The sequence below is a fragment of the Triticum urartu genome, chromosome 6A (assembly GCF_056163025.1).
Source record: "Triticum urartu cultivar PI428250 chromosome 6A, HENAU_Tu73, whole genome shotgun sequence".
In the NCBI taxonomy this organism is placed as follows: Eukaryota; Viridiplantae; Streptophyta; class Magnoliopsida; order Poales; family Poaceae; genus Triticum; species Triticum urartu.
In genome coordinates, this window is record NC_141878.1 from 95398073 (window position 1) to 95538261 (window position 140189).

Here is a 140189-nt window from a genome sequence, read left to right on the forward strand (position 1 = left end):
CTCATGCTACCTAGAACACCATAGCGTAATGGTGTGTCCGAACGTCGTAACCGCACTTTATTAGATATGGTGTGATCTATGATGTCTCTTACTGATTTACCGCTATCATTTTGGGGTTATTCTTTAGAGACGGATGCATTCACGTTAAATAGGGCACCATCGAAATCCGTTGAGACGACATCATATGAACTGTGGTTTGGCAAGAAACCCAAGTTGCCGTTTCTTAAAGTTTGGGGTTGTGATGCTTATGTGAAAAAGCTTCAACCTGATAAGCTCGAACCCAAGTCGGAGAAATGTGTCTTCATAGGATACCCAAAGGAGACTGTTGGGTACACCTTCTATCACAGATCCGAAGGCAAGATATTTGTTCCTAAGAATGGATCCTTTTTGGAGGAGGAGTTTCTCTCGAAAGAAGTGAGTGGGAGGAAAGTAGAACTTGATGAGGTAACTGTACCTTCTCCCTTATTGGAAAGTAGTTCATCACAGAAATCAGTTCCAATGATTCATACACCAATTAGTGAGGAAGCTATTGATAATGATCATGAAACTTTTGATCAAGTTACTATCGAACCTCGTAGGTCAACCAGAGTAAGATCCGCACCAGAGTGGCACGGTAATCCTGTTCTGGAAGTCATGTTAGTTGACCATGATGAACCTACAAACTATGAGGAAGCGATGATGAGCCCAGATTTTGCGAAATGGCTTGAGGCCATGAAATTTGAGATGGGATCCATGTATGAGAACAAAGTGTGGACTTTGATTGACTTGCCCGATGGCCGGTAAGCCGTAGAGAATAGATGGATCTTTAAGAAGAAGACTGACGCTGACGGTAATATTACTGTCTATAAAGCTCGACTTGTTGTGAAAGGTTTTTGACAAGTTCAAGGAGTTGACTACGATGAGACCTTCTCACCCGTAGCGATGCTTAAGTCCGTCCGAATCATGTTAGCAATTTCCGCATTTTATGATTATGAAATTTGGCAAATGGATGTCAAAACTGCATTCCTTAATGGATATCTTAAAGAAGAGTTGTATATGATGCAACCATAAGGTTTTCTCGATCCAAAAGGTGTCAACAATAGTGTGCAAGCTCCAGCGATCCATTTATGGACTGGTGCAAGCATCTCGGAGTTGGAATATACGCTTTGATAGTGTGATCAAAGCATATGGTTTTATACAAACTTTTGGAGAAGCCTGTATTTACCAGAAAGTGAGTGGGAGCTCTGTAGCATTTCTAATATTATAAGTGGATCACATATTGTTGTTTGGAAATGATATAGAATTTCTGGATAGCATAAAAGGATACTTGAATAAAAGTTTTTCAATGAAAGACCTCGGTGAAGCTGCTTATATATTGGGCATCAAGATCTATAGAGATAGATCAAGACGCTTAACTTTCACAGAGCACATACCTTGATAACATTCAAAATGGATCAAGCAAAGAAAGGGTTCTTGCGTGTGTTACAAGGTGTGAAGTTGAGTCAGACTCAATGCCTGACCACTGCAGAAGATAGAGAGAAAATGAAAGTCATTCCCTATGCCTCAGCCATAGGTTCTATCATATATGCAATGATGTGTACTAGACCTGATGTGTGCCTTGCTATTAATTTAGCAGGGAGGTACCAAAGTAATCCAGGAGTGGATCACTGGACAGCGGTCAAAAACATCCTGAAATAGTTGAAAAGGACTAAGGATATGTTTCTCGTTTATGGAGGTGACAAAGAGCTCGTCGTAAACGGTTATGTCGATGCAAGCTTTGACACTGATCCGGATGACTCTAAGTCACAAACTGGATACATGTTTTTATTGAATGGTGGAGCTGTCAGTTGGTGCAGTTCTAAGTAGAGCGTTGTGGCGGGATCTACGTGTGAAGTGGAATACATAGCTGCTTTGGAAGCAGCAAATGAAGGAGCACTACAAGAAATATGTCAACTTGCGACCATCACTATTGGTCGCTGAATGGTCATTGTTTTCCATTTGCGACCTTTTTGCGACCAAAAACAGATGGTCAAAAGCTAGCGGTCGTAAGCTGAAATTGGTGACCTTCTTTGTGATATGTAAAAGGTCGTTGATTCCACGACCAAATTTTTGGTCACTAGCAACCTCCCCATGCCACATAGGGATCCAGCGTGGCAAGCTGATGTGGATAAGAATCAGCCCGGTCCAATTTGGTGTTTTACATGGGTCGAGCCCAACAATTCAGCCTATTTGTGTTTTTTCTGTCAATTTTTGGTTGGTTCATCGGCCAAGCCCAATATTGCAGCCTTTTTTTGTTGGGCCATGGCCCTCTTTCCATCAATTGATTTTCTATTTTTCAATCATTTCATTTTAGAGCTAGTCCCACTAGTCAAATGGGTCCCACATGTCAAAAATGTCAAATTTTCTCAGATTATATTCATAAGTGGGACATAAATTGGTCCCGCTGGTCAAGTTTCCATTTCACATCTTTTTAACATACATAATCACTATTTCAAATAGGACGGGACAAATATAATTCATCAAATAACACTACATTAGTCTTTTACAATCTGTTACAATATTACAATTTACAGTCTACTACAGAACCAAAAAACTCTTTGCTAAGTAGGGCTTCACTGATTCGCACTTGGCTTCACGGCTTCACACTCCAAAAAAATTAGGCTTGGAGCTCCTGTAAAAGAGTGAACAACTTCAATATTAGTGTACTACTGCTAAGGCCAGAACCGAACAATTCGATATTACAATAGAAAGAAGTCCCAGGTTCATCAAGCACAACAAAACAACAGTGTGACTGAAAACAAAAGAGGTCTCAGGTTTAGACTGAAAAGGAAGAGCTAGTTATGCATGATGTCCCAGGTTTAAAGAAAAGATCAAGACCACAATTTTAACAAGAGATATATAGTCAATCCAATTGAACAAAGGCTGGACAGTAGCATTATGAGTATTTAAGTGGAGATGTAGCAGACAATCAAATGAATATATTGTGGAGACTAAGATGACATTCAATCATCCGGTAGCAAAACAAGCTTACTAGCTATCTAGTACACTAGAATGTGACCATCCAACATGCACACACGCATCATGCAGGAACATATATGAACATTTTCTGTAAGGGGGACATCAAGACCTTGTTTTGGAAGGACTAAAGAGCACTTGAAGGAATTCTAGTCATCAAGTGCTTCTTCACCATCAGGCTCATTTGTTGCCGCTGCTCATCCTCCTACTCCATCTACATGGACAAGAGCAAGTTAGTTGTTTGCATGGCATTCACTTAATAAAACTGCATGTATATTCATCTACATTACTTCTTCGGTATAGTATAGTACAAAGGATGGATGGTTTGAGTTCAAATGTTTGCTTGCACGTGTACTACTCATATACTTAGGCACATGGAAAATCAACTACAAGCAGGAACACGATGAGCCAGAACAAGCTAGTAAGACACTAGAAGTAGAGCAGCCATAATATGAAGCAAACAGAGGAATCACAAGGTAATTCTACTAATTTCATTGAAAGAATAGTGGCAATTTAGGCAGTGTGCTAGATGAGGTACAAACTGAATACTAGTACAGATTAAAGCAGGTTGAATGTTGAGCGGCCCATATAATATGATGGTAAGAAAATGGTAGCATCAAACAGATTGACAGCGAGAATTTCTCATCTTGGTCACAAGCTAGCACCCATGCCAAGAGAAGGGACCTAAGCTAGCACACAAGCCAAGAGACATACTACTAGTAAATTGTTGTTATGGGTGAGGCAAGAGCACAGGTGGTGCTGCTAGAGAGGGAATTATGGGCAATCGGAATAAATTAACAGAGTTTGTCCATGGACTGTCACAGGCAGTAACATAGCACTAGTGCTCTCGTGCTTGAGCAAGAAGAATATATATAATACACAGGCAGCAGAGTTGGTGCTAATAGAATACAGCAGCAGTGAGTAGTAGTAATTAAGAGGCAGCAGACTTGGTGCTAATAGAATACAGGAGAAGTGAGTAGCATAGTAATTAACAAAGAGAGCAGAGACGGATTGAGAGAAGGGATCTTCCCTGTCAAGAAACAAATCATGCAATCATGCCAACATAATTAAGCGAAGAGACAAACAACAGCCTAGTAAGTGGGGAACAGTATACGACGGAGCCGTGTGCGCCTGGACTCCATGTCTGAAGGAGCATGGAACGCGGTGTCAGCATTCCCCTTCTGCCTCTCACTGCCAATTGGTGCCTGCCAAATAAATTCAAATCCTTGAGTTGACAGTTACCCATGTTGCTCAGTTTCTTGGTTCAAACAAGCTAAGGTAAAACCATCTGAACTATGTAAGCCTGAATTATGTAAGTTCAACCTTTAACAGATACATCTCCCAGACTAACCAAGGATTTAAGTTCTTATTTCAGCCAGATTATCTATACAAGGTAGCTGCAGTGGTTCATTTTAATCTTGAACCAGTTAACAGTTTCAATATAGTCTTTCAGTAAGGAGAAGCTAGTGAAGTACAGCAATGAGCAATCACCTCCATGGCTACCACATTCCATAATACTAGTTGCTTTACTGAGATGCTGGTGTAGCTAATCTCTGGTGGAAGCATTACACCTCAAAGGATACTTCAGCAAACAAAGAACAGGATGGACTAGAATTCCTAATTGAATATTCACGAATTCAACACCATCATGAAGCTAATTGAGCACTTGTACATGAACAATGCACTTGCACATGGCGAAAGCTGATGATGCGAGAGCTTACGGTAAGATGTAGCTCCTGACGAGCAGGAAGTAGATTGTCCAGAACTACCTTTCATTCATGGCTGGCAGCTGTTCAGTCTACTGGTGCCCATTGGCCTACCACGTTCAGCACTTCTTTTCCTCTGTGGAGTAAGGACGACCAATGCATCACAGAATAGTTCTACATCACGTACACATCATGCTTGGAAGTAGCCCATAGGATGTTCCTCAGCTGCACATGTACAAGTATACGGGCAGTGTGTTCGTACCAGAATTCTTCTTAAAACTCTGCAGAAATACAATGATGCAAGTGAGCGCCATTTTATTCAACCACACCAAATTCTACGGCGATAACAAACAAGATCGCCTGATGGAGGACATAACAGTGAGCTTCTGTTAAAATTTCTCGGGTAATTACAACTATGTGATTCTACTGTTAATCTAGATCTCCTTCAGGTTTTCATTCATTTAATCAAACAATAGAATTCCCTGCCTGCATCCTTCAGTACTAAATGACAATTATACATGACAAGAATAGACACCAGTAAAATGGAAGACAACAAATTTTTTTGCACAATTCGTTTACACTTCAATGGTGTAGCATTCCAAAGTGCAAACTATGCCCATCAAGCCAAAAACAAATCCTATCACCACCACCGAGTTTTTGACAGCAAGGGACACTACAACATGTTCTAGGAATAGCTGCAAAATTCCACCGAGTTTTGGACAGCAAGGGCACTCACTGACGATGGTCTGGCGGTAGGCCTGCACCACGGCCCTGCCGACGACGGCGCTGCCCATGACGAGGAGCTGCCCGAGGAGCCGTCCGGCCTGCCGAACCATCGAATCAGACCATCAGCCACGCGATTAATAACAAAGGTCGAGCATGGATCAGGTCAAGAGAATGATCAAGAGGACAGCGCACGTACCATCTTGATCTGGTCCTTCTACACTCCACCCCTCTCCGGTGGCGGCGAAAACCCTAGGACGGAGTCCATGGCCAGCGGAGGGCAGCCGCAGATCCGGGGCGGAGTGAGGAAGCCCGTCCCCTGCTCGTGGTCCTCGTGTCAGATCCGGCGCGCGGTAGACGTCGCTGGCCTTGGTTCGTGGCGGAGGGCCGCCGAGGCGGCGATTGTAGGAGGCAGCGACATGGGGAGGCACGCCCACACCACCGCCGTCAACGCCGGGGCGACTAGGCGTGCACGCAGGGCCGTGCTGGCGCTGAGCAGCACCATGGATCTGAGGGGAGAGGGCGTGGCTTGGCTGTCTTGGAGGAAGAAGGGTGTCGGGTGGGCTGGTTGGTTTGGTTGGGTGGGGGAAGGGGAGGGGCGAGGGGGAGGCCATGGACGTCGGCGAGCTCCGCCAGAGGGAGGTGGCAGCGGCGATCTGGAAGGGACAAGGCTCTCTCTCTCTCTCTCTCTCTCCATCGGGCGAGACAGCGAGGAGAAGGAAGGGGATCGATGGATGGATGTGGGAAAGCAAGGAGGCGAGGGGGGGTGGATGGAAAATGACCTAGGGTTTCGGAGTTGGTGTGGAAGGGTTGAGGACGACCATTGGATCCGCGAGCATCCGACGACATATGATGCACGATCCGCGTGAGATGTCCACGGACCAATCAGAATGCAGTATGATGTTGTGACCATCTAAATAGGTCATAGTTGCCTAAAAATAATGCATTAAAATCAAGTCAGCTATTTTATGGCTTGAGAAATTCAAAAAGAAAATGGAAAACCTTCTCATTGTGTCACCAAAGTGTGAACAAGTTTTCAGAAAAAAATAACAAACATGAAAAAAGATAAATATCTTTAAAAAGGTGTCGTGAGACATGAGTTTTTTGGCAAAAAAAATCAATTTTCCATTTTTCGAGTGCCCAAAATGAGTTTTTTTGTGAAGGACCTACCATATAATTGTTGCAATATTGTACCAAATCAATTTTCTAAAATACTAGGACATATTTAATGCACAATTGACCAAATGGTTGGGGGTCAAAAGTTTTGATCCACCTCTGATGAAAAAGACAAATTTCCACCGATTCAGTAGGAAGCGGGTCAAATTTGAACTGAAGCTACCTTATGGTTTGTTCTTTATTTTTTCCAAAAATCATTTTTAGGTACATAAGTATCTATTTAATCAGAGAAACATCAAAAGTTTTCCAAGATTCAACCACTAGCTAGGAACGGTCAAACCCGCCGTTTTGACCATATTTTGAAACGGGCATAAAAAATAAAAAAAATAAAAAATTGGAAAACCTTCACATTGTGTCATTATATGTGACCAAGTTTTTAGGAAAAATAATAAACTTGTAATACGGCAATTATTTTTAAAAAGTGTTCTCACAAATGAGCTATCATGCGTGAAGATTCATGACTTTCAAGCCAATGATCAATCTTATGGCCACATTCATGGCATAGTTTGTTCAAATGATCTCATATTTTGCACAAGGGTGCATATTGGAATGGCAAACAATGTTGCCTAAGTGAGTTTCATTTTCTTTGGACGAAAATTCAATTTTCCATTTTTCGAGTGCCCAAAATGAGTTTTTTTTGTGAAGGACCTACCATATATTTGTTGCCAAATTGTACCAAATCAATTTTCTAAAATACTAGGCCATATTTAATGCACAATTGACCAAATGGTTGGGTGTCAAAAGTTTTGATCAATCTCTGAAAAAGACAAATTCCCGCCGATTCAGTAGGAAGCGGGTCAAATTTGAACTGCACCCGCCTTATGGTTTGTTCTTTATTTTTTCCAAAAATCATTTATAGGTACATAAGTATCTATTTAATCAGAGAAACATCAAAAGTTTTCCAAGATTCAACCACTAAATAGGAACGGTCAAGCCCACCCTTTTGACCGCATTTTGAAATGGGCATAAAAAATTCAAATAAAAAATAAAAAATTGGAAAACCTTTGCATTGTGTCATTATATGTGACCAAATTTCCAGGAAAAATAATAAACTTGTAATATAGCAATTATTTTAAAAAAGTGTTCTCAGAAATGAGCTATCATGCGTGAAGATTCATGGCTTTCAAGCCGAATGATCAATCTTATGGCCACATTCATGGCATAGTTTGTTCAAATGATCTAATATTGTGCACAAGGGTGCATATTGGAATGGCAAACAATGTTGCCTAAGGGAGTTTTCATTTTCTTTGGACGAAAAATCAATTTTCCATTTTTCGAGTGCCCCAAATGAGTTTTTTTGTGAAGGACCTACCATATATTTGTTGCAAAATGGGACCAGGTCATTTTTATAATATGTAAGGCCATATTTAATGTACAATTGACAAAATGGTTGGTCATCAAAAGTACCTATACACCTCTGCTGAAAAAGATAAATTTCCGCCCATTCAGTAGGAAGCGGGTCAAATTTGAACTGTAGCTGCCTCATAGTTTGCTCTTTATTTTTTCCAAAAATCATTTATAGGTACATAAGTATCTATTTAATCAGAAATACATGGTTTGGTGGCAATACGTTGAGGTTTCGATGGTGGCCCAGTGCCCCAACTCCAAATCGTGTAGACTCGCATGCCCGCCGCATGGTCACCGCGTGACCGTGGTGTTGCCACGCGTTCCGGGCGGCCTAGGCATGTCTAGTGGGTTGGGCACTCCCCTGATAGGTGTCAGGAAGAAGAAGGCAATAGAAGAATCTCACGAGGAGACTGAACTGAGCTCAAACATGAATTAGCACCGAAGTGTTTGATTAGTGGTACGGGAAATGCGCATGGCCAATGGGCCTGAGTTTTGGCTGAGGATGATCATCTACTAAGGACACTATCTTGGAAAATTTGCAGCTCAAATGGAGGAGCCTACGTGTCACTTGCTTTGCAACGTACCACACTGGACAGAAATATGAATGTTGAAGCCACACTCACATGTATTGTTAGATGGGGCTCAAATTTTGTGGAGAGCTATGATTTGGGAATATAGAAGCTTTTGCAAAAATTCAGCTCATTAGGATATGCCTAGCTAGTACTTCCTTCACAACAGTTCGAGTTGAACAAAAACTTTGGAAATTTGTCGTGGAAGATTTACCAAGAAAATGGAGTTGAATATTGTCATGAGGCAAAAGAATGCCCAATTTTTTGGGGCGAATTTTGGGAATGACAGAAATATAGGTTGTTTCACAACCTAGGGCAAAAATTGAAACATGGACATGACACATAGGCAAAACTGATGAGGTGGCGCCTAGTCATAGCAATCCACCACAATTTACAAGGTTATGACCATCTATATTGGTCGTGATCAGCTAGAAATAAGGCAGCAGATCAGTGTTATCTGCTTTATGACCATTTCGTGCAAGGGAATTACGACCATTATGGCCAAAATGGTCGATATAGTTGAGGGTTTGGAGCCCCCCGAGCAGCTTTTGACCAATTGGTCTCAAATGGTCGTAGATCTATAACCAATTCTTCCAGGGTCACTGAAATAAGGTCACTAGTTGCCATATTTCTTGTAGTGGAGTCTGGATGAAGGAGTTCATATCCGATCTAGGTGTAATACCTAGTGCACCGGGTCCAATGAAAATCTTTTGTGACAATACTGGTGCAATTGCCTTGGCAAAGGAATCCAGATTTCACAAGGGAACCAACCACATCAAGAGACGCTTCAATTCCATCTGCGATCAAGTCAAGGAGGGAGACATAGAGATTTGCAAGATACATATGGATCTGAATGTTGCAGACCCGTTGACTAAGCCTCTCTCATGAGTAAAACATGATCAGCATCAAGACTCCATGTGTCGTGGAATTGTCACGACAAATGTCCTTGTCAAAGGACTTAGTCGTGGAGCCATCGCTACGGGTTAGTGTAAAGGGGTTTAGAGCGGACAAAGGACACGAGAGTTTATACTGGTTCGGCCCCTTACGATGAAGGTAAAAGCCTACTCCAGTTGTGATGGTATTGCTAGGGTTTCGATGACAGGGAGTGAATCTGCTTTGCTTGGCTCTCGAGTTGTTGTGTGTTGTCCCTAAACCGCCGCCGGGTCATCCCTTTATATACATAGGTCGACGCCCGCCGGTTTACAGAGTCCCGAGGCCGGATCATAAATGTCTCCGGCTCGGTCTCTACTCCTAACTTATCATACAAGTATACATCAGTATCGGTTCATGTCTACAAGCCTTAATCCGCCTTTGGGCCTTGGGACTTCATGAAGCGCCATCATACATGTCTTCATGGGCTTCAAATAAGATGATCATCATAAGGATAACCCGGCCTCTCCTGGCCGGTTTATGTCCAGTAGTAATATCCCCAACATTAGGCCCCAGATTGATTTGAACTTGTTCATGTCAATCTTCAACATTTAGAAGAATTCCTCCCTTTGCATCTTCGCATAGATCTTGTAAACCGCCGTGATGTCATCCTCCAGATTTGTAATAAACCACTGTGATGTCACCTATTCATTTAAAGCCGAAGATACCCTTTCATTAATGAGCACCCAGCAATCGAAACGACAATCTCGTTATATATCCATTATTTGGGCTCCTCGATTCCCGCGCCTGTCGCTTATCTTTTTACCCTTATAAATAGGGCTAAGGACCCCTTTCCCTTTCTTTCCTTTGCCTTTCCATCTCTTCTTCCTCCTCGTGACGCCCCTGCACCCGAGCGCCGCCATCGTCATCGAGCTTCACCTCTGCCTCACCGTTGGCCGCTGCATCAACCTGATCGCACTAGAGAGACGCGGCACACCTCCGCTGCTTCAACAGCTGCTGTAAGTTCTTCCCTCTTTCCTTTGTATATCCATTTAGGGTTCATACGGGTTCATGGCGCTCTCTTCGTGTTCTTCGTCAGTCCATAGATAGCAGACCTCAAGCTTGACTCGTTTCATGTAGTAGCTATGGTAGTCCTTATCTCGGTCATTAAACCAAGCTTTAAACACATAAGAACTTGATCTGGACCTTTTGTGAACTGCTTCAGGACTAAACTTTTTAGGTCTAAACCTTCTTTCTTTTCCTGACTTGTGGTAGATCCAAAATTCCAACGCAATCTTGTGAAACCTGTTTTTCCTCACTTAGTCATTTTTACCTTAGATCTGCACCTTCCTTATCTGCGTAGGCGGTTTATCCTTGTAGAAAGTAATCTGTCATATGCCAGTAGTCCCCTTGTAAACCGCTCATCGCTTTAGCATTTATAAACGCTTTGTCGTAGGTGGTTTATAACTTCCTCCGGTTTAACAATTCTACAAGCTTGAATTCCTTTTTTTCTCAACCTGTTACACTTTATGCGTTGTCATTTATGAATCATAAACCGGCAGTAACCTTTTCCAGCTCTTCACTTGCAATGGCCAAACAATTCTATTACTGTAACTAGGTCCCTTCCTGGGTTACTGAGGAGCAACTGAATGGATGTGTCAAAATTGGCACTTTACCAAAGAAGAATGAAATCCAGTGGCAGTTCTCGGTCCAAAAAATCCTCCTACCCCCAGAGATGGCGAAGTAGTAGTGTTTGCTGATCATATAGGCCGTGGTTTTAAACTGCCTGGATCCAAGTTTTTCCGGGATGTACTAGCCAGCTTTCAGATCCACCCTCAAGACATTGGACCCAACTCTGTATCTAATATCTGCAAATTTTAGGTGTTTTGTGAAGCCTATCTACAAGAAGAGCCAACTGTCGAGCGGTTCCAGGATTTCTTCCACTTAAACCGTCGCACTGAATTCATAGACGGGCCTAATACTGAACTCGGTGGCATCTCCATTCAGAAAAGGAAGGATGTTAGCTTTCCTCATGCCAGACTTCATAGTCAGCCAAAGGATTGGAATCAGACTTGGTTCTATTGCAAGGACACTTCTCCTGAAGATGAGAACCCTCTGCCGGGTTACCGTGCTCACCGGCTTAGCAACACTCATCCGCTTCCGCAACGACTAAGTGCCAAGGAACGGGCCTCGTATGCACCACAACTCGCCAAGCTTAGAGCTTTCATGGCCAACGGTTTGACATGTGTGGACTTTGTTCGTTGCTGGCTATCCTAGAGTATCCTGCCGTTAAGTCATCACTCCGGTTTAATGTGCGAGTACACCGGTGACGTAAAAGACTCCCAACGTCATATTGACATTCTGCTAACAGATGATGAAGTTACTGAGTCTGTCAAGAAAGTGCTGAATGAACCGGAAGCTGTCTGTAGCAAGACCGGGCTAAGTCCCTTTTATACACAGAACAAACCGCCCGCTGTAAGAGTTGTTTTGCTTCCGCTTTATACTTGATATTTTTGAACTATGCAACTTTTAATATCCTCTGCTCATTTTTTAAATAGGGTGATGATCCGTTCTGGAAAAAGAAACCTCGGGAGAAAACGGTTAAGGCTCCTCGTCGAAAAACGAAGGCGGTCAAGAAATCTACTAAGAGGAAAGCAACTGAGCCAATCGGTTTAGAGCTTGATGACGACCCTGATGAACCAAATGCAGAGGTAGAATTTGATTCTCTTGGTTCACTTTTCATACACCTCATTGACAATGATATTTATCAGGATGACGCCGAGGGCAGCCAAGCTGACGACGCAGAGGTGATTATCCTTCCCTCCGGTTCAGATCCTCTGCCAACACAAAAAATCCGTCAAGCAATCCGGAAAGTAAGATTTTCTCACCCCCTAGGTTACTTGGACCCAAACTTTCTTTTGAAGAAGCAGCAACATGAAACTCTCCGCACAACCCATCATAGCGGCCAAGTAATCACTTCCACCGGTCTACCAAATACTCTGGTTCGGAAGCGCCAATCCGAGGTTTCAAATACTTCCAATACTTCTTACCCCAAGGCGGGTTATTTCCGACAGCCTCTTAATCCATCCGATTCGAATTATCAGGGAACACCACCTTCATCATCCGGCGAATCAACTGCGACACAGCTTCCGCCCCTCAAGACCGTCCCCGGGTAAATGTCTTAAGCTGTCTCTTTTTGATGATTTATGATTATGTGCTGTCGGATTTCGGGTTCCGGCAGACCCTTGAGGTTCGAACACAGGGGTGCGCACGGAGAACTCTCCCCTACCGATCTACGTCCAATCTCCTCGCGTGATCTAAGCTGGAAACAACGAACAACACAAGGGACACGAGGTTTATACTGGTTTGGGCCACCGTTGTGGTGTAATACCCTACTCCAGTGTGTGGCGTGGTGGATTGCCTCAGGGGCTGATGATGAACAGTACAAGGGAAGAACAGCCACGCGACAGGTGTTCTTGAGCTGGTGCGATGAACTGCTTGGGTGAGTTCGGTCGCCTCTCCCTCTCTCTGCTAGGGCTCTATCAGATCTCTAGATGTCCCTCTACTCTGTGGTGGCTAGCTCTATTTATAGTGGCCCTGGGCCTCTCCCCCAAATAATGAGTGGGAAGGGCGCAAACAATTGGCCATTTTGAAGGGGAACATCTAGTACAAGTTATCCTGACCAAAGGTGGTCTTCGGCTGCCAAAAGCACTGGTGATGACGCCGTCTTGGGCTCCGCGGTGACCTCCGTCCTGCCGCTCTGTTGGTCTTGGTCTCGTTGCACCGGAATGGTAACCTTTGCCCGATGCCTTGGCCTGTGCTTGCGCCCTTTGCACCAAAGGGGAAACAAGGACACTGCGCAGGCCGGCACCCGCCTGGCACCTGCCTGGTCTCGGTCGTCATGGCTTGCGTCACGGGCTCCTCGCGAGGTACCCCTGCCTTGATCTCTCCGCATCCTCGCGAGCCTGCCTGATGAGGCTGCCTCTGAGGAAGCTTCCGGTCGTCCGCCCCCCGAGGCTTGGCCCCTCGCGAGGGTCTTGAGCTTGAGCTGAAGAAGATGGGCTGCGCTGGGCCCCCACTTGAGCCACGCTGCAGGCCGCAGGCAGGCAAGTCTGGGGACCCCCGTTCCCAGAACGCCGACAGTAGCCCCCGGGCCCAAGGTGCGCCCGATTGGACGTGGGCTTCTGCGCTTCCCCACGACGCCTCGGCGGCTGCACGACTTGACAGGTCCCTGCATGCAGAGAGACCAGTCATGATTACCTGCGATCGTGGTTCTCAGCGGTTGACCTCCTCCGGCTATAAGTACGGGGTTGTGTGAGCCCCTTCAGCCCATCCCTTCTTGCTGCTACTTTTCTTCTTCTTGGCTACTCGTCATTCCCATGGCTCCAAAGAGATTCTCGGCCGCGGAGAAAGGAAAGGCCCGCCAGGCAGGGCCCGACTCCCTCCCCCCCGACCAAGCGCGGCCGAGGACGCCCTCGCATGTATTCCACGGTCCTCGTAGTGGCTTCTCACGGCCACGGAGGCGGTTCCCTGCGCGGTGGTGAGCGCCCGGTTACTGATGGGGGCCACACCGTGGCTGTGCACCCCCCTAGGCCACGCTTCCGCTCTACGGAGGTGCTGCCGGAGTTCGTCATGTGGTCGGCGGACCCAACCAGCACCCGGTACCAGCTTCCTCGTTTCTTCGTAGGTGAACTACCGGCCAGCGCTCGGTGCGGCCTCTGGCTCCAGGCATACGGCTGCTGCAGCAGGGCCTCCTGGGCTTCGCTGGAGGTCTCCGTTTCTGGGAATGGGGCCCTGACCCGCGGCTGGCAAATGTTTGCCCGCGTGCGCAGCCTGGGCCGGCGGTGCACCCTGTACTTCAAGTTTGATGGTGACGCCACCCTCTACGTGAGGGTGTTCGGGGAAGACGGTCGCCGTGCTGGGTGCTGCCCCGAAGACGATGACCGTGGCCGCTTTCCCAGCCCCGGCACTGACCAGGATGAAGACGGCGACAGACGTACAGGCGGCAGTGCTCGGGGTTCCCTAAGCTTCGGCGACTCCCTCTCAGGCAGCAGCTCCTCCAGCGGTGGCCGCGACCAGCCTCCGCGCCGTCGCGCCTGCCTGGGTGAAGGTAGCGGGTCAGCCCGCCATCGCGCCCCAGTGAAGCGAGAGGAGGGATCCGCCTGAGCCCCAGGAGCAGCTCGAACCCTCGCTGTGGGTTGGTGCAGGACGAATCGCGCCCATTTTGTTTTCCTTCTTTTCCTATGCAGAAATAGAAGGTAATATAGGCCCCGCGGGGGCGTGTTAGAACTGGTGCTGTTAACCATCGCGCTGCTTCCTCTATTTCTGCGTTGTGTTTCCACGCCGTGCACCCGTGTGCGAGAATTATTTTAGCTCGGTGGGGCTTGACGCGGTACTTGCCTCCCGAGGCCGTGGCCCCACCTTGCGCTTCGTGCCCTGCAAGGATTAGTAGGAGGGGTAACTTTCGGTCTCGGTTGTGGGGGCGATCGGCCCAGGTCCTGCGCTCGTGTCGCGATGCCCATGGGGCACGGACTGGGAGGGGTGATCCCGCAGAGGACTCGAATAGGAAAGCTCCAAACGATCGGGGCAGAAAACACTCGCGAGGGCGCCCACGAACCTCCCTCGCGAGACTTGTGTGAGAGAAAACGAGGCAAGCAAGTGAAAAAGATAAAGAGTCACAAGCCAGGAATGTCAACAGCTTCAATAAAACTTCAAACGGGAATAAACGAGTCAACTGCAGAAAGCAAATGAAAAAGCCGCGTTCGGCACCTATTCTAGTCTTCGACGTCTTCTCGCCAGCGCGGAGCTAAGTGCTGCCACTGGGCGTGGGCGGGAGCCCCCGAGGCCCGAGGGAGGCACTTCAGAGACTCCGGGGTGTGTACATCCCCACTCATTATTACGTGAGAGTGTCACAGGCGGCGAGCTTCACAGGCACCGGGCCTTTCCCAAAACGCGGCAGCTTCATAGGCACCGGGCCTTTCCCAAAACGCGGCAGCTTCACAGGCATTTGCCTTCTTCACAGGCATCGGGCCTTTCCCAAAACACGGCAGCTTCATAAGCATTTGCCTTCTTCACAGGCACCAGGCCTTTCCCAAAACACGGCAGCTTCACAGGCATTTGCCTTCTTCATAGGCACCGGGCCTTTCCTAGGTGCTAGGCCTCGCTCAGGGATAGAACCTCCGGAGATGTTGAATGTTCCACACGTTCTGGCTGGGTACCCCCTCTGTGGTCTCCAAGCGCGCGGAGCCAGGCCTGGAGACATGAACAACCTTGAATGGGCCCTCCCACATGGGAGAGAGCTTGTGCAGCCCCTCCCTGGAGAGAACCCGTCTGAGTACAAGATCCCCTACCTCAAGAGTTCTGGGGCGGATGTTGCGGCAGTGGTATCGTCGCAGCACCTGTTGATACCTTGCCGCTCGCAGCGCGGCTTATCGGCGGCGTTCCTCCCCCAGCACGAGATCCATCCCCCGCATGGCGTCCTGCTGCGTCTCGTCGAACGCCAGGACCCGTGTGGAGCGACGCCTGACCTCGTGAGGGAGAACAACCTCTGCTCCGTAGACGAGGAAGAACGGGGTCTCACCAGTCAGCTTGGTCGCAGTTGTGCGGATTGACCACAGCACGGACTGGAGCTCGTCGTACCAGCCCCTGCCACAGGCCTCCAGCTTCTTCTTAAAGGTCCTGGCTTTGAGGCCCCTCAGGACCTCCGCATTGGCTCGCTTGGCCTGGCCGTTGCTCCGGGGGTGTGCTACCGAAGCGTAGCATATCTGCGTTCCAAGGTTAGCACAGTACGTTTTGAAGAGATTACTGGTGAATTGCGAACCGTTGTCGGTGATGATGCGGTTGGGCACCCCAAATTGGCTCACGAGGCCCTTGATGAACTTGACAGCGGAGCCTGCCGGGATTGTGCGGACGGCTTCCACCTCAGCTCACTTAGTGAACTTGTCCACAGCGACGTAGAGGTAGCGATAGCCCCCTGGCGCCCGAGGAAACGGGCCCAGAATGTCCAGCCCCCAAACTGCGAACGGCCATGAGAGGGGTATAGTCTGTAGACCCCCCGCAGGCTGATGGATCTGCTTAGCGTGAAACTAGCAGGCCTCGCAAGCCCTCACCAGCTCAACGGCGTCGGTGAGCGATGTGGGCCAGTAGAATCCACTACGGAATGCCTTTCCGACGAGGGTTCGTGACGACGAGTGGTGCCCGCAGTCTCTGCCGTGTATGTCCGCTAGTAGCTCCTTCCCTTGCTCTTGGGAGATGCAACATAGGGACACGTCATTTGGTCGCTTGCAATAGAGCTCTCCGTCCTTGATGCAATAAGCTGTGGCCTGCCTCACCACATGCTCCGCTTCCCCCTCGTCCTCCGGCAGGGTCCCTTGCATCAGGTAGTTCTTGAGCTCCGGGATCCAACACCCTTCCTGAGGCTTTAACGCCTGGAGCAGGCATGCCCCTGAGGCCGGGCCGTAGACCGGGCTCCTGAGGCAGGCGGCTGAGGGAGCTCCTCCCTCAGTTGCGCCGTGCTCGACAGTGACGGCACCGCCGAGGGTTTGAAGAGCCGCTCCTTGAAGACGCCAGGCTCCTGAGGCAGCCGCCGAGATGCCCTCTTGGCAATGTCATCAGCTTCCTAATTGGTGCCCTGGGGTACGTGTTGCAACTCCAGCCCCCAGAACTGTTTCTCCATCTTGCAAACCTCAACGAGGTAGGCTTCCATGTGCTCGTCCTTTGGCTCGTATATCTTGTTGGAGAAGTTGACGAGGAGCTGCGAATCGCCCTTGATGATGAGGCACTTTACCCCTAAGGCAATTGATGCCTTCAAGCCTGCTATTAGGCCTTCGTACTCCGCTATGTTGTTGGAGACCTTTTCTCTGTGCTGGAAGCATAGTTGTACGGCGTAGTAGAGTTTGTCCTGGGTAGGGGATACGAGCACTGCGCCAGCTCCCGCACCGTGTCGGGAGAACGCCCCATCGAAGTACATGACCCAGCCATCCGGTTCTTCACTTCCCCGGGAAAGTGATCGCTCTTCGCCTGCCACGAGACCCGGCGCTTCTGCCCATTCTGCCGCGAAATCCGCAAGTGCGGCTCCCTTGATGACTCTGGTCGTACTGAATTCTAGCTGAAATGCCTGTAGTTCAATGTTCCATTCAGCGACCCTCCCAGCTGAGTTGGGGCTCCTGAGTACTCTTTCCAAGGGGTATGCTGAGACGACTTTGATGGGATGGCCTTGGAAGTAGTGGTGCAACTTGCGTGAGGCCACTAGTAGCGCGAGGAGGAGTTTTTGAGGCATGGGGTATCGTGCCCTTGCGTCCCGTAGCACCGTGCTGACGAAGTACACGGGATGCTCGATGAGGTTGAGGGTGCTGATGCAGCTTGCGTCCTCCAGAGGTCGAGGCGTCTCTTGAGACGATGGAGCCCCCAGTGCTTGGTCGCCTGAAGAGGCTTCTCCTGCTCTAGGTGCGTTCTCATGCTGTGGATGTTCCTTTCCGGCTGCGGTTGCAGCCTTTGCAAGGCCCTCCCGGCTCTGCTTTACTTCATCTCGGACGCACGATGCGGCCTTGGCACAACGCTCCTCCCTGACCGCCACCAGGGCTGCGCTAGCGGAGTAGGGGGTGGCCGCAAGGTAGAGCACTAGGGGATCCCGAGGACGCGGAGCTACCATCACTGGTGGGCTGTTAAGGTACCTCTTGAGGTCTTTGAATGCCTTGTCGGCCTCTTCAGTCCATTCGAAGGGGCCCCTTTTCTTCATTAGCTTGAAGAAGGGCAGCGCCCGTTCCCCCAGCTTGTAGATGAAGCACCCTAGCGCAGTTACACGCCCGGTGAGCTTCTGCATTTCTCTGAGGGTCCTTGCCGGGCTCATGTCTTCGACTGCCTTGACCTTCTCCGGGTTGGCCTCAATGCCCCTGTGGGACACGAGGAAACGCAGGAGCTTGCCCGAGGGGACTCCAAACACGCACTTCTCCGGGTTGAGCCATAGGTCCACTTCATTGAGGCTCGCAAAGGTTTCTTCCAGGTTCTGTATCAGGGTTCTTGCCTCACGAGACTTTACCACAATGTCATCGACGTAAGCTTCAGCATTCCTCCTGAGCTGCCGGCCTAAGGCGATGTGCATCAGCCGCTGAAAGGTCGCGCCTGCGTTGCGCAACCCAAATGGCATGCACGTATAGCAGTACACTCCACACGGGGTCAGGAAAGCCGTCTTCTCCACGTCTTCTACCGCCATCTTGATCTGGTGATAGCCCGAGAAGGCATCTAGGAAGCACAATAGGTGACACTCTGCGGTGGATTCGACTATCTGGTCAATGCGGGGGAGCGGAAATGGATCCTGCGGGCAGGCCTTGTTGAGGTTGGTGAAGTCGACACACATGCGCTCCTTTCCTCCCTTTTTTGGCACAACGACCGGATTCGCCAGCCAATCAGGGTAGCGGACCTCGCGGATAACTCCTGCCGCCTCTAGCTTCCGGGTCTCTTGAACTATGAAAGCCTGTTTCTTAGTGGAATGCCGCCTTGCCTTCTGCTTCACGGGGCGCACATTGGGGCACACGTTGAGGTGATGCTCAATCACTTTCCTTGGGACCCCTGCTAACTGACCAGGTTCCCACGTGAACACCTTCTTGTTCGCATGCAGGAACCTCACCAGGGCCTCCTCCTGCTCGGGCTCGAGGTTGGCCCCTATGGTGAAGGTGGCGCCAGTGGACCCGTCCTCGTCGACTGGTACCTGCTTGGTTTCCGCCTTGTCTTGGGTGAATATATGCTTCTTTTTATCCGGTGCAGCCCCCTTGGGCTCAAGGGCGTCAGTGCTAGTGGGCTGTGCCACCGCGGCCGCCCTGAAAACATGCTGGAGCACCTGCAGCGCATCCCTTGTGTCTCCTGACACGGTGAGGACGCCGCTGCTCCCAGGCATCTTCATGAGGTTGTACGCCGGGTGAGTTGCTGCCATGAACCGAGCCAAGGCCGGATAGCTGAGGATGGCGTTGTAGGGGAGGCCAATGGGGGCGATGTCGAAGTCGATCAGCTCTGTGCGGAAGTTGTCGTAGGTGCCGGAGGTCATTGGGAAGTGGATCTGTCCCAAGGAGGCGGTGGAAACGGCTCCGACGCCCGAGAATGGACTGCTGGGTTGGAGCCGCTCCAGCAGCACGTGGAGGAGGCTGAAGGCCTCCACCGAGACCACGTTGAGGCCGGCACCACCGTCGATGAGGGTCCTGGTGACGGCCACTTGGCAGATGGTGGGGTTGCACAGCATCGGGAGCACGCCCGAACCGATGGGGTTGAAGGGGTGATCCTCTGAGTCAAAGGTTAGATCAGCCTCGGGCGCCACACAGCCCGGGGGGGCTTCTCGGCGCATGGAGGTAGTGCTGATCCGGCGGGTGAATGGCTTGACGTGATGGCTCGAGGGTGGTGCCTGGGAGAGCAACTGCTGACACCACGCTTGATGACTTGCCACCCCCAGATCATGTTTCTACTGAACAAGTAGAAGTTGATACCGCAGTGCAAGCTGATAAACCGGCAAGTCCAGTCCGTACTGATGATGGACCGTCTAGTCCGGTTAAGGCTACTGATATTCTACCAACTCCAGTAAAGGCTGCTGGTGACAAGGAAGATGAGGTTATCATTACTGGCGTTGGCCACCCCCCCCTATCCATCCTGTTGCCTTAGCAAAACATAGCGCCAAAGAAGAATGTGCTGCCATGGAGAAAGGCAAATGGAGCACCGATTTATCAAGCTATGCACACCTCAGCGCCCAGGAGCTCCATTCTGGTTTTTTAAACCGCCTGTACACAAACCGTGACTATGAAGCTGGTTTAGTGAACTTAATGAAGGAACTCTATGAGGTAATTACCAATCCTTTTCTCTCTTAAGTCCAATTGTAAGTACCAATTCCTGTAGCTCCCAAGGGCTGATTTATGATAGTAATCAAAAACCGGGACTTCATAATACCGTACTTCTGCATACTTATCCTCCAAGGGTCGGTTGATCCTTTAAAAATGAACCGTACTTTAGCATTGTGTCCTCATAACTTTCGCATGTGTAGTCCCCAAGGGCTGGTTTACCTTTCCAAGGTGAACCAGGACTTTAACCACGGTTACTTTTGGGCGGATGTACATTAGCCCCCAAGTGCCAAGAATAATGCTTGCATTATACTTGGGACTTAAAATCATTTTCTAGAATGAAGCGAGTAGGCATTAGCCCCCAAGTGCAAAGTGCATAACTTATTATATGCTTGGTACTTCAAATATATATAGCCCGTTGAAGACATGTCTGTTCTTTATAGGCTGAGCTGAGCAAAAAGGATGCCCAAACCGCTGATCTTCAAGAGAACATCAAATCTCAGCAAGCGGAGGCTTCTAAAGCCAAAGAGGAACTGACCAATCCCTTAACAGCTATGGAGAAGCTGAAGCAAAACTTCAAGAAGGAACATGCAGATTGGGACATGGAGAAGGCCGCTTTAGTACAAAAGGCCGAAGACGCAGAGGCAACCCTTAAACCGATGGTCGAAGAACTGACCAGTTTAAAGTGGCAAATAAATGCTATGACCTCTATTGTATTTGGTAAGTATCCTCATCTGATGTTTTTCAAGTCATTCTACCGTATCAATTACCGGTTTACTGATGCTTGCAATGTCACAAGGACCCGCATTACCCATCTGGGCTCTGACATGCGAATGAAACTGAAGTTAGCCTATACTTTGATAGAGCAGTTGTATTCCGGATCCCAACGGGCTATCTGCACTGCTGCTTATATAACAGGCCTCCTCCAACACTGATAAAAGAAACCATCGAGAAGCTGTCAATGATGCATGCCCGGTTGGATGAACTCAAAATATCAGCTGCAAGGTCAGGCGCGCTGACTGCGTTATTCCGTGCCAAGGCATGGATTCCAGATCTTAAACCGGCAGATACTGGTTAAGGCTATCCCGGCGTAAAGGAAGATGGCTCAGAATTCAATAATGATGATCTCTGAAGGCTGACAAGGGAACTTCGACCCATAGCGAGCAAGTTGGCGGATGAAACAGATCTATCGCATTACCAACCGGTTTATGATGCTGATCAGAAAAGATATCCTATGCCAACACATGATGTAGAAGATCTTGTTCCGCCAATTCGTAAGCACACTTATGCCCTTGACATTGATCCTTCCACCCTTATAAGTGAAGAAGCCATGTTCCAAGCTTTAACTGGAATCGATTGGACAACGATTGATTTCCAGCCACTGGGTAGAGAAGAGGAGGATGCACCGACTCAAGATGACCCTCAATCTTCAAGTCGTCCTGATGATGAATCCTGAACCGGAGGTCGGTTTAATCTGATGCAGCCTACCATTCTGACTGAAACAATTATCCTTTGTGGGCATTTAAAACGCCTAGTAATAGGCTAGTTCAAACACTTGTCTGATTATGCCATCGAGCATACTTATTTTGCTTGACACTGATAACTCGCCATGCTTTTGGGGTCTTTATTATATGCATAATCCGTAGTGGATGTATTTTAACTTGTCCCTGTATACAAGAGATTGAAGGGGTCCTGGCGGTTTACCGCTGGACGGGTCATGCTGCCCAAATATATAGCCTAGTCATACAGTCAAGGTTGTTTAAAAACAATCAGATATATAATAGAGAATACATGTTACCTTCGTTGTTTGACCCCATGACTGTTATAAAAGGCTGATAACGCCAAGCTGGAGTATAGATGACTCCTTCCAGGTTTGCCGGTTTACAATAAAACCGTACCGGGTTATGATAAACACTGGTTTTATCCATATAATACTGGTGACTTGTAGTCAAACCAGACTAGAACAATAAAGGCCTGATTATAGATGATCATGTACTAACAATTTAGCATTGTAAGCCACGCTGGGTTATCAGAAAATTCTTATGAATTTTATCAAAAGAGAAGAAACACTTTGCAAAAAATACAAGAATATGCGAGGCTTTTCATGGGATGCCAGGCCCTAAATCGAGGCTTTTCATGGGCTGTGAGGCCACTGAGTTAAACCATTTTTCAAAGCCTTTTAAGGTGGACCTCAATCTTTAACCAATCATCCTTTTAACTTTGACAAGTTCAGGGTCTATGAGATTGACTTGTCAAACGTTCGATGGGTCATACCAGGTTTACCTGGACGGAGTGGCTTACTTAAAGGGGCAGGATAACCCGGGGTTTTAGGTGAATACACCTGGCTTCCAAGCCTGGCTTGATAGCCTATTGCAAGGGTGCAGACTCTTTGTTCTTTGAGAAGCAAAGAGCCCCCAAGCAATATTTGAGCTGTGCTCGGTGGGTGCCTATGTTTGAGTTGTGCTGGTGCAACACTCTCTTTGGCCCCACAAAATTTCCTTTTGGCTTTAAGCCTATCAAGAGGTGTAGCTATGGTGTGAATACAACCAAGCCCCCTAGTGATTTCCCTTTGGCCCTAAGCCGATCAAGAGGTGTAGCTAAGGTTCAGATATGACCAAGCACCCTAGTGATTTCCTTTTATATGTGTGGCTTTACAAGCCGGATCAATAGAATTCCGCTTTGTAAACAGAAGCCTCCATGTAAACACATATGATGTAAAACAATAGAGACCCCGCTTTAGCTGAGGCTCTGGTTTATTATATTAATTATAATATATACATTGTCATAATTATGTACATAAAAAGAGCCTATGGCTCAAGTATAATAAGGCCGAAGATGAGCTATATTCCATGGCCGCTGGGTCTCCTCCTCCGATTTACGTGAGTCTTTGTGCTCTCGAACATCGATAAGTTAGTATGATCCATTGTGCAAATTTTTGCTGACCACAAAAGGCCCTTCCCAAGGTGGGGATAACTTGCGCATATCAGTCTGATCCTGGATGAGCCAGAGCACTAGATCGCCTTCTTGAAAAGTTCTAGTTTTAACCCGGCGGCTATGATAATGTCGTAGATCTTGTTGATAAATCGCCGAACGTGCCGCTGCAAGATCACGCTCCTCATCTAGTAGGTCCAATGAGTCCTGGCATGCTTTTTCATTATCAGCTTCTACATAAACCACCACACGGGGCGAGTCATGACGTATGTCACTAGGGAGAACTGCCTCTTCTCCGTAAACCATGAAGAAAGGCGTGTAACCTATAGATCTGTTTGGTGTAGTTTTGATACTCCACAACATGGAAGGTAACTCCTCCACCCAACAACCCGGTGTCCGGTTTAAAGGAACCATAAGCCGAGGTTTGACACCTCTCAAAATTTCTTGATTGGCCCTCTCTGCTTGACCATTAGATTGGGGGGAGCCATTGATGACACATCAAGCCGGATGTGCTCACGTTGACAAAATTCTTCCATAGCACCCTTGGACAGATTAGTACCATTATCCGTTATAATGCCGTGTGGAAAGCCAAACCGGAATATCACCTTTTTGATGAATTGAACTGCCATGGCCGTATCACACTTACTGACTGGCTCTGCCTCGACCCACTTGGTAAACTTATCAACCGCCACCAGCAGGTGGCTCTTCTTGTCCTTGGACCTCTTAAAGGGTCCCACCATATCGAGCCCCCAAGTTGCAAACGGCCAAGTTATTGGAATCATTCTTAATTCTTGAGCCGGAACATGAGCGCAGTGTGCAAACTTTTGACAACCATCTGTAAGTGCATCTAGTGCCCCTTAGTGATTTTGGTGTATTTAAGACTTATAGGTTAATGGACTAATGCGATTGTGAGTGTACACAGGTCTATAAGTCTATGAGGAGTTTGATATTTACAGAGAAAGTCGACCCCTAAAAATGAAGTTCTTCGACTGAAGACTTTGAATCTCTGAAGACTTTCTGAAGACTTTGAAAGTGAAGAAATTGGTGTGACCGTGAAGACTTGGTATTCATTCGAGGAACATGAAGCGCGAAGACTTTTGTTTTCGTAGTTTCATTTTCTCTTTCTTGAGTCATAGGAAACACCGTACTGTTAAAGGGGGTCGAGGAAATACTAAGGAAAAATTTCCATGTGATGCTCAACTCAAAATCCTACACCTACCAATCCCTTCGAGTGAATCCATTGGAAATCTCATACAGTTCTGTATATTTCTTCAGTGACAGAGACGAAGTTCTTATGGTCTCTGAGGAAGTTGTTCTGACTGAGGAGTTAGGAATTCGCCAGTGCGGATTGCCTACACAGTGAGGAACATGATAGCCCTGAGGAATTTGATACTCAAATTTCTGACCGTTGCTATGCTATGCGCCAGCTGTCCCAAAATATCTACTCACCTAACGCTCATATCATTGAAGGGCATTTATGTCTTATCATGTCGGGCTGCTCCCTAGGCTATAAATAGCCGCCCCCTACAACCACTAGCTGGTTGGCTGCTCCGAGAGAAACTGACACTTGTCATTTGAGAACAACCCATCCTCTGAGGACTTTGAGCGAAAATCATCAAGTGAGGAAAAACCCAAACCCAAACACCTACAAACCCCAAGTGATTGAGCATCACTGAAGAGATTGATCCTGCATGGATCCGATGCTTGTTACCTTTGAAGACTGTACTTCTTCCAAACGGTTAGGCGTCATGGTCTAGAGCATCCAAGAGGAATTGTGGATCCCCAAGTGACCAAGTTTGTGAAGGTTTGGAAGTCGCCTGAAGACTTACCACGAGTGATTGGGCGAGGTCTGTGTGACCTTAGCTCAAGGAGAATACGGTGAGGACTTGGTGTCCTGAGCTGCGTGTTCAGGACTGGGTGTCCGGGACTGTGTGTCCTCGAGTTTAAATACTCAGCCGCTCCAACCAGACGTACAACTGAGACAGCAGTTGGAACTGGTCTACCAAATCATTGTCTTCACCAAGCTTACTGGTTCTATTTCCTCAACTCTTTCATTTCCTCATAACTGTGTTGTGTGCTTGTTCATATCTGTGTTTGAAGACTTTGACTGAAGACTTTCTCAATTTCCTCAGTTCAATTTCATCAGTCTGTTTGTCTTCATCCTGTGTTATCCTGTGCTTACGCTTCCTGTACTCTATGCCTGTCTTCATTTCATCATGATGACTATGCTTGTATTCTGTTATGTTTACTTTTAAGTACTTATTCCGCTGCTAGTAGTTCTTCGCTAAGGAATTTCCTCACTGGAAAATTCCTCAATGAAGAATTTCATAAAAATCGCCTATTCACACCCCCTCTAGTCGATATAACGCACTTTCAATTGGTATCAGAGCAAGGTACTCCCTTGTTCTGTGTGATTTTGGTTTAACCGCCTGGAGTTTTAGTTATGTCGACCGCAGGTATGATCAAGGTCTCCGTTGGGTGTCCTACCTTCGATGGGACGGACTACCCCTACTGGAAGAATAAGATGCGAATGCATCTTGAGGCAATTGATAACGATCTCTAGTATGTTGTGGAAAATGGTGTTCCCTCAGTCACACCTTCTCTGAATGCTGCTGATGTGAAGAGATTCAAGCAACTCGACTCTCAAGTGAAGAATATCATATGTGGCCATCTGAGCAAAGGACAGTATGGCAGAGTGAGTGCTTTGGAGACAGCGAAGCTTATCTGGGACAGGTTGTCCAAAGTGAATGAAGGAGTCTCAACACAGCGTGACTCTCGAGTTGATGTTCTTCGCAATCTCTTCAATCGCTTCAAAAGACTCGAAAATGAAAATGTTCAACAAACCTTCGATCGCCTCACTGACATCTCAAATGAGCTTCAAGCACATGGTGCCACTGACATCACCGACCATGAGGTGGTGAAGAAATTGCTGAGATCGCTTGATTCCTCATTTGACACTCTGGCATTGATGATATAAGAACGTGCTGATTACAAGTCACTTGATCCAACTGATATTCTCGAAAGGCTAAATACTCATGAGTTCCAACTTGCTGAAAAAAGAGATCTCTATGGTTCGAGCTATGGCAGATCACGCGCATTGAAGGCCAAGGCGGCATCTGAGTCCGAAGATGAAGACTCTGGTAGCAGCCTTGGTGATCCTGAAGAACTAAGCCATGATCTGGCTCTACTCGTGAAGAAGTTCCAAAAGCTCTCAAGACATGGCTGCCTTGGAAGACCCTTAAGGAGCAATGATTCCTCATCCAGTGACTATAAGAGGAGGCTCTATCACAAATGCAAGAAACCTGGACATTACATTCAAGATTGTCCTCAGTGGGAAAAGGAATCAAAGAAGAAGAAATACAAGGATTACAGTTCTGATGATGCAAAGAAAAAGAAGAAATCCACAAAATCTTCATCATCAAAATCCTCAAAGCCTTCATATCACAAGAAGAGCAGCTCCAAGAAGGCCAGGGCATTCATTGGCAAGGAAATGGACTCTGAGGCTGAATCTGAAGAAAATGAGGAAGAGGAGACATTTGAGGAGTCCGAATCCGGAGTGGCAAGCCTAGCTCTCGCTACTGCATTCGTCAGCAAGTCTATCTTCAACACTGAAGAAAATGACCTCACCAACAAGGCTGATGAAGGCGATGATGACTACGCTCCCACCTATTGCTTCATGGCAAAGGGTGCCAAGGTACTCAAATATACCTCCTCTGAATGAAGTGAGAATGAATCTAATGAAAACCTTAAGCCCAACTATTCTAAACTTGCTAAGATTGCTGCAAAACAAGAAAGGGCTCTTGAAAAGGTTCAAAACATGCTAGACAAAAGTGATGATATGTTGGGTGAAGAAATGGATCGCACTGAAACTTTGACTGAAAATCTTCAGAGACTTCAGTCCAAGCTTGACAATCTTCAAAGTCATCGTAACACTCTCTTATCGGATCATGAGAAGCTTTCTTATGAATTTCTTCAAAGAAAGCAAGATCTTGAGAAGCTAAGAGTGAGTTATGAAGATCTCTAGAAGGAGCGCGATTCATTACTTGCTCAACAAATCAGCGCTTCTCAGGAAGAATTTGTTCCTCCGTTTTTGAAATTCATTGAACGTGAATCTGCTAATTCTTCACCTGAATGTTCAAATGTTGCTAATGTTTCAAATTCTTCACATGCCTCTGCTATTACTAATTCCTCATCTGAGGACATTGCTAGTATCACTGACGATGCAGGACTGAAGGAATTGTACATGGCAGGCATGTACAAAAGCCTCAAAGCGCATCAGACTCTTTGTGATGTGCTTAAAAGGCAGATCCTCAATAGGAACCCTAGGAAAGAGGGTATTTCGTTTGAGAGGAAACTCAATGCTGATGGTACATATTGGAAGGCTGAGCAGTACCCAAAAACTACATGGGTTGCTGCAAAGGGACCTCCAGTTGATCCATCTAACTTATGTGGATTTACTTGTGAATCTCCTCATTCTGATGATGAGTCATTTGACTCCAACTATAAACTGTTCAAAAATCAGAATGGTGAAGTATTTGCTAGATATGTTGGCACTAACTGCAGGAACGGCTCCCCTATGAAGAAAATCTGGGTTCCCAAAAGATGCCTTGAAAATCTTCAGGTGAATGTCATCATGACGCCACCTGTGAAGAATAGGAACCCCATATCAAATTCTTCATATGGATCCAAGTCCTCATACGGACCAAACCCCTCACATGGATCATATTCCTCAAAAGGATCAAAGTCCTCAGATGAACATCATCGTGCTAACCCGTCTGCTTCGCAGGGAAGATCTAAGGATTACGGATATGTGCATTATTCTTCAAATCATTATGTCCATAAGTCCTCGAAAAATTTCTCTGCATACTCTTATGCTTATTCTAACCCCTCTTATGTGAAACGAAATGGACTGGCTTCTATGCCATCCTTCTAGTATGGAGCTCGCAGAGTGATGAACTCTTTGCCACCCCTTCAGATGTGGGTGGTGAAGAAAAGGAACTAATCTCTTCTGCAGGGTCAGGTCTCTAGACGTACGTAATCGTCTGAAGAATTTGCTGGAGACCTGAGTATGCCTGATAGGATGCAGGCTAATCATGAAGAAATGAACTTTCATTTCTCACGTCCTCACACTACTTTATCCGTTCTATTGCTTGATGAAATTGATCTGATGAATTGATGTCATATTGTTCACTGATGAAGTATATGAGTTTGTAAGCTGCACTAATTCATCTGCAGGATGATCAACCCAAAGCCACTGAATGGGTCCTCGATAGTGGATGTACAAATCACATGAGTGGTGACAAGAATGTAACATCCCAAAATTCTAAATTTTGGAATGTTATAATAAATAGATAGATTTGATTGATTGTTTGATTGATTGACTGAAAGTGAGTGAATTCGAAACTTTTGAAAGTTAAATGAGAGGGAATAAAAGGACTTTCCCAAACTTTCATATGTGCTTTCTGATCTCCGCGAATTCAAATTCTTTTCAACCCAAAATCCTAGAGAGAAGATGACATGACTTCTTCCATTTAAATTAAATGAAAAGGGTTGCTGAAAATATTTGAATTTCATTTGAAAAATATTTCCAATTCTGAAACTTTATGCAACTCAATGATTTTCATGAGAGAAGATAAAATGACTTCTTCAAATTATATGAAATATGAGTTGGGAGTTTCAAAGAATTAAATTCAAAGTTCTTTTGAATTTAATTTTCAATTTGGATTTATTTGAGTTTTATTCAAATTATTTTTCTCCAAAAATAAAATATATGGAAATTAGGGTAACATGATTCCCTATAACAGAAAATTGGAGAAAAATTAATTTGAAATCATTTTGGTATTTTTAAAATGATTGTTGTTGGATTTTAATTAGCACTGTTTGAATTATTAGAATTTATGTGTATTTTATTTAATGCAAGAAAAATGTTCATGTCGTAGAAAATCTCTTTCTGAAAATTTTGATATATTATATGCCTATATAATATTTTTAGTTATTTTGTTTTTATTATTTTAGTTCTCTGAAAAAAATGTTTATGAAAAAAAAAACCTTCCCGCCAACTGGGCCGGCTCAGCTCCCAGGCCAGGCCACGGCCCAGTGCCCAGCCAAAGCCCAGCCGCGCCCGAAGCCGCTCCGCTTCGCTCGCCCGCTCGCGCCTGCTATCGGCCACCGCCTCGCTCAGCCACCGACAGGTGGGACCCACCTGTCGGGTTCGTCCCCGTCCTCCAGCCGGAGTCCATCTCCAGCACGAGTTCGCCGCCGCTGCCGTGCCCGACGCGGGCACCTCCCCTCGCGTTGCCCCTCCTCCACGCCTCCCTCCTTTAAATACCCCCGACCCCAGCCCTCTTTTTCATCAAATCGCACGCTCGGAGCCCCTCACAGCCAGCCAAACGCGCTCGCCGGAGTTTCCAACTCCGACGAGATCCGCTCCACCACCAGCTCACGACACCGCCGCCTACGCCCGACGCCACCACCCCCTTCGGACTCGCCTCGCCGAGCCGCTCCTCCCCATCTACTTCGCTGGCGCCGTTGAGCCCCAGAGCCGCCGCCCGCTCGAAGCCGACGCCGCCGCTGCCATCTTCTCCAGCGACGCCGGCGCCCACCGCCGCGGTAAGACCGGCTCCTCCCTCGTCCGTCAGATCTAGGGTCAACGGCTAGGATTAGATCTAGTCGTTTTTTTTTCGAACCGGTATTTGTTAAATAGCGAACGCTCGCTGTTTACCTCTTCGTAGCGAGCAAATTCGTTAGTTAGCGTTCGGTAACGAATGTTCAGTTTTTAGATTTCTCTTTTTCTTTTTTTTCTTTAGTTCTCATTCCAGGGACCCATACGTGAATATTTTGTTTACAGATCAGCCCCTGGTTTTCAAACGACTATAACTTTTTGCTCGTTAGTCGGAATTAGACGAAACCAACGCCCACGTCTTCTTTACGATCTCCTCTATCCTTTAATGCAACTCAAACATGTTTTTGAAAAGTTTAAAATTTGAATTAGAAAAGATTCGAATTCAAACTTCGTTTGATCATGACTTGAGTTTCGTAGCTCCGTTTGAGTTGATTCTTTTTGCAAATCGAAGCTCTTGACCTAAACATTCTAATAAGGCCAAATTCACATAATTTTGGTACTGTTAGAAATTGTTTTATGTTGCAAGAGTTATTTGCTTGGTTTCGATGTTTTCTGAATTGTTTTGTTCATTCTTTCTGATCTTTTGAGTGATTGCTTATGTGTGGTTACTACTGCTTGCTTACGATAGATTGACCAGAGTGTGACGAGTAGAACTATCAAGATTTTTGAGTGCGAATCATCTTCATCAACATTGCAGGCAAGTTCACACTTTGATCATATCCCTTTCATACCTAGTCTTTATTGCATTAGATCAATCCTCAAACATTGCATGATTAGGATCTAATTAAATTGTGGGATGGGAAGTAGTTGAGGTAGTACCTATTACCTTATTATTATCAAACCCTTGGGAGTTACTTTTACGTTATGCTTATATTGCCATGCTATGCTCGTAGACGTGGTTTGGGTATGAGTGAAATCCATGACAGATGTGAGATTGTTATTTAATGGTTCAACTTAAGGTGGCAACTTGAATACACATCTGGGTGGATTGCTAGGGGCACCCTGGGGATATACCAGTGGACTTGCCCGGACACTTGGGGATATACCAGTGTTGTCCTAGGAGATCCCGGGGATATACCGTGTGATCATCCTACGGTCCGCCACCCAGGCTCAAAGGGATCATGAGATTAATCATACTAGAAACTTTCGTGTGCAGCCACAAGCCATTATGGGCTCTGGCATAGTTGATTAAGTCGTGCGAACTCTTACAGGGTAGACTAGCAGATGTAGGGGAAAGTAGGTGTACCGGTCTATCCAACGTAAGGTGCTAGCGCTTCTGAAAGGCTATGTCTCGGTCATCCGTTTCTCAAACACCATGTAGTGCGAGGAAACCAACGGAGGAGATCGAGTCTTGTGGGGAAAGTGCCAAACCTCTGCAGAGTGTACAAACTAATCATGATTAGCCATGTCCCCGGTTATGGACGTCTTGAGTATCTAGTTCTTGGATTATCCTGTTGATCTCATCATGTTACTTTAAATTAATTTTGTTGGGTTTTAATGATGATGCTTAATTGGGATTGAGAATGCTGTCAACCATTCTCAATGTTTAACAACCACCATGATAGTAATTAAATTTATTCCTTTGAAGTAGGGAAAAATTGGCTTTACGCAAAAACCTTATAACCATAGAGCTTTTTCCACCAGCCAAATATGCATGTAGTGATACTCTTTATTCATCATTCTCTATGGTGTGAATTTGCCAGTACATTCAATGTACTGACCCTCTGTGGCTGCAACGTCTCATGTTGCAGGATTATCTGACGACGAGTAAGTGATACGTTAGGGTTACGATTTCTACACTCAACTTTGCCGTTGGTGTTGATGGGAATCCACAACCTTGTTACTTCCGCTATTTTGGATTTGAGGTAATAGTATTTACGTTACTTTTACATGTGATTTACCTCTGTTATAAATCCTCGAGTACTGTGTGTGTCAGCATACCGATCCAGGGATGACACTTAAGCACAAAGACTTGACCCATTCGGGTCGGGTCGCTACAAGATGGTATCAGAGCACATGTTGACTGTAGGACGTGACCCTAGAAACTGGCAAGCCCATAGCAAAGACTTTTCTCTACAACTTTCCCTTTCAAAAAGATCTTTTACCTCTCTTCTCTTCCGAGCTTATTCAAAAATTCCCTTTAGTAAGACCATACCCCTTTTCCCTTTTGACCACACAAAGATTCGACTGATGGGACCACTCCAAGAAGTACAGAATATCAGACAAGTAAGACCATTTGGAATGAAGAGGATTTTACCATACATTATGATAAAGGAAACTACAGTTGTTGAAGACTCTGAAGACTAGGAGAATTGGATGGCTCTGAAGAATCCCCAGATTTGTATGACCTAGGAATGCTACCCTTATGGAACTTGGCAGACTATGGAAGTTGTCAATGCCCGAGATCAAGGTGTGTTGGAGAAAGACCGGAGCATGTAGAGTTAAGAACTCAAGGATTTGTCAAGGAAAACCCTAAGGCAGGAGATATCAACTATGGAGAGATAGCTCATGGAAATGACAAGAGAACAACCACAGCTATCCATGAGGTTATCGCCCGCTTATGCTATTGTCACCATGCTGAGTTAAGCATGCATATGCATGGAAGGATTAAATGGTAGAAGGTTGATGGAGCACCTATCAGCAAGATGAAGTTTTAACCTTAGCCGGTGTATCACCAGGATCTGGAGTGTTACATCAAGAAGTTAAGATGGACCTAAAAGAAGCATTAATTGATAAGGAAGCATTTCATGAAGAACTTAAGACCAGAAGTTGAAAGCAGCCAAACTAGAGAAGTAAAACCTTGACATACAGGAGATTGTCAGGAACTGAAGGACAGTATGACCATGGTTCATGTGAAGGATGTTGAAACCAGAAGTTTGAAATGCAACTCTGGAATATTAAAGGATGTCATGAGAGACTTCACGTCAATAGAGATGATCTGGCAAAAGAGCTGGAGAAGGACAAGCACGATGGCAAGAAGCCATCAGAGACATGACAAAGACTTGAAGAGTTTGGCGACGTTGACCTTTATAAGACCAAACCCCTGTTATATACCTACGTTAGATGCAACGTTTGTGAGCTGTCATTTGTTTGATGTTTTTCCCGACAGCCACAAATAAAATCTGTCTTTTCAAAACTTTTGTATTGTGTGCACCCCTCTTGATCTCTCTTATCTCACCCCAAAACCCATGGACCCAATAGAGGATGAATGGAGATGAGCTTGTATTTTCGGGACCAATGAGTCAATTGGAGACAGACCGATGGATTCAGAACATGGAGGATCATATGGAGAACAACCCTATAGTCGGAAAGGATATGGCCCAGCATGCTCTTCAATGCTTTGAAAGAGGTGCTGCTACTTGGTGGAGGATGTACCAAACCATCAATGGATGGCAAGGAGTAACCACTTGGAAAGAATTTAAGTTGACTTTGCTAAAGTCTCAGTTTGTGTCCCAGAAATTGAAGCCTTATGGAAAGGATATGAAAAAAAACTTGTGCATGCAAGCTTTGTGGAGAAATAGGACACAACCATAAAGAACACAAGGATGAATGCCCTAATTGTGAAGGAAGTCACCCAGCTGAAGAATGCCCAACTAGGCAGATCACTTGTTTCTTGTTTGAAGGGACTACCCACTACCCTGCTCAGTGTCACATTTACCCCATGGTACAAAGAACCATCCAGCAGAAGAAAGAAGCAACGAGAGGAGCCCCTATGGAAAGTTTAGAAGAACCTGTGATGAAGGAAGATGTGGAGGACACACCCAAAGAAGAGCCAATTAAACCCTGCACCAAGTCATGCTATTCATGTGGAGAAGAAGGACACATCTCCCAGAACTGTTTGAATGGGGATTTAGTAGAATTCCCGACAGAGGAAGTAGAGTATGACCCACTGGAAATAGAAGCTCTGATGGGAATGGAAAAGTCCAGAAAGAGAAGTAGATTGGATTCCAGGAAGGATCTGAGTCATGTCACATGTTATAAGTGCAAGGAGTCAGGGCACTACCTCAGCAGTTGCCCAAAAAGGAAGCCAAGGACCCAAGTAGGCTACGTAATCACAAGGAAACCTCGAAACCTGTCAGTAGTAATATGTTTTAGTTGTAATGGAGCAGGGCACTTTGCCAGAGAATGCCCCAAGGAGAAGGAGACTTGTGCTAGATAGTTGAGTTTGTAAAAAAAGAAATGGAGTAGTAGAAGTGAGAACATTTTCTTTTATATTGAGGTGTTGAGTTGAGACATGTAATGGAAAAGTGAGAGATTGTAATCACTTGAGAATGAATAAAAGTTAGCATCGTTGGTACTGATATGGATTTTATGAGTTGTTACTCTATGAAGAAGAATTTTGGCCATTCCGAGGATATGAGAAATATGGTCTATGGAAGATTTGTGCATTTTAAGGGTGGTAGTACCCTGTAAGAACCGTTGACCCCTGGAAAAGATAAGGATACTCCACTAAGTGGATTTCGGACAAAATGAATACGAGTTTTGTCTCGATATGTGTGATGCCCCAAGATTATGTAGGATAAAGTTGGAGATCGTCAGTTGTTGGACCAAATGTGATCAAGGAGTCAGAAGAGAATGTTAAGTTGATTCGAGATAGACTGAAGGTAGCTCAGTCCAGACAGAAGAGTTATGTAGACTCAAAAACTCAAGGAGGTAGTCTATGAAATTGGAGACAGAGCATGTCTTCATGTGTTCCCTCTGCGAGGAGTTAAACTAATTGGAGTTAAGGTAAAGTTAGCCCCGAGATTTGTAGGACCATACCGAGTTTTGGAGCGTATGGGAGAAGTGGCCAACAAGTTGGAGTCACCCGAAGGACTGTCAGGAGTTCATGATGTGTTTCACGTTTCCCATTTGAAGAAGTGCCATGCAGAGATGGACAATATTCCCCTGTAAGGACGCTTGACCCTGGAAAGGATAATGATGTTCCACGAAATGGAATATGGAATTCATAAGTATAAGTTTTATCTCGGTATGAGGGATATCCCACGAGGATGGAGAGATAAATTACTATTGGATATAAAGGAGGTATGATGTCAGAAATATGGATCAATGGAAATTCCATGATGAGTCTGAGTAATCATGTCCTATATTAGATGCCAATAGAAGGAAGGAAGACAGTACAATTGGATGGATTTAAGAATACTAGGAAGTTGGAAGATGGAATAATGATAAGTTGCCCAATGATAAGTTCAAGGATTACAAGTGACGAGATGGGCCATAACCCACAGGCCCCAGGACCTGCCAAGAAGCAAGCACATTCTTGCTGAAGGAAAAACCCTGGAGGAAGTTACGATCTTATCGACAGACGATCTTATAGGAGTAAGGCAAAACCTGAGAGTTGTGAAGGAACGATAGATGTTTGTCTGGCTTGCAGAATCTATGGATATATCCGAACTTCGTTCGTCAACAAGAAAAAGTCGGCAATGCTTGTGAGGATGACCAAGTGTTACAATGCGAGATTCGCTAAACCGTATACAAGGTAATGATTTGGGTGCGGGATGGATTGATCACCATACTAACTTACTCTTATTATTCGCCTTGCTATATGGGATGGTAAATCTGTGTGACTTACCTATAGTGGAGAGACGACGATCAAAACCTTTTTTAAGCCTTAGAATGGTATAGGTATTTTTCCCTTGTACAAGGCAGCTTTGCCAACCGTAGGTTATACGGTGAGGATCACCCAGACCCATTTCCTGCAGGAGAAACCATAATTGGATTACCACCATGAGATACCGATAGTTAGTTAGTATTGGCGCCAGACCCGTCAGCTAAGAAGACCCAATCCCGGAATAATCTTACCACGATGAAAGGAAAAAAGAATTGTGGTAAGGTTATGCCACTACCGGAAGAGCCCGGATAAGGAATTATCTTGAAGATCTAAGAACACCGACACTGTCAAGAATAAGGATGGAGTATACGAGTATTGATGGGACCGTAATGATGTTTCTAAGGGTGGTAGCACCCCAGACCCCGGAGATGATTGATGGATTTTGAGGAGACCCCAAACCTTAGCCTTTTTCTTTCTAGCCTCTCTAAATCTCAAGGACGAGATTCATTTAAGGGTGGTAGGTTTGTAACATCCCAAAATTCTAAATTTTGGAATGTTATAATAAATAGATAGATTTGATTGATTGTTTGATTGATTGACTGAAAGTGAGTGAATTCGAAACTTTTGAAAGTTAAATGAGAGGGAATAAAAGGACTTTCCCAAACTTTCATATTTGCTTTCTGATCTCCGCGAATTCAAATTCTTTTCAACCCAAAATCCTAGAGAGAAGATGACATGACTTCTTCCATTTAAATTAAATGAAAAGGGTTGCTGAAAATATTTGAATTTCATTTGAAAAATATTTCCAATTCTGAAACTTTATGCAACTCAATGATTTTCATGAGAGAAGATAAAATGACTTCTTCAAATTATATGAAATATGAGTTGGGAGTTTCAAAGAATTAAATTCAAAGTTCTTTTGAATTTAATTTTCAATTTGGATTTATTTGAGTTTTATTCAAATTATTTTTCTCCAAAAATAAAATATATGGAAATTAGGGTAACATGATTCCCTACAATAGAAAATTGGAGAAAAATTAATTTGAAATCATTTTGGTATTTTTAAAATGATTGTTGTTGGATTTTAATAGACCAGTAGCACTGTTTGAATTATTAGAATTTATGTGTATTTTATTTAATGCAATAAAAATGTTCATGTCGTAGAAAATCTTTTTCTGAAAATTTTGATATATTATATGCCTATATAATATTTGTAGTTATTTTGTTTTTATTATTTTAGTTCTCTGAAAAAAATGTTTATGAAAAAAAACCTTCCCGCCAACTGGGCCGACTCAGCTCCCAGGCCAGGCCACGGCCCAGTGCCCAGCCGAAGCCCAGCCGCGCCCGAAGCCGCTCCTCTTCGCTCGCCCGCTCGCGCCTGCTATCGGCCGCCGCCTCGCTCAGCCACCGACAGGTGGGACCCACCTGTCGGGTTCGTCCCCGTCCTCCAGCCAGAGTCCATCTCCAGCACGAGTTCGCCGCCGCTGCCGTGCCCGACGCGGGCGCCTCCCCTCGCGTTGCCCCTCCTCCACGCCTCCCTCCTTTAAATACCCCCGACCCCAGCCCTCTTTTTCATCAAATCGCACGCTCGGAGCCCCTCGCAGCCAGCCAAACGCGCTCGCCGGAGTTTCCAACTCCGACGAGATCCGCTCCACCACCAGCTCACGACACCGCCGCCTATGCCCGACGCCACCACCCCCTTCGGACTCGCCTCGCCGAGTCGCTCCTCCCCATCTACTTCGCTGGCGCCGTTGAGCCCCAGAGCCGCCGCCCGCTCGAAGCCGACGCCGCCGCTGCCATCTTCTCCAGCGACGCCGACGCCCACCGCCGCGGTAAGACCGGCTCCTCCCTCGTCCGTCAGATCTAGGGTCAACGGCTAGGATTAGATCTAGTCGTTTGTTTTTCGAACCGGTATTTGTTAAATAGCGAACGCTCGCTGTTTACCTCTTCGTAGCGAGCAAATTCGTTAGTTAGCGTTCGGTAACGAATGTTCAGTTTTTAGATTTCTCTTTTTCTTTTTTTTCTTTAGTTCTCATTCCAGGGACCCATACGTGAATATTTTGTTTACAGATCAGCCCCTGGTTTTCAAATGACTATAACTTTTTGCTCGTTAGTCGGAATTAGACGAAACCAACGCCCACGTCTTCGTTACGATCTCCTCTATCCTTTAATGCAACTCAAACATGTTTTTGAAAAGTTTAAAATTTGAATTAGAAAAGATTCGAATTCAAACTTCGTTTGATCATGACTTGAGTTTCGTAGCTCCGTTTGAGTTGATTCTTTTTGCAAATCGAAGCTCTTGACCTAAACATTCTAATAAGGCCAAATTCACATAATTTTGGTACTGTTAGAAATTGTTTTATGTTGCAAGAGTTATTTGCTTGGTTTCGATGTTTTCTGAATTGTTTTGTTCATTCTTTCTGATCTTTTGAGTGATTGCTTATGTGTGGTTACTACTGCTTGCTTACGATAGATTGACCGGAGTGTGACGAGTAGAACTATCAAGATTTTTGAGTGCGAATCATCTTCATCAACATTGCAGGCAAGTTCACACTTTGATCATATCCCTTTCATACCCAGTCTTTATTGCATTAGATCAATCCTCAAACATTGCATGATTAGGATCTAATTAAATTGTGGGATGGGAAGTAGTTGAGGTAGTACCTATTACCTGATTATTATCAAACCCTTGGGAGTTACTTTTCCGTTATGCTTATATTGCCATGCTATGCTCGTAGACGTGGTTTGGGTATGAGTGAAATCCATGACAGATGTGAGATTGTTATTTAATGGTTCAACTTAAGGTGGCAACTTGAATACACATCTGGGTGGATTGCTAGGGGCACCCTGGGGATATACCAGTGGACTTGCCCGGACACCTGGGGATATACCAGTGTTGTCCTAGGAGATCCCGGGGATATACCGTGTGATCATCCTACGGTCCGCCACCCAGGCTCAAAGGGATCATGAGATTAATCATACTAGAAACTTCCGTGTGCAGCCACAAGCCATTATGGGCTCTGGCATAGTTGATTAAGTCGTGCGAACTCTTACAGGGTAGACTAGCAGATGTAGGGGAAAGTAGGTGTACCGGTCTATCCAACGTAAGGTGCTAGCGCTTCTGAAAGGCTATGTCTCGGTCATCCGTTTCTGAAACACCATGTAGTGGGAGGAAACCAACGGAGGAGATCGAGTCTTATGGGGAAAAGTGCACAAACCTCTGCAGAGTGTACAAACTAATCATGATTAGCCGTGTCCCCGGTTATGGACGTCTTGAGTATCTAGTTCTTGGATTATCCTGTTGATCTCATCACGTTACTTTAAATTAATTTTGTTGGGTTTTAATGATGATGCTTAATTGGGATTGAGAATGCTGTCAACCATTCTCAATGTTTAACAACCACCATGATAGTAATTAAATTTATTCCTTTGAAGTAGGGAAAAATTGGCTTTACGCAAAAACCTTATAACCATAGAGCTTTTTCCACCAGCCAAATATGCATGTAGTGATACTCTTTATTCATCATTCTCTATGGTGTGAATTTGCCAGTACATTCAATGTACTGACCCTCTGTGGCTGCAACGTCTCATGTTGCAGGACTATCTTACGACGAGTAAGTGATACGTTAGGGTTACGATTTCTACACTCAACTTTGCCATTGGTGTTGATGGGAATCCACAACCTTGTTACTTCCGCTATTTTGGATTTGAGGTAATAGTATTTCGTTACTTTTACATGTGATTTACCTTTGTTATAAATCCTCGAGTACTGTGTGTGTCAGCATACCGATCCAGGGATGACACTTAAGCACAGAGACTTGACCCATTCGGGTCGGGTCGCTACAAAGAATCTATTGATGAATGCTCCATTATCTCCATCGCATCTGAAGCATATCATCTTTGCTGACAAAAGCAAAAGTCAGGTATTGTGTCTAGGTAAGGTTGCGATCACAAAGGATCGACAAATGTACAAAGTCATGCTTGTTGAGTCCTTAGGATACAACCTTATGTTTGTCTCAATGCTTTGTGATCTTGATATGGCTGTTGTCTTTGGCAAATACCATTGTGTTGTGGTTATGGAAGCTGACAATTCCAAAGTCTTCGAAGGCTTTAGGAGAGGAGACCTGTATATTGTTGATTTCTCTACAGGACCACAACCAGCCGTGTGCCTACTTGCAAAAGCTTCAGAAGGCTGGCTCTGGCATCGACAACTTGGTCATGCAGGCATGAGGAATTTGCACATGCTTGCGAAGAAAAAGCATGTCATAGGCATCGAGAATGTCAAATTCCTCAAGGATCACCTGTGCGGAGCCTGTGAAGCTGGGAAGATGACAAAGGCCAAGCATCCCGCGAAGACTATCATGACCACTACTCGCCCATTTGAATTGCTTCACATGGATCTCTTCGGTCCTAATCATTATTCTGCTGTTTCAAATGAAGCATCTCAATATGGCTTTGTTATTGTTGATGATTACTCTCATTATACATGGGTACACCTTGTTACTTACAAACATGAAGTGCAGGAAGTCTTCAAACTATTTTCCTCGAGGGCATCAAACAACTTTGTGTGAAGATCAAGCACATCAGAAGTGACAATGGCACTGAGTTAAAGAATTCTGGCCTCGATGACTATCTTGACGAACTTGGTATTACTCATGAGTTATCTGCTCCTTATACTCCTCAGCAGAACATCGTCGTGGAGCGCAAGAACAGGACTCTTGCTGAGATGGCTCGCACTATGCTTGATGAATACAAAACGCCTTGTCGTTTCTGGACTGAGGCAATTGATACTGCGTGCCACATCATCAACAGAGTATATCTTCACAAATTCTTCAAGAAGACTGCCTATGAACTCCTCACTCATAAGAAACCCAAAGTAAGTTATTTCAAAGTCTTCGGTGCTAAATGTTGGATTAGAGATCCTCATCACAACTCAAAATTTGCACCGAAAGCACATGATGGTTTTATGCTTGGTTACGGAAAGGACTCGCACACCTACAGAGTTTTCAACAACGTTCTTCACAAGGTTGTTGAAACTGTAGATGTGCGGTTCGATGAAACTAATGTCGCAAAGAAAGCACCTACCTACTGTGATAGATGAACCAGCACCTGAGGAAACTATCAAGTTCAAGGCTACTGAGGATGTCATTCCTACTGAAGAATCTGCTGAAGAATTCATTCCAGAACATGAAGAACGTCGAGCTAATGCACCTGAAGAAAATACTGAAGAAAATGATGCTGAAGAGAATGCTGATCAAATTCTTCAACAACAACCAGCTCATCCTCGCATTGCAAAAGAAGTGCAAGTTGAAAAGATCATGAATGACATCAAAGCACCAGGTCCTCTCACACGCTCAAAAGCTTCACATTTATCTAACTTTTGTGGGCACTATGCTTTTGTCTCTATTACAGAGCCCACTAAGGTAGATGAAGCATTTCTGGAGCCTAAGTGGATTCAGGCCATGCAAGAAGAACTACATCAGTTCGAGCTCAACAATGTCTGGGAACTGGTCAAACGTCCAGATCCTCGCAATCACAATATCATTGGCACAAAGTGGATCTACCGCAACTAGCAATATGAATATGACCTTTTGGTGAGGAATAAGGCACGACTTGTAGCTCAAGGCTACACACAGGTTGAAGGAATTGATTTTGATGAGACTTTTGCACCTGTTGCTAGACTTGAGGCTATTCGCATATTACTTGCTTATGCTAACCATCATGATATCACTTTATATCAAATGGATGTGAAAAGTGCATTCCTTAATGGTAAGCTTGAGGAAGAAGTATATGTTGCTCAACCCCCAGGTTTTGAAGATCCAAAGAATCCTGACAAAGTCTTCAGACTCAACAAGGCCCTCTATGGCCTCAAGCAGGCCCCACCGGTGTGTTATGATACCTTGAAGGAATTCTTCATGAAGAAAGGCTTCAAACCCGGTTCACTTGACCCTACTCTTTTCACTAAATCTTATGATGGTGAATTGTTTGTGTGCCAAATATATGTTGATGATATTATCTTTGGCTATACTGACCAACGTTATAGTGATGAATTTGCCTATATGATGAGTGAAGAATATCAAATGTCTACGATGGGAGAGTTGAAATTCTTCTTAGGACTTCAAATTCGTCAACAACGCAATGGCATATTCATATCTCAGGAGAAATACCTCAAGGATGTACTGAGGAAATTCGGCATGCAAGATTGCAAAGGTGTCAAAATTCCTATGCCCACAAATGGCCATCTGTGCACTGATGAAAATGGTATTGACTTTGATCATAAGGTATACCGCTCCATGATTGGCTCTTTATTGTACCTATGTGCATCTAGGCCAGACATAATGCTTAGTGTTTGCATGTGTGCCCGATTTCAAGCTACACCGAAGGAATCACACCATAAGGCTGTGAAGCATATTCTTCGATATCTAGCTCACACACCAACACTTGGATTATGGTACCCCAAGGGCTCGGCTTTTGATCTCATTGGATATTCTGACTCTGACCATGCTGGTGATCATGTGGACCGCAAGTCAATAGCTGGTACATGTCATTTCCTCGGACGATCCTTGGTCTGTTGGTCCTCGAAGAAACAGAACTGCGTATCACTATCTACTGCTGAAGCTGAGTACATTGCCGCTGGTTCTTGCTGTGCTCAATTGCTATGGATGAAGCAAACTCTCAAGGACTACGGCGTCAACATGAAGAATGTGCCTCTCTTTTGTGACAATGAGAGTGCCATCAAGATTGCTCACAACCCAGTTCAACACTCGAAGACTAAGCACATTCAGATTCGTCATCATTTTCTTCGTGATCATGTGTTGAAGGGCGACATTTCTATTGAGCATATGAAGACTGAAGAACAGCTAGCCTATGTCTTCACAAAGCCCTTGGATGAGAAGAGATTTAGCAAGTTGCGGTGTGAGCTAAATATCCTAGAATCCTCGAATGTTCTTTGAAGAGGACACTCATCCTAACACTTATGCAACATTGATGACTTAGATGTGCAAGACATGAAGAAACGTTTTTCTTCAATCAATGAAGAATAACACTCTAAGTGTGAAGAAATTAATGAAGAATTTGATTCTCAGAACCCTACGATAATTGTACGCGGTGTCTGAAATCATCATTCTTATACGGTGGGTCACGCCACCACCAAAAGTTGAAATTCCCCAATTGTTCATATTCTTCAACTTTGCATTGTCTTCACTGTTTCCGTTGTTTTTCTTCATTGGCTATATATATACATATATATATATATATGAGTTTATGTCCTCTACAACATTCACTTATTGCTAATTCTTCAAGTTGGTTTTTCTGCTAAGTGAATGTGATAAGACCCTTCCCCTCTATGCTATACTCAACCCAAACTATTCACAAATTCTTCATGTGCGTTCTATTTGAAACTCGTTCAAAATCTTCACTGTGTCCTTGTCAGCTGAAGAAATTGCGAACGGAACTTTAAAACCAATCTTATCTAAATTTCCGGCTTTGCCTCTCAAACCGTTCCGCATCCCACGATACACTTATCCATTCACCCACGATCGCACACGATCTCCACCTCTCAGTACGTGGGTGACACATGTCAAGCGAACGAGAAGGGTTAGGGGCACATTCGTCCAATTTCTTCGGGCGAGCAGTTCTTCACCGTGGCTATAAATACCCCTCCTTCCCTTCCTCACTTCTTTTACTCCGCTCGACCTCTCTCTCCAGCTCGAGCTTCTCAAACCCTAGCGCCACCGCTACTTCATCATCGCCGGTGAGGAAGAGCTTCACTGCCTCGACCTCGTCGCTGACGTACTCACACCACCCGCAGAAATCTTCACTCCGCCGCCGCCGTAGCCGTCTTCCTCCGCCGAGTTAGGGCGTGGAAGATCTACACAGACGAACTTCACCTCTCCACTTCACTGTTCGTCGTGTTCTTCGTCCAGGGTAATTAAACGTTACTTTTACTGCCCTCGTTGATTCGAATGATTATCTACAAAATCTTCAAAAGTGTTTTTCTTCATATCATCACACACTGAACACGTCACAAGTCATCTGTTCTTGATTCGTTTCTCTAAGCATCATTTTTCTTCAAGATTCCTCAATTGTGTGGATCTTCGATCTATACAACTCTGAAACCTAAGACAAAGAACACTTAGTGAAATTCTTCAAGACTCATCTGGTTAAATTTCTCAAACTTGTTGTTTTTGAAAAACCTTCTGAGAACTCATATGACCTCTCCAAATTCCTCGCAACTATACTCTATTCACAGGTACTCATGTCAGCTGCTGAATCACTAGGTTCTCATCAACTTAACTCATTTGCAGCGTTCCTTGAAGAAAAATTGCATACTTCTTGAGAGAATTCAATTGTCCAAATTCCTCAACTGAAGAAAATGGTTGACGGTAGGAAGCCACAGAAGGGAGGAAAGAGGCCTAAGGTCAATACAGTGTTTGAGATCCCTGATGAAATATATGCTGGGTACTGCACACCTACTGAGGAAACCAAGAATGAGCGCAAGGTGCGCATTCAGAAGATAGAGAGGAGATGGGCTAGAGAATGGCGGGAGTACAGATATGTCACTCCCAAGTACATGAAGAAATTCGCACTCAATCCTCCATGCCCAAGACCTCCATTGGCACCTGGCCAAATAGCTGATCCCACCAGCCTCAAGCGCGGTGAGGACTATCCTGACGAATGGGCCAAGCGCCAAACCAAGTTGGCTAAGCAAGCCAGAGAAGCAATGAGGAAATTCAATGAAGACTCTATTGCTGCTGCTGCCTCTGTTGAGGCCTCTGCTGTCAAGCCAAAGAAGGATATGTCAAAGAAGCCTGCGTGCAAGCCAAGTGCTTCACCAACAATGCCCTCAAGGCCAAGCTCATCAGCAATGCCCTCACGGCCAGAATCCTCAAAGCCCTCACGGCCAATTCCTCATGCTGCTCCTGTTCCTCAACAGTCCTCAGCTCCTCCGCCAAAGTCTTCAATTGTTCCGACAAAGTCCTCAGCACCTGTGCATCTTGCCTCGTGCCAAAGGACTGCAGGCATATCTATTGCCTCAGGTGTCTCGGCTAGTTCCTCGGCTGCACCAAGTTCCTCAGCTGGCCCCTCACGGCTGAAGACAAAGTCAACTGCTGGACGCGGTCCTCGACCAAGTCCTCAGAATAAGCAAGTCGCTTTCCAAGTGCCGTCTGAAGAAGACGAAGCTGATGATGATGAACTTGCAGAAATCATCAGAGATCGGCAAGTCAGGGCCGCTAGAGCCAAGGGAACAGAGGTGCCACTGCTTTTGGATCCCAAGTTGATCCTCGAATACATTGACGTTTGGCACAAGGACCCCAACACTCCCATGCCTGATTTCAAACTGACTCTTGGCCAAAGTCACATGCCGACCCACTTCATTCAAGAAAAAAAGTGGAAATTTGAGAAGGCCAGGCAGATCAAGAAAGCGCAGTACAAGAAAGAGCGCTATCTGAAGAAAAACGTTGTCTCTATGACAACTGAAGAACTTGTCACTATTCAAACTGAGATCAAGAAACTCAGTGATGACTTTGATGCATATCACGCTGACTGGCTTGGAGCCAAGGTTCGTTTTGTGAAACTTGCGGATAACTTCACCTCAAATGTTGCAGCCCCAACGCAACAGGAAGTTCCTCAGGCTGAAGTATCTGCTCAGCCGACCGAAGAACATGCCAGCACCGCTGATGAAAATCAGGCTACTGAAGAAAATGTGAGTTCCAGGGCTGATGACTGCATTCCAGCCGCTGAAGAAATTGCCAGGGCACCCACTAGTGGTGCGCCTGAAGAAAATGAAGAAAATCAACCAGATTCCTCTGCTCCTCCTGCGCCTACACCAACTCCAATCCTTCCATCTGCATCAGATGTGAAGAAGACCAAGGCTGTGGAGCGCGCAACAGTGAAGAAAGGAAAGCATCAGCTGCTTCAGATTCTTCAACTCCAAAGAAGATGAAGCCTATGACAAGTTCATTTGCTAATCCCATTGATGTTGTTCCCATCTCAACCAGTCCATCAAAGGACCTTATTCCTTTTGGGGAAGAATATGAGATCCCGAGCGGATCTGATGAAGCAAATCATTCTGCTGCTTCGTCAGAGTAGATTGATGCCCATGCCTCAGTTCACAGCTGAAGAGGCTGGCGTTGAAGAAATGGAAGATGAAGATGTGGACGTTGGCTGCTCCACACCCATAATAAGTGATGAATTCTGGGAAAGTCAGCATCCAAACTCTCCAATGTTCACACTGCTGCAGCAAATACCTCAGTCGCCTGCACCAACTGTTCAAATGGGCTCTGAAGAAACTCACCCCCACTTCATCTATGCATGAGGAAATTCCAGCCACTAGTGCTGAAGAAACTGTTGCTGCTGAACAACTAAAGACGCAGACTGCCACTGAAGAGGAACCAAAAATTCCTCAGCCTGAAGAACCTGAGATTGCGATTCCTGAGGTCATGATGCAACTCACTGACACTCCTCTGCCCAAGACAAAGGATCCATTCTCACGCAAGCAAAAGTTCAAGGCTGATGATTTCTTTGGCGAGCATGTATTCTTCGAAGACTACAACCCTTATAACTCTGCTCGCATTAGGAAGAGTCGTTTCTGGACTGCTAGTCAAGCCAATTTCTATTCCTCTGTGCTGTTCAACAAAGAGAAATCTTCTACCATGAGCATATTCCTCACGTGGATATGAAATCTCTGCCATGCTTTGCACCAGTCCTTAGTGTTCTTCATGACGCTGGACTGTTAAACTTTTGCTCTGACATCTGCGGTTGGAATGAAGAACTGATTCTTCAATTCTATGCAACGCTGCACATCACAGGAGATTCTGAAGATGTGAATTCATGGGTGCTGGACTGGATGTCTGAAAATACTCACTACACTGCCCCAGCTTCTGAGTTGCTTCGTGCCTTACCACTCAGTCCTCCCCTTGAAGAAGCTCATTGCATCTACAGTGAACCTGAGCTTACAAATCACAACATGCAGGTGCTAATGAAACCTTTGAAGCCAGGTCAGGCACCAAGAACCAAATTCCTCGTGAAGGAATTACTGTATGTGCCAAGAACTGTCTATCGTATTCTTACGAGGACAATGAGTCCTATCAAAGGCCACGAATCATCTGATGAGGAAATTGTTGGCATCATGAAGAATCTGGTATTCAACATCGTTCATGGCATTCCTGTCAATTATCATGATTTCTTCATGAGGACTCTGGCAAATGTTGCACTGTCTCCGTTTGAGCTGAAGCCTTATGCACCTTGGATTATGAGATTCCTCGGGACAAGGTCTTCACTCAACTACAAAGCTGATTTTCAGAATCACCTTAGCTACTTGCCCCCAATTGAAGTCCTCAAGCAGACCTATTCCTCAGTTGATGAAAAGGGTAAGGCACTAGCTGTTATAGATGAAGGCATTCGTCCATTGGATGGACAGTTTCACAAAGCTGCCTCTTATTCCACCAATGATGACTCTGCCACACATGACTCTGCCAATGCACCCAAGTCCACTCCTCAAGCCACTACTCCGCGCGTGATGACTGACCATGAACTTCTGCTTAGTCTTCACCAGAAGGTAGATCGAAATCACAAATGGGTTAAGCGTCAGTTTGGTTCATTTCTTCACAACATGACTGCTACACACAATGCAGTGAAGAAAAACCATTACTACCTCCATCAAGTCTTCGGTCGCACCTGGGAAATCCTGTCACATCTGTATGGTGAAGACGATCTGAAGAAAATGGGTCTCAAGGAAGATTTTGACTGGTCTGCACCTCCACCGAAGAAATTCAAGAAAGTCAAGGTTCCTTCTCTGGTGGCCAGCTCATATTCTTCATCGCACGACACTGATGAAAATGAAGACTTGGACGACACTGCGACAGGCCCTACTACAGCGAACGACCCCAACAACACTGGCGCTCCTTCATCGACTTGATATTCTTCAGGGGCGTTAGTCCTCATATTCGATCCTTTTGGTCATTTGATGACAAAGGAGGAGAATTTTGAGTTAGTCTTCAAGCGGGTCTTTCTATATGGGTTTTTTAAAGTTAGAACTCTCGTTCTTCTGAGACTTTTATTGGATAGAGTTGTAAACTTAAACCCGATGGTGCTCTGATACTCTTGATGCGTTTTTCTGCATGCTTATTCCTTGTTAAATATTATTGCACGCATGCTAAATTACATCAGTCACCATATTTCATCATGCATTTCAAATTCTTCACTGTTATATGTAAAATGCGTGTATGAATTACAAGATATAGGGGGAGATCTCCATGATTCAACTCTTCAAGTGTGCATTGCTTCAAAAGCAAATTCCTCACTATGCACATCTTCAGGGGGAGTTCTTCTATATCTTGCAATCAAATTCCTCAATATCAGTATTTACACTTCATATGTTTATCCCCGTTGAAAACTTAACCTATATTGTCATCAATCACCAAAAAGAGGGAGATTGTAAGTGCATCTAGTGCCCCTTAGTGATTTTGGTGTATTGAAGACTTATAGGTTAAGGGACTAATTCGTTTGTGAGTGTACACAGGTCTATAAGTCTATGAGGAGTTTGATATTTACAGAGAAAGTCGACCCCTAAAAATGAAGTTCTTCGACTGAAGACTTTGAATCTCTGAAGACTTTCTGAAGACTTTGAAAGTGAAGAAATTGGTGTGACCGTGAAGACTTGGTATTCATTCGAGGAACATGAAGCGCGAAGACTTTTGTTTTCGTAGTTTCATTTTCTCTTTCTTGAGTCATAGGAAACACCGTACTGTTAAAGGGGGTCGAGGAAATACTAAGGAAAAATTTCCATGTGATGCTCAACTCAAAATCCTACACCTACCAATCCCTTCGAGTGAATCCATTGGAAATCTCATACAGTTCTGTATATTTCTTCAGTGACAGAGACGAAGTTCTTATGGTCTCTGAGGAAGTTGTTCTGACTGAGGAGTTAGGAATTCGCCAGTGCGGATTGCCTACACAGTGAGGAACATGATAGCCCTGAGGAATTTGATACTCAAATTTCTGACCGTTGCTATGCTATGCGCCAGCTGTCCCAAAATATCTACTCACCTAACGCTCATATCATTGAAGGGCATTTATGTCTTATCATGTCGGGCTGCTCCCTAGGCTATAAATAGCCGCCCCCTACAACCACTAGCTGGTTGGCTGCTCCGAGAGAAACTGACACTTGTCATTTGAGAACAACCCATCCTCTGAGGACTTTGAGCGAAAATCATCAAGTGAGGAAAAACCCAAACCCAAGCACCTACAAACCCCAAGTGATTGAGCATCACTGAAGAGATTGATCCTGCATGGATCCGATGCTTGTTACCTTTGAAGACTGTACTTCTTCCAAACGGTTAGGCGTCATGGTCTAGAGCATCCAAGAGGAATTGTGGATCCCCAGGTGACCAAGTTTGTGAAGGTTTGGAAGTCGCCTGAAGACTTACCACGAGTGATTGGGCGAGGTCTGTGTGACCTTAGCTCAAGGAGAATACGGTGAGGACTTGGTGTCCTGAGCTGCGTGTTCAGGACTGGGTGTCCGGGACTGTGTGTCCTCGAGTTTAAATACTCAGCCGCTCCAACCAGACGTACAACTGAGACAGCAGTTGGAACTGGTCTACCAAATCATTGTCTTCACCAAGCTTACTGGTTCTATTTCCTCAACTCTTTCATTTCCTCATAACTGTGTTGTGTGCTTGTTCATATCTGTGTTTGAAGACTTTGATTGGAGACTTTCTCAATTTCCTCAGTTCAATTTCTTTAGTCTGTTTGTCTTCATCCTGTGTAATCCATGCTTACGCTTCCTGTACTCTGTGCCTATCTTCATTTCATCATGATGACTATGCTTGTATTCTGTTATGTTTACTTTTGAGTACTTATTCTGCTGCTAGTAGTTCTTCGCTAAGGAAATTCCTCACCGGCAAATTCCTCAGTGAAGAATTTCATAAAAATCGCCTATTCACCCCCCCTCTAGTCGATATAACGCACTTTCACCATCACACCTCTTTACCAAATCCTCTGCGTCAGCATGAGCCGTCAACCAATAGAAGTCGTGACGAAAGGCCTTAGCCACCAAGGATTTAGAACCGGTGTGGTGACCACAATCTCCTTTGTGGATCTCACGCAAAATCTCACAACCTTCTTGAGGAGATACACAACGCTGAAACGCTCTGGTGACGCTGCAATGATGTAGCTCCCCATTGACAATGGTCATAGACTTGGATCGCCAGACTATCTGCCGAGCCAGGTTTCATCATCTGGTAACTCGCCCCAGTTCATGTATGCCAGGTACGGGACCGTCAATCCGGAATAACATGAAGGTCCGCCACCAATTGAGCCTCCGGGTCGAGCATAGCCAAATCCTCCTCCGTAGGTATCTTAACTGACGGATTATGCAGTACATCTAGAAAGGTATCGGGTGGCACCGGTTTACGCTGAGAGACAAAGCGACTTAAAGCGTCTTCTGCTTCATTCTTCCACCGGTCTATATGGTCCACTTGATAACCTTTGAAATGACCAGCCACTACATCCACCTCTCGTCTATATGCTGCCATGAGTGGATCCTTGGAATCCCAAGTGCCAGAAACCTGCTGAGCAACCAGGTCCGAGTCACCAAAGCACTTAACCCGGCTTAAGTTCATTTCCTTAGCCATCCGAAGACCATGGAGCAAGGCCTCATACTCAGCTGCATTGTTAGTACAAGGGAACATTAAATGGAGAACATAACAAAACTTATCACCTCGTGGGGAAGTTAATATGACTCCAGCCCCCGAGCCTTCCAATTTCCTGGACCCATCAAAATGAATAGTCCAATAAGTGTTGTCTGGCTTTTCCTCCAGTGCTTGTGACTCTGTCCAATCATTGATGAAGTCACAAGTGCTTGGGATTTGATTGCTGTATGAGGTGTATACTTTAGCCCGGCTAGTTGCTTCTCTGTTCTGGATGATATCTCCCAAGGGGGCTGAGCTGACCACTGTGATAGGATGACCCTGAAAATAATGCTTGAGCTTCCGGCTTGCCATAAAAACCCCATATACCAGCTTCTGCCAATGTGGGTATCTCTGTTTGGACTCGATAAGCACCTCACTGATATAATAAATCGGACGTTGAACCGGATACTCTTTCCCAGACTCCTTGCGCTCCACAACAATAGCCACACTAACAACCCAGGCATTAGCAGCCACATATAGCAATAAGGGCTCCTTATCAACCAGAGCCGCAAGAATAGGTGGCTTGGCTAACTGTCTCTTCAAATCTTCAAGCGCTTCATCAGCAGCATCACTCCAGACGAAGTGATCCGTTTTCTTTAGCATCTGATACAAAGGGATAGCCTTCTCTCCAAGGAGACTTATAAACCGGCTTAAGGCTGCAATCCGGCCCGCCAACGTTGAACATCGTTAATGCACACCAGTTTAGCCAGAGACATGATAGCCGCGATCTTCTCTGGATTAGCTTCAATGCCCCTGTTAGACACTAGAAAACCCAAAAGCTTGCCTGTCGGTACACCAAAGACACATTTGACCGGATTAAGCATCATTTTATAAATCCGGAGGTTATCAAAAGTTTCCTTCAAGTCACCTATCAATGTCTCCTCCTTTCTGGATTTGACCACAATGTCATCCACATATGCATGTACATTGCACCCAATCTGTTTATGCAGACAATTCTGGACACAACGCTGATAAGTTGCCTGGGCACTCTTGAGCCCGAAAGGCATAGATACATAGCAGAAGGCTCTAAAGGGAGTTATGAAGGCTATCTTCTCCTGGTCCTTAACTGGCATTTTGATCTGATGATAACCAGAATAAGCATCCAGAAAACACAAACGGTCACAACCTGTTGTAGCATCAATAATTTGATCTATACAAGGGAGAGCAAAGGGGTCAGCTGGGCAGGCTTTGTTTAAGTCTGTGTAATCCACACACATACGCCAAGTGCCGTTTTTGTTAAGTACCAGCATCGGATTAGCTAGCCACTCAGGGTGAAAGACCTCCACAATAAACCCTGTTGCCAAAAGCCGGGCTACCTCCACACCAATAGCTTTACGCCTTTCTTTGTTGAAGCGGCGAAGAAACTACTTGACTGGTTTAAACTTAGGATCTATATTAAGGGTGTGCTCAGCGAGTTCCCTCGGTACACCTGGCATGTCAGAAGGCTTCCATGCAAAGATGTCCCAGTTCTCACGGATGAACTCGATGAGCGCGCTTTCCTATTTCGGATCCAGGTTAGCGCTGATGCTGAACTGCTTGGATGAATCGCCAGGAACAAAGTTAACCAGCTTAGTCTCCTCAGCCGATTTAAATTTCAGTTCCGGATCATGCTCAGTAGTTGGCTTTTTCAGAGAAGTCATATCTGCCAGATCAACATTGTCCTTATAAAATTTCAACTCCTCCATGGCACAAACCGACTCAGCATAAGCTGCATCACCTTCTTCACATTCCAAAGCAATCTTCCGGCTCCCATGCACCGTGATGGTCCCCTTATGACCCGGCATCTTAAGCTGCAAATAAACATAACAGGGCCTTGTCATGAACTTAGCATAAGCCGGCCGTCTGAACAGGGCATGATATGGACTCTTGATTTTCACCACCTCAAAAGTCAACACCTCTGATCTTGAACCATGATCGTCTCCAAAAGCAACTTCAAGAGCTATCTTGCCAACTGGGTATGCCAATTTACCATGCACTACCCCATGAAACACAGTGTTCGACGATTTAAGATTCTTATCTGTTAACCCCATGCGACGAAAGGTTTCATAGTAGAGGATATTGATACTGCTACCTCCATCTATAAGCACATTGGTAAATTTATACCCCCCAACCTGAGGTGCCACCACTAAAGCCAGATGACCCGGATTGTCAATCCGTGGTGGATGATCCTGTCGACTCCACAGGATGGGCTGTTCAGACCAGCGCAGATAACGAGGTACCACTGGATCAACGGAGTTCACGGCTCTTTTATGAAGCTTCTGATCGCGCTTACATAAGCTAGTGGTGAAGACATGATACTACCCACTATTCAACTGTTTTGGATTGCTCTGATAACCCGATTGCTGCTGTTGTTGACTCCCCTGATGGTTATAACCTCCCTGGTTGCCTTGGTTGTTCTGATTGCCATGTCCGGTTTGGTTGCCCTGGAACCCTGAGCCGGAACTGCCACCACCATAACCCGACCCATGGAAACTGCCTCCTGAACCGCCGGGCGGTCCATTGTCATATTGAAAGAGATTTGAATTTTTGAACTCCCGCATGATAAAGCAATCCTTCCAAAGATGCGTAGCTAGCCTCTCCTTTGATCCTTGCTTTGGGCAAGGCTAGTTTAACAGGCGCTCCAGATTGGGGCCTGACCCTCCACCCCGCTGGGGCGGTTTACCCTTACGCCGCTAACCATTATCCTGGGTGTTGGTGTTAGCCACAAAGTCCAAGCTATTATCTGCCTTGTGTTTACCATTGTTCCCATGACCTGCCAGATTATGCTGCTGCCCCTTGGCGTTGCCGCTCCTCTTTCCCTTCCCTGTCTTGTCATCATCAGACTCGGGGTTCTTGGTACTATCTGTTGGGGATACACATAACAGGTAGGCCCACGAAGGTTTGAAATATCATGAAGCATGGGGTCCACACAACATGTGGGTCCAGGTAAATTTCATAGAGACATACTATCCACTCGGACAAGCAGCATACTATCCACTCGACCAAGCAGCATACCATCCACTCGGATGACAGTTCACCACTCAACCGTACGACTCACTCAGATATACGAAGACCAGCAGGTAGCAAAGTGGTCGACATCATTCTCATAGTGAAGGCTTGGTAGTGGGCTGGCTTTATGGCATTCATGCCCCACTTTGTAACATAGAAGGTGAGGGGGTGGCGCACTCTATATAAGCCACCCCCCACCACTAGACTAGGGGTTCTTTTCTTCTACTTCTCTCTCTTTTTCACCATTAGTCTCAGGACTACGGGGATCCATTCTCCTTTCATTGTAATCTCCAGATACATACTAAGATAAAACAAAGCCTCCCCGGAGCACGAGACGTAGGGTTGTTATCTTCACCGTGAGAGGCCCGAACTTGCTAAAACCATTGTATCACCATATGCATCTCGATAGATCATACTCCTTTATCCTACCCCTCTCTTATTGTCGGAATCGTTACCACGACAGTTGGCGCCCACCTTGGGGCATGGCGTCTATCGAGCCATGATGCAAATGGTTTTATTTCTTCGATCTTCGTCCGTCGATCAACAATCATCAATGTAGGGTTCGATCCAGGATGCTCCGGACATCACTCCATCCATAGGAGAGACATGACACTCTTCGTACAAAGGGATTAGGAAGTCCCATTCCATATTATCTTGTTCTTTACAATCGATCTTTAATCTAACAATGATTGTTTTTTCTTTTGTATGTACATGCACGAGCAAAGCATGGCAAACAGAGGAAACAGACATCCATCCAAGCACATACAAGGAGAACCATCCACCTTCAGGTTGACTTGCCTCACGTCTGCGTGAGCTGACCACCTGAATTGGTGTTCTGGACATCGCCAATAGCAGCAACGACGGCGTGAAAGCAGTAAACCGTCTGCGCCTCCACGCACGGCCATCGGCACCGATCGCTTCATCGTCGTCCCTGACCTCGGCACCACCAACTGCGCCTCCACACACGTCCACCGGCGTCGTCCGCCTCTTCATGGTCACGCACGACCGCCGGCGTCGTCGTCACGCACGGCCGCCGGAGCCGTTCGCCTCGTCGTCGACTTCGGCCTCGTGTTCGCGGCTGCTCGGCGACGACCTCCGTAGTGGAGGCGCAGGCCGGACGTGGCGTAGGCGTCCAGTGCTTCTTCCTCCGGCGCCGGTCGCCACCGACGGTCTCAGTGGCGGGGGTGCGCTGCGGCGACGGCCTAGGAAACAGCCTCAATCCGCAAGCAATGGCCCTTCATCGAAATTAAAGGAATCAACGCCTGGTAAGTGCATGCATAACGTTGGTTGTTTCCTCAATCAATTAACTGCATGCAGGGAAAAACAAGGAAACGGAAGGACGACTCCCACCAATAGGCAACCCCGCTGGCTCCGCTTTGTCAAGGTATAATTGCCTCATTAAGCAGCCAATTGGTGAGGATTTACAACGTCAGTTACCTAATTATTGTGGCCATAAGTGCGTTGCTTAGCGCTAGTTAATTGGTGCATGCATGCATGCCGTTAACTCGGTGGCTATGCTGGCTATACTTGCTAACTTACAGGGAAGTGCTGGTATAGCAAAAAATATTTGTGGGTGTACATGTACTTGCTAACTTGCAGGCACTGAGACGAACAACGTCGCCCCATCGACTCATCATTTATTCCACTCGGCTGATGGCATGGCGACCGGATTGCTGCCTAGCTGTGGTTCACTCGATGGATTGAGCATTTCACTCGATCGGTTAACGAACTGGTTCACTCGGCCAGCCAGCCCGGAGATGATTTCTGCACTCTAGACAATTAACGTGTCGATTACACGGTTGGTTGGCTTCAGCGTGCAGCCACCGACGCCATCCTTCTCGTCGCCGTCTCTGGCTTCGTCTGCGAGGCCGTCATCGAACCTTCGCACACGGCCACCGGCACCGTCTAGCTTGTCGTAGTCTCCAGCCTCGTTTGCAATGTCATCGACGAATCGCCACATACGGCTCCTCCGAACGTGGTGTCCGCACACGCCAGCTCACAGGCCCGACCAGGCTGTTGCGGCCGCAATAACAAAGCGCGGCGTTACTCCCTCCGGCATCAACTACTCGACAGCAACATTGACCGAAATGGCTTCAGGCTTCCCAGTCACTCGGAACGGCGGTCTGGCTCCACGACGTGGCGCATACGCCAGAGGCCAGCCATGGCTCCGCACACGGCGACTCCTTCATTCGGTCGGCTGCTCGACAATGACCTCTATTATGAAGGCGCGGCGCAGGCACCAGGGTAGATCACACCCTCGCGCACGGCCGCTCCCCCTCCGATGTCCGCCACCCCGCAGCAGCCTCCGCGGTGGAGGCACTCGACAGAGATGAAACCAAAGGAAACGTCATCCGCAGCCACTCGAAAGAAAAGATCAAGGACATTTGGCTACCGTTCACTCGAATGCCCCGCGAGTCGTCACTCCGCGGGACGCGTCTAATTCACTACGCCCCGTGCATCGCCACTCTGCGGGACGCGTCTACTTTACTCCGACGTCCCGCGGCTCGTCACTTTGCGGGGTGTGTGTACTTCACTCGGTCGTCCCGCGCGTCGCCATTTGGTTGGTCACCTCATCACCACTTGACCGCCCTGCGAGTCCTCATCGGTTGGTCACCTCAGAACCACTCGGCCGGCCCGCGCGTCGCCATCGGTTGGTCACTTCATCACCACTCGGTCGCCCTGCGCGTCGCCATCGGTTGGTCACCTCATCACCACTCGGCTGCCCCGCGCGTCGTCTTCGGTTGGTCACCTTATCACCACTCGGCCGCCCCGCGCGTCGCCACTCGGTTGGTCTCCTCATAACCACTCGGCCGTCCCGCGCGTCGTCATCGCTTGGTCACATCATAACTACTCGGCCGCCCCGCGCGTCGTCATCGGTTGGTCACCTCATGACCACTCGGCCGCCCCGCGCGTCGCTATCGGTTGGTCACCTCATCTCCATTCGGCCGCCCCGCGCATCGCCGTAGGTTGGTCACCTCATAACCGCTCGGCCGCCCCGCGCGTCACCACACGGTTGGTCACCTCATAACCACTCGGCCGCCCCGCGCGTCGCGATCGGTTGGTCACCTCATCATCACTCGGCCGCCCCGCGCGTCGCCATCGGTTGGTCACCTCATCACCACTCGGCCACCCCGCGCGTCGTCATTGGTTGGTCACCTCATCACCACTCGGTCGCCACGCGCGTCGCCTTCGGTTGGTCACCTCATCACAACTCCGCCGCCCCGCGCGTCGTCACTAGGTTGGTCACCTCATAACCACTTGGCCGCCCCGCGCGTCGCCACTCGGTTGGTCACCTCATAACCACTCGGCCGCCCCGCGCGTCGCCATCGGTTGGTCACCTCATCACCATTCGGCCGCCCCGCGCGTCGCCATTGGTTGGTCACCTCATCACCACTCGGCCGCCCCCCGCGTCGCCATCGGTTGGTCACCTCATCACCATTCGACCGCCCGAAGCGTCGCCATCGGTTGGTCACGTCATCACCACTCGGCCGCCCCGCGCGTCGCCTTCGGTTAGTCACCTCATCACCACTCGGCCGCCCCGCGCGTCGCCATTGGTTGGTCACCTCATAACCACTCGGCCGCCCCGTGCGTCGCCACTCGGTTGGTCACCTCATAACCATTCGTCCGCCCCGCGCGTCGCGATCAGTTGGTCACCTCATCAGCACTCGGCCGCCCCGCGCGTCGCCATAGGTTGGTCACCTCATAACCACTCGGTTGGTCACCTCATCACCACTCGTCCGCCCTGCGCGTTGCCATACGTCGGTCACCTCATAACCACTCGGCCGCCCCGCGCGCGGCGTCACCACTCGGTTGGTCACCCCATAGCCACTCGGCCGCCCCGCGCGTCGCCATCGGTTGGTCACCTCATCACCACTCGGTCGCCCCGCGCGTCGCCATAGGTTGGTTACCTCACAACCACTCGGCCGCCCCGAGCGTCGCCACTCGGTTGGTCACCTCATAACCACTCGGCCACCCCGCGCGCCGCCATCGGTTGGTCACCTCATCACCACTCGGCCGCCCCGCGCGTCGTCATCGGATGGTCACCTCATAGCCACTCGGCCGCCCCGCGCGACGCCACTCGGTTGGTCACCTGATAACCACTCGGCGCCCCGCGCGTCGCCATAGGTTGGTCACCTCATAAACACTCGGCCACCCCGCGCGTCGCCACTCGGTTGGTCACCTCATACCCACTTGGCCGCCCCGCGCGTCGCCATCGGTTGGTCACCTCATCACCACTCAGCCGCCCCGCGCGTCGCCATAGGTTGGTCACCTCATAACCACCCGGCCGCCCCGCGCATTGCCACTTGGTTGGTCACCTCATAACCACTCGGCCGCCCCGCGCGTCGCCATCGGTTGGTCACCTCATCACCACTCGGCCGCCCTGCGCGTCGCCATAGGTTGGTCACCTCATAACCACTCGGCCACCCCGCGCGTCGCCACTCGGTTGGTCACCTCATAACCACTCGGCCGCCCCGCGCGTCGCCATCGGTTGGTCACCCCATCGCCACTCGGCCGCCCCGCGCGTCGCCATCGGTTGGTCACCTCATCACCACTCGGCCGCCCTGCGTGTCGCCTTCGGTTGGTCACCTCAAAACCACTCGGCCGCCCCGCGCGTCGCCACTCGGTTGGTCACCTCATAACCACTCGGCCGCCCCACGCGTCGCCATCGGTTGGTCACCTCATCACCACTCGGCCGCCCCGCGCGTCGCCATAGGTTGGTCACCTCATCACCACTCGGCCGCCCCGCGCGTGGCCACTCGGTTGGTCACCTCATAACCACTCGGCCGCCCCGCGCGTCGCCATCGGTCGGTCACCTCATCACCACTCGGCCGCCCCGCGCATCGTAGCCATCGGTTGGTCACCTCATCACCACTGGGCCGCCCCGCGCATCGCCATCGGTTTGTCACCTCATCACCACTCGGCCGCCCCGCGCATCGCCACTCGGTTGGTCGCCTCATCACCACTCGGCCACTCGCGCGCCTTCAGACAACTAAGTCATTTTACATTATGTTATTTCCGTCTTCCCGAGTATCCCATAATTCACACATCACGTTCACTCGGAGGCCACGCCACCGAGTGTACCTCTACGCTCGGCTGCTTATTTTCACATACTTGCTTAGTACTAGTTATGTGACTCCCGAGTCCAACTTCCATTTTTTCACATACATCATTCACGAACACCATGTGTCGTTCTTCAATTCGAGTTTGCATCGCTCCTCTGGGGCTGCAACTCAGTCGAAACACTACATTTCCATTTTAGTTGAGCCAGTATTCCAATGAGTTCAGTCGGATCCTTCACTTTGTCAAGTTCAAACGGATCCTTCGCTCTTCCAAACTCTTGCTAGTTAACTAGCAAGCCCCTTGCACTCCCAGCGGGTGTCTATGGGTGTTATTCACACAAATCATTTCAGCACACATCAAATTTCCTCGAGAAATTATTTCGTTGGCTTGTGCCATTTCTTACACAAGTTACGCGATCACTCGACGGCCTTATGCGCCAACTTCATCGCTGCTCGGACTCGGTCACCGTACCGGTCCTAGCGCACCACAACACCGACCTTGTCGCTCTGTTGACTTCAAACACATCCAGCCAAACCCTCTGTGGAATCCTCTTCATCGTATCAATGATATAGACCTCGTCAGGCATGAGAAAGATAAGTCCCTTTTGTAATTAAATTTCACACTTCACTCTTTTGTGAGTTTGCCTCTTTCGAGCATCACTCGGAAGCTTCTCCTCATCTTTACCCGAGCTCGACTCGATGAATTGCAAATCATCCATTCAAAACTACATTTCTCGTATTCCGACATGTCTGTTGTCGAATCCTGTAGTACGCTCAGGGGCTACGCCGCACTCGGGGGCTGCATCTCATTTGCAATGACACTCTCCTTGTAACGCCCTCGATGCAGCTATAGCTCCCACGTGTCGAGGCACGACTTAGAGACATAACCGCATTGAAAGCAGTGTCGCAAGTCAGGCAATCATTACAACATCCCATGTAATATATAATAAAAGGGGGAGAACATAGTTGGCTTACACTCGCCACGTCACATCAGAGTACATAAATAACATCCATCATACAATCACTCATGGCCCGACTACGGCGCCAAAATAGAAAAGAACCCAACATGCGACAAGGCCCTGAATCAACCCCAACTAGGCACCACTACTGATCATCGGGAAAGGAAACATAATAACGCTGAGAGTCCTCGTCGAACTCCCACTTGAGCTCGTACTCGTCACCTGGAGCGGAATCACCTGGACCTGCATCTGGAATTATAGTATCTGTGAGCCACAGGGACTCAGCAATCTCACACCCTCGCGATCAAAACTATTTAAGCTTATAGGAATGGATAAGGCAAAAATATGTGGAGCTGCAGCAAGCGACTAGCATATATGGTGGCTAACTTATCCGCAAAAGAGAGCGAGAAGAGGAGGCAAAGCGCGAGCGAGAATCTAGAAGAACAACCTGCGCAAGCATAACTCCAACACCGTGTCCACTTCCCGGACTCCGCCGAGAAGAGGCCATCACGGCAACACACTCAGTTGTTTCATTTTAATTAACTAAGGTTTAAGTTATCTACAACCGGACATTAACAAATTCCCATCTGCCCATAACCGCGGGCACGGCTTTCGAAAGTTCAATCCCTGCAGGGGAGTCCCAACTTAGCCCATGACAAGCTCTCACGGTCAACGAAGGAATAGACCTCCTCCCAAGACATTCCGATCAGACTCGGTATCTCGGTAACTCAAGACACTTCGACAGGTTAAAACAAGACCAGCAACACCGCCCGAATGTGCCGACAAATCCCGATAGGAGCTGCACATATCTCTTTCTCAGGGCACACTCAGATGAGCCATACGTCGTGTAAGCCAGCCCAGAGTTGCCCCTGGTAGCCTCGGACATCGCTCAGTGGGACCAACACTCAGAGGAGCACTGGCCCGGGGGGTAAATAAGATGACCCTTGAGTCTGCAGAACCCAAGGGAAAGAAAAGGCTAGGTGGCAAATGGTAAGACCAATGTTGGGCATTGCTGGAAAAGCTTTAATCAAGGCGAACTATCAAGGGGTTCCCATTATAACCCAACCGCGTAAGGAACGCAAATCCGGGAACATAACACCGATATGACGGAAACTAGGGCGGCAAGAGTGGAACAAAACACTAGGCGAGAGGCCGAGCCTTCCACCCTTTACCAAATATATAGATGCATTAAGATAACATAGCAATATAGTGATATCCCAACAAGTAAATAAATGTTCCAACAAGGAACGGCCTCCAAACTTCACCTACAACTAGCAACGCTATAAGAGGGGCTGAGCAAAGCGGTAACATAGCCAATCAACGGTTTGCTAGGACAAGGTGGGTTAGAGGCTCAACATGGAAATTGGGAGGCTGACAAGAAAAAGGTAGGCATCGTAGCATTGGCAAAGCAAGAGCGAGCAAACTAGCATAGCAAAGATAGTAGTGATTTCGAGGGTATGATCATCTTGCCTGCACAGTTGTCAGAGTTGACTGAATCCTCACAAGAAAACTCAACGGGCTCCTCGGTAGTGAACTCGTCTCCCGGCTCTACCCAAATAAGACAAACAAGCAACAAGGATACAATCGACCACGTGCAAGACCAAGCAAAATGATGATATGCTATGCGGGATGCGATGCGGGATGCAAAATGCAAGATATAACAGGGAATGCACGAACCTGGCCTCAACTTGGAATTCCAAGGGTGCCACTGGATAGAGGGGATGAAATCGCTTGAAAACGATATAAAGATCATTGGAATCGGAGTTACGGTTTGGAAATGGCAAGCGTTTTAAGATATGACACCGGTCTGCAATTTACAGCAAGTAGGCACCTAAATGCAACGAAATGAACATGCTACAGCCACCAAACAAGACAACAAAAGACATGGCAGGGATGCACACAAGATTCTTAACAAAAGACTAGCACTGAGCCACGGCCAAATCATCCATTATGAGGTTCAAACAAGTATGGCAAAAACGCAAATGCAACACAGATTCCAGACTAGGTGAAATTAACACTTGTCTGAAATTTCAGATCACGAAGCCCTCTTCGGAGCAGGAAAACAACATGATAAATGACCTGAACATGACAAGTAAGAACACGGCGTGGAGCTACTCAACAAGCTTAACAAAAGTCCCAAAGTGACCTGGGGCCAAAAGGGATCACAAAATATATTAACGGGCACACGAACATAGCTAAAACACAATCAGTTTTCAGACTTAGTGAAAACTGAGACATGCTGAAATATAACTCACGAAGGCATGTAAATGAGCTTGATGCACTCACCATGGTGCAAGTCACAGCAAGGCAAGCCTACATCCATTAAGAAGGCACAAAATACAAGCTATACATGGCAAGAACAATGGCATAGCATGCACGGATCAATTACAACAACGCCGGCAAAATCGCAAACGAGTTAACGATCTGCCCAGATTCACCATGAAGCAAAAGTAGAGCTCGATTGACTCAAGCTATGGTGCTCCACAATTGCAAAAAAAGACATGTATGGATAGACCATAACATGATTAACAAAACTCCGTTACTGATCATCGTCAAAATAGGCACGGATCACTAGGAAACAAGCTGAACATATGGCATCATGAACTAAAATATCCCAGACTTTGTGAAAACAACTAAGTCCCTGAAAACAGATTTACCGGGTGCCTCTCTTTGCAAGCTTGCACAAGTCACCACACACATCCTAAAAATGCATGGGTTGCACCTCTGGAAAGAAGACAAAATGCTTAACAAAACATATGAAGGACTCACAGGCATATCATGCACACAATAATCATGGCAAAAATGACAAAAGTCTAAGATGAACTAGCAGATCTGACAATTAACTCACGAAGCCTCCTTCTAACAGCATTTTGGGCATCAAGATGAACTCAAATGAAAATGATGCAATGGAATGAAATGATGTACTCGTCGAGGCGAACATTTTGATATATCGTATGTCCAAAACGGATCTACGGATGCAAAGTTACGGGGCCTCGAACATAGGCATATGGATCAAGAATTCTGGGACTTGGACGAAATTTATACCCTGCGCAAAAGTCAACGGGACGAGGGTATCCCGGGACGGCGGGATCCGGGCGGCGGGGCTGCGTTTGGATCGGGGAGTGGGTGGATCTGATCCCACTCCCGATCAGATCCGGTCCGGGGACGAGGAGGCCGACGATGGCCGACGGTGGCGGCGGTGCGGGACGGCGCCGGCGACCCGGCCGGCGAAGTCCGGCGGGTGGGCGCGGTCGCCGGTGCGCCCAGGCAGCGGTGAGGAGCGCGGGCGGCGCGGCAGCGGCTGGAGGCGGCGGATCCGGCGATGGGGCGGCCGGTCGGGCGGCGGACCGGTGCGGCGGCGACCGGCGATGCCGGCGGCGGCGGATGGCGAAGGAGGCGGCGGGGAGGCGCTGAGGGAGTCGGGCGGCAGCGTGGGCCTTGGGGGCCGGCCACGGGCCTGCTGGCCCTGGCGGCGGGGATGTGGTCCGGCGCCACGTGGCGCGACCCGGGTGGCTGAGGCGGGCGGCGGCGGACATTGTCCGGCCTGGCGCGGACACGTCCGTCGGCGCGGAAGGATTTTTTTTTTGGACTAGGGTTTGGACGGGGAAGAAGATCCGAATTTGGAGGGGGGTATAAATAGGCATAAGTGGAGCTAGGAGAGTCCAAATGAGGTGCGGTTTTCGGCCACGCGATCGTGATCGAACGCTCTAGGACATGGAGCAGAGTTTGGTGGGTTTTGGGCCAAATTTGAGGGGTGTTGGGCTGCAACACACACGAGGCCTTTTCGGTCCTTCGGTTAACCGTTGGAGTATCAAACGAAGTCCAATTGATACGAAACTTGATAGGCGGTCTACCGGTAGTAAACCAAGGCCGCATGGCAAGTCTCGGTCCAATCCGGAGATGTTTAATCCCCACACACGAAAGAAAGCTAGAAATGGCCACCGGAGGAGAACGAAGCGCCGGAATGCAAAACGGACAACGGGGAAAATGCTCGAATGCATGAGATGAACACGTATGCAAATGCAATGCACATGATGACATGATATGAGATGCATGAAAACGAAAACAACACACGGAGACAAAGACCCGAACCCGAGAAATAAATATAACTTAACGCCGGAAACGGCAAGAGTTGGAGTACAAATTGGGAAAGTTATATCCGGGGTGTTACAACACTCCACCACTACGAAAAGATCTCATCCCGAGATCTAGGACTGAAAGAACTCCGGGTACTCAGAACGGAGGTGATCCTCGCGTTCCCAGGTAGCTTCACGGTCGGAATGGTGTGACCACTTGACTTTGAGAAATTTGATTGACTTGTTGCGAGTCTTGCGTTCAGTCTCTTCAAGAATAGCAACTGGGTGCTCACGATAGGAGAGATCTTCTTGGAGCTCAATGTCCTCGAAGTTGACGGTGCGATCAGGCGCCTTGAAGCACTTTCGAAGCTGAGAGACATGGAACACATCATGGACATTTGCAAAGTTTGAAGGAAGCTCGAGTTGATAGGCGAGGTCGCCTCTCTTGTTGACAATCTTGAAAGGTCCCACGTATCTAGGGGCAAGCTTCCCTTTGATACCGAAGCGACGAGTACCTTTCATAGGAGAGACGCGGAGGTAAACATGATCTCCGATTTCGAAAGCCAAATCACGGTGCTTACTATCATAGTAGCTCTTCTGGCGGGATTGGGCTGCTTTGAGGTTATCACGAATGACTTTGCACATTTCTTCTGCTTCTGTGATTAAGTCATTACCCAGCAGCTGACGTTCACCAGTTTCAGACCAGTTGAGAGGGGTACGGCACTTCCTGCCATACAGAATTTCAAATGGGGCCTTGCCCGAACTTGCTTGAAAACTGTTGTTGTATGAGAATTCAGCATAAGGAATACAATCCTCCCACTTCATGCCGAAGGAGATCACACAAGCCCTGAGCATATCTTCAAGAATCTGGTTGACACGCTCGACTTGACCGCTTGTTTGAGGATGGAAAGCAGTGCTGAAGCGGATGTTAGTGCCCATGGCCTTCTGAAAAGAATCCCAAAACTTAGAGGTAAAGATGCTGCCACGGTCTGAAGATATCACTTGAGGAATACCGTGCAGAGAGACAATACGAGAGGTATAGAGTTCCGCCAATTGAGCTGCAGTGATCGACTCTTTGATAGGCAGAAAGTGAGCCACTTTGGTGAGCTTGTCGATGACCACAAATATAGCATCATTGCCATGCTTGGACTTTGGAAACCCAGTCACGAAGTCCATTTCAATGTGGTCAAACTTCCATTCTGGAATGGCAAGAGGTTGGGGGAGACCAGCTGGCCTTTGGTGTTCTGCCTTCACTCTTCTGCAGACATCACATTCATTCACGAATTGAGCGATCTCGCGCTTCATTCGAGTCCACCAATAAGCTTGCTTGAGGTCCTGATACATCTTCGTGCTCCCAGGGTGGATGGAGAGGAGAGAATTGTGAGCCTCGTTCATGATCACTTTACGAAGTTCACCTTTGGGCACAACAATACGATCCTCGAAGAAGAGAGTGTCCTTGTCATCAAGGCGGTAGCACTTGTACTTGGACTGACTCTTGGCAATCCCAATCTTCACCTTTTTCACCATAGCATCAAGAAGCTGGGCTTGGCGAATCTGTCTTCTAAGGTAGGAGAGACTAGAAGGTTGGCAAGGAAGCCTTGAGGAACAACTTGCAGATTAAGCTTGCGAAAAGCTTCACAAAGCTCGAGTTGATAAGGCTTGAGAATCAGACTGTTGCAGTAGGCCTTTCTGCTCAAAGCGTCAGCAATCACATTGGCCTTGCCTGGAGTATACTCAATACTCGGATTATACTCTTGAATCATTTCGACCCATCGAGTTTGCCTTAGGTTGAGATTAGGCTGAGTGAAGATGTACTTGAGACTTTTGTGATTAGTGAAAATGTCCACTTTTCTTCCCAATAGAAGATGTCTCCAAGTCAAAAGAGCATGCACAACTGCCGCCAACTCAAGATCATGAGTGGGGTAGTTCTTCTCATTAGGCTTCAACTAGCGAGATGTATAAGCAACCACTTTCTTCTCTTGCATCAATACTGCGCCAAGACCTTGGAGAGAGGCATCACAAAAGACCTCGTACGGCTTGGATTCATCAGGTGGAGTCAGAACTGGTGCAGTGATCAACTTCTCTTTCAAAGTGTTGAAAGCAATATCGCACTCCGGAGACCAAACGTACTTGACGTGCTTCTGAAGAAGATTTGAGAGAGGCTTCGCGATCTTGGAAAAGTTTTCAACGAATCTTCGGCAATAGCTTGCGAGACCGAGAAAACTGCGGAGTTGCTTCACATTCTGAGGAGGTTCCCAATTCACAATTCCGGATACCTTCTCGGGATTCACGGAAATGCCCTTGGCAGAGATGATATGACCAAGATAAAGAAACTCATCGAGCCAAAATTCACACTTGGAGAACTTGGCGTAGAACTGATGTTCCCTGAGTTTATCGAAAACCAAACGCAAGTGCTTGGCATGATCTTCCTTGTTCTTCGAGAAAACCAGAATGCCATCGAGATAGACCAAAACGAAGTCATTGGTCTAGGCGTTGAAGATGAAGTTCATCATGCGAGAGAACGTCGGAGGAGCGTTGGCGAGGCCAAAAGACATGACAGTGTATTCATATGAACCAAAGCTTGTTCTGAATGCTGTCTTGGGAATATCTTCTTCACGAATGCGAATCTGGTGATAACCCATACGGAGATCAAGCTTGGAGAATACTTGGGCACCTTTGAGTTATTCGAACAGCTCATTGATGTTGGGAAGTGGGTATTTTTTCTTGATGGTCTTCTTGTTCACCGGACGGTAATCAACACAAAGTCGGTCCGTTCCATCCTTCTTCTTCACAAAAAGAACACCACAACCCCACGGAGAAGTACTAGGCCGGATGAGACCCATTCTTTCTTGCTCATCGAGTTGCTTCTTCAGCTCCTTCAACTCTTCAGGTCCGAGCTTGTAAGGACGTTTGCACACAGGTTCCGTGCCAGGCTCAAGTTCAATAACGAATTCAACTGGCCGGTGCGGAGGCATTCCTGGGAGCTCTTCTGGAAAGACGTCATGATATTCGCAAACGACTGGAATTTGAGAGATAGCATCCAATTCACCCTTCTCATTGAGAGAAAACAGACGGATAGTATTATCCCGAGCGGCAAAGACAATTACATCCTCAGGCGAATGAGTCAATTGAATCTGCCTGGCAGCACAATCAAGCTGAGCCTTGTGCTTAGAAAGCCAATCCATCCCGAGTATAAGATCAATATCCGAGTTGCCAAGAACCACTGGAGAAGAGAGAAATTTGTAATCCCCCAATGTGATAGAAACATCTGGGGCAAACGCGCTTGCATTCATAAATTTACCCGGAGAAACCACAGATAACTGTCTAGTCAAATCTTGCAAAGGCAACTCATGCTTAGAAAAAAATGGCCTCGAGATGAAACAATGCGATGCACCCGTGTCAAAAAGAACTTTAGTAGGAATATCATTAACAGGAAGGTTACCCATGATCACATCTGATGAGTCCTCTGCCTGAGCTGCATTCATCAAATTGACCTTGGCGGACTTGGGGTTATGCTTGACCACAGCTGTACTTGCCGATCTGACAGGAGGAGGAGGAGGAAGACGCCTCTGGTTGAAACACTTGTTGGCATAGTGACCCTTCTGTTGGCACTTGTTGCACGTGACCTCTGAAAGCGGACGGTGATACGGAGCACTCGGTCTTGGATGTTGAGACGAAGTCTTGTTCTGAAAGCCAGGGTTGGGTGGGTGGGAAGAACCACGGCCGCCTTTGCTCTTCTGCTGAAACGGCTGACGGAACGGAGGAGGAGGAAGCCAAAACTTCTGCTGCTTGGCCACTTGAGTAGAGGAAGAAGAAGTAACATCTCTGACTCGCTTCCTGGAAGCATCGCACCTCAACTGAGCAGCCTCTTGCTTCAGTGCCATGTTGTAGAACTCATCGTATCTCAAGGGCTCAAAGAGGACAAGAGCGAGCTGAATTTCTTCGTGAAGACCATCCCTGAACTGATAGATCATGCTCTTCTCATCAGGAACATCCTGCTTGGCAAAACGGGCGAGCTTCTGGAACAATTTGTTGTAGTCATAGACAGACAAAGAGCCTTACTTCAGATTGCGGAATTCCTCACGCTTGCTTTCAACCACGCTCTGCGGAATGTGATGAGCTCGGAAATCTTGACGGAAATCATCCCAAGTGATAACACGTCCACCTCTGGAATCCTTGTACTGCTGGAACCATTCTGCAGCTTGATCTTTGAGTTGGAAGGAAGCGAACTTGACAAAGTCCTCAGGCCTGACGTTGCTGCACTCGAAATGCTTACACAGATCCACAAGCCAATCGTCAGCATTGGTTGCCTCAACACAATTACTGAAAGTCTTTGGCCCGTTAGCAAGGAACTGGTTGAGTGTAGCAAAGTGACTCTGATTGCTGCCTTGATTCCCTTGATTGCCTTGATTGCGCTCTTGGAGAATTTGCATGATCAGCTGAGTGTTTGCATTGGTTGCGGCCATCATAGCTTGCCATGCCTCTGGAGGAGGTGGAGGTGGTGGCGGATCAGGATTCGGAGTCGTGCGCATTGGAGGAGCCATCCTGAAGAGGTTGACATCCATTAGCACATTGATAGACAATTATCGAAGCTGAATCCAACGGAATGAAAATTGCAACATATAGTCTTCACATCCGAACAAAATGAACGAATGCATTCCTCTTCAAATGGTCACATACCCATAAATTGAGAAGCCACGTAGAATTAAAGTAGATAAATAAATCAACAAGGTACGGATCGAGAACGAATAATTGGTAAGAAATCCCAATCTCAAACCAATATCTGTGGAAGAAGAAGTAGAGCTACTAGAATTCCCACCTATGAAACTCCCGAACTTTTCCGGTTATGCAATCAGGTGTTGGGGATACAGGGGAAGCATAATATCTCACCCAAACTAGCAAATCCTACATCCAGCTGTATCCATCCTTCAACACATAACCAAGAAAACTTCGGAAACCATCTACCTCAACCTTCGAAAAGCATCCCTTATACAAGTTATGGCGATACTCCCGAACTCCCGCCCCAGTACTGGGTGGCGTCGAGGTTATCTCACCAACGAACTGCATAAAAGAGATTTTTGATGTCGGCGAACATATCTCAAGTATTCCAGAATTGCAACGATAAAATTATGATGACAACACCTCAGAGCTCAACTCCCCGGGACACTTCCACTAAACCCCTGACAGGAGGCACCAAGACAGTATTCTCATCATAAGCCATCGGAACAAATCCAAGATACTCGCGTGATCCTAAAAAAAAATTTAGTGAAATTTGAGAAGAGAAGAGTCAAAACTCTACGTCAGGATGCCTTACCAGAGCGATGAGGAGACTGGGAAGTAAAAAGAATTCCTAAGCTCTCCGATATATAATTCCTAAGTGACTCAAAACATTTTTTCTAGACACAACTCGGCTGCTAAAAACGATCAAGCAATGGGGCTCCTAAGGTCGGGGAAGGCTCTGATACCAACTTGTAACGCCCTCGATGCGGCTATAGCTCCCACGTGTCGAGGCACGACTTAGAGACATAACCGCATTGAAAGCAGTGTCGCAAGTCAGGCAATCATTACAACATCCCATGTAATATATAATAAAAGGGGGAGAACATAGTTGGCTTACACTCGCCACGTCACATCAGAGTACATAAATAACATCCATCATACAATCACTCATGGCCCGACTACGGCGCCAAAATAGAAAAGAACCCAACATGCGACAAGGCCCTGAATCAACCCCAACTAGGCACCACTACTGATCATCGGGAAAGGAAACATAATAACGCTGAGAGTCCTCGTCGAACTCCCACTTGAGCTCGTACTCGTCACCTGGAGCGGAATCACCTGGACCTGCATCTGGAATTATAGTATCTGTGAGCCACAGGGACTCAGCAATCTCACACCCTCGCGATCAAAACTATTTAAGCTTATAGGAATGGATAAGGCAAAAATATGTGGAGCTGCAGCAAGTGACTAGCATATATGGTGGCTAACTTATCCGCAAAAGAGAGCGAGAAGAGGAGGCAAAGCGCGAGCGAGAATCTAGAAGAACAACCTGCGCAAGCATAACTCCAACACCGTGTCCACTTCCCGGACTCCGCCGAGAAGAGGCCATCACGGCAACACACTCAGTTGTTTCATTTTAATTAACAAAGGTTTAAGTTATCTACAACCGGACATTAACAAATTCCCATCTGCCCATAACCGCGGGCACGGCTTTCGAAAGTTCAATCCCTGCAGGGGAGTCCCAACTTAGCCCATGACAAGCTCTCACGGTCAACGAAGGAATAGACCTCCTCCCAAGATGTTCCGATCAGACTCGGTATCTCGGTAACTCAAGACACTTCGACAGGTTAAAACAAGACCAGCAACACCGCCGAATGTGCCGACAAATCCCGATAGGAGCTGCACATATCTCTTTCTCAGGGCACACTCAGATGAGCCATACGTCGTGTAAGCCAGCCCAGAGTTGCCCCTGGTAGCCTCGGACATCGCTCAGTGGGACCAACACTCAGAGGAGCACTGGCCCGGGGGGTAAATAAGATGACCCTTGAGTCTGCAGAACCCAAGGGAAAGAAAAGGCTAGGTGGCAAATGGTAAGACCAATGTTGGGCATTACTGGAAAAGCTTTAATCAAGGCGAACTATCAAGGGGTTCCCATTATAACCCAACCGCGTAAGGAACGCAAATCCGGGAACATAACACCGATATGACGGAAACTAGGGCGGCAAGAGTGGAACAAAACACTAGGCGAGAGGCCGAGCCTTCCACCCTTTACCAAATATATAGATGCATTAAGATAACATAGCAATATAGTGATATCCCAACAAGTAAATAAATGTTCTAACAAGGAACGGCCTCCAAACTTCACCTGCAACTAGCAACGCTATAAGAGGGGCTGAGCAAAGCGGTAACATAGCCAATCAACGGTTTGCTAGGACAAGGTGGGTTAGAGGCTCAACATGGCAATTGGGAGGCTGACAAGCAAAAGGTAGGCATCGTAGCATTGGCAAAGCAAGAGCGAGCAAACTAGCATAGCAAAGATAGTAGTGATTTCGAGGGTATGATCATCTTGCCTGCACAGTTGTCAGAGTTGACTGGATCCTCACAAGCAAACTCAACGGGCTCCTCGGTAGCGAACTCGTCTCCCGGCTCTACCCAAACAAGACAAACAAGCAACAAGGATACAATCAACCACGTGCAAGACCAAGCAAAATGATGAAATGATGATATGCTATGCGGGATGCGATGCGGGATGCAAAATGCAAGATATAACAGGGAATGCACGAACCTGGCCTCAACTTGGAATTCCAAGGGTGCCACTGGATAGAGGGGATGAAATCTCTTGAAAACGATATAAAGATCATTGGAATCGGAGTTACGGTTTGAAAATGGCAAGCATTTTAAGATATGACACCGGTCTGCAATTTACAGCAAGTAGGCACCTAAATGCAACGAAATGAACATGCTACAGCCACCAAAAAAGACAACAAAAGACATGGCATGGATGCACACAAGATGCTTAACAAAAGACTAGCACTGAGCCATGGCCAAATCATCCATTATGAGGTTCAAACAAGCATGGCAAAAACGCAAATGCAACACAGATTCCAGACTAGGTGAAATTAACACTTGTCTGAAATTTCAGATCACGAAGCCCTCTTTGGAGCAGCAAAACAACATGATAAATGACCTGAACATGACAAGTAAGAACATGGCATGGAACTACTCAACAAGCTTAACAAAAGTCCCAAAGTGACCTGGGGCCAAAAGGGATCACAAAATATATTAACGGGCACACGAACATAGCTAAAACACAATCAGTTTTCAGACTTAGTGAAAACTGAGACATGCTGAAATATAACTCACGAAGGCATGTAAACGAGCTCGATGCACTCACCATGGTGCAAGTAACAGCAAGGCAAGCCTACATCCATTAAGAAGGCACAAAATACAAGCTAGACATGGCAAGAACAATGGCATAGCATGCACGGATCAACTACAACAATGCCGGCAAAATCGCAAACGAGTTAACGATCTGCCCAGATTCACCATGAAGCAAAAGTAGAGCTCGATTGACTCAAGATATGGTGCTCCACAATTGCTAACAAAGACATGGATGGATAGATCATAACATGGTTAACAAAACTCCTTTACTGAGCATCCTCAAAAGAGGCACGGATCACTAGGAAACAAGCTGAACATATGGCATCATGAACTAAAATATCCCAGACTTAGTGAAAACAACTAAGTCCCTGAAAACAGATTTACCGGGTGCCTCTCTTTGCAAGCTTGCACAAGTCACCACACACATCCTAAAAATGCATGGGTTGCACCTCTGGAAAGAAGACAAAATGCTTAACAAAACATATGAAGGACTCACAGGCATATCATGCACACAATAATCATGGCAAAAATGACAAAAGTCTAAGATGAACTAGCAGATCTGACAATTAACTCACGAAGTCTCCTTCTAACAGCATTTTGGGCATCAAGATGAACTCAAATGAAAATGATGCAATGTAATGAAATGATGTACTCGTCGAGGCGAATATTTTGATATATCGTATGTCCAAAACGGAGCTACGGATGCAAAGTTACGGGGCCTCGAACATAGGCATATGGATCAAGAATTCAGTTGTCACGCCGGTCATGTTGCGTCGCAACCACACTACACCGACCTCGTCACTACATTAGCTTCGAAAGCAACCGGCTAACTCCTTCGAAGGCAATTTCAGCCACTTGGCTGAACATGCAATCTTTCACTCGGCTGCCCCGCGCGTCGTCACTTGGCCACGCCGTGCGTCGTCATTCGGCCATCCCGCGCATCACCACTTGGCTGGACACGTAGTCCATCACTCGGCCACCTCGCGCATCCTCACTCAGCCGTCACGCACGTCGCCACTCGGTTGTGCATGTCTTCACCGCTTGGCCGCTCCGCGTGCCGCCTCTCGGTTGTGCATGCCTTCACCACATGGCCGCCCTGCGTGTCACCCCTTGGCTGGACACGTAGTCCTTCACTCGGTCACCTCACGCATCCTCACTCGGCTGTCCCGCATGTCACCACTCGGTTGTGCATGTCTTTGTTGGGGAACGTAGCAGAAATTCAAAATTTTCCTACGTGTCACCAAGATCTGTCTATGGAGAAACTAGCAACGAGGGGAAGGAGAGTGCATCTACATACCCTTGTAGATCGCTTTGCGGAAGCGTTCAAGAGAACGGGGTTAAAGGAGTCGTACTCGTCGTGATCCAAATCACCAGAGATCCTAGTGCCGAACGGACGGCACCTCCGCGTTCAACACACGTACAGCCCGGTGACGTCTCCCATGCCTTGATCCAGCAAGGAGAGAAGGAGAGGTTGAGGAAGACTCCATCCAGCAGCAGCACAACGGCGTGGTGGTGATGGAGGAGCGTGGTACTCCAGCAGGGCTTCGCCAAGCACCGCAAGAGACGAGGAGAGAGAGGGGTAGGGCTGCGCCAAGGAGTCAAAACTCATCTGTCGGCATCCCCAAAAGTGCTCAAGTATATATAGGGGAGAGGGAGGGGGTGCGCCCCACCTAGGATTCCACCCTAGGGGCGGCGGCCAGCGACCCCATCTAGTGGGGCGGCCAACGGGGGGAGAGGGGAAACTTGCCCCCCAAGTTAGGTGGGTGCGCCCGCTCCCCAAACCCTAGGCGCCTTGGGCCCTTGTGGGGGGGCGCACCAGCCCACCTGGGGCTGGTCCCCTCCAACACTTGGCCCATGCAGCCCTCCGGGGATTGTGGCCCCACTTGGTGGACCCCCGGGACCCTCCCGGTGGTCCCGGTACGTTACCGATAAAACCCGAAACTTTTCCGGTGACCAAAACAGGACTTCCCATATATAAATCTTTACCTCCGGACCATTCCGGAACTCCTCGTGACGTCCGGGATCTCATCCGAGACTCCGAACAACATTCGGGAACCATGTATATCTATTCCTTATAACCCTAGCATCATCGAACCTTAAGTGTGTAGACCCTACGGGTTCGGGAACCATGCAGACATGACCGAGACGTTCTCCGGTCAATAACCAACAGCGGGATCTGGATACCCATGTTGGTTCCTACATGTTCCATGATGATCTCATCGGATGAACCACGATGTCGAGGATTCGATCAATCCCGTATACAATTCCCTTTGTCTAGCGGTACGATACTTGCCCGAGATTCGATCGTCGGTATCCCGATACCTTGTTCAATCTCGTTACTGGCAAGTCTCTTTACTCGTTCCGTAACACATCATCCCATGATCAACTCCTTGGTCACATTGTGTACATTATGATGATGTCCAACCGAGTGGGCCCAGAGATACCTCTCCGTTTACACGGAGTGACAAATCCCAGTCTCGATTCGTGCCAACCCAACAGACACTTTCGGAGATACCCGTAGTGCACCTTTATAGCCACCCAGTTACGTTGTGACGTTTGGCACACCCAAAGTATTCCTACGGTACCTGGGAGTTGCACAATCTCATGGTCTGAGGAAATGATACTTGACATTAGAAAAACTTTAGCATGCGAACTACACGATCTTGTGCTATGCTTAGGATTGGATCTTGTCCATCACATCATTCTCCTAATGATGTGATCCCGTCATCAACGACATCCAATGTCCATGGTCAGGAAACCGTAACCATCTATTGATCAACGAGCTAGTCAACTAGAGGCTTACTAGGGACATGGTGTTGTCTATGTATCCACACATGTATCTGAGTTTCCTATCAATACAATTCTAGCATGGATAATAAACGATTATCATGAAAAAGGAAATATAATAATAATCAATTTATTATTGCCTCTAGGGCATATTTCCAACAGTCTCCCACTTGCACTAGAGTCAATAATCTAGTTCACATCGCCATGTGATTAACACTCACAGGTCACATCGCCATGTGACCAACATCCAAAGAGTTTACTAGTGTCACTAAACTAGTTCACATCATCATGTGATTAAGACTCAATGAGTTCTGGGTTTGATCATGTTTTGCTTGTGAGAGAGGTTTTAGTCAACGGGTCTGCAACATTCAGATCCGTTTGTACTTCGCAAATCTCTAGGTCATATTATAAATGCTGCTTCCACGCTCCACTTGGAGCTATTCCAAATGGTTGCTCCACTATACGTATCCGGTTTGCTACTCAGAGTCATTCGGATAGGTGTTAAAGCTTGCATCGATGTAACCCTTTACGCCGAACTCTTTATCACCTCCATAATCGAGAAACATGTCCTTATTACTCCAAGGACAATTTTGACCGCTATCTGGTGATCCACTCATGGATCACCTTTGTACCCTCTTGCCAGACATGTGGCAAGGCACACATCAGGTGCGGTACTCAGCATGGCATACCGTATAGAGCCTATGACAAAAGCATAGGGGACAACATTCGTCCTTTCTCTTTCTTCTGCCGTGGTCGAGCTTTAAGTCTTAACTTCATACCTTACAACTCAGGCAAGAACTCCTTCTTTGACTGATCCATCTTAAACACCTTCAAGATCATGTCAGGGTATGTGCTCATTTGAAAGTACCATTAAGCGTTTTAATCTATCCTTATATATCTTGATGCTCAACGTTCAAGTAGCTTAATCCAAGCTTTCCATTGAAAAACTCTTTTCAAATAACTCTGCATGCTTTCTAGAAATTCTACATCATTTCCGATCAACAACATATTAACAACACATACTCATCGGAAATTCTATAGTGCTCCCACTCACATATTTGGAAATACAACTTTCTCATAAACTTTGTATACACCCAAAATCTTTGATCATCTCATCAAAGCATACATTCCAACTCCGAGATGCTTACTCCAGTCCTTAGAAGGATTGCTGGAGCTTTGCATACTTATTAGCATCTTTCAGGATTGACAAAACCTTCCGGTTGTATCACATACAACCTTTCCTCAAGAAAATCGTCGAGGAAACAATGTTTTGACATCCTATCTGCAAGGTTTCATAAATAATGCCGTAATCGCTAATATAATTCCAACAGACTCTTAGCATCGCTACGAGTGAGAAAGTCTCATCGTAGTCAACTCCTTGAACTTGTCGGAAAACATCTTAACGATAAGTCGAGCTTTCTTAATGGTGATACTTACCATCATTGTCCGTCTTCCTTTTAAAATCCATCTGTACTCAATAGCCTTACGACCATCGAGCCGTTCTGCCAAAGTCTACACTTTGTTTTCATACATGGATCCTCTCTCGGATTTTATGGCCTCGAGCCATTTATCGGAATCCGGGCCCACCATCGCTTCTCCATAGCTCGTAGGTTCATTGTTGTCCAGCAACATGACTTCCAAGACAGGATTACGTACCACTCTGAAGTAGTACGCATCCTTGTCATCCTACGAGGTTTGGGAGTGACTTGATCCGAAGTCTCATGATCAATATCATAAGCTTCCACTTCAATTGGTGTAGGTGCCACAGGAACAACTCTTTTGTGCCCTGCTATACACTAGTTGAAGTGACGGTTCAATAACCTCATCAAGTCTCTACCATCCTCAATTCCTTCGAGAGAAACTTTTCCTCAAGAAAGGACCCGATTCTAGAAACAATCCCTTATTGCTTTTGGATCTGAGACAGGAGGTATACCCAACTGTTTTGGGTGTCCTATGAAGATGTATTTATCCGCTTTGGGTTTGAGCTTATCAGCCTGAAACTTTTTCACATAAGCGTCGCAGCCCCAAACTTTTAAGAAATGACAGCTCAGGTTTCTCTAAACCATAGTTCATACGGTGTCATCTCATAGGAATTATGTGGTGCCCTATTTAAAGTAAATGTGGTTGTATCTAATGCCTAACCCATAAACTATCATGGTAATTTGATAAGAGACATCATGGTATGCATCATATCCAATAGGGTGCAGTTATGATGTTCGGACACACCATCACACTATGGTGTTCCAAGCTGTATTAGTTGTGAAACAATTTCCACAATGTCTTAATTCTGTGCCAAACTCGTAATTCAAATATTCATCTCTATGATCATATCATAGATCTTTTTATCCTCTTGTCACGACGATCTTTCAACTTCACCCTGAAATTACTTGAACCTTTCAATAATTCAGACTCATGATTCATCAAGTAAATATACTCAACATCTACTCAAATCATCTGTGAAGTAAGAACATAACGATATCCACTACATGCCTCAGCACTCATTGGACTGCACACATCAAAATGTATTACTTCCAACAAGTTGCTTTCTAGTTCCATTTTACTGAAAACGAGGCTTTCAGTCATCTTGCCCATGTGGTATGATTTGCATGTCTCAAGTGATTCAAAAATCAAGTGAGTCCAAATGGTCCATTTGCATGGAGTTTCTTCATGCATATACACCAATAGACATGGTTTGCATGTCTCAAACTTTTCAAAAAACGAGTGAGCCCAAAGATCCATCAACATGGAGCTTCTTCATGTGTTTTATACCGATATGACTTACGTGGCAGTGCCACAAGTAGGTGGTACTATCATTACTATGTTATATCTTTTGGCATGAACATGTGTATCACTACGATCGGGATTCAATAAACCATTCATTTTAGGTGCAAGACCATTGAAGGTATTATTCAATAAACAGAGTAACCATTATTCTCCTTAAATGAATAACTGTATCGCGATAGACATAATCCAATCATGTCTATGCTCAACGCAAACACCAATCTTGATGGTAGAGGGAGCGTACGATATTTGATCAACCTTGGAAATACTTCCAACACATATCGTCATCTCACCTTTTAGCTAGTCTCCGTTTATTCCGTAGCTTTTATTTCGAGTTACTAACACTTAGTAACCGAACCGGTATCTAATACCCTGGTGCTACTAGGAGTACTAGTAAAGTACACATTAACACAATGTATATCCAATATACTTCTACCGACCTTGCCAGCCTTCTCATCTACCAAGTATCTAGGGTAATTCTGCTCCAGTGGCTGTTCCCCTTATTACAGAAGCACTTAGTCTTGGGTTTGGGTTCAACTTTGGGTTTCTTCATTAGAGCAGCAGCTGATTTGCCATTTCATGAAGTATCCCTTCTTGCCCTTGCCCTTCTTGAAACTAGTGGTTTCTCTAACCATCAACAATTGATGCTCCTTCTTGATTTCTACTTTCGCGGTGTCAAACATCGCGAATATTTCAAGGATCATCATATCTATCCCTGATATGTTATAGTTCATCACAAAGCTCTAGCAGCTTGGTGGTAATGACTTCGGAGAAACATCACTATCTCATCTGGAATATCAACTCCCACTCGATTCAAATGATTGTTATACTCAGACAATCTGAGCACAAGCTCAACAATTGAGCTTTTCTCCCTTAGTTTGTAGGCTAAGAAAATCGTCGGAGGTCTTATACCTCTTGACGTGGGAACGAGCCTGAAATCCCAATTTCAGCCCTCGAAACATCTCATATGTTTCGCGACGTTTCAAAACGTCTTCGGTGCCTCAACTCTAAACCGTTTAACTGAACTATTACGTAGTTATCAAAATGTGTATGTCAGATGTTCGCAACATCCACAGACGACGTTTGAAGTTCAGCACACTGAGCGGTGCATTAAGGACATAAGCCTTCTATGAAGCAATGAGGACAATCCTCAGTTTACGGACCTAGTCCGCATAATTTCTACTATCAACTTGCAACTAAATTTTCTCTAGGAACATATCTAAACAGTAGAACTGAAGCGCGAGCTATGATATAATTTGCGAAGACCTTTTGACTATATTCAGGATAATTAAGTTCATCTTATGAACTCCCACTCAGATAGACATCCCTCAACTAGGCCGTGTCCGATCATCACGTGAGACAGACTAGTCATCATCGGTGAACATCTTCATGTTGATCGTATCTACCATACGACTAATGCTCGACCTTTCGGTCTCTTGTGTTCCGAGGCCATGTCTGTACATGCTAGGCTCGTCAAGTCAACCTAAGTGTTTCGCGTGTGTAAATCTGTCTTACACCCGTTGTATGTGAACATTAGAATCTATCACACCCGATCATCACGTGGTGCTTCGAAACAACGAACTGTCGCAATGGTGCACGGTTAGGGGGAACACTTTCTTGAAATTATTCTGAGGGATCATCTTATTTACTACCGTCGTTCTAAGTAAACAAGATGCTAAAACATGATAAACATCACATGCAATCAAATAATAGTGACATGATATGGCCAATATCATATAGCTCCTTTGATCTCCATCTTGGGGCTCCATGATCATCTTGTCACCGGCATGACACCATGATCTCCATCATCGTGTCTCCATGAAGTTGTCTCACCAACTTATTACTTCTACTACTACAGCTAACGGTTAGCAATAAAGTAAAGTAATTACATGACGTTTATGTTGACACGCAGGTCATAAATAAATTAAGACAACTCCTATGGCTCCTGCCGGTTGTCATACTCATCGACATGCAAGTCGTGTTTCCTATTACAAGAACATGATCAATCTCATACATCACATATCATTCATCACATTCTTCTTGGCCATATCATATCACATAGCATACCCTGCAAAAACAAGTTAGACGTCCTCTAATTGTTGTTTGCATGTTTTACGTGGCTGCTATGGGTTTGTAGCAAGAACATTTCTTACCTACGCAAAACCACAACGTGATATGCCAATTGCTATTTACCCTTCATAAGGACCCTTTTCATCGAATCCGTTCCGACTAAAGTGGGAGAGACAGACACCCGCTAGCCACCTTATGCAACTAGTGCATGTCAGTCGGTGGAACCAGTCTCACGTAAGAGTACGTGTAAGGTCGGTCCGGGCCGCTTCATCCCACAATACCGTCGAAACAAGATTGGAGTAGTAACGGTAAGCATATTGAACAAAATCAACGCCCACAACTACTTTGTGTTCTACTCGTGCATAGAATCTACGCAATAGACCTAGCTCATGATGCCACTGTTGGGGAACGTAGCAGAAATTTAAAATTTTCCTACGTGTCACCAAGATCTGTCTATGGAGAAACTAGCAACAAGGGGAAGGAGAGTGCATCTACATACCCTTGTAGATTGCTATGCGGAAGCGTTCAAGAGAACGGGGTTGAAGGAGTCGTACTCGTCGTGATCCAAATCACCGGAGATCCTAGTGCCGAACGGACGGCACCTCCGCGTTCAACACACGTACAGCCCGGTGACGTCTCCCATGCCTTGATCCAGCAAGGAGAGAGGGAGAGGTTGAGGAAGACTCCATCCAGCAGCAGCACAACGGCGTGGTGGTGATGGAGGAGCGTGGTACTCTAGCCGGGCTTCGCCAAGCACCGCAAGAGACGAGGAGGGAGAGGGGTAGGGCTGCGCCAAGGAGGAGTCAAAACTCATCTATCGGCATCCCCAAAAGTGCTCAAGTATATATAGGGGAGAGGGAGGGGGTGCGCCCCACCTAGGGTTCCACCCTAGGGGCGGCGGCCAGCCCAAAACCCCATCTAGTGGGGCGGCCAAGGGGAGGAGAGGGGAAACTTGCCCCCCAAGTTAGGTGGGTGCGCCCCCTCCCCAAACCCTAGGCGCCTTGGGCCCTTGTGGGGGGGGGGGGGCGCACCAGCCCACCTGGGGCTGGTCCCCTCCCACACTTGGCCCATGCAGCCCTCCGGGGCTTGTGGCCCCACTTGGTGGACCCCCGGGACCCTCCCGGTGGTCCCGGTACGTTACCTCCGGACCATTCCGGAACTCCTCGTGACGTCCGGGATCTCATCCGGGACTCCGAACAACATTCGGTAACCACGTATATCTATTCCTTATAACCCTAGCGTCATCGAACCTTAAGTGTGTAGACCCTACGGGTTCGGGAACCATGCAGACATGACCGAGACATTCTCCGGTCAATAACCAATAGCGGGATCTGGATACCCATGTTGGTTCCTTCATGTTCCACGATGATCTCATCGGATGAACCACGATGTCGAGGATTTGATCAATCCCGTATATAATTCCCTTTGTCTAGCGGTACGATACTTGCCCGAGATTCGATCGTCGGTATCCCGATACCTTGTTCAATCTCGTTACTGGCAAGTCTCTTTACTCGTTCCGTAACACATCATCCCATGATCAACTCCTTGGTCACATTGTGCACATTATGATGATGTCCAACCGAGTGGGCCCAGAGATACCTCTCCGTTTACACGGAGTGACAAATCCCAGTCTCGATTCGTGCCAACCCAACAGACACTTTCGGAGATACCCGTAGTGCACCTTTATAGCCACCCAGTTATGTTGTGACGTTTGGCACACCCAAATTATTCCTACGGTATCCGGGAGTTGCACAATCTCATGGTCTGAGGAAATGATACTTGACATTAGAAAAACTTTAGCATGCGAACTACACGATCTTGTGCTATGCTTAGGATTGGGTCTTGTCCATCACATCATTCTCCTAATGATGTGATCCCGTCATCAACGACATCCAATGTCCATGGTCAGGAAACCGTAACCATCTATTGATCAACGAGCTAGTCAACTAGAGGCTTACTAGGGACATGGTGTTGTCTATATATCCACACATGTATCTGAGTTTCCTATCAATACAATTCTAGCATGGATAATAAACGATTATCATGAACAAGGAAATATAATAATAATCAATTTATTATTGCCTCTAGGGCATATTTCCAACAGTCTTCACCACTTGGCCGCTCCGTGCGTCGCCTCTCGGTTGTGCATGCCTTCACCATACGGCCGCTCCGCGCATCACCACTTGGCTGGACACGTAGTTCTTCACCACTCGGCCGCCCCGCGTGTTGCCACATAGTTGTGCACGTCTTCATCATTCGACCACCTCGCACAGCATGACTCGGCCGCTCCACGTGTCGCCACTCGGTCATGCACGTCTTCACCACTCGACCGCCCCGCGTCATTACACGGTTGTACACATCATCGCCCCTCGGCCACCTTGCGCGTCACCATCAGTTGTACATGTCTTTACCTCTACACCCCCAGCACGGGAACGACTAAGTTACTCATATGAACAAACCTCATATCACACTCTGTAGCAAGCTTACCTCTCTCAAACCTCACTCGGGGGCTACGCACAGCCGTTGGCCATGTTGTCCTCCGGGGTTACGCCCATTCAATCGACCCATTGATCACGTCAGGAATATCTTTCTGACCATACATACAAGTGCCACCAAAATTTTCCTTGCAGTCAACATACCCCGATCAGTCGGGAAGTATGTCCACTCGGACAGATACCCCTTTCACGCAAAATCTAACGGTCAATAAAAGAAGTACTACTAGAACGATTACTCCCTGGAGTGGCCAGCTTTTTTCTATAGTCGGCAGTTTCAAGGCCGAATTCATTCATCGTGCCGAGTGCACAAACATCACTTGATTGATCCAGTTCCAGATTGAATTCATTTATAGTGCCAAGTGCACGAAGATCAGTCCAACTGACTCAGCTCCAAGCAGAGCTTATTTACCATGCCAAGCGCTTGAAGATCCATCCGATTGATTCAATTCTAGACAGAGATATTTACCGTGCCAACTGCATGTAGGTTTACCGGGAGACTTAAACCCTCTGCCAGATTCATCTAGTCCGACAGAGGCTCGGGGACTACACCCAGTGGGTGCACTCAGCGTGCCCCCACTAGAAGAGAACTTGGAAAGAAATATTTTGCTCGATGCAAACCCAGCTCCAGATCACTCGACCTCTGAGTCGGAGAAGAACAAGTCCAATCAGTACCGTCTAAGAAGATTTTCTCTCTTAGACCCCCGTTGACTGCCCGCAGTCGATGGCGGTCTCGGGGACTACACCTAGTGGGTGCACTCAGCGTGCCCCGACTGGAGTAATCTCCACTCGGTATGGCCTGACCAGTCCGAGTGACGAACAACAAACAAACAAGTTGTAAAGAACCCCGTCGACTACCAAAAAATCCTATAAGGTGAGTTTTAATGCTCCTTCGTGGACCTATTTTGAGCCTTCTTGTAGGACTCAAAGCGTGAAACTCACAAGTGTGGATCTAAAACCGACTCATATTGATGTTCCTCCAGGATAAGAATGGCATCTCTCTGAGAGAGCAGCCCATGTGTCAATCTTGTTGCATAGATTTAATGACACATCCATACTCTGATCACAAGTTAACCTCTTCCGAGAGATGATCGAATGTCACCAAGTTGCTCCTCGCGGGCACTTACCCATATCAGCCGGGAAGCACAGTACCAGAATCCATTGAGACTTTGTTCAAACCTTGGTTGTCTGAAAGCACGATGACAGGTACCGAGTATTTCCGTAATCACTCGGGCCAAATTGTGTCTTTCAAAAACTCGTTCTGCAAAATCACAATCGATTCGGGGGCTAATGATGGGGATACACATAACAGGTAGGCCCACGAAGGGTCGGAATATCATGAAGCATGGGGTCCACACAACATGTGGGTCCAGGTAAATTTCATAGAGACATACTATCCACTCAGACAAGCAGCATACTATCCACTCGACCAAGTAGCATACCATCCACTCGGATGATAGTTCACCACTCGACCGTACGACTCACTCAGATATACGAAGACCAGCAGGTAGCAAAGCAGTCGACATCATTCTCATAGTGAAGGCTTGGTAGTGGGCTGGCTTTATGGCATTCATGCCCCACTTTGTAACATAGGAGGTGAGGGGGTGGCGCACTCTATATAAGCCACCCCCACCACTAGACTAGGGGTTCTTTTCTTCTACTTCTCTCTCTTTTTCACCATTAGTCTCAGGACTACGGGGATCCGTTCTCCTCTCATTGTAATCTTCGGATACATACTAAGATAAAACAAAGCCTCTCCGGAGCACGAGACGTAGGGTTGTTATCTCCACCTTGAGAGGCCCGAACTCGCTAAAACCACCATGTCACCATATGCATCTCGATAGATCATGCTCCTTTATCGTACCCCTCTCTTATTGTCGGAATCGTTACCACGACACTATCAGAGTCGGCATATTTTACCAGAGCCGCCATAAGCGTTCCCATGTCATTACAATGGCGTTTGAGCCGTCCCAATTTCAGCTTCAAAGGTGCAAACCGGCAATTGCCTTCCCATGTTAAAACGTCCGTGTCAGCATTGAGGCGGTATGATGAATGCAAAATCTCCGAAACCCGGCGCACCCAGTGGGTTGTTGATTCTCCTTCCTCCTGGACACAGGCAGCTAAATCCACGATGGACATGGGCTGCTTGCACGTATCTTTAAAGTTCTGGATAAACTGGGTCCTCAACTCGGCCCACGACCCAATAGAGTTGGCTGGCAGATTTTTCAACCATGTGCGAGTTGTTCCCTCCAACATCATGGCAAAGTATTTGGCACACGCCGCTTCATCCACATCCAGCATCTCCATTGCCATCTCATAACTTTCCACCCATGACTCAGGGGATAAATCGTCGGTGTAATTTGGCACCTTACGCGGGCCTTTGAAATCCTTGGGTAACCGTATATTGTGGAGTGTTGGGACAAGACATGGCACTCCCAAAGAACTGGAGGTAACCCCTGGTTCCAGCGATGTTGTTGAACGAACCAGAGTGAACTGACGAACCGGCCTGAGTTGACGAACCGGATCTTCGTGTTGTGACGCTAACTCGGCTTCCCGACGTGCCCTAGCGTGATCCACTACATCCTGGGCATTGCCTCCGCCACCCATCAGGTTATTACCACGGGGCGGATTACGATTCCTCGCACTGCTTGATACAGCCGGTTCATCGATATGCCCGCTGTAGCTTCGGCTTGGGCGGGGAGTAGAATGAATCCTTTCGTGGCTATATGAATAGGCCTGCTGCTGAGTCAAAGCCATCTGAAGGTGCTCCCTAGCCCGCTGTGTCTCAACCGCTACTGGGGACTCGCCATCAATCGGGAGAGCTGCCAATCGTGAAGCGGCGGCAATGATGTTATCCAACGGGTTAGAGTAATGACCCGGAGGTGTTGAGACGTGTCATGATGGAATATCGTTCTGACGAGGTGGAGACGGCGAATCCATCACAAGAGGCTGAACCGGTGCCCCGGTCCCAGGTGCCTCCGCCCAGTTTACCACAGGTTGGTTGCTGGTGCCCGCTCCTGGCGTGTTAAAGAGATTCCTTCCCTCCAAGACCGACGGAAGGCGCGACCGGTATCTTCTCCTCATGACGTCATCTGACGCACTCTGATCCAGCATAAGCCGGTAAGACCGAGCCTCCAATCCGGCCCGCTCTGTAGCCATCCTGGTGTTTTTTGCTGCCAGGTACGCTTTAGCTTGAGTTATCTGATCCTTTACCTTTGCAATCTCTGCGTTGTGCTGATCCCGGTTTGCCGCCTCCACCTTTGCTGCCAGCAACGTTGCTAAAGCGTCGAACAGATCAGACAAAACCTGAGCCGGAGGGGGTGCATAGCCCCCTGCTCCCGCTGGTCTTGCTGTTGCTGAACCGGAGATCATTGCCGCGGCGGTAGAAGAGTACTGCGTGAATTGTATACCGGCCATGAAGACCGCGACCCGGCTTGGCAGATCGAGGGGGTCCAGAATACTATTGCCATCGGAACCTCCACTAATCCGGCCATCCTACAGCTGGTACAGTGATTCGGTCTCTCTGGTTGAAGACTCATCATCATAGAAGACAACGGTTTCGCCACCAGATGCCGATCTATCCTCATATTCCGCTCCATGGATGACACCTACGAAGACATGCTTTACGGTGGGCTGAACCTGGGTAGAGCTTTCACGCTGAGCCGTCTCAATGATGTCGGTGCAGATGTCCGGCTCAGGGCCCAGTTAGCCGATCTTGCCGATGAAGAAGTGAATTCCACCAAAGGGGACCCGGTACCCGTACTCAATTGAACCGGCCTCGGGACTCCATCCTACATCGTCGATGTAGAGCTTGCCGCGATGACTTTTAGTCATCCGGTCCACAACGTATCCCTTGAGTCCTTCGAAGTGGCCCTTCAAGAACTCAAAACCATCGTGTGATAGCCCCACGGTGGGCGCCAACTATCATGGAATTGTCACGGCATATGTCCTTGCGAAAGGACTTAGTCATGGAGCCATCGCTATGGGTTAGCTTAAAGGGGTTTAGAGCGAACAAATGACACGAGAGTTTATACAGGTTCGGCCCCTTACGATGAAGGTAAAAGCCTACTCCAGTTGTGATGGTATTGCTAGGGTTTCGATGACCAGGGAGCGAATCCGCTTTGCCTAGCTCTCGAGTTGTTGTGTGTTGTCCCTAAACCGCCGCCGGGTCGTCCCTTTATATACATAGGTCAAAGCCCATTGTAAGAGTTGTTTTGCTTCCGCTTTATACTTGATATTTTTGAACTGTGCAACTTTTAATATCCTCTGCTCATTTTTTAAATAGGGTGATGTTCCGTTCTGGAAAAAGAAACCTCAGGAGAAAACGGTTAAGGCTCCTCGTCAAAAAACGAAGGCGGTCAAGAAATCTGATAAGAGGAAAGCAACTGAGCCAATCGGTTTAGAGCTCGATGACGACCCTGATGAACCGGATGCAGAGGTAGAACTTGATTCTCTCGGTCCACTTTTCATACACCTCATTGACAATGATATTTATCAGGATGACGCCGAGGGCAGACAAGCTGACGACGCAGAGGTAATTATCCTTCCCTCTGGTTCAGATCCTCTGCCAACACAAAAAAATCCATCAAGCAATCCGGAAAGTAAGATTCTCTCACCCCCTAGCTTACTTGGACCCAAACTTTCTTTTGAAGAAGCAGCAACATGAAGCTCGCCGCACAACCCGTCATAGCGGCCAAGTAATCACTTCCACTGGTCTACCAAATACTCCGGTTCGGAAGCACCAATCTGAGGTTTCAAATACTTCCAATACTTCTTACCCCAAGGCGGGTTATTTCCGACAGCCTCTTAATCCATCCGTTTTGAATTATCAAGGAACGCCACCTTCATCATCCGACGAATCAACTGCCACACAGCTTCCACCCCTCAAGACCGTCCCTGGGTAAATGTCTTAAGTTGTCTCTTTTTGACGCTTTATGCTTATGTGCTATACTGATGTGTATATCTTCCTCTTTCAGAGCCAAGGCAAGACACAGTAAGAAGGGTCGTGTAGATAAACCGTCTGATGACCATGTGACAGTTGAACCAGCGACAATTTCAGAACCGGAGAGAGCAACTACTGATGCCACGCTTGATGACCTGCCACCCCCAGATCATGTTTCTACTGAACAAGTAGAAGTTGATACAGCAGTACAAGCTGATAAACCGGCAATGTTAGAATCATTACTGTGTAATCTAGATTATTGACTCTAGTGCAAGTGGGAGACTGAATGAAATATGCCCTAGAGGCAATAATAAAGTTGTTATTTATATTTCCTTATATCATGATAAAATTTTATTATTCATGCTAGAATTGTATTAACCGGAAACTTAGTACATGTGTGAATACATGGACAACCAGAATGTCCCTAGTATGCCTCTACTTGACTAGCTCGTTAATTCCTAGCCATAGAAATGTGTTGTCATTTTATGAACGGGATCACATCATTAGAGAATTATGCGATGGACTAGACATATCCGTTAGCTTAGCACTATGATCATTTAGTTTATTGCTATTCCTTTCTTCATGACTTATACATGTTCCTAGGACTATGAGATTATGCAACTCCCGAATACCGGAGTAACACCTTGTGTGCTATCAAACGTCACAACGTAACTGGGTGATTATAAAGATGCTCTATAGGTGTCTCTAATGTTGTTTGTTGAGTTGGCATAGATCGAGATTAGGATTTGTCACTCCATGTATCGGAGAGGTATCTCTGGACCCTCTCGATAATACACATCACTATGATCCTTGCAAGCAATGTGACTAATGAGATAGTCACGGGATGATGCATTACGGAATGAGTAAAGAGACTTGCCAGTGACGAGATTGAACTAGGTATGATGATACCGATGATCGAATCTCGTGCAAGTAACATACCGATGACAAAGGGAACAACATATGTTGTTATGCGGTTTGATCGATAAAGATCTTCGTAGAATATGTAGGAACCAATATGAGCATCCATCTTCTGCTATTGGTTATTGACCGGAGATGAGTCTCGGTCATGTCTACATAGTTCTCGAACCCGTAGGGTCCGCACGCTTAACGTTCGATGACGATATGTATTATGAGTTATGTGATTTGATGTACCGAAGGTTGTTCGAAGTCCCGGATGTGATCACGAACATGACAAGGAGTCTCGAAATGGTCGAGACATAAATATTCATATATTGGAAGGCTACATTCGGACACCGGAATGGTTCGGGTCATTTCGGATAAGTTTCGGAGTACCAGGGATTACTGGAACCCCCTCTGGGAAGTTATTGGGCCTTATGGGCCTAGTGGTGGAAGATAGGAGGCAGGCCAAGAGGTGGCGCGCGCCCTCCTAGCCCAAACCGAATTGGACTAGGGCTAAGGGGGCCAGCCCCTGCTACCTCTTGAGCATGTGTTGGTTTTCCATTGAAGAGGAAAGGGTGATGCAGCAAAGTAGCGTAAGTATTTCCCTCAGATTTTGAGAACCAAGGTATCAATCCAGTAGGAGACTACACGCAAGTCGTCTAGTACCTGCACAAACAAACAAGAACCTTGCAACCAACGCGATAAAGGGGTTGTCAATCCCTTCACGACCACTTGCAAAAGTGAGATCTGATAAAGATAATAAGATAAATATTTTTGTTATTTTTGTTGCATAGATTGAAAGGTAAAGATTGCAAAATAAATAGTAAACTAGAATTTAAGATCGGAAACTTATATGATGTAAAGTAGACCCGGCACTACTAGGGAAAACCTTATACACAGAACTTTAGATGTAGCGTGTGTTAAAAAAGCACGCTGGTGCTAAGTAGCAGTAGCGTGCAGGTGTAAACGGCGCTACAGATACAATTGTAGCAGTAGCATGCCTGAAGATAAAAGCGCTACTACTAAAATTCCTACGGCTTAGCCGATAGGCTACACATAGTAGTAATGATCTACGTAGAAGCGCGCTACCGATACTTGTTTTGTAGCAGCGCGTTTACGAACAAAGTCGCTACTGCTAACGAAAATAAAATTAAATGGAAAGCAAATAAAAAAGAGAAAGGAATAGCTGTAGTGCTTGTTAAAAAATCCGCTATAGCTATCATAGCAGCAGCGCACTTCCTGGAACGCGCTACTGCTACTTTTGACTTAACCGTGCGGTCCGTTCTTCCCCCACGGCCACTTCCCACAAATCCCTACTCCTGTGTTGTTGCCGCCCTGCATCGCCGTCGGCCGCCGCGCGCGACCCGTCGCTCTCCGCACACCCTCGACGCCGCCCCCGCCCCCGACCCCGACCTCGACGCTGCCCCCGACCCCGACCTCGACGCCCCCCTACATCGCCGCCCTCCGCTGTGTGCCCGCCGCCCCGACCCCGACCCCGTCCCCGACCTCGACGCCGCGTGCCCCTCTCCCTAACTCCGCCGGCGCCCAGGGTGAGCACTCCCTCCTCCTCCCCTACCTCTGCCTAGCTAGGTTTCTTAGAGTTAAATTTCAGATTTCATCTAATTAGTTAGGGTTCATCAAATTAGATGCTAATTATGGCAGTAGTTGTTAAGTATAATTAGTTTTAGAGTTCATCGAATTAGTTAGGGTTAAATTTCAATGTTCATCAAATTAGTCAGGGTTAAATTTTAGAGTTCATCAAATTAGTTAGGTTCATTAAATTTTAGAGTTCATCAAATTAGTTAGGGTTAAATTTTAGATTTCATCAAATTAGTTAGGGTTCATTAAGTTTTAGAGTTCATCAGTTAGGGTTAAATTTTAGAGTTCATCTAACTAGTTTTTTTACTATTTTTTAGTAAGTGTTTAATAGAATTAGTAAGAAAATTAATATAACTAGTTGAACTAGTTTATTTTTAGTAAAAACTAGTTTATTTTTATTTATAGTAAAATTGAACTACTTGAGTTAATACAACTATTTTATTTTTAGTACGAAAATTAATAGAACTAGTTTACTTTTTTAGTTAAAAAAAGCAACTATTTTTTTTAGTTAAAGCAATTATTCCCGCATCGACCCTCAAAAAAATTATTCCCGCATCGACGTCGACGATGCCTATCCCACATCCTCGTCGTCGAGTCGGCGGAGGACACCTGCGTCACCAGATGGGCCATGTTCGGACTGGGCTCCACCGGGGTGGTAGTGGGAGGCGCTACCTACCGGGGGCACGGGTTGGTGAGGAGTCAGCCCGTCGTTGACCCGAACCTTCTTTGGTGGCGGTCGCGTGGGCCAGTGACGGTCCAGAGGCTCGAGGACCCCGCGGAGGTGGTGCGTCATCGTGTTAGTGAGGAGGACGCGCATGTCCGTCGCTACTTGTTTGCGTTGGAGCACAGGTTCTCCAATACCTTCCAGGTTCTCCAGGGATCTCACTGGAGCTATGATCCTGTGATGGTTCCTTCTCTGTGGGTGTCCACCGCCCACGCTGATACCCATCGTGCGCTATGGTTTTAGTTGTATTAGTGATGTTATATGTATGATACTATTCGGGGTGTATTAGTGATAATATTCGACGATGTACGGTCGCATGAGATGATTTACTTTTGCTTATTGAATGCATGCTAATTTGAATACTTATTTATTTTATGATTTGGTTGTGCTTATTGAATGCTCATGTCAATATGAGTCCTATAAGATATTTTGAAGTGTATATCTTGTGTTGCTCAAATAGGATATGTGCTTGCCCAAGTGGCCGGTCATGTTTGCAGGTTACACCTTCGAGTGGCCTATGTTTTGCCGGAGTGTTGATTCATTTCTGTTCCGGCAAATTTTAGGCGCTCGATATGTCCTATTTTAGCAAAGGTCTTGCCGGATTTTTCCCTGAACTTTGGCATGACTTGTGCCAGAATATGTAGGAAATATCGAGTGCCCCGGATTTGTGTGTTGAGTATCCTGGTAGTTGTCTTCGATTGATTTTCAATTAATGTTTCAACTATGAACATAGGAAATGTCTGACTACGAAAAGGATTTCGGTATTTGCAAATACTGCGAAGACGAGCGCGGCATGTGCGACGGAATCTTCCTAGATGATGATAGGCGCTTCAGCATCAAGCTGGACGAGAACTTCGAAGTGGATACAGTAAGTCACAATGGCAAGTCTTTTTCGTAATTAAGCATGACATCTCCTTCATTTGCTTCAACTTATAATTTATTTATTTTACTATTCTACTAGCGTATCCCCTGCCATGCAAGAGTTTTTATCTTGGATAAGATAGGTTTCATTTGTACAATGGAGGTAAAGAGAGTTTACTTGAAGACCGGGCATGGTCGTATTTTCCACGCAAAATTATACAACGCAGACGACTACAACTATTTTGGATGCAAAACTTGGCAAGCACTATGCAAGACTTATGCATTTGAGCCTGATATGGTTATCACCTTTGATATTCGTCCGGAACATGATATTGAAGGTAATATCGACATCTGGGTCGATGTGCAGACGCCTCCAGTTATACCATTATGTGAGTTTCTCAACCATATTTATGTCTTTGATATTGTTTATTCAAAAATAGTTGGCAACTAATTTCTATTGTCAGCTTATTTCCGTTCAAGCAAACATGTCCAGCGCTTGGTAGACAGGACCTACTACTGTCCCGGGGCTGAACTAAACTGCGAGGAGATAAGTCATTATGTTTCATGGCTTGAGGATCTTCATACTGTCAAGACAAATTTTCTTCTTGGACTTAGAAATGTTAGTACTCAAAACGTGCGACCAATAGTGTTCGTACTGAACTACGGTCACATCTATTTAGGAAAGATGGTAAGATTTTTACTATTTGTCCTCAATGCATCTTTTGCATACATTATTTTTAAGCTAAACTTCATTGCTAAGTATGTTACTATACGATGTTCTTCAACAGGGACTCCTGATGAATGTTGTGCCTGATTGGATCGAGACTAAAGGTACCATGAATATTGTTAGCTTACGGCCAAGATATCCTACAATGCACTTTAGTGCATTCAGGATTTCTAATAGCGAGGAATGCTTAATAGTGAAAGACTGGAGCAAATTTGTGAACGATAGCAGAGAAGTACTAGGGGGGCAGCAATCAGAAGCGTAGCCCACGATTAGGAGACGGGTTCATCTGCATGCTCCAACTTGATGAAGGAGGAGAGCTACACATGTTTTGTGTTATTTTACTTGAGAGAGAGCAGCAGGAGTGATTAGCTAGCTAGAAATGAGTTTGAAGATGATGATGTGCTACACTGTGACTATGATGATTAAATAGCTAGTGTTGGTGGTAATGACTATGATGATTATTATTAGCTAGTGTTGGTGGTGATTAGATAGCTACCACATCTAGTGTTGGTGGTGATTAGCTAGCTAGAATGAGTTTGAAGATGATGATGTGCTACACTATGACTATGGTGATTAAATAAATACTGTTGGTGGTAATGACTATGATGATGATTAAATAGCTTGTGATGGCGGATTAAATTCAAGTGGAGGCAACATGTGGTGCATATCGAAAGTACTACTAGTCCAAACTAGATCAAGTTTGGATTAGTAGTATACTTTTGACATGCACCACATATTGCCTCCACTTGAACCTAATCCACCTTCATTTGACACACTATTATGGACATAATGATATAAACCTCATAATTGGTATTGTACCAAAATTTGTATAACGGCGTATAAATACACTAAAAATGAAAAAAAGAGTACTAGTAGCGATGGATAGTAAACACGCTACAACTAGCTAGATTAGCAGCAGCGCGGGATAGAACAAGTGCTGCCGCTATGTGTCTTAGCAGTAGCGCTTGTCGCACGTGCTACTGCTAAGTAATAGCTGTAGCGCCTTATTGGTAGCGCGGCTGCCCGTGCTACTAGTGGGCATTAAACCTGCGCTACTACTAGGGTTTTCCCTAGTAGTGCGGGGGCCATAGGTTTCACTAGTGGCTTCTCTCAAGATAGCATAAATTATGGTGGGTGAACAAATTATGATGATATCTAGGCATGATCATGAACATAGGCATCACGTCCCCGTCAAGTAGACCGAAACGATTCTACATCTACTACTATTACTCCACACATCGATCGCTATCCATCATGCATCTAGAGTACTAAGTTCATAAGAACAGAGTAATGCATTACGCAAGATTGAGGGATAAACTCAAGCAATATGATATAGACCCCACCATTTTATACTCGATGGCAACAATACAATACGTGCCTTGCTGCCCCTGCTGTCACTTGGAAACGACACCGCAAGATTGAACCCAAAGCTAAGCACTTCTCCCATTGCAAGAATGATCAATCTAGTAGGCCAAAGCAAACTGATAATTCGAAGAGACTTGCAAAGATATCAAATCATGCATATAAAAATTCAGAGAAGAATCAAATATTGTTCATAGATAATCTTAATCATAAACCCATAATTCATTGGATCTCGGCAAACACACCACAAAAAGAATTACATCGAATAGATCTCCAAGAACATCGAGGATAACTTTGTATTGAGATCCAAAGAGAGAGAATAAGCCATCTAGCCAATAATTATTGACCTGAAGGTCTGTGGTAAACTACTCACACATCATCGAAGAGGCTATGGTATTGATGTAGAAGCCTTCCGTGATTGAATCCCCCTCCGGCAGATCGCCGGAAAAGGTCCCCAGATGGGATCTCCTGGGTACAGAAGGTTGCGGCGGTAGAAAAGTGGTTTCGTGGCTCCCCTGGGTGTTTTCAGGGTATAAGAGCATATATAGGCGAAGGAAGTAGGTCGGTGGAGCTATGAGGGGCCCACGAGGGTGGGGCGCGCCGCCCTACCTCGTGGCCGCCTCGTTGCTTCCTTGACCTCTACTCCAAGTCTCCTGGATTGCATTTGTTCCAAAAAAGATCCTCGCGAAGGTTTCATTCCGTTTGGATTCCGTTTGATATTCCTTTTCTGCAAAACACTAAAATAGGCAAAAAAACAGCAACTGGCACTGGGCCTCCGGTTAATAGGTTAGTCCCAAAAATAATATAAAAGTGCATATTAAAGCCCATTGAACATCCAAAACAGATAATATAATAGCATGGAACAATCAAAAATTATAGATACGTTGGAGACGTATCAGCCCCCCTTTCCTTCTCTTCTTCCTCTCCTTCCTTCTTCTCCTACTTGGACTAGGAAAGGGGGAAACCTACTCCTACTAGGAGTAGGAATCCCCCCCTTGGGCGCGCCCCTTGAGTCCGGCCCTCCTCCTCCTCCCTTCCTTTATATACGGGGGAGGGGGGCACCCCATAGATACATAAGTTGATCTTTAGTCGTACGTGTGCGGTGCCCCCCTCCACAGTTTTACACCTCGGTCATATTGTCGTAGTGCTTAGGCGAAGTCCTGCGTCGGTAACTTCATCATCATTGTCAACACGCCGTCATGCTGACGGAACTCACCCTCGGCCTCAACTAGATCAAGAGTACGAGGGACGTCACCGAGCTGAACGTGTGCGGATCGCGGAGGTGCCGTGTGTTCGGTACTTGATCGGTTGGATCGCGAAGACGTCCGACTACATCAACCGCGTTACTTAACGCTTCCGCTTTCGGTCTACGAGGGTACGTAGACACACTCTCCCATCTCATTGATATGCATCTCCTAGATAGATCTTGCGTGATCGTAGGATTTTTTTTGAAATACTGTGTTCCCCAACAGATGTGTACTTTAATAGTGTTCATAGTAACCCTGAGGTATTTGATACCTGTTCAGTTGCTAAGATTAGTGACTCGAAACAGAAGTTACAAAATGTACAAAGACTAGTTGAGGGCAAAGTGGCGATTTGTGTTGGAAGAGATTCCAAGGTTGATAAGATCACCATCGCATACTCCCTCTACCTTGGGGATTAGTGTTGAACCTAAATAAATGTTATTTGATGTTTGCGTTGAGCATGAATATAATTAGATAATGTTTATTGCAATATGGTTATTCATTTAAGTCAGAGAATAATTGTTGTTCTGTTTAATGAGTAAAACCTTCTATGGTCATGCACTTGATGGTTTATTGAATCTCGATCGTAGTGATACACATATTCATAATATTAATGCCAAAAGATGCAAAGTTGATGATGATAGTGCAACATATTTGTGGCACTGCTGTTTAGGTCATATTGGTGTAAAGCGCATGAAGAAACTCCATGTAGATGGACTTTTGGAATCACTTGATTATGAATCATTTGATGCTTCCGAACCATGCCTCATGGGCAAGATGACTAAGACTCCGTTCTCCGGAACAATGGAGCGACTCACTAACTTATTGGAAATAATACATACCGATGTATGCGGTTTGATGAGTGTTTGAGGCTCGCGACGGGTATCATTATTTTCTGACCTTCATAGATGATTTGTGCAGATATGGGTAGATCTACTTAATGAAACACAAGTTTGAAACATTTGAAAAGTTCAAAGAATTTCAGAGTGAAGTGGAGAATCATCGTAACAAGAAAATAAAGTTTCTATGATCTGATCGCGGAGGTGAATATTTGAGTTACGAGTTTGGCCTTCATTTAAAACTATGTGGAATAGTTTCACAACTCACGCCACCCGGAACACCACAGCGTAATGGTGTGTCCGAACGTTGTAACCATACTTTATTAGATATGGTGCGATATATGATGTGTCTTACCAATTTACCACTATTGTTTTGGGGTTTTGCATTAGAAACAGCTGCATTCACGTTAAATAGAGCACCGTCGAAATCCGTTGAGACGACACCGTATGAACTATGGTTTGTCAAGAAACCAAAGATGTCGTTTCTTAAAGTTTGGGGTTGTGATGTTTATGTGAAAAGGTTTCAAAATGATAAGCTCGAACCCAAATCGGAGAAGTGCGTCTTCATAGGATACCCAAAAGAAACTGTTAGGTACACCTTCTATCACAGATCCGAAGGCAAGATTTTTGTTGCTAAGAATGGATCCTTTCTAGAGGAGTTTCTCTCGAAAGAAGTGAGTGGGAGGAAATTAGAAATTGATGAGGTATGTGTACCTTCTCTCGAATTGGAAAGTATCTCATCATAGAAATCCGTTCCAGTGATGCCTACACCAACTAGAGAGGAAGCTAATGATAATAATCATGAAACTTCAGATCAAGTTACTACCGAACCTCGTAGGTCAACCACAGCATGTTCCGCACCAGAGTGGTACGGTAATCCTGTTCTGGAAGTCATGTTACTAGACCATGACGAACCTACGAACTATGAGGAACCGATGATGAGCCCAGATTTTGATAAATGGCTTGAGGCCATGAAATCTGAGATAGGATACATGTATGAGAACAAAGTGTGGACTTTGGTGGACTAGCCTGATGATCGGCAAGCCATTGAGAATAAATGGATCTTCAAGAGGAAGATGGACGCTGATGATAGTGTTACTATCTACAAAGCTCGACTTGTTGCAAAAGGTTTTCGACAAGTTCAAGGAGTTGACTACGATGTGCCCGTAGCGATGCTTAAGTCTGTCCAAATCATGTTAGCAATTGCCGCGTTTTATGATTATGAAATCTGGCAAATGGACGTCAAAACTGCATTCCTTAATGGATTTCTTAAAGAAGAGTTGTATATGATGCAACCAGAAGGTTTTGTCAATCCTAAAGGTACCAACAAAGTGTGCAAGCTCCAACGATCCATTTATCGACTGGTGCAAGCATCCCGGAGTCGGAATATACGCTTTGATAGTGTGATCAAAGCATATGGTTTTATACAGAATTTCGAAGAAGCCTGTATTTACAAGAAAGTGAGTGGGAGCTCTGTAGCATTTCTAATATTATATGTGGATGACATATTGTTTATTGTAAATGATATATAATTTCTGGATAGCATAAAAGGATACTTGAATAAGAGTTTTTCAATAAAAGACCTCGGTGAAGCTGCTTATGTATTGAGCATCAAGATCTATAGAGATAGATCAAGATGCTTGATAGGACTTTCACAAAGCACATACCTTGACAAGATTTTGAAGGAGTTCAAAATGGATCAATCAAAGAAAGGGTTCTTACCTATGTTACAAGGTGTGAAGTTGAGTAAGACTCAAAACCCAACCACAGCAGAATATAGAGAGAGAATGAAAGTCATTCCCTATGCCTCAGCCATAGGTTCTATATATTATGCTATGTTGTGTACCAGACCTATTGTGTACCTTACCATGAGTTTGGCAAGGGGGTACGATAGTGATCCAGGAGTAGATCACTGGACAGCGGTCAGAGTTACCCCTAGTTACCTAAGAGGACTAAGGAAATATTTCTCGGTTATGGAGGTGATAAAGATAAAGAGTTCATCGTAAAGAGTTACGTCGATGCAAGCTTTGACACTAGCCCAGATGACTCTGAGTCTCGATATGGATACATATTGAAAGTGGGAGCAATTAGCTAGAGTAGCTCCATGCAGAGCATTGTAGACATAGAAAATTTGCAAAATACATACGAATCTGAATGTGACAGATCCGTTGACTAAACTTCTCTCACAAGCAAACCATGATCACACCTTAAGTCCTCTTTGGGTGTTAATCACATGGTGATGTGAACTAGATCACTGAATCTAGTAAACCCTTTGGGTGTTGGTCACATGGCAATGTGAACTTTGGGTGTTAATCACATGACGATGTGAATTGGTTTTAAATCACATGGCAATGTGAACTAGATTATTGACTCTAGTGCAAGTGGGAGACTGAAGGAAATATGCCCTAGAGGCAATAATAAAGTTGTTATTTATATTTCCTTATATCATGATAAATGTTCATTATTCATGCTAGAATTGTATTAACCGGAAACTTGATACATGTGTGGATACATAGACAAAACACAGTGTCCCTAGTAAGCCTCTACTAGGCTAGCTCGTTGATCAAAGATGGTTAAGTTTCCTAACCATAGACATGGGTTGTCATTTGATAAACGGGATCACATCATTAGGAGAATTATGTGATGGACAAGACCCATCTGTTAGCTTAGCATAATGATCGTTAAGTTTTATTGTTATTGCTTTCTTCATGTCAAATACATATTCCTTCGACTATGACATTATGCAACTCCCGAATACCGGAGGAATACCTTGTGTGCTATGAAACGTCACAACATAACTGGGTGATTATAAAGATGCTCTACAGGTATCTCCGAAGGTGTTTGTTGGGTTGGCATAGATCGAGACTAGGATTTTTCACTCCGAGTATCCGAGAGGTATCTCTGAGCCCTCTCGGTAATGCACATCATGATAAGCCTTGCAAGCAATGTGACTAATGAGTTAGTTGTGGGATGATGCATTATGGAACGAGTAAAGAGACTTGCCGGTAACAAGATTGAACTAGGTATGGAGATACCGACGATCGAATCTCGGGCAAGTAACATACCGATGACAAAGGGAATAACGTATGTTGTCATTATGGTAAGAGCGATAAAGATCTTCGTAGAATATGTGGGAACCAATATGAGCATCTAGGTTCTACTGTTGGTTATTGACCGGAGAGGTGTCTCGGTCATGTCTACATAGTTCTCGAACCCGTAGGGTCCGCACGCTTAACGTTCGATGATGATTTTGTATTATATGAGTTATGTGATTTGGAGACCTAATGTTGTTCAGAGTCCCGGATGAGATTGCGGAAATGCTGAGGAGTGTCAAAATGGTCGAGAGGTAAAGATTCATATATTGGACGATGATATTCGGACACCGGAAGTGTTCCGGGGGTACCGGGTGCATATCGGGTCACCGGAAGGGGTTCTGGGCATCCCCCCGTCAACTACATGAGCCTTAATGGGCCAAGAGGGGGACAGACCAGCCCCTAAGGTGCTAGTGCGCCCCTCCCATATGGGCTGGCTAAATTGGAGTAGAAAAGGGGAAAGAGGAAAGGAAAATGGGGAATAGGATTCCCCCTTCCCCCTCTTCCCTTCCTACTCCGAATAGGAATAGGAAAGGGGGGAGGTCGAATTGGGAGGACCCCAAGTATATAGGACAGGGCTATTCTGTTACTAGTAACAGAATAATAATCTGTTACCCTCCGGCCCTATATAGGAGCGACGGCGACCGAACCCACCACCTCCCTCCCGATCCCCAACTCCTCCTCTAGCGCGCCGCCCCCTCCCTCCCCACCAGTGCGCCGTCCCCTCCCTCCCCCGCCGTGCGCCTTCCCCGCCGGTGCGCTGCACCCTCCCTCCCCCGCTGTGCGCCGCCTCCTCCCTCCCCCGCCGTGCACTGCCCCCTCCCCGCCGGTGCGCCACCTCCTCCCTCCCCGCCGCGCGACGCCCCCGCCAGACGCACCCCGATGCCGCCGGAACAGACGCATGCCGCGGCGACACCAACTTACCCCGCCTTTCTTCTTCCTCCAGCGCGCAGCCCCGCCACCCCCTCCCCATAGCGCGCATCCCCGCAGTCCCTCCCTCCAGCGTGCCACCCCGCACCCCCTCCCTCGAGCGTGCCGCCCCGCCATGGTCCTCCCTCCAGCGTGCCGCCAGACCACGCTCTACGCATCGCTTCCACGTGATCCTCTGTACGCAACCAGCATCTCACCTCACGCCGCCGCACAACATCTTCCTTGCGTCACGACAGCCACCCCAGTTCGGGCGTAGTAAGTACCTCAGTACGAGTTAAAAACGGTGCTCCATTCGGAATAAAAGAAATGACAGAAATTCAAATTGTAAAGTCCAAGCAAAAAAAGAAACCCCATGAAAATCCGGCTTAGTAAGTACCTCAGTACAAGTCGTAAAATGAGAGAAGTTCAGAACAACGTTGTCAAAAAATGTTGAGTTAAAAAAAGGAAACAAAACAAACACATTTTATTTTTAAATAAAATATCATTCAGTTCGATGATACAAACCATACAAGTACAGGGGCGACGATACAGTAAACCGTTGAAAACTTACGAGAAAAGTATTACCAAAAAAACAGAGCAAAGTCTAGTTAGTGAAAACATGCTTAGTACAAACCCATGCAAGCATCAGTACAAGTACCCTTTTTCGGAACCATTCAAAATTACTCTACAAAAAATAGCTCAGTACAAACATACATATATATCAGTACCACTACTCTGTTTTTCACACAAGAAAACAGCAGGATCCGTCATGCCGTATTCAAAATTACTCTTAAATGGTTGCGAAGTAGAGAAAACGTTCAACATGACTAAGTTTCGCATTTTCGATAGCTATCCAACGGTATATTATTTGCCATATTTCGACAAACTTTTAAAAAAAAATCTCGTTCAAAATCAAATTTGACCGTATTCGAATTCATTTTTAAACCGTAAGGAATTAGAAAAACATTTCTATACAAAAAAGTTGCGCATTTTACATAGCTTTCCAATGTCATATTATTTGCGTCAATCCGACAAACCGTTTGCAAAAAATCGTGAAAATACGTTTTGCCCAGAATTTCACCGTTTTTCAAATTACTTTTAAATCATATGGAATTAGAAAAAACAATACATATATGGAAGATGCGGATTTTCACCATCTTTCCAACGCCATCTTATTTGCTCAATTCCAACAGACCGTTTGAAAATTGAGTCCAAAATACGATTCACATTTTCGGTTTTGAAAAAAATGGTTTTTTCAAAACTGCTCTTAAAGCATAATGATTTTGCAAAAACGTTCAATATACTTGAAATATGGTTGTCAAGAGCTTTCCAACGATATATTACACGCCATGTTCCGACAAAAAAATACAAAAAGTTTTTGAACTAAAGAAGACGACGTGTTAAACACAACTGAAAGCATCGGTTCAACCGCTTCGAAAGCATCAGTTCAACCGCTTCGAAAACATCAGTTCAACCACCTGAAATCGTCTGTTCAAAAAGGGTAACAGAATAATATTTTGTTACTAGTAACAGAATAGCTCAGATGTGTGTGTGTGTGTGTGTATATACCAACAATTGTTAGCCGTGTGTGGCACCCCCTCCACAGTTCACGCCTCCGGGCATATCTTCGTAGTGGTTAGGCAAAGCCCTGCGCTGATCACTTCACCATCACCGTCACCACGCCGATGTGCTGACAGAACTCTCCCTCAATACTTTGCTGGATCAAAGAGTTCGAGGGACGTCATCGAGCTGAACGTGTGCAGAACTCGGAGGTGTCGTATGTTCGGTGCTTGATCGGTCGGAACGAGAAGAAGTCCGAGTACATCAACCGCGTTCTCAAACGCTTCCGCATTTAGTCTACGAGGGTGCATGGACACACTCTCCCCCTCTCGTTGCTATGCATCTCCTAGATAGATCTTGCGTGGACTTAGGAATTTTTTTGAAATTGCATGCTACGTTTCCCAACACTAGGAAGCCGGTGTGCGGCTTTAATGCCGACGCCAGTGAGTGTGGTGTCCGCTCTGGCCGTGTATGGATGCAGGCGCTGACGCTCTGGAGCGGCGCTAACCGAAAACATGCGGGAGGGGAGGGATTTTCGGTGGGCCAGGGCAGTCAGAAGCGGGCTTGGGATCGGTTCGGACTCCCTTAAACCTCCCCATGTTTGTCTCTGGTGTGCGGGAGAAAATGCATCCGAACCGCACCACGGACCGATACAGGACCGCGTTGGAGGGCTTCCACGGTCCGAACGGTTGCGGGAGGTTTGAGGGTCAGTGTTGGAGATGCGCTTACCCTGCAAGTCCCCAATAGTACTTTTATCTGGAAATACTCAAGAGCAGACACAAAATGACACCTTTGCAAGTTGGTGGCTAAGAGCGAGGATTTCCTTTAGAGGCAAAGACAAGCCAGGGTACGACTTGTTGGTCATCGAGACGACATGGGCGCTTTGGAAACATAGGAACACTAGGGTGTTCCACAGACCCGATCAGTTCAAATTGCCGACTGGTTGCGAACCAACCTGTGATTGGATGGTTAGAGGGACAGTGGTATCCCCAGCCCACCAGAGTTCAAGTCCTGGTGCTCGCATTATTCCTGGATTTATTTCAAGATTTCCGGCGATGCGCTTTCAGTGGGAGGAGACATTCCCGTCGACGACAAGGCGCCTCTGGCGACTCCGTAAATCTCAAGATGATATGCCGACTCAGTCTCTCGGAGGTGCTCATGGGGGGTAGGGTGTCCGTGTGTGCATTCATAGGGGTGAGTGTATGCGCGTATGTATGAGCGCTTTGCGTCTATAGTGTCCAAAAAAATTCGCCAACTGGTCTGGTAGTGCAAATCCTAGACGAAATTAGAGATTGGAAACTAGAAGGTGTGGGCGTGGGAGGTCTAGATTATTTTGTGAGAAGTTAGACTTAGTTTCCGTTTTCTGGTGTGGGTGTTTCTAGGCGGTGTCGCGGCTCCGGTCGTGCGGTTTCTCAATGGCAAACTTCACACATGGGCATGTTGAATGACGGAGGAGGTCGACTTGCTGGTCCAGCCGGGGATGGACCTAATTTGCTAAAGAAAGCTTGATTCGGCCTCGGTCGGAACCATCAACGATGGCACCCGCGGGCGTCATTACCTCGTTGGAGGCTTTGTAGGACGATCTGTGTTCCCTGTGCCCCGGGCGAAACCCAAGATTCGGGCTTTTCCGGATCGGATGATGGCGAGGTTCCTGCGTCGTCACCCCCATGGGGGGCATCAACTTTTGGGTTGTACATCGGCTAAAAGGACAAAAGTATGACTTGGTGCAGGTCTTCATATGACTTCTGTGCGATGAAGATGGAGCGGCGTGCCGTCTACAGTATCGAAGACGACGAGTTTGGGCGGCAAGGTGCAGCGGGGTCTCGGCACTAGATAATGTTTGACAGGCGGGCTAGTGTTGTCGGATGTTTGTGTGGCAGCGTCCATAAAACTATCCGTGAATGGCCTAGACGTGTTTGCAGTCAATTCTCGTGTTCTTTTTTGGTTGGAGTTGCCCTTAGGCCAACTCCAACATTGGACCCAAACGGACGTCCGTTTGGGTGGCAAAACGGACACGCGCATCCGCATGCGGTCGTTCGGCCGTCGGTGCGCCTAACTGGGCTGCCACATCCCAATTGTCCTCCAAAAGAACTAGCAAATTTTCCCCAAATCTACCCAAACAGACATTGCAAAATAGTTTAAAAACCTTAAATATTAACATAAAACGGCCCCAAGTCCAGTCCACCACATTCTTAAACAAACTAAAAATTAAAATGACATAAGAAAACAAGAAGCCCGTCGCCGCCATCGGCTTCAGTTGCCGCCATCATCGTCCTCGTCCCACATGAGGTCGATGTAGGTCGGCGGCGTCCATAGGTGGGCTGGCTGCCCCTGCCAAGCTTGGGCGGAGGCGGCTGCAGAGGCGCATGCACCACCTCTTCCCATAGCGGGGGCAATGACCAAGCCTCGCCATGCACGGGCTCCGGTGTCCACGGGACCGTCTCCGTCTAGGACCACTTCTAGTCGACAAGTGTTGTGTTCCACAGCGCGGGCTCCTCCTCCTGTTGCTATTGCACGTCCCTATAGCCTCCTCCTTCACCACGATGTCGAACTCCGGGGTGACAACATCACCGGCTGCGGAGAGGGCTATCATGTCTTTGAAGCACTGCCGCTAGGCCTCGTTGTGGGTGTGGAGGGAGTCCTGTTGGAAATATGCCCTAGAGGCAATAATAAATAGGTTATTATTATATTTCCTTGTTCATGATAATCGTTTATTATCCATGCTAGAATGGTATTGATAGGAAACTCAGATACATGTGTGGATACATAGACAACACCATGTCCCTAGTAAGCCTCTAGTTGACTAGCTCGTTGGTCAATTGATGGTTACGGTTTCCTGACCATGGACATTGGATGTCGTTGATAACGGGATCACATCATTAGGAGAATGGTGTGATGGACAAGACCCAATCCTAAGCCTAGCACAAGATCATGTAGTTCGTATGCTAAAGCTTTTGTAATGTCAAGTATCATTTCTTTAGACCATGAGATTGTGCAACTCCCGGATACCGTAGGAGTGCTTTGGGTGTGCCAAATGTCACAACGTAACTGGGTGGCTATAAAGGTACACTACAGGTATCTCCGAAAGTGTCTGTTGGGTTGGCACCAATCGAGACTGGGATTTGTCACTCCGTGTAAACGGAGAGGTATCTCTGGGCCCACTCGGTAGGACATCATCATAATGTGCACAATCTGACCAAGGAGTTGATCACGGGATGATGTGTTACGGAACTAGTAAAGAGACTTGCCGGTAACGAGATTGAACAAGGTATCGAGATACCGACGATCGAATCTCGGGCAAGTATCGTACCGATAGACAAAGGGAATTGTATACGGGATTGATTAAGTCCTTGACATCGTGGTTCATCTGATGAGATCATCGTGGAACATGTGGGAGCCAACATGGGTATCTAGATCCCGCTATTGGTTATTGACCGAAGAGTTATCTCGGTCATGTCTGCATGGTTCCCGAACCCGTAGGGTCTACACACTTAAGGTTCGATGACGCTAGGGTTATAGGGAATAGATATACGTGGTTACCGAATGTTGTTCGGAGTCCCGGATGAGATCCCGGACGTCACGAGGAGTTCCAGAATGGTCCGGAGGTAAAGATTAATATATAGGAAGTATGGTTTTGGCCACCGGAAGTGTTCCGGGCATCACTGGTAGTGTACCGGGACCACCGGAGGGGTCCGGGGGTCCACCAGGTGAGGCCACCAGCCCCGGAGGCCTACATGGGCCAAGTGTGGGAGGGGACCAGCCCCAGGTGGGCTGGTGCGCCCCCCCACCAAGTCCCAAGGCGCAAGGGAGAGTGGAAGGGGGCAAACCCTAGGCTCAGATGGGCCTAAGGCCCACCTAGTGGTGCGCCCCCCTCTCTCCCCCCTTGGCCGCCCCCCCTAGATGGGATCTAGGGCTGGCCGCCACCCCTAGGGGTGGAAACCTAGGTGGGGGCGCAGCCCCTCCCCTCCCCCTATATATACTTGAGGTTTTGAGCAGCCAGAGAGACGATTCAATCTCCTTCTTGGCGCAGTCCTACCCCTCTCCCTCCTGGTCTCTTGCGGTGCTTGGCGAAGCCCTGCTGGAGTACCACGCTCCTCCACCACCACCACGCCGTTGTGCCGCTGCTGGATGGAGTCTTCCCCAACCTCTCCTTCTCCCCTTGCTGGATCAAGGCGTAGGAGACGTCTCTGGGCTGTACGTGTGTTGAACACGGAGGTGCTGTCCGTTCGGCACTAGGATCATCGGTGATTTGGATCACGACGAGTACAACTCCATCAACCCCGTTCTCTTGAACGCTTCCGCTTAGCGATCTACAAGGGTATGTAGATGAACTCTCCTTCCCCTCGTTGCTGGTTTCTCCATAGATAGATCTTGGTGACACGTAGGAAAATTTTGAATTTCTGCTATGTTCCCCAATAGTGGCATCATGAGCTAGGTCTATGCGTAGTTTCTATGCACAAGTAGAACACAAAGTAGTTGTGGGCGTTGATTTTGTTCAATATGCTTACCGTTACTAGTCCAATCTTGATTCGGCGGCATTGTGGGATGAAGCGGCCCGGACCGACCTTACACGTACTCTTACGTGAGACTGGTTCCACTGACTGACATGCACTAGTTGCATAAGGTGGCTAGCGGGTGTCTGTCTCTCCCACTTTAGTCGGATCGGATTCGATGAAAAGGGTCCTTATGAAGGGTAAATAGCAATTGGCATATCACGTTGTGGTTTTTGCGTAGGTAAGAAACGTTCTTGCTAGAAACCCATAGCAGCCACGTAAAACATGCAAACAACAATTAGAGGACGTCTAACTTGTTTTTGGAGGGTATGCTATGTGATGTGAAATGGCCAAGAAGAATGTGATGAATGATATGTGATGTATGAGATTGATCATGTTCTTGTAATAGGAATCACGACTTGCATGTTGATGAGTATGACAACCGGCAGGAGCCATAGGAGTTGTCTTTATTTATTGTATGACCTGCGTGTCATTGTACAACGCCATGTAATTACTTTACTTTATTGCTAACCGGTAGCCATAGTAGTAGAAGTAATAATTTGGCGAGACAACTTCATGGAGACACAATTATGGGGATCATGATGATGGAGATCATGGTGTCATGCCGACGACAATGATGATCATGGAGCCCCGAAGATGGAGATCAAGAGGAGCAATATGATATTGGCCATATCATGTCACTATTTGATAGCATGTGATGTTTATCATGTTTATACATTTTATTTGCTTAGAACGACGGTAGTAAATAAGATGATCCCTCATTAAAATTTCAAGAAAGTGTTCCCCCTAACTGTGCACCATTGCGAAAGTTCGTCGTTTCGAAGCACCACGTGATGATCGGGTGTGATAGATTCTTACATTCACATACAACGGGTGTAAGCCAGATTTACACACGCAAAACACTTAGGTTGACTTGAGTAGATGTTGAGGCGTGTAGTGGATATCGTTATGTTCTTACTTCACAGATGATTTGAGTAGATGTTGAGTACATTTACTTGATGAATCACGAGTCTGAATTATTGAAAGGTTCAAGTAATTTCAGGGTGAAGTTGAAAGTTCGTCATGACAAGAGGATAAAATATCTATGATATGATCATAGAGATGAATATCTGAATTACGAGTTTGGCGCAGAATTAAGACATTGTGGAAATTGTTTCACAACTAATACAGCCTGGAACACCATAGTGTGATGGTGTGTCCGAACATCATAACTGCACCCTATTGGATATGATGCATACCATGATGTCTCTTATCGAATTACCACGATAGTTTATGGGTTAGGCATTAGAGACAACCACATTCACTTTAAATAGGGCACCACGTAATTCCGATGAGATGACACCATATGAACTATGGTTTAGAGAAACCTAAGCTGTCATTTCTTAAAAGTTTGGGGCTGCGACGCTTATGTGAAAAAGTTTCAGGCCGATAAGCTCGAACCCAAAGCGGATAAATACATCTTCATAGGACACCCAAAACAGTTGGGTATACTTCCTGTCTCAGATCCGAAAGCAATAAGGGATTGTTTCTAGAATCGGGTCCTTTCTCGAGGAAAAGTTTCTCTCGAAAGAATTGAGTGGGAGGATGGTGGAGACTTGATGAGGTTATTGAACCGTCTCTTCAACTAGTGTGTGGCAGGGCACAGGGAGTTGTTCTTGTGGCACCTACACCAATTGAAGTGGAAGCTTATGATAGTGATCATGAAACTTCAGATCAAGTCACTCCCAAACCTCGTAGGACGATAAGGATGCGTACTACTTCAGAGTGGTACGTAATCCTGTCTTGGAAGTCATGTTGCTAGACAACAATGAACCTACGAGCTATGGAGAAGCGATGGTGGGCCTGGATTCCAAAATGGCTCGAGGCCATATAATCCGAGAGAGGATCCATATATGAAAACAAAGTGTAGACTTTGGAAGAACTACTTGATGGTCGTAAGGCTGTTAGGTACATATGGTTTTTTAAAAGAAAGACGGACAATGATGGTAAGTATCACCATTAAGAAAGCTCGACTTGTCGTTAAGATGTTTTCCAACAAAGTTCAAGGAGTTGACTACGATGAGACTTTCTCACTCGTAGCGATGCTAAGAGTCTGTTGGAATTATATTAGCGATTACTGCATCATTTATGAAATCTTGCAGATAGGATGTCAAAACATTGTTTCCTCGACGATTTTCTTGAGGAAAGGTTGTATGTGATACAACCGGAAGGTTTTGTCAATCCTGAAAGATGCTAATAAGTATGCAAAGCTCCAGCAATCCTTCTAAGGACTGGAGTAAGCATCTCGGAGTTGGAATGTATGCTTTGATAAGATGATCAAAGATTTTGGGTGTATGCAAAGTTTATGAGAAACTTGTATTTCCAAAGAAGTGAGTGGGAGCACTATAGAATTTCTGATGAATATATGTTGTTGACATATTGTTGATCAGAAATGACGTAGAATTTCTGGAAAGCATATAGGGTTATTTGGAAAGTGTTTTTCAATGGAAAGCCTGGATTAAGCTACTTGAACATTGAGCATCAAGATCTATAAGGATAGATCAAAAAGCTTAATGGTACTTTCAAATGAGCACATACCTTGACATGATCTTGAAGGTGTTCAAGATGGATCAGTCAAAGAAGGAGTTCTTGCCTGAGTTGTAAGGTATGAAGTTAAGACTTAAAGCTCGACCACGGCAGAAGAAAGAGGAAGGACGAAGGTCGTCCCCTATGCTTTTGTCATAGGCTCTATACGGTATGCCATGCTGAGTACCGCACCTGATGTGTGCCTTGCCACATATCTGGCAAGAGGGTACAAAGGTAATCTAGGAGTAGATCACCAGATAGCGGTCTAAATTATCCTTAGAGGAATAAGGATATGTTTCTCGGTTATGGAGGTGATAAAGAGTTCGACGTAAAGAGTTACGTCGATGCAAGCTTAACACCTATCCGGATAGCTCTGAGTAGAGATACCGGATACGTATAATGGAGCAACAATTTAGAATAGCTCCAAGTAGAGCAGTTATTTGAAATGGCTCCAAATGTAGCGTAGTAGTTGCATCTACAAGCTGACATAGAAATTTGCGAAGTACATACGGATCTGAATGTTGCAGGCCCGTTGACTGAAACCTCTCTCACAAGCATAACATGATCAAACCCAGAACTCTTTGGGTGTTAGTCACATGGGGATGTGACCTTGAGTGTTAATCACATATCGATGTGAACTGGATTATTGACTCTAGTGCAAGTGGGAGACTGTTGGAAATATGCCCTAGAGGCAATAATAAATTGGTTATTATTATATTTCCTTGTTCATGATAATCGTTTATTATCCATGCTAGAATTGTATTGATAGGAAACTCAGATACATGTGTGGATACATAGACAACACCATGTCCCTAGTAAGCCTCTAGTTGACTAGCTCGTTGATCAATTGATGGTTACGGTTTCCTGACCATGGACATTGGATGTCGTTGATAACGGGATCACATCATTAGGAGAATGATGTGATGGACAATACCCAATCCTAAGCCTAGCACAAGATCATGTAGTTCGTATGCTAAAGCTTTTCTAATGTCAAGTATCATTTCCTTAGACCATGAGATTGTGCAACTCCCGGATACCGTAGGAGTGCTTTGGGTGTGCCAAACGTCACAATGTAACTGGGTGGCTATAAAGGTACACTACAGGTATCTCCGAAAGTGTCTGTTGGGTTGGCACGAATCGAGACTGGGATTTGTCACTCCGTGTAAATGGAGAGGTATCTCTGGGTCCACTCGGTAGGACATCATCATAATGTGCACAATGTGACCAAGGAGTTGATCACGGGATGATGTGTTACGGAACGAGTAAAGAGACTTGCCGGTAACGAGATTGAACAAGGTATCGGGATACCGACGATCGAATCTCGGGCAAGTATCGTACCGATAGACAAAGGGAATTGTATACGGGATTGATTAAGTCCTTGACATCGTGGTTCATCCGATGAGATCATCGTGGAACATGTGGGATCCAACATGGGTATCCAGATCCCGCTGTTGGTTATTGACCGGAGAGTTATCTCGGTCATGTCTGCATGGTTCCCGGACCCGTAGGGTCTACACACTTAAGGTTCGATGACGCTAGGGTTATAGGGAATAGATATACGTGGTTACCGAATGTTGTTCGGAGTCCCGGATGAGATCTAGGACGTCACGAGGAGTTCCGGAATGGTCCGGAGGTAAAGATTAATATATAGGAAGTATGGTTTTGGCCACCGGAAGTGTTCCGGGCATCACCGGTAGTGTACCGGGACCACCGGAGGGGTCCGGGGGTCCACCAGGTGGGGCCACCAGCCCCGGAGGCCTACATGGGCCAAGTGTGGGAGGGGACCAGCCCCAGGTGGCTGGTGCGCCCCCCCACCAAGGCCCAAGGCGCAAGGGAGAGTGGAAGGGGGCAAACCCTAGGCTCAGATGGGCCTAAGGCCCACCTAGTGGTGCGCCTCCCTCTCTCCCCCCTTGGCCGCCCCCCTTGATGGGATCTAGGGCTGGCCGCCACCCCTAGGGGTGGAAACCTAGGTGGGGGCGCAGACCCTCCCCTCCCCCTATATATACTTGAGGTTTTGGGCAGCCAGAGACACGATTCAATCTCCTTCTTGGCGTAGTCCTATCCCTCTCCCTCCTCGTCTCTTGCGGTGCTTGGCGAAGCCCTGATGGAGTACCAGAGACGTCTCCTACGCCCAGGTGGTAGGAGACGTCTCCAGGCTGTACGTGTGTTGAACACGGAGGTGCCGTCCGTTCGGCACTAGGATCATCGGTGATTTGGATCACGACGAGTACGACTCCATCAACCCTGTTCTCTTGAACGCTTCCGCTTAGCGATCTACAAGGGTATGTAGATGCACTCTCCTTCCCCTCGTTGCTGGTTTCTCCATAGATAGATCTTGGTGACACGTAGGAAAATTTTGAATTTCTGCTATGTTCCCCAACAAGTCCTCCATGGCCCGCCTCACCAGCTCCTCCTCCTCCTCGGCTGTCATCAGAGCGGGCAGTGGCTGGGATGGTGACGGGGATGGCGTCGGCGTCAGGCCGCGGACCAGCCTACGTCCACGTGGCTGGGGAGGGTTGGCGGCACGCGCGCGGCTGGGTGGGATCGGAGCACGACTGACAAAGAACGATTGCCGGCATAGATCATGCTCGATGCGGAGCCACGTGTCCCACAGCGGGGAGTCCACGGCATACCTCGAGTCGTTGACGAGGTCTGGCGGCGGTGGGCGATCTCCTCGCGTCGGGCGCGGTTGCTTACCGGTATTGGTGGGATGGGGACCCGATCCGCGAAGAAATGCCAGTTATTGGGGAGGTGCACGTCGCGCCATGGTAGCAGTGTGCCCGTCTCCTAGTGACGCTTGCAAATCTCAGCCTTCACGTACAACCTCATGCCGGAGGTGGATGTGGAGGGGTGGAGCGGCGACGATGGCCAGAGAAAGAGCAGGCCTCGTGGTCGTGCCTGCCCTTGCGGCCGGAGATCCAATGCCATGAGTCAGGCCTTGCAGTCAGTTGCGAGGCCTGGCGACAACTTCGTTGACTGACTGGGACGAGGGCGACCGGGGACCGACCCCGGGCAACGGTCTTTTGCGCGTCTGCAGAGGGCCTTGCGGCTGGCCATAAGAAAAATGAAAAACAACGACTGTGGGCCAGTATGGATAGACAGGAATTTGTGGGGTATGGTGCCTATAGTTTCGGCGAAACCTGCGCGGCTTTAATTCTGTTGAGTTGATTGATGTGCACCTGGTTGGCCACGAGCCAAACGGACCACAGCGCCCATGTGTGCCTGCGAGAGCTGGTGATAAAGAAAGAAGTCGTTCGGTTCCAAATTAAAACAATAAAAAGTTGTAACAAGTCTGACACGAACAGTGTGTGGCCCGTGCTTGCTACCATTCGACGCGGGAAGCCCGTACGAACCACCGTGAATACTATATTCACTCCTCTGAAATACTCCTTTCGATCTTAGGCCTTGTTTGGATCATGGGGTTAGAGCTAGTTTGGATTAGTTGGAGGCTTAAATAATCTAAAAATATCTAAACAGGGAGGGTTAGAGTGGGTTAGTTCCATCTAACCCAACTATCTCGGTGAAGAGGTGTTTATTTGGGTTAGAGTGGGTTAGAAAATAACTCTAACTCTAACTATGTTAGAGTATCCAAACAGGGCCTTAAGAGTATCTACAACAGGACCCCTCGAACACGTCTCAAACGTGCAGGTAGGTCGCTCGGTCACGATTTTTTATTCAGACGAGCCTCTCAAACACCAAGGCTAACCTACATTCCCATTTCCAGCTCAAATATGAAGCGGATACGGGGCGCCCGGGCGCATCTGGCATGTTCGCCACGTCGGACCCGGCCCATGCCGACCCAACTGACCTCACATAAAATCCTTCATATCCGCTCGTCGGATCAAACCCTAACCACTTCACTCCCCTCCCCTTCATTCCTCTCTGCCACCCAAGCTCGTCTCCGTCTCCTTTCGGTCCTCTCCGGCATGGCGGGCAGCGGATCTGAGTCCTTTACCTCCGGATCGTTCGACCCCAAACTCATCCCGTGCGGCCCCAAGGAGGAGATGGCCGTCCGGCTTGCACTCCGCCGCGCCTAGGAGGAGACTCGTGGACGGCTGCGCTCGGACTCCATCCGTCGGGAATCCGTTGCTTCCGCCCAAATGGGGATGGATCCGGCGCTAGGCCGACCATAGTGCCTTGCCGGAGGCCGTGCGGTCCGGCTGGCGTCCGAACGCGCTGACGGGCGCGCAACGCCTCCGGTGGTGCCCCGAGCATGCGGACGCACCATAGGCCTCGTCCGACAAGGCCATGGCACGGCGTGCCCGCTGTGCATCGGGCGCGGGAGGCGGTGGCAGCCTCCGCGACGGCGGATGTCGGCGAGGTAGAGTCGCATTCTCCGGCGCCCCGTATGGCACATCAGCCCGGACGCCGCAACCGCATCGTGGTGGACGTCGGCGACTCGTTTCCGGATGGATCCATCATCGATCTGACGTCCACTGCCACCGTTCGGGTTCCGTTCTCCGACGAGAAAGAGTAGGGCATGAAAGACGGCGGAGTCTTGAGTCACGTGAGCCAGCTCGTGTCTCATGCCCTACCCTACCTTGTCGGCGACCGGCCCAACACTCTGAGGAGCGCAGCCGGTCGCCGAACATGGCCAGGGCGGAGCCGGGCGAGCGGGGAGCGGAACCGGACGAGCTCTGCGTAGATTATGTTTCATGTTGCATGTAATAATATGAATTTGAAATTTCTAATTTGAGGTATGCGGATGTGAAACGCGTTTATTGAGGGGTGATTGGTCATTGTCCGCGAACACGCCGGGGCGCGTCCGTGGGCGTTTGAGGGGTCGGATTTGCCAAGTCCAGCTGTAGATGCACCAAGTTGTAGTAGTCCATATTGAAATCTCTAAAAAGACGTATATTTGGAAATGGAAGAAGTATATGAATGATGTATATTAGATTTACTCGATGCAAACTTTGTAGATTTGACCCATTATACCAGAAAATACAATAACTTTCATAATATAGGCTTTCAAAAAATATCTTTAAATGTTACTCCCTTCGTCCACAAATATAAGATGTTCTAATTTTTTCTCGATTAAATATGTATAGATACTTTTTAATGTCTGTATTCACTTATTTTAGTCAGTATATGGTCCAGACAGGAATATGCAACATCTTATATTCTCTTTATAAACAAATGTAAGACGTGAGTATTTATGAACTCTAACATACTTCTGGATCAGATGCATGTAAACATATTTTTATGTGTTTGTTCACTTATTTCAATTTGCATGTAGTTCGTATTAATATATCCAAAACATCCTATATAGTACTTATTTGTAAACGGAGGGATTACCATCGAGAGTGGCGTTTTGGCTCCTAGGTGTAGATACACTATGAAATGTGTATAAAAACACATTTCAAAATGTTGAAAATTTTCGGAAAAAAAATCCCGCGTGTGCATCGGACATCCTACGTTCGCACACAAATTTTTCATGAAAAATGACATTTTTTGTGGCATGTATAAAAAAGATGGATAAATGCCTCGTGAATACCTGTAATCAAGCATAAATTTTTTTCCTTTCTACACAAGCCATAAAAAATGTCCTTTTTGATCGAAACTTGGTACACACATATAATGTCCGGACTTAGAGGCGGGATTTTTTCTCGATTTTTTCAACTTTTTGAAATGTATATTTAGACAATAGGTGCATGTGCACCTTTGCGCCAAAGTGAATTTCCCACTACGATCTAGCTATTCACATCTTGTAGCAAAAAAATGGGGAACATAACACATGCAAATTTCAAATAGTTGCAACCAAGGAGGTGTTTGTTTCGATGAGTGGTAACGTAAATGTAAAAGGGAACTGATTACACACTGTAACAACACTGGAATGGAAAAACCTTATTATGTTTGGTTCTACATTGTAAAGAAAACAAATCAAGAACAGATCAGATGGAGATCTGCAAGAGGAGCTTGATGGAGGAGGAAGAGATTGATCCAGAGATGGGCCTTGTTGCTCCTCGTCGGCGGCTTCGGCTGTACATCCTCGTCGGCAGCAGCGGCGGCGGCTGGCTGGCGTGGTTGTTCCTGACGACTGGATCAGGAGGGGAGGACCGAGGGGAGGCAGCGGCGCTGGACTCGAAGCGGGTCGATCAAGAGGCGGCGGCAGCGCTGGACTTGAAGGGAGGCGACGGCGGCGGCGATGCATGCATGCAGTCGAGGGAAGAAAGGAGTCGCGGGGGAGGAAGGCTGGGGGTGAGGAGCGCTTGAGGGTGGGAAGGAATTCTTTTCCAATGAGGGGTGGGGGGTATCGACTGATCACTGTCCCGGACCTGACTATACAAGGTCGCCACCAAACGCATGTAACATTATCTATTTACAACGTAAACAGGTGACGGACGAAAATTGCTGAGACAAACACCTCCCAAGATTCACCATCGAAAACCATTTTACATAAGGATAAAGAAGGAATCAAATAATTGAGAAGTACTACAACTACTCGATATGGCAAGTTGGCAACCGGCCGCCATAGATTGCTTCGAACTTTGGATGAAAACCATACAGTGCACAGTAGCTAGCAAATTAACTACTCCTTCTTCTCCTTCTCGAGCTTGCATTTCACCTTCTCGAACACCACGGCGGCCGTCGCCGGCGAGTCGATCTTCAGCTTGAGCTTGCAGGTCCCCGACAGCTTGTTCTTCTTCAGCTGCAGCGTGTACCGCACCTCGCCCGTGACCGCCACCTCCAGCTCGAACTCCCCGGTCTTGTTCTGCTCCTTGTACGCGGCGACGCCGGCGTTGCCCAGCGCGGCGTAGGCGCTGTCTGAGCCCGAGTCGAGGCGGTACACCCGGGTCTTCCTGGGGCCGTGCTTGTCGCCCTTGTCGGCGACCTGCACGCGCTCGAACTGCTGCCCGTCGAACTTGTACGCCGCCTCCAGCGGCTCCGTGTTCTTCATGGTCGTCGCCCAGTTCCGGTTGCGGACGACGAGCTTCAGGGAGAGGTTGTACCCGAGCGAGGTCACCGGGGTGGTCGCCAGCGCAAACCTGGTCAGCGAGGCGTCCTCGACGGTGATGGATGGCTGGACGGCGAAGCTGTAGGCGGCGACCATGACGGCGATGATGATGACAGCGACGACGGCGGCGAGGCACGCTAATGCCCACTTGCAGTCGTCCCAGCACTCGCCCAAGCAGTCGCAGAGCCCCATCGCCGGCGGGTTTCTTGATTCAGATCTTGGAGCCGGAGGGTGTTGGATGGGGGAGGAAGTTGGAGCTTGCTGGCATTGACTATGTAATTTGAACTCTGAGTCTGAGTGGGGTACTTATGGACTGGGAGGAACTAAAATACAGTTGCGCTCTTTGTTCTTACCCTGCTAGCTAGTCTCAGTATTTTGTCCGGAAATACTCGAGAGCGGACATGGCAATCGCTCAACAGAGAACACAAAAGAAATTGACGAAAGGCACAGACCGCCAGACTGCTCCCAGTTTCATTATTGAAATGAAAATTATAGTTTAACAGGTTGGATGAGGGGCTACAGCTGCACAAAACCCACTAAACTTTACGAGAGCAACTCAACGGCTACTCAGCCTTTCATTACAGATAAAGACTGCAAAATTTTCTTCTGAGACGTACAGTTGAAGACCCTCACGTGTATCGCACGCATGCATACGCTACCCTATGAACATCTTTAACAGCATCTTCAGCCGTTCGGCCTCCGGACTTGAAATAACACCGTCTAGGAATGTGCTGGCGAAAATATCAGCATGAGGGCGATTGGATTCCTAGATTTTTTTTGAAACTATGATGATTTTTATAGCAAATTCGAAAACTATACACCCTAATAAAGAAAAATCAAAAGTATCACCCCGTCGGCCTCTTGTTGGCCGAAAAGGGACTTTTCGGCCTCCTGCTGGCCGAAAAGTACTTTTCGGCCAACAGTTGGCCAAAGAGTCCCTCTTCGGCCAACACCTGCTCTACTTTTTAAAAAATTCATATCAAATAGGATTTTTAGTATTTTAATTTGATTCTTTTTGCATTAGATTAGAAATTTTATGAAGTTTCTGTAGATATCAAGTTTGACTAGATTTGGAAGTTTGAATTTAAATTTTCATGAATTTTCTCAAATCACTAGATTGCTTATAATTTGAGCTAGGAGTATTCTTTTTAGATGATTCTTTTTGCTACTGGTTCTTTGTGACTTTGTTTATCAGTATTAATTAATTGGTGAATTTTAGGATTATTTAAAATTAGGTTTTTACGTCATTCTCTCCCTCCATTTTCTCCCGCCATTTTATTTCCCGCCATTCTCTCCCTTCATTTACTTTCCCGCCATTCTCTCCCGCCATCTTCTTTCCCGACATCTTCTTTCTCGCCATCTTCACTTTTCAACTTATAAAACGAGCCTCATGGTGTCCACGATCGTAGATAACATCGTCTGACACGGTCTGTGTCTCCTGCGTCGGTGCTGCTGGTGGAGTGTGAAACATTGTCTGAGAGAAGTCATAAGTGTTTGCAGCTTCGTCATCATCATCGGAGAGTGTTTCACACTTATGACTTCTCTCACACAGTGTTTCACACTCCACATGAAGGCATCATCGTCATCCTCCGTCGATGCAGCACTCCTTAGTGTGGCGGGAGAGAATGGCGGGAAATAAAATGGCGGCAAAGAAAATGGAGGGAAAAAGATTGTGGGAAAGTATTTATTTTTCTTGTATAAAACGGCAATGGTTGTACAGGATTTACAAGGCACTTTTAAATATAAACTCCTATGAAGCTCAAAACAAGTTTTCTAGTAGGATAAAAGAAATAAAATACAAAAAAATACTACAAATAAAATAGCTACTGATAACTAAACAGGAACAAAAAGAATATGTCAAAAAACTAAAGAATTTTTTTTAAAGCAATTAAAATTAAAAGAAATAGCATAAAACCTAACAAACACTAAAACAGAACTGTTTTCATAAAAACCTAATTTTAAATAATTATAAAATTCGCCAATTAATTACTACTGATAAACAAATTCACAAAGAACCAGTAGCAAAAAGAATCATCTTAAAAAATACTCCTAACACAAATTATAGGCAATCTAGTTATTTGAGCAAATTCATGAAAAAAATAAATTCAAACTTTCAAATCTAGTCAAACTTGATATCTACAGAAACTTCATAAAATTTCTAATCTAATGCAAAAAGAATCAAATTGAAATACTAAAAATACTATTTGATATGAATTTTTTTAAACAATAGAACATGTGTTGGCTGAAGAGGGACTCTTTGCCCAACTGTTCGCCGAAAAGTACTTTTTGGCCAACGATTGGCCGAAAAGTCCTTTTTGGCTAACGGTTGGCCGAAAAGTCCTTTTTGGCCAACGGTTGGACGAAAAGTCCCTCTTCGGCCAACAGAAGGCCGACGGGGTGATACTTTTGATTTTTCTCCATTAGGGTGTATAGTTTTCGAATTTGCTATAAAAATCATCATAGTTTCAAAAAAATCGGATTCCCAGCCGCCGCCTCCAGGCGCCGATTTAGGTCCACTTTCAGCGCAAAATCAACCCGCTTTTCAGTCCATTTTCAGCGCAAATTGGCCCACTATCGGTGCAAATTGACCGATTTTGACCTGTATTCGGCGTGCTTGTGCACAAATTCAACATAAAGTTATTTTTTTATCACATAGTTCATCACAGAAAATCAATAAAAATCAAATAGTTCAACAAATAAAAAGTCGTATTTCATCACATGTCGAGCTAGGCGTTGCCCTTGAGCCTCCATAGGTGCTCCACCAGATCCTGCTGCAGTTGTTCATGCACCAGTGGGTCTCGGATCTCTTGACGCATATTGAGAAAGGCAGTCCAAGTTACCGGTAGGTGGTGATCAACTTGGGCAAAGGGACCCTGCTTGTAATATGATTGTCTCAAACACTGGCTCTTCCTGCTCGCTCTCAATGATCATGTTGTGCAAGATGACACAGCAAGTCATGATCTCCCACATTCGATCTTTTGATCAGGTCTGACCAGGGTACTGGTCAACAGCAAATCGAGATTGAAGCACACCAAATGCCTCCTTAGCATCCTTCTTGCAAGCCTCCTGAACCTTCACAAAGTGGGAGTTCTTGCCTCCTGGCACAGGGTTTGAGATAGTATTCACAAATGTGGACCATCTCGGATAGATGACATCTGCTAAGGTAGTATCCCTTGTTGTAGTGCCGCCCATTGACCTCGAAGTTCACTGGAGGAGAATGACCTTGAACAAGCTTGGCAAAGACAGGGGAGCACTGCAGTACGTTGATGTCATTGTGAGTTCCCGGCATATCAAAGAAGGAGTGCCAAATTCATAGGTCGTGTGTGGCCACTGCGTCAAGTACCACGCTGCAACCGCCTTTGGCGCCTTTGTACATCCCCTGCCTAGCAAATGGATAGTTCTTCCATTTCCAGTGCATGCAGTCGATGCTTCCAAGCATCCCTGTAAATCCTCTTGTTGCATTCTGTGCTAGGATCCGAGCAGTGTCTTCAGCATTGGATGATCGCAAGTATTGCGGTCCAAACATTGTCACCACTGCCGTGCAGAACTTGTAGAAACACTCAATGGTCGTGGACTCGGCCATGCGTCCATAGTCTTTCAGTGAATCACCGGGAGCTCCGTATGCAAGCATCCTCATAGTTGTCGTGCACTTCTGGAGTGAGGTGAATCCAAGTGTGCCAGTGCAATCCTTCTTGCACTTGAAGTAGCTATCGAACTCCCGGATGGAATTCACAATCCTGAGGAAGAGCTTTCGGCTCATCCGATAACGACGCTGAAATACTTTGTCGACGTGCAGTGGAGCATCGACGAAGTAGTCGGAGTAGAGCAAGCATAGCCTTCCAGTCGATGCCTGTTATTTGCCTTCAGCCGGCCTGGCGCCGAGCCACCTCGCCGCGGCCTTGAACTGCTCGCGAGCAGGACGGCCAAGGCGGTGAGGACCATGAGATGCTCTTCGTCCTGGACGTGGCATCGGCTTCCTCCACCAGCGGCGCCGTGAGCGCCTCCTCGTCGTCCGAGTCCATAGCCGAGCAAACAAATCGCTGAACACCTGGCGGGCATGGTAGGCGCACAGCCGCAGGTATCCCTGAAGGAAATATGCCCTAGAGGCAATAATAAAGTTATTATTTATTTCCTTATATCATGATAAATGTTTATTATTCATGCTAGATTTGTATTAACCGGAAACATGATACATGTGTGAATACATAGACAAACAGAGTGTCACTAGTATGCCTCTACTTGACTAGCTCGTTGATCAAAGATGGTTATGTTTCCTAGCCATAGACAAAGAGTTGTCATTTGATTAACGAGATCACATCATTAGGAGAATGATGTGATTGACTTGACCCATTCCGTTAGCTTAGCACTTGATTGTTTAGTTTGTTGCTATTGCTTTCATCATGACTTATACATGTTCCTATGACTATGAGATTATGCAACTCCCGTTTACCGGAGGAACACTTTGTGTGCTACCAAACGTCACAACGTAACTGGGTGATTATAAAGGTGCTCTACAGGTGTCCCCAAAGGTACTTGTTGGGTTGGCATATTTCAAGATTAGGATTTGTCACTCTGATTGTCGGAGAGGTATCTATGGGCCCACTCGGTAATACACATCACTTAAGCCTTGCAAGCATTGCAACTAATGAGTTAGTTGCGGGATGATGTATTACAGAACGAGTAAAGAGACTTACCGGTAACGAGATTGAACTAGGTATTGAGATACCGACGATCGAATCTCAGGCAAGTAACATACCGGACAAAGGTAAAAACGTATGTTGTTATGTGGTTTGACCGATAAAGATCTTCGTAGAATATGTAGGAGCCAATATGAGCATCCAGGTTCCACTATTGGTTATTGATCGTAGACGTGTCTCGGTCATGTCTACATAGTTCTCGAACCCGTAGGGTCCGCATGCTTAATGTTCGATGACAGTTATATTATGAGTTTATGTTTTTTGATGTACCGAAGGTAGTTTAGAGTCCCGGATGTGATCACGGACATGACGAGGAGTCTCGAAATGGTCGAGACATAAAGATTGATGTATTGGACAACTATATTCGGACACCGGAATGGTTCCGGGGGTTATCAGATATATACCGGAGTACCGGGGAGTTACCGGACCCCCCCCCCCAGAGGTTATTGGGCCTCATGGGTCCAATTGGTGCAAGAGGAGAGGCAGCCAAGGGGCAGCCGCGTGTCCCTCCCCTCCCAAGTCCGAATTGGACAAGGAAGGGGGCGACGCCCCCCCCCCTTTCCTTTCTTCCTCTTTCTCCTTCCCTCTCCTCTCCTACTCCAACATGGAAGGGGGGAGTCCTACTGCCGGTGGGAGTAGGACTCCTCATGGGGCGCGCCAAGGGTGGCCGGCCCCCTCCCCCTCCTCCACTTCTTTATATACGGGGAGGAAGGCACCCCCTAGACACACAACAATTGATCCCTTGGATTTCTTAGCCGTGTGCGGTGCCCCTCTCCACCATAGTCCACCTCGATAATATCATAGCGGTGCTTAGGCGAAGCCCTGCGACGGTAGAACATCAACATCGTCACCACGCCGTTGTGCTGACGGAACTCTCCCTCAAAGCTCGAATGGATCGGAGTTCGAGGGACGACATCGAGTTGAACGTGTGCAGAACTCGGAGGTGCCGTGCGTTCGGTATTTGATCGGTCGGATCGTGAAGACGTACGACTACATCAACCATGTTGTGCTAATGCTTCCGCTTTCGATCTATGAGGGTATGTGGAAACACTCTCCCCTCTCGTTGCTATGCATCACCATGATCTTGCGTGTGCGTAGGAATTATTTTTGAAATTACTACGTTCCCCAATAGTGGCATCCGAACCTGGTTTTATGCATTGATGTTATATGCACTAGTAGAACACAAGTGAGTTCTGGGCGATACAAGTCATACTGCTTACCAGCATGTCATACTTTGGTTCGGCGGTATTGTTGGATGAAGCGGCCCGGACCGACATTACCCGTACGCTTACGCGAGACTGGTTCTACCGACGTGCTTTGCACACAGGTGGCTGGCGCGTGTCAGTTTCTCCAACTTTAGTTGAACCGAGTGTGGCTACGCCCGGTCCTTGAGAAGGTTAAAACAACACTAACTTGACGAACTATCGTTGTGGTTTTGATGCGTAGGTAAGAACGGTTCTTGCTCAGCCCGTAGCAGCCACGTAAAACTTGCAACAACAAAGTAGAGGACGTCTAACTTGTTTTTGCAGGGCATGTTGTGATGTGATATGGTCAAGACATGATGCTAAATTTTATTGTATGAGATGATCATGTTTTGTAACCGAGTTATCGCCAACTGGCAGGAGCCATATAGTTGTCGCTTTATTGTATGCAATGCAATCGCCCTGTAATTGCTTTACTTTATCACTAAGCGGTAGCGATAGTCATAGAAGCAATAGTTGGCGAGACGACAACGATGCTACAATGGAGATCAAGGTGTCATGCCGGTGACGATGGTGATCATGACAGTGCTTCGGAGATGGAGATCACAAGCACAAGATGATGATGGCCATATCATATCACTTATATTGATTGCATGTGATGTTTATCTTTTATGCATCTTATTTTGCTTTGATTGACGGTAGCATTATAAGATGATCTCTCACTAAATTTCAAGATAAAAGTGTTCTCCCTGAGTATGCGTCGTTGCCAAAGTTCGTCGTGCCCAGACACCACGTGATGATCTGGTGTGATAAGCTCTACGTCCATCTACAACGGGTGCAAGCCAGTTTTGCACACGCAGAATACTCAGGTTAAACTTGACGAGCCTAGCATATGCAGATATGGCCTCGGAACACTAAGACTGAAAGGTCGAGCGTGAATCATATAGTAGATATGATCAACATAATGATGTTCACCATTGAAAACTACTCCATTTCACGTGATGATCGGTTATGGTTTAGTTGATTTGGATCACGTGATCACTTAGATGATTAGAGGGATGTCTATCTAAGTGGGCGTTCTTAAGTAATATGATTAATTGAACTTAAATTTATCATGAACTTAGTACCTGATAGTATTTTGCATGTCTATGTTTGTTCTAGATAGATGGCTCGTGCTGTTGTTCCATTGAATTTTAATGCGTTCCTTGAGAAAGCAAAGTTGAAAGATGATGGTAGCAATTACACGGACTGGGTCCGTAACTTGAGGATTATCCTCATTGCTGCACAGAAGGATTACGTCCTGGAAGCACCGCTAAGTGCCAAACCTGCTGAAGGAGCAACACCAGATGTTATGAACACATGGCAGAGCAAAGCTGATGACTACTTGATAGTTCAGTGTGCCATGCTTTACGGCTTAGAACCGGTACTTCAACGACGTTTTGAACATCATGGAGCATTAGTTGAAGTTAATATTTCAAGAAAATGCCCGGATTAAGAGATATGAAGTCTCCAATAAGTTCTATAGCTGCAAGATGGAGGAGAATAGTTCTGTCAGTGAGCATATACTCAAAATGTCTGGGTATCATAATCACTTGACTCAACTGGGAGTTAATCTTCCTATTGATAGTGTCATTGACAGAGTTCCTCAATCACTGTCACCAAGCTACAAGAGCTTCGTGATGAACTATAATATGCAAGGGATGGATAAGACGATTCCCGAGCTCTTCGCAATGCTAAAGGCAGCGGAGGTAGAAATCAAGAAGGAGCATCGAGTGTTGATGGTTAATAAGACCACCAGTTTCAAGAAAAAAGGCAAAGGGAAGAAGAAGGGGAACTTCAAAAGGAACAGCAAACAAGTTGCTGCTCAAGAGAAGAAACCCAAGTCTGGACCTAAACCTGAGACTGAGTGCTTCTACTACAAACAGACTGGTCACTGGAAGCGGAACTGCCCCAAGTATTTGGTGGATAAGAAGGATGGCAAGGTGAACAAAGGTATATGTGATATACATGTTATTGACGTGTACCTTACCAGAGCTCGTAGTAGCACCTGGGTATTTGATATTGGTTTTGTTGCTAATATTTGCAACTCAAAACAGGGACTACGGATTAAGCGAAGACTGGCTAAGGACGAGGTGACGATGCGTGTGGGAAATGGTTTCAAAGTCGATGTGATCGCCGTCGGCACACTACCTCTACATCTACCTTCGGGATTAGTTTTAGACCTAAATAATTGTTATTTGGTGCCAGCGTTGAGCATGAACATTATATCTAGATATTGTTTAATGCGAGACGGTTATTCATTTAAATCTGAGAATAATGGTTGTTCTATTTATATGAGTAATATCTTTTATGGTCATGCACCCTTAAAGAGTGGTCTATTTTTGATGAATCTCGATAGTAGTGATACACATATTCATAATGTTGAAGCCAAAAGATGCAAAGTTGATAATGATAGTGCAACTTATTTGTGGCACTACGGTTTGGGTCATATTGGTATAAAGCGCATGAAGAAACTCCATACCGATGGACTTTTGGAATCACTTGATTATGAATCACTTGGTACTTGCGAACCATGCCTCATGGGCAAGTTGACTAAAACGCCGTTCTCCGGAACTATGGAGCGAGCAACTAATTTGTTAGAGATCATACATACTGATGTATGTGGTCCAATGAATGTTGAGGCTCGTGGCGGGTATCGTTATTTTCCCACCTTCACAGATGACTTAAGCAGATATGGGTGCATCTACTTAATGAAACATAAGTCTGGAACATTTGAAAAGTTCAAAGAATTTCAGAGTGAAGTTGAGAATCACCGCAACAAGAAAATAAAGTTTCTACGATCTGATCGTGGAGGAGAATATTTGAGTTACGAGTTTGGTCTACATTTGAAACAATGCGGAATAGTTTCGCAACTCACGCCACCCGGAACACCAGAACGTAATGGTGTGTCCGAACATCGTAATCGTACTTACTAGATATGGTGCGATATATGATGTCTCTTACTGATTTACCGCTATCGTTTTGGGGTTATGCTTTAGAGACGACTGCATTCACGTTAAATAGGGCACCATCGAAATCCGTTGAGGCGACACCTTATGAACTATGATTTGGCAAGAAACCAAAGTTGTCGTTTCTTAAAGTTTGAGGCTGCGATGCTTATGTGAAAAAGCTTCAACCTGATAAGCTCGAACCCAAATCGGAGAAATGTGTCTTCATAGGATACCCAAAGGAAACTGTTGGGTACACCTTCTATCACATATCCGAAGGCAAGACATTCGTTGCTAAGAATGGATCCTTTCTAGAGAAGGAGTTTCTCTCGAAATAAGTGAGTGGGAGGAAAGTAGAACTTGATGAGGTAACAATACCTACTCCCTTGTTGGAAAGTTGTTCATCACAAAAATTGGTTCCTGTGACGTCTACACCAATTAGTGAGGAAGTTAATGATGATGATCATGAAACTTCATATCAAGTTATTACTGAACCTGTAGGTCAACCAGAGTAAGATCCGCACCAGAGTGGTACAGTAATCCTGTTCTGGAGGTTATGTTGCTAGACCATGACGAACCTACGAACTATGAAGAAGCGATGGTGAGCCCAGATTCCGCAAATTTGGTTGAAGCCATGAAATCTGAGATGGGATCCATGTATGAGAACAAAGTGTGGACTTTGGTTGACTTGCCCGTTGATCGGTAAGCCATCGAGAATAAATGGATCTTCAAGAAGAAGACTGACGCTGATGGTAATGTTACTATCTATAAAGCTCGACTTGTTGCAAAAGGTTTTCGACAAGTTCAAGGGATTGACTACGATGAGACCTTCTCACCCGTAGTGATGCTTAAGTCTGTCCGAATCATGTTAGCAATTGCCGCATTTTATGATTATGAAATTTGGCAAATGGATGTAAAAACTGCATTCCTGAATGGATTTCTGGAAGAAGAGTTGTATATGATGCAACCGGAAGGTTTTGTCGATCCAAAGGGAGCTAACAAAGTGTGCAAGCTCCAGCGATCCATTTATGGACTGGTGCAAGCCTCTCGGAGTTGGAATAAACATTTTGATAGTGTGATCAAAGCATATGGTTTTATACAGACTTTTGGAGAAGCCTGTATTTAGAAGAAAGTGAGTGGGAGCTCTGTAGCATTGCTGATATTATATGTGGATGACATATTGTTAATTGGAAATTATATAGAATTTCTGTATAGCATAAAAGGATATTTGAATAAGAGCTTTTCAATGAAAGACCTCGGTGAAGCTGCTTATATATTGGGCATCAAGATCTATAGAGATAGATTGAGACGCTTAATTGGACTTTCACAAAGCACATACCTTGACAAAGTTTTGAAGAAGTTCAAAATGGATCAAGCAAAGAAAGGGTTCTTGCCTATGTTACAAGGTGTGAAATTGAGTAAGACTCAATGCCCGACCACTGCAGAAGATAGAGAGAAAATGAAAGATGTTCCCTATGCTTCAGCCATAGGCTCTATCTTGTATGCAATGCTGTGTACCAGACCTGATGTGTGCCTTGCTATTAGTTTAGTAGGGAGGTACCAAAGTAATCCGCGAGTGGATCACTAGAAAGCGGTCAAGAACATCCTGAAATACCTGAAAAGGACGAAGGATATGTTTCTCGTTTATGGAGGTGACAAAGAGCTCGTCATTAATGGATACGTCGATGCAAGCTTTGACACTGATCCGGACGATTCTAAATCGCAAACCGGATACATGTTTTTATTAAACGGTGGAGCTGTCAGTTGGTGCAGTTCTAAACAAAGCGTCGTAGTAGAATCTACATGAAGCGGAGTACATAGCTGCTTCGGAAGCAGCAAATGAAGCAGTCTGGATGAAGGAGTTCATATCCGATCTAGGTGTCATACCTAGTGCATCGGGTCCAATGAAAATCTTTTGTGACAATACTGGTGCAATTGCTTTGGCAAAGGAATCCATATTTCACAAGAGAACCAAGCACATCAAGAGACGCTTCAACTCCATCCGGGATCAAGTCCAGGTGGGAGACATAGAGATTTGCAAGATACATACGGATGTGAATGTTGCAGACCCGTTGACTAAGCCTCTTCCACGAGCAAAACATGATCAGGACCAAGGCTCCATGGGTCTTAGAATCAATACTGTGTAATCTAGATTATTGACTCTAGTGCAAGTGGGAGACTGAAGGAAATGTGCCCTAGAGGCAATAATAAAGTTATTATTTATTTCCTTATATAATGATAAATGTTTATTATTCATGCTAGAATTGTATTAACCCAAAACATGATACATGTGTGAATACATAGACAAACAGAGTGTCACTAGTATGCCTCTACTTGACTAGCTCGTTGATCAAAGATGGTTATGTTTCCTAGCCATAGACAAAGAGTTGTCATTTGATTAACGAGATCACATCATTAGGAGAATGATGTGATTGACTTGACCCATTCCGTTAGCTTAGCACTTGATCGTTTAGTTTGTTGCTATTGCTTTCTTCATGACATATACATGTTCCTATGACTATGAGATTATGCAACTCCCGTTTACCGGAGGAACACTTTGTGTGCTACCAAACGTCACAACGTAACTGGGTGATTATAAAGGTGCTCTACAGGTGTCTCCAAAGGTACTTGTTGGGTCGGCGTATTTCAAGATTAGGATTTGTCACTCCGATTGTCGGAGAGGTATCTCTGGGCCCACTCGGTAATACACATCACTTAAGCCTTGCATGCATTGCAAGTAATGAGTTAGTTGCGGGATGATGTATTACAGAACGAGTAAAGAGACTTGCCAGTAACGAGATTGAACTAGGTATTAAGATACAGACGATCGAATCTCGGGCAAGTAACATACCGATGACAAAGGGAACACCGTATGTTGTTATGCGGTCTGACCGATAAAGATCTTCGTAGAATATGTAGGAGCCAATATGAGCATCCAGGTTCCGCTATTGGTTATTGACCGGAGACGTGTCTCAGTCATGTCTACATAGTTCTCGAACCGGAGGGTCCGCACGCTTAAAGTTCGATGACAGTTATATTATGAGTTTATGTGTTTTGATGTACCGAAGGTAGTTTGGAGTCCCGGATGTGATCACGGACATGACGAGGAGTCTCGAAATGGTCGAGACATAAAGATTGATATATTGGATGACTATATTCGAACACCGGAATGGTTCCGGGGGTTATCGGACATATACCAGAGTACCGGGGGGTTACCGGAACCCCCCAGAGGTTATTGGGCCTCATGGGCCCAATTGGTGGAAGAGGAGAGGCGGCCAAGGGGCATCCGCGCGCCCCTCCCCTCCCATGTCCGAATTGGACAAGGAAGGGGGGCGGCGCCCCCCCTTTCCTTTCTTCCTCTTTCTCCTTCCCTCTCCTCTCCTACTCCAACATGGAAGGGGGGAGTCCTACTCCTAGTGGGAGTAGGACTCCTCATGGGGCGCGCCAAGGGTGGTCGGCCCCCTCCCCCTCCTCCACTCCTTTATATACAGGGAGGGAGGCACCCCCTAGAGACACAACAATTGATCCCTTGGATCTCTTAGCTGTGTGCGGTGCCCCTCTCCACCATAGTCCACCTCGATAATATCATAGCGGTGCTTAGGCGAAGCCCTGCGACGGTAGAACATCAACATCGTCACCACGCCGTTGTTCTGATGGAACTCTCCCTCAAAGCTCAGCGGGATCGGAGTTCGAGGGACGTCATCGAGTTGAACTTGTGCAGAACTCGGAGGTGTCGTGCGTTCGGTACTTGATCGGTCGGATCGTGAAGACGTACGGCTACATCAACCGCATTGTGCTAACGCTTCCGCTTTCTGTCTACGAGGGTACGTGGACACACTCTCCCCTCTCATTGCTATGCATCACCATGATCTTGCGTGTGCGTAGGATTTTTTTGAAATTACTGCGTTCCCCAACAATCCTGCCCAGGTAGGTGGCGGAGGATGGCGCGGCTGAACCCTCTGTCTTTTCCGGTGGGGGAATGGCCTATCTAGCGGCGGTGGGGGGTGGGCGGTGCCGGGATCGGCAAGGCAGTGGGAGGGCGTGCGCGCGCGGGGGAGGGAGGCAAACCTGGACGCGCAAAGATGCCTTTTCGCCTGATAGTGTGGCCCAGACACAGTTTTCCCTTCCGCCGGAGTCCCCAAGCGCCCCCAATGAGCTGGGTTCGGCCTGGGATCGCCGGGCCCAAAACAGGCCGAGCCGATGGATTTCGGCGTCTTGGGGACGCGACTGGGGGGGGGGGGGGTTCTCGGCGCCGGCGTGGAAAAAGTCGCCCTGGAGGGCCTGTTGGGGCGCGGCTGGAGATGCTCTAAGAGATTGAACTGGGTGATATGAGATTGGTGAAGTCGCAAAAAACATTATGTAGTTGACGCACACACTATACTTGTGAGAGAATAGCATCGAAAGATTAAAATAAATCGAGAAAAACATGACCATATTCAAAATAAAGAAAAGACTACTAATTGAGACATAATTAAATAAAATGTCTCATTAGGAACAGCTATAACCTTGTGTAGAGTTGTGATGTCGCTCCCGCGGCGGCCCGGGAGCAAACCCTAGCCGCGGCCGCACTACACCCCACCCCGGGTCGTCCTTCCGTCACTGCCGCCGGAGGGCGAAGCTAGTAGGGCGTCGGCGGTGGCAGAGCCTCTTCCTCCTCTCGTTGGGAGATAGGTGGTGCAAGACGTTCTTCTCAGCGGGGGCGGATGGTGCTCTGGCACGGGCGTGCGCTCGCGTGGTGGCGGAGCGGAGGTGCGTGCGCTTGAGGGCGCTATTGGGGAACATAGCATGAAATTTCAAAATTTTCCTAAGATCATGCACAATCTATCTAGGAGATGCATAGCAACGAGAGGGGGGAGTGTGTCCATGTACCCTCGAAGACCGAAAACGGAAGCGTTAGGTTAACGCGGTTGACGTAGTCGAACGTCTTCACGATCCAACCGATCCAAGTACCAAATGTATGGCACACTCGTGTTCAGCACACGTTCAGATCGATGACGCCCCTCGAACTCTTGATCCAGCAGAGGGTCGAGGGAGAGTTCCGTCAGCACGACGGCGTGGTGATGGTGATGTGATTCACGCAGGGCTTCGCCTAAGCACTACAACGCTATGACCGGAGGAGTAAACTGTGGAGGGGGGCACCGCACACGGCTAAGAGAACAACTGTTGTGCTTTCGGGTGCCCACTGCCCCCGTATATAAAGGAGGAGGGGATAAGGCCGACCACAAGGGGCGCGCCAAGGAGAGGGGAGGCCTACTAGGACTCCAGTCCTAGTAGGATTCGCCCCCCCTTTTTTCCTTCTACCGAAGGGGGAAAAGGGGGAGGAGAGGGAGTAGGAGAAGGAAAGGGGGGTGGTGCCCCCTTCCCTAGTCCAATTCGGCCTCTTCCCTTGTGGGGGGCGCACCAGCCCCTTGTGGACTGGTTAGCCTCCCTCCTATGGCCCATATCTTTCCCCGGGAGTTCCGGTAACCCCTCCGGTACTCCGGTATGTACTCGATACACTCCGGAACCCTTTCGGTGTCCGAACACTACCTTCCAATATATGAATCTTTACCTCTCGACCATTTCGAGATTCCTTGTCATGTCCGTGATCTCATCTGGGACTCCAAACAAACTTAGGTCACCAAAACACATAACTCATAAATACAAATCGTCATCGAACGTTAAGCGTGCGGACCCTACGGGTTTAAGAACTATGTAGACATGACCGAGACACCTCTCCGGTCAATAACCAATAGTGGAACCTGGATGCTCATATTGGTTCCCACATATTCTATGGAGATCTTTATCGGTCAAATCGTTATGACAACATACGTTATTCCCTTTGTCATCGGTATGTTACTTGCCCGAGATTCAATCGTCGGTATCTCCATACCTAGTTCAATCTCGTTACCGGCAAGTCTCTTTACTCGTTCCGTAATGCATCATGCCGCAACTAACTCATTAGTCACATTGCTTGCAAGGCTTATTATAATGTGCATTACCGAGAGGGCCCAGAGATATCTCTCCGATACTCGGAGTGACAAATCCTAATCTCGATCTATTACAAACCAACAAACACCTTTGGAGACACCTGTAGAGCATCTTTATAATCACCCAGTTATGTTGTGACGTTTGATAGCACACAAGGTGTTCCTATGGTATTCGGGAGTTGCATAATCTCATAGTCAAAGGGATATGTATAAATCATTAAGAAAGCAATAGCAATAAAACTTAACGATCGTTATGCTAAGCTAACAGATGGGTCTTTTCCATCACATCATTCTCCTAATGATGTGATCCCGTGCATCAAATGACAACACATGTCTATGGTTAGGAAACTTAACCATCTTTGATTAATGAGCTAGTCTAGTAGAGGCTTACTAGGGACATTGTGTTTTGTCTATGTATCCACACATGTATCAACTTTCCAGTTAATACAATTCTAGCATGAATAATAAACATTTATCATGATATAAGGCAATACAAATAACAACTTTATTATTGCCTCTAGGGCATATTTCCTTCAAGCACGTGGCGGCAGAGCGGATGTGCGTGTGTGGTGGTCAACAGTGATGACGGTGGTATGTAGTGGGGTACCTCGGGCAACTGGAAGTCTACCCACCACGTTGGCCATATAGGTCTAGGCCTCTACCCAGCGGATAGGCCCGCTCCAGAAGGGCACCTCCTTACTTGGCGCACAAGACCGTACTCTGGTAGATTTACTTGGGCTACAAGCATGTAAACCGACTCAAGGCCATGTAACCTACCCCTCGTGCACCTATATAAGGGAGGTAGGAGCCTCCCGAGTCGACATCCGATCTCTCTCAACTTCTCTCGTACGATACAATATCAATACATATCAAACATGCATGATGTAGGGTATTACCTAAAGGGCATGAACCTGGGTAATTCACTATCTCGTGTACACCTAATCTGATCCTCTAGGCAACCCACACCATGTTTAGTATCTGCTGGTATGCAAAACTATAGATCTATTAGAAATAGAACCAGCAAATAGGGCGACACAATGTGGGTTTGCTGGCAGTGGTAGGGGTCGCACGGAGGTCCATGGTGGCGCAAGGGGGCGCCTGCTCGACGTTGGTTCAGGGTCATGCGGGCATCGACTGACCAGCAACCCAGGATTTTCCGGCGTGGATCTGGTGTCTACGACGGCTTCCAGCAGCGCATGTGCCTACGGTGGCGCACAACGATGTGTGTTTGGCTATGAGCATGTGCGTGTGGAGTTGTGGGAAGCGCTCGGAGGGGTGCGCTGGCCGTGGCCGAAGCTCGTTAAGGTTTTGGGTTTCTGGTGACTACATCTCCGATGCGGGTGATGTGTCAGCAAGGGGCTATCACAGTTATGCATGGGATCGGTGGACAGTCGGTTTTTGCGTCGGTGCGCGCACTTCGGCAATGCTCGTGGGGGTGGTCACGGAGAGCTAATTTTGGCCGGATCCGGAGGCGGAAGCTCGTTGGTTGAGCTTGTGAATACATTGTGTGTGGCTTAGAAGGTTGACCGATGCAATTTTCTTGTCTCTTGTAATGACTGGAGCCGAGGATGACAACGCTTTCGAGCATTGTTTCATTCTTGTTAACATTGTCAAGGTGTGACTCTCAACCAAAACCTTGCAGCTTCGGGGGAAAACCTGGATCCATGCGGTCGAATGATGGCGGCACTATGATGGCGTATCCCTCCTTGGGGGCATCGTCTTTGGAGATGGACATCGACAAGCGGAACAAATGGAAGACAACGGCGTTGGTGATGGGCCTTATTGGGCAAAGAAGATGGGGGTGAGGGATGCCAGGGTCGCAACATTGGTTGTGGCAGTCGGCCCTTCTCCGGCATGTCTACGGTTTACGTTGGGTTGGTTATTGTTGTGAAGTCAGAGCCATGACAATAGGGTCCCGGTGGAGACGATGATGAATTGCAACTGGTAAGCTCAATGATCTTAAGTGGTGCCAGCCTTGCATAGTTCCCGTTTGTAGCTCTCCATCAGAACTGAAGGTGTGATGTCCTCTGATGCGATCATATCTGCTAGGGCTGGTCAAGGACAAAAGGAGATATATATCGTACTAGCTGGACGTCGGGTGAAAGGTATACATGTAAATATTATTGACACTCGTGCGAACGACAAAGTTCAAATTGCACCATCGGATGAAATTGAGCCAAGGTTCAGGACTTCATGCACAAGTCTACAAGACTCCATGCACAAGTCTGCACGTCGATGCAATTAAAATTGAGACGTACATGCTCAATACGTACGTGGGAGGTAGTACTGAAAGTGCTAGTGATCGACTAGAGGGGGGTGAATAGGCGATTTTTATGAAAGTCTTCAAAACATGGAAGTTTCGAAGGCAAACGATAGAAACAAACCAATTACCATGCAGCGAAAGGTAGACTACACTAAGCAAGCCATAGTCAAGTATTCAATGAGATGAAAGCACAAGGACTAATAGCAGCTAGGAAGTATAGATCAGGATGGAAAATAGTACGAAGCCAAACAGAAACAAGCAGTCACACAGTGAAGACAAATAGATAATGCAAACAGGCAATGACTTCACAAGGACCAATCTGCAAATAAAGATATGGGAAGAATGGAACCAGTGACTCGTTGAAGACAATGATTTGTTGGACCAGTTCCAGCTGCTGTGACAACTGTACGTATGGTTAGGGAGGCTGAGATTCAACTCAGAAGACCGCGTCTTCACCTTATTCCCCTTGAGCTAAGGACACCCAGTCCTCGCCCAATCACGCTGGTAAGTCTTCAAGGTAGACTTCCAAACCTTCATAGACTTCGTTCACCGGCGATCCACAATGACTCTTGGATGCTCAGAACGCGACGCCTAACCGGCTAGAGGATTCACAGTCCTCAAGTGTAATAAGTCTTCAGATCACACAGACAGGAAGACTTCAATGATGCCTAACACTCTTTGGCTCTGGGTGTTTAGGGCTTTGTCCTCGCAAGGAATTCTCTCTCAAAGGCTTCGAGGTGGGTTGCTCTCAAACGACAAAAGCCGTACACTAACTCTAAGCAGCCAACCATTTATGGTTGTAGGGGGTAGGCTATTTATAGCCACTAGGCAACCCGACCTGATTTGTCTAAAATGACCCTGGGTCACTAAGGAACTGACACGTGTTCCAACGGTCAGATTTCAAACACACACGGCAATTTACTTGGGCTACAAGCAAAGCTGACTTATCCAGCTCTGGATAAGATTTGCTCTCATTGTCTTCGCTCCAAGACATAGAATTTTGGTTAAGCATCACTTCAGTCATTCTGACGGGTTCACTTGGACCACACTTAACAGTACAGTGGTTCCTATGACCCAACAAAGAAGAAAAAGAACGACGAAACAACTAAGTCTTCGCGCTCCATAGTCTTCGCGCGATGTCTTCTTTTGTCATAGTCTTCAATGTGAATGTCTTCACATACCACCTTTGACTTCAATGTCTTCATACATTTTTAGGGGTCATCTCTGGTAGGAAAACCGAATCAATCAGGGACTTCTACCTGTGTTATCCTGCAGTTCTCACAAACACATTACTCCTTCAACCAGGTTTGTCGTCAATACTCCAAAACCAACTAGGGGTGGCACTAGATGCACTTACAATCTCCCCCTTTTTGGTGATTGATGACAAACTGGTTGAAGTTTTCAACGGGGAATAAAATATGTGAAATTGTAACGGATAGTGTATTGTCTTCATAAGTGGCAAAGGCTCCCCCTAAAGATGTGCATATAAGTAATTTGCTTTTGGAATGCAAATGCACATGGCAGATTGTACTTGTGGAGATCCTCTTCAACTTATGATGACAATTCATCATGCATGATTTGATATAACGAAGATAATGACATGCATAATGAAAAATGGATGTCTGCAAAATAACCTAAGTGCGGAAGTTATCATCGCACATGCGGAATTTATCATCGCATCACAGAATAGAAAATAAGTAGCAGATGACCATCGAGTTTAAGTGTTACAACTCAAAGAACCAAATGTATCGAAAAGCGAGAGTTGTAAGCACTTGGCAAAAGTAGCAAAAAGTAAAGCAACCACCCATATGGACCCGTTTGAAGACTATCAACTCATATGCTTCTCCCCCTTTTGTCAGTAAGGACCAAAAAGGTTTAAAGACATAGAGAGCCTACTCATTCCCATGAGGTGCAGGCGAGGCAGCAGGGTCGTTGTTGAGGTCCGGTGGTGCAGAAGAACTTGGTGCAGTGTCGACACACGCTGAAGTTGGAGGAGGTGAAGTTGCATCATCTTGGTCATCGATGACTCTGGCATTCACTGTCACAGCCGAGGACGAATAGTCAGAGTCTTCAAGTGAGGGAGTCCGACGCAAGTGAGCATTCCTTGGAGGAGTTGAGTCAAATTTGAATCTTTCGGTGAAGCCATCGTTCTGCAGATCAGCTTCAGCACTAAGCAATGTCAAACTCTTCCAAGACCTCCGACAGGTTTCATGAGTAACAAAGGCATTCTTGGTGGCAAGATTGCAAATGTGATTGACATCCACCAAGAGACTTTGCATCTGACGCTTAAGCCAGTTGTGATGCTTGTCCTATTTCTGGTGTAGCGCGATGAGAAGCTCTCGGTCATTGAGAACACGAGATCACCTCCGAGGCCTTTGGGCAATGGTGCTTTCAGTGGTGTCAGTTTGAGCGCGAGGGGCACGTGTGTTACCAGCCAAGGGATAAACACGAGAGACTGCATGAACTCCTTCAATGGGCTGGGTGAAGCTTTGACGATCAGCATTGTGAAGATAAATGGGATCCTTAGCAGGCTCTGGGTAAATAGCTTCAACAGACAGATCAACCTCTGGCAAGAATACAAGATGATTGCGCGCAGACAGCTGATAGTTGAAGGCAGAGTGAAGCTTGATAAGACGCATGACCCATGGAGCATAGAACTTCAACCCAAAAATGTCGGAGCCAGATGCAGCCAATTGTCTGATGAAAAAGTCTTGAGCATTGAATATGATGCCATTGAAGATATAGAAAACCAAAGTCTTCATTGCTCCTTCAAGCTTCGCTGCAGATGAATGTCCTTTGACAGGCCATAGAGTTTTTCTGATGATATGATAAATGGTGCGAGGCAGATACTCTAGGTCTTCAACAAAGAATTCAGATGGGTAGTCAGTGTCAGGAGGCAAAGGCTTCATCATGCTCAACATTTGGCTCATGTTGGGTTCTGGCTTCTGAAAAATGCTCTCCAAAGCATTCTGGTGTTGTTGACAACCTGGTTCATAGTATTCACCAGGAGTGGGCAGGCCTGTGAGCTCAATGATATCAAGAGCTTTGGCTTCATGATGGACATTGCCTATCATCCACTCAAGGACCCAAGTCTTTGGATCCTTGTTGTAGCCTCGAATGTGAAGAGTTGCATAGAACTGTAACAGAAGCTCTTCATTCCAGTGTTCCTTGTCTTTGACAAATTTCAGGAGTCCAGCGTCTCTGAAGCAATCCAACGCTTCTTCTAGACAGGGCAGGCCAGCTAGAGCTTCAGTGTCAAGACGCATATGGGGAAATATGCGCCCTTGATTGTATAAGACGCAGGAATAGTAGTTGCGCTGCTGATAGCTCCAGAACTGATCCAATGAAATGCGGGGTTTGGTGTAAGGGTTCTTGGCGCTGTTGAAGAAGGTGTTATGTGCCACGAAGCCATTCACATTGAAGACCCCAGGTGAAGTTGCAGTGCTTGGGAATCTTGGAAGTCTTGGCTTGGGCTTCTGGACTTGAGGTCTGTGCTCGACATGATAGTCAAATTGTGGACCCGCAACAGGTGGAGGAACCAGAATGGGCCATCGGACCATAACCGGCTGACCACGATCAAATGCCAGCTCAATTGTATGAGGTCTTGGAGGGGTACAGGAGCATTGGCATTGTCGTTGACATGTGCTTCAGGGGCCACATTGGCTTCAGGTGCTTCAGTATTGGCTTTGGGCGCTGCAGTGGCTTCAGGTGCATGCACTTCTGGCACTGCATTAGCTTCAGGCGCCACATTAGCTTCAGCCATGACAACGTCATTGGCTTTAGTGTTGATGTTGGTGGCCGCCTCAGTATTGTTAACCTCCACTTCAGGAGCTGGACGGTCGGACACATTTTCCTCGAGAACAACATCTTGGTGGGACGGGGGTGTAGCAACTCTTTCTACATCAACTCTTGGTTCTTCTTCTTCATCGGCTGATGCAGCCGGAATATCTTCAGCCGTTTTGGCTTCAGACTCAGAGACGTTCACAGTTGGAGGGACTTGGGGCCTTGATCCTTTGTGAAGCCTGCGGAATGCTGGCGACGCTTGTGGAGATGGAGTCGTCTGGGCCTCAAAGTTATCGTCATCTTGTGGTTGGGGAGCACTTGGCGTGTCTTGTTGTTGTGGGTGATCAGCCCATGATGCATCCTGAGCAGTTGGCGTCAGAGGACGACCAATGCTGATGAGCTCGCTGTGCGTGAGCACAGGCGATGATACCAAATTGCGCTCGATCTAAGGAAGGACTTCATCATCTTCAACATTGTCATGAGGACCAATGTCTTTAGCTGCGGTGGGGTCAACAGCTGGATTGTCTTCAGCTTCAGGAGCCTCCGTGGAAGCAGGCTCATGAACTATCAACTGGCGCTCTCGATGTTCGGACGCACGACGAGCCACAGAGATTGGCTCGACATCAAGGGGCTCTGTGGGAGCAGCCCGGTCTCTCTTCTTGGTTTTCCGTTTCTTGGTTGGGGGAGCATCATCAGTGGTGGCTTTGGTCTTGCGTTTTCTGGCTTCGGCTTCAGCTGCCCTTGTTTTCTTGAGTTCGGAAGCCACTGTGGGGACCTTAGGCTTCGAGCCTGTCATACTGGCTGGGAAGACAATGTGAGGTTCTTCCTGCCTTGATGCTTCTGGTTCTGCCACAACTGGCTTCTTCTTCTTCTTGGCAGCCATTCTGGGGTCGATGCCTGGTTGCCCCAAAGCCTTGCGCTTTTCAACTTCATTGTATCCTTGAACACATTTGACAACAAGATCCTTCATGCGCTCACGAGAACCTTTGGCTTCTTCGCGTTTCTTGTGGAATGCTTCCTTGAGCTCATGCATCATGACCTTGAAGTTTTGAATGTCTTCAACATTGAGCTTGGACATGTGCTTCTTGAACTGAGCCTTTTCATAATCGATCTTATGCTTCAGCTCAACAATTTTCTGAGCTAGAGCCAGCTCAGGAGCAATGGCTCCGTGGAAGGTGACGCTGAGGCCAATAGGAAGCTGAAGATCATCAAAGCTGACATTTGGGCTGTCAAACCACTCATCAATAAACTTGTTTAAGATTTCCACATCAAAGAGAGGGAGGTCATTGAAGATTTCCGCCTCTAGCTTTCTCTTGATCAACTTCTCAAGAGCGTCATTGCCAAGATCGTCGTCACTGGACGGATCAATGGCGTCATTTTCATTTCGCAAAACAGCAGCAGGGGTCAGTGCTTAACCAGTGGGTTGCATGGGCTTCTTCACTTTGGCGGGCTTGGAGATGCGTGAAAGATCTTCAGACTGCACACTGTCTTCAGGAGGTGCAATGGCCAGAGGCTTCGCTCGTGAAACCTTTGGTGCAGGGGAAGGCTTCGAAGCTTTAGGTTTCTTCAGCTTCTTTGGCTTCGGTGGTGCAGGCGCTTCGTCAGAATCAGCATCGTCTGCAGGTTGATCCACGACTTCCCCTTGAACCTTTATGTGAGTGATGAGACCTTCTAAGTTATAGAAGGACCCAACCAGATTGGGTTCAGCTTCGCGTGTGTTGTCAACACGAGGAGCAGAGGGGCCTGGATTGAAGTCTAATCCCCGCGACTTCTTGTTTTCTTTGGACGAGTTCTTAGCAAACTGGAAGTTGCGCTTGAATAGATTTTCGTCACGGCACCATAGTAATGAAGATGGGTCTGCATCTGCAGGCTGTGGTCCACGGACCATGCAAGGATAGAAGCCTTGTTTAATGGCTTCAACTCTGGACCTGGGTTGAAGGTTTTTGTACAAGATGTCTCCCCGGGGTCGCTTGATGGCATTCTTCTCAGCATATTCCTGGGTCACGAACCTGTACTTGTACCATTGTTCTGCCCAATATCTTCGAATCCATTGGATTCGGGTTTTCCGCTGATTGTAGTCCTCCTCTGGATCTGTCTTGTACAGCTCATAGAGGTCAGGAGGCAAATCTCTTGAGGTGTTTCCACGGCTCTGTCTGCCACCCTTCCTTGCAGACTTCTCTGTTGCCATGAAGTTTAGAATGAAAGGCTTCAACACTGTCAAAGTCTTCTGTCTACTGGTCAGACAAGAACTGGCTTCAGGAGAATTTATATGATGCTGTAAGAACTCTGCAAATGAATGCAGACTATGAGAACCAAGGGATTCTCCCACGGACATGTACCTGTGACAGCATTAAAGGTGTGAGGTAAGGGGAAGAGGTCATATGCATTCTTAGAAGATTTTGAAGATAAATCAGTTAGAGGACATTGACCTCATAATGCGAAGTCATTCACTCATATGTAGAGAGTTGGTTCCAGATTTGTATGAATCCACGAATAAGTACAAGTGAGGAATCTAACTACTTTGTGAAGCATAGGTGAACATACTAGGCATGCTATGAGATGCAGAATGAGATAGATCCAACTTGTGGGAATAGAAACCACTTGTGGTTGAAAAGGATGAATCTATCGGATCAAAAAGACTGTAAAAAGGAGGTTTTATTTACCACACGAGGAACTGCTAGATGGAGTGGGAGAGGAGGCCGAGCATTTCGATCTTTCGTGCCCTAACTTGGCGACGGAGGAGACCTACAGCGATGGCGGAGAAGACGATGTCCGCGGCCGGCGTGAGGACGGCGTCGGTGAGGTCGCGACAGCTAAGCGCTTCGTCGCCGACGTCGTCGAGTGCTAGCGGTGGCGCTAGGGTTTGTGCGAGAGTGGAAGAAGAGATAATGACTGGGGTGAGGCGTGTATTTATAGAGACAGGGACGGCATAGCGTTATTACGCAGGTGCCCCTGGCGGTTCACATCTGAAGGACACGTGGCGATCATGCAACACATTGGAGGTTGTTCCATGTTCCCACGCACGCCTGGATTGTCGGGTGGTCGTTCCCACTTCTCCGGGTTTCAGGCAAAAGGATTGAGCATTTAAAAATTGATTTAATGTTTGTCTCTGTATCTCCTGCTGACAAGGACACAGCGAAGACATTCGACAGTTTCCATAGAATGCATATGATTTGGATAGATAGACTTGAGACAGGAGCATAGAAAGGTTAGGCTCCGATCACATTCACTTAGTTCAAAAGATTCAACGTGAAGACATAGCTATAAGTGAATGTTTTAGAGGACAGAAACTAAAATGAAGATAAACATGAGGCCATGTGAACATTGAAGACAAACAAAATGCGAAGACTTTGCAAATGTAACGCCATGTGAAAAACACTTCTAAGGGAAGAATTTGGTGGTGGTGTTACCCACCATATAGGAAGTATTAGACCAAGACACGGCGCACAATTATCGTGGTGCTACGAAGTAAAATTCCACGTTAATGTATTCACACTCAGAATGTAAGTCTTCATTGATTGAAGACATACTTTACTTCGTGTGTTGCACATCTAAGTCATCAACATGCATAAGTGTTAGGATGTGTGCCTGATCACAGGACATTTGAGGATTCCAAGATATTTAGCTCACACCGTAACTTGCAAAACCTCTTATCATCCAAGGGCTTTGTGAAGATATCTGTCAGTTGCTCTTTAGTGATGACGTGTATGATATCAATATCTTCCTTCATGACATGATCTCTGAGAAAGTGATGACGAATTTCAATGTGCTTTGTCTTTGAGTGGTGAACTGGGTTGTTTGCAATATTGATGGCTCTTTCATTGTCGCACTAGAGTGGAACGTGCTTCAGATGAATGCCATAGTCTTTGAGTGTTTGCTTCATCCATAGAAGCTGAGCGCAGCAAGATCTAGCAGCAATGTATTCAGATTCAGCAGTGGAGAGAGATACACAGTTCTGCTTCTTTGAAGACCAACATACAAGTGATCGTCCCAGAAAGTGACATGTGCCTGATGTAGACTTGCGATCCACCTTGTCACCAGCATAATCAGCATCCGAGAATCCAACTAGGTCAAACTCTGAGCCCTTTGGATACCATAATCCTAGTGTTGGGGTGTGAGCCAAATATCGAAGAATTCGCTTCACAGCTAAGTGATGCGATTCCTTTGGTGCCGCTTGGAATCGGGCACACATGCAAACACTAAGCATGATATCTGGCCTAGATGCACATAAATAAAGCAAAGAACCAATCATGGAGCGGTATACCTTTTGATTGAACTCTTTACCATTGTCGTCGGGACCCAGATGGTGTTTAGCTGGCATTGGCGTCGTGTAACTTTTGCAGTCTTGCATTCCAAACTTCTTCAGGCAGTCTTTGAGGTATTTCTCTTGAGATATGAAGATGCCGTTGCGTTGCTGTCGTATTTGAAGACCAAGGAAGAACTTCAGTTCACCCATCATGGACATTTGATATTGCTCTTGCATCATATATCCAAACTCATCACTGTATTTCTAGTTGGTGCAGCCGAAGATAATGTCATCCATATATATTTGGCACACAAACAGTTCACCATCATATGTCTTCGTGAAGAGTGTGGGATCCAAAGAACCAGGTTTGAAGCCTTTGCTCTTCAGGAAGTCCTTGAGTGTGTCATACCAAGCACGAGGGGCTTGTTTGAGGCCATACAGTGCCTTGTTGAGCTTATAAACCATGTCAGGATGTTTTGGATCTTCAAAGCCAGGCGGTTGTGCAACATACACTTCTTCTTCAATCTTGCCATTGAGAAAAGCGCTCTTCACATCCATTTGATACAGAAGAATGTTATGATGATTTGCATAGGCCAGTAGTATGCGTATAGCTTCAAGCCTAGCCACAGGAGCAAATGTTTCATCGAAGTCAATTCCTTCAACTTGAGTGTATCCTTGAGCAACGAGACGAGCTTTGTTTCTGACAACTTGACCATGCTCATCATGCTTGTTGCGATATATCCATTTAGTGCCTATGATATTGTGCTGAGGATCAGGACGCTTGACCAGTTCACATACATTATTCAGCTCAAATTGTTGAAGCTCTTCTTGCATTGCTTGAATCCATTCAGGCTCCATGAAGGCTTCATCAACTTTCTTGTGTTCAGATATTGAGACGAATGCGAAGTGTCCACAGAAATTTGCTAGTTGTGTTGCCCTTGAATGAGTGAGTGGATCAGGTGCATTGATGCTGTCAATTATTCTCTCAATCTGTACTTCATTTCCAACACGAGGATGAACAGGACGAAGATTTTGCTCTTGCTGGTCATTGTCATTGTTAGAAGGATTGTCTTCAGGCTGAGCATTGTCTTCAGGTTGATCAAGTGCAGAGATGATGAGTTCCTCTTCAGGCTGAGCTTCAGACGGTATCATTTCT

General features: G+C 46.6%; 3 protein-coding genes and 1 pseudogene across 3 annotated transcripts; 1 reads left to right on the plus strand and 3 right to left on the minus strand.

Annotated features, from left to right (window-relative positions):
- Positions 1-4890: 4890 nt before the first annotated feature.
- Positions 4891-6037, minus strand: LOC147964188 (uncharacterized). Its single transcript, XM_087527927.1, has 3 exons — positions 5623-6037; positions 5437-5524; positions 4891-4981 (listed from the first exon to the last, which is right to left on the minus strand). The coding sequence occupies exons 1-3, from the start codon at positions 6035-6037 to the stop codon at positions 4891-4893; spliced, it is 594 nt and encodes a 197-aa protein (XP_087384053.1).
- An 8160-nt stretch (positions 6038-14197) lies between these two features.
- Positions 14198-113430, plus strand: LOC147964189 (uncharacterized; annotated as a pseudogene).
- Positions 113284-114307, minus strand: LOC125513775 (uncharacterized). Its single transcript, XM_048678965.2, has one exon. It carries the CDS (start codon positions 114076-114078, stop codon positions 113461-113463), a length of 618 nt encoding a protein of 205 aa, XP_048534922.1. The 5' UTR covers positions 114079-114307; the 3' UTR covers positions 113284-113460.
- A 2561-nt stretch (positions 114308-116868) lies between these two features.
- LOC147964190 (uncharacterized) lies at positions 116869-117469 on the minus strand. Its single transcript, XM_087529871.1, has 3 exons — positions 117230-117469; positions 117109-117139; positions 116869-116984 (listed from the first exon to the last, which is right to left on the minus strand). Exons 1-3 carry the CDS (start codon positions 117467-117469, stop codon positions 116869-116871), a joined length of 387 nt encoding a protein of 128 aa, XP_087385997.1.
- Between the last annotated feature and the right edge of the window lie 22720 nt (positions 117470-140189).

Coding starts and splice junctions, on each gene's coding strand:
- LOC147964188 (XM_087527927.1), bottom strand. CDS start 6,037: ATGGCCTCCCCCTCGCCCCTCCCCTTCCCCCACCCAACCAAACCAACC. Junction 5,525..5,622: donor AGAAGGACCAGATCAAGATG/GTACGTGCGCTG, acceptor ATGGTTCGGCAG/GCCGGACGGCTCCTCGGGCA. Junction 4,982..5,436: donor CTACCGCCAGACCATCGTCA/GTGAGTGCCCTT, acceptor GTATTTCTGCAG/AGTTTTAAGAAGAATTCTGG.
- LOC125513775 (XM_048678965.2), bottom strand. CDS start 114,078: ATGGGGCTCTGCGACTGCTTGGGCGAGTGCTGGGACGACTGCAAGTGG.
- LOC147964190 (XM_087529871.1), bottom strand. CDS start 117,469: ATGGCCGAGTCCACGACCATTGAGTGTTTCTACAAGTTCTGCACGGCA. Junction 117,140..117,229: donor CCAAAGGCGGTTGCAGCGTG/GTACTTGACGCA, acceptor AACGTACTGCAG/TGCTCCCCTGTCTTTGCCAA. Junction 116,985..117,108: donor CTTTGCCAAGCTTGTTCAAG/GTCATTCTCCTC, acceptor ACCCTGTGCCAG/GAGGCAAGAACTCCCACTTT.